General features: G+C 41.7%; 1 protein-coding gene and 1 non-coding gene across 7 annotated transcripts; both read right to left on the bottom strand.

Annotated features, from left to right (window-relative positions):
• Window positions 1-29,766: 29,766 nt before the first annotated feature.
• trnaq-uug lies at window positions 29,767-29,838 on the bottom strand. Its single transcript has one exon. It is a non-coding gene; the product is annotated as a tRNA-Gln (tRNA).
• An 18,196-nt stretch (window positions 29,839-48,034) lies between these two features.
• On the bottom strand, window positions 48,035-116,514 carry LOC121294026 (V-type proton ATPase 116 kDa subunit a1). Of its 6 annotated transcripts, none has more exons than XM_041217517.1 (21): window positions 116,443-116,514; window positions 110,992-111,162; window positions 108,742-108,820; window positions 107,524-107,621; window positions 103,610-103,738; window positions 92,598-92,701; window positions 89,486-89,612; window positions 88,182-88,264; window positions 86,544-86,637; window positions 85,292-85,504; window positions 84,753-84,903; window positions 84,489-84,628; window positions 83,145-83,305; window positions 82,238-82,328; window positions 81,666-81,784; window positions 80,764-80,980; window positions 80,293-80,400; window positions 76,654-76,761; window positions 72,771-72,888; window positions 66,084-66,255; window positions 48,035-51,140 (listed from the first exon to the last, which is right to left on the bottom strand). In XM_041217517.1, the coding sequence occupies exons 2-21, from the start codon at window positions 111,106-111,108 to the stop codon at window positions 51,047-51,049; spliced, it is 2,523 nt and encodes an 840-aa protein (XP_041073451.1). In that variant the 5' UTR covers window positions 111,109-111,162; window positions 116,443-116,514; the 3' UTR covers window positions 48,035-51,046. The 6 variants fall into 6 exon arrangements, with proteins under 6 accessions (XP_041073451.1, XP_041073453.1, XP_041073454.1 ...); XM_041217519.1 differs by having other exon boundaries at window positions 92,598-92,683; XM_041217520.1 differs by having other exon boundaries at window positions 92,598-92,680.
• Window positions 116,515-120,318: the final 3,804 nt, after the last annotated feature.

Here is a 120,318-nt window from a genome sequence, read left to right as displayed (position 1 = left end):
GTGTGGGTTGTGGGTTGTGGGGGGTGGGGTGTGTGAGGGGTGGGATGTGGGGGGCTGGGGTTTGGGGTGTGGGTTGTGGGGGGTGTGGGGTGTGGGGGGGTTGTGTGTGGGGTGTGCGGTTTGGATTGTGGGGTGGGATGTGGGGGTTGGGGTGTGGGGTGTTGGATGGGGTCTGGTGTGGGGGTGGGGGGTGGGGTGTGTGTTGTGGGGGTGGGGTGTTGGATTGGGTGTGGTGTGGGTGTGGGTGTGGGGGTGGGGGGTGGGGTGTTGGATGGGGTGTGGTGTGGGGGTGGGTGTGGGGGTGGGTTGATGGATGGGGTGTGGTGTGGGGGTGGGGGGTGGGGTGTTGCATGGAGTGTGGTGTGGGGGTGGGGTGTGTGGTGTGGGGGTGGGGGGTGGGGTGTTGCATGGAGTGTGGTGTGGGGGTGGGGTGTGTGGTGTGGGTGTGGGTGGTGGGGTGTTGGATGGGGTGTGGTGTGGGGTGTGGGGGTGGGGGGTTGGGTGTGGGGTGGTGTGGTGTGGGGGTGGGGGGTGGTTTGTGTGGGTGGTGTGGTGTGGGATGGGGTGGTGGGGTGTGGGGTGTGGGAGGTGGAGTGTGGGGTGTGGGGTGTGGGGTGGGTGTGGGGTGTGGGGGTGGGGGGTGGGGTGGTGTGGTTTGGGGGTGGTGGGTGAGGTGTGGGGTCTGGGGGGGGGTTGTGGGAGGTGGGGTGGGGGGTGGGGTGTGGGGTGTGGAGCGGTGTGGTGTGGGATGGGGTGTTGGGGTGTGGGATGTGGGGGGTGGGGTTGGGTGTGGGGTGTTGGGGGGTGGGGTGTGGGAGGTGGGGTGTGGGTGTGGGTGTTGGGGTGGGGTGTGGGGTGTGGAGGGGTGTGGGTGGGTTTTGGGGGGTGGGGTGTGGGGTGTGGGGTGGGGTGTGAGGGGTGGGGTGTGGGCTGTGGGGTGGGGTGGGGTGTGGCGTGTGGGGTGGGGTGTGGGGTGTGGGGTGGGTTGTGGGGTGTGGGGTGTGGGGTGTGGGTTGTGGGGGGTGGGGTGTGTGAGGGGTGTGATGTGAGGGGTGGGGTTTGGGGTGTGGGTTGTGTGGGGTGTGGGGGGTTGGTGTGTGGGGTGTGGGGTTTGGATTGTGGGGTGGGATGTGGGGGTTGGGGTGTGGGTGGGATGTGGGGTGGGGGTTGGGGTGTGGGGTGTGTGGTGTTGGATGGGGTGTGGTTTGGGAGTGGGGGGTGGGGTGTGGGTTGTGGGGTTGGGGTGTTGGATGGGGTGTGGTGTGGGGGTGGGTGTGGGGGTGGGGGGTGGGGTGTTGGATGTGGTGTGGTGTGGGTGTGGGTGTGGGTGTGGGGGTGGGGGTGGGGTGATGGATGCGGTGTGGTGTGGGGGTGGGGGGTGGGGTGTTGCATGGGGTGTGGTGTGGGGGTGTGGTGTGTGGTGTGGGGGTGGGGGGTGGGGTGTTGGATGGGGTGTGGTGTGGGGGTGGGAGTTGGGGTGTGGGGGTGGGGTGTGGGGTGTTGGATGGGGTGTGGTGTGGGGGTGGGGGGTGGGGTGTGGGGTGTGGGGTATGGGTGTGGGGTGTTGGATGGGGTGTGGTGTGGGGGTGGGGGATGGGGTGTGGGATGTGCGGGTGGGGTGTGGGGTGTTGGATGGGGTGTGGTGTGGGGGTGGGGGTTGGGGTGTGGGATGTGCGGGTGGGGTGTGGGGTGTTGGATGGGGTGTGGTGTGGGGGTGGGGTGTGGGGTGTGGGTGTGGGGTGTGGGGTGTTGGATGGGGTGTGGTGTGGAGTGTGGGGGTGGGGGGTTGGGTGTGGGGTGTGCGGGTGGGGTGTGGGGTGTTGGATGGGGTGTGGTGTGGGGGTGGGGGGTGGGGTGTGCGGGTGGGGTGTGGGGTGTTGGATGGGGTGTGGTGTGGGGGTGGGGGGTGGGGTGTGGGGTGTGGGTGTGGGGTGTGGGGTGTTGGATGGGGTGTGGTGTGGAGTGTGGGGGTGGGGGGGTTGGGTGTGGGGTGGTGTGGTGTGGGGGTGGGGGGTGGGGTGTGGGGGTGGGGTGGTGTGGTTTGGGGGTGGTGGGTGAGGTGTGGAGTGTGGGGTGTTGGTTGGGGTGTGGGGTTGGGTGAGGGGTGTGGGGGGTGGGGTGGTGTGGTTTGGGGGTGGTGGGTGAGGTGTGGGGTGTGGGGGGGGGTGTAGGATGTGGGGTGGGGGGTGGGGTGTGGGTGTGGGGTGTGGGTGTGGGGTGTTGGGGGGTGGGGTGTGGGGTGTGGGGTGTGGGTGTGGGGTGTTGGATGGGGTGTGGTGTGGGGGTGGGGGTTGGGGTGTGGGATGTGCGGGTGGGGTGTGGGGTGTTGGATGGGGTGTGGTGTGGGGGGTGGGGGTTGGGGTGTGGGATGTGCGGGTGGGGTGTGGGGTGTTGGATGGGGTGTGGTGTGGGGGTGGGGGTTGGGGTGTGGGATGTGCGGGTGGGGTGTGGGGTGTTGGATGGGGTGTGGTGTGGGGGTGGGGAGTGGGGTGTGGGGTGTGCGGGTGGGGTGTGGGGTGTTGGATGGGGTGTGGTGTGGAGTGTGGGGGTGGGGGGGTTGGGTGTGGGGTGGTGTGGTGTGGGGGTGGGGGTTGGGGTGTGGGATGTGCGGGTGGGGTGTGGGGTGTTGGATGGGGTGTGGTGTGGGGGTGGGGGTTGGGGTGTGGGATGTGGGGGTGGGGGGTGGGGTGTTGCATGGGGTGTGGTGTGGGGTGTGGGGTGTGGGGTGTGGGGTGTGCGGGTGGGGTGTGGGGTGTTGGATGGGGTGTGGTGTGGGGGTGGGGAGTGGGGTGTGGGGTGTGCGGGTGGGGTGTGGGGTGTTGGATGGGGTGTGGTGTGGAGTGTGGGGTGGGGGGGTTGGGTGTGGGGTGGTGTGGTGTGGGGGTGGGGGGTGGGGTGTGGGGGTGGGGTGGTGTGGTTTGGGGGTGGTGGGTGAGGTGTGGAGTGTGGGGTGTTGGTTGGGGTGTGGGGGTGGGGGGTGGGGTGTGGGGTTGGGGTGGTGTGGTTTGGGGCTGGTGGGTGAGGTGTGGGGTGTGGGGGGTGTGTGGGAGGTGGGGTGGGGGGTGGGGTGTGGGGTGTGGTGTGTGGGTGTGGGGTGTTGGGGGGTGGGGTGTGGGTGTGGGGTTGGGTGTGGGTGTGTGGGTGTGGGGTGTGGGCAGTGGGGTGTGGGATGTGGGGTGTGGAGGTGTGTGGTGTGGGGGTGGGGGGGTGGGGTGTGAGGTGTGAGGGCGTGGGGTGTGGGTGTGGGGTGTGGGGGGGTGGGGTGTCGGTGTGGGGTGTGGGGTTGGGTGAGGGGTGTGGGGGGTGGAGTGGTGTGGTTTGGGGGTGGTGGGTGAGGTGTGGGGGTGGGGTGTGGGTGTGGGGTTGGGTGTGGGTGTGTGGGTGTGGGGTGTGGGCAGTGGGGTGTGGGATGTGGGGTGTGGAGGTGTGTGGTGTGGGGGTGGGGGGTGGGGTGTGAGGTGTGAGGGCGTGGGGTGTGGGTGTGGGGTGTGGGGGGGTGGGGTGTCGGTGTGGGGTGTGGGGTTGGGTGAGGGGTGTGGGGGGTGGAGTGGTGTGGTTTGGGGGTGGTGGGTGAGGTGTGGGGGTGGGGTGTGGGTGTGGGGTTGGGTGTGGGTGTGTGGGTGTGGGGTGTGGGCGGTGGGATGTGGGGTGTGGAGGTGTGTGGTGTGGGGGTGGGGGGGTGGGGTGTGAGGTGTGAGGGCGTGGGGTGTGGGTGTGGGGTTGGGTGTGGGTGTGTGGGTGTGGGGTGTGGGCGGTGGGGTGTGGAGGTGTGTGGTGTGGGGGTGGGGGGGTGGGGTGTGAGGTGTGAGGGCGTGGGGTGTGGGTGTGGGGTGTGGGGGGGTGGGGTGTCGGTGTGGGGTGTGTGGGTGGGTTTTGGGGGGGTGGGGGGTGGGGTGTGGGGTGTGTGGTTAGGGTCTGGGGCACTGGCGGCCCTTTGTTCCCCCTGCGTTTCTCGCTTGGGGGATAGGGGCCCCAATCATTTTGCGGCTGCACCTGGTCTGCCTCAGCTGTGGAGAAATGGTCAGTTCATACAGAGCCTCCCTTGCGTGTGGCCACTTCCCTCACCACCTCTCCCCCCCAACCCCACCTACCCCTGCCCAACCCCCCCCCAACCCCCAGCAACCCCCAGTCCCCGCGTCCGGCCCCAGCGATCTCTGCTGAACATCTCTCACCTTCAGTTCCCCCGACGTACCTGTGTCCTGGGGGCAGATGTGAAACACGTTGTTGGTCGATGTGCTTTCTCCCCGACATAGACGGACGATCAGGTGGGGGCCCAAGAACCCGGCAGGATGACCTTTTAATGATAAGCTGCTGTATTACCAAGAGCTCCCTGACGACCATTAGCGGGAAATGCCAGTGATGGGCTGAGCGGAGTGATCGCGACCGGCCTTTCCACCATCGGGAAATCGATAGCGTCATATAGTCCGCGCTCGCCACTTATCACACCCGCTACCGGCAGGCACAGAAATCTCCACCCATTATCACGTTGCGGATGTGGGAGATTGATGGGCGCAAATTGGCTGCCAAGTTTCCTTACGACAGTGATTACAATTCAAAAGTACTTCAGTGCTTTGGAATGTCATGAGGTCATGAAAGGTGCTAAGTAAATGGGAGTCTTTTTTTCTCTATTAAATCATATCTGAAATTTTAAAAATTAGTGTGGAGATTACAGTGGATCTAATCGCTGCCTCTGCATTGCATAATTTATGTTGTCTTCAATTCTCAATATTACGTACAATGTCTTAATGGGCAAATTAAGAGGAAAACAAGGTTGATGTTGCAAATGTTATATTTTGCCAAGCACGTAGGAGCTGGTGGATCGAGACTCCAAGCTCCACAAAACAACAAATGTTAAAAACCTTCAATCAAACTGGAATTATCCAGCTCTCTGTTAACATTAGTAAAGATATTGTCTGTCAGTCTGTGCACTTGCAAAACATTTTGCTTTTAGTAAGGTTTCCCTGTGAGTTTTTATGGCTTTGGTGTAGGAAACCACTCACAGTCCTAAGGGTTGGCCGGGTATCCATTGTGTAAAAGTAGAAATGAGATTTTAAAAAAAGGTATTTTATCTTTTATGTAAAGACCACTATTTCTATTAAATTATGTCTGCTTAATCACCGTTAATCTGCCGGTAAGTCAATTATAGACCAGAACTGGCCCCATATGTTCTCCCAGTATCAGCAGGTGTCAGCCAAAGGTACAAACCTATTCCTTAACCAAAAGTTAAAAATGGATACTAGAAATTTAATTCACTGAGTGCCTGATTCCCACCCATCCAACTTTCTTCTTTAGCATCTTGTTCAGTGCTACCTAATACTGATGTGGAGCTCAGGTTGTTTAGGTTGCTACAAGCTCTGTTCCTTCCCATACACACAGAAACTCATTCCTTCCAGGTAAATCCCTCCATGGCCTCGCCCTTTCCTATATCCACGGTATTCACTGCTCAGTCTGCACTTGTCTTTCCTGCTGCCTGCCCATCAACCCTCCTGCTCACCATTTCCCTCACACTTGCCATTTTCCACCCCATCCCTCACTCACCGACCCTCCTGTTTGCTGCCAACCCTCTTGCTCGCCTCATCTTTCCTATTTGCCGACACTCTTGCTCACTGACCCTCCTGTTCTCTGCCTCCCTAACACTCGCTGCTTCCCTCCCCAACCCTCCTGCTTATTGCTTCTCTCCATGATCCTCCTGCTCTCAGTTCCTCATGCTCCGTCGCTTGCTTCCTTCTTCTTTCCACCCCTCTCCCAAGCCATGAGACGGAAGGTTCCTGAGACTGAGTGGAAAGCAAAAGGGAGAGGCAGTGAGCAGAGGGGGTAGTGACTGGAAGGGTTGTTGAGGGAAGTGGTGAGCAGGAAGGTTGGGGAGCAGGGGGACGGCGAGGGAGGGGCGATGAGCACTGGTTAAATAGAAAGAGTTAGTAAGTCATCAAGAGTTAGTAAGTTATAAAACACATTAGTAACTGTACACTTGGCAATACTGTGTACAGTTGCTAATCATTTTTGTGTTTTACATACCAAGATACCTTTAAGAAGAAATAAGTCGCAATGAATCTATAAATATTTTTAAAATTCTGCTTGTGACCTGATTAAAATTTTCCAATATCCCAATTGGCCTTCACTATTTTTCTAGTGAATACCACTGCTCTATAATCTCCTCAAACCCAAAACCCTCCTGGATATCTCTGTGCTCATCTTATCCTGGCCTTTTAATAACCCAACCCCCCCTCCGCCCACCTCCCCACCTTCCCCCAATTTTATTCAGCCAACATTGGTGGCTGTGCCTCCAGTTGCCTAGGTCCTAAACTTTGAATTCCCCTCCCTACACCTCTCTGCCTCCCTACCTCAGTTTCCTTCTTTAAGACACTCCTTAAAACCCACCTTTTTGACCAAACTTTTGGTCATTTGACCTAATATCTCCATTTGTGTCTCAATGTCATATTTTGATTTAGAATGATCCTGTGAAATGCCTTGGGGTGTTTTATTAAAGGCACTTTACAGATATAAATTATTGTTAGTTACCCAGCCTCTTTAACTAATGGAAATATCCTTAGACTCTATTCCATAATCTTGTCAGGTACATCTTTGAGGACTTTGGTTTCTTTAAATCGTTTCCAGTAGCTGTACATATAATTTTCTGCCATTTGCAATGAAAAATTATAGTGTTGTGTCTAAATGCATGAGCTTTTAAAAAATGACAGATAATAACTGATTATGGTGCCATTTGATGCAAGAAAGTTTGTTTATTAAATGGAATCCCTCCAGTTTTATATTTTGCAATAAAAACATTAACTGAACTTATGACACTGCACAGTTTCTCCTTATTGCCAGTTATATTTTTGTTAAATTAATCCACCTTTTCTATTTTCACTATAACTGTGCTATAAATTAAATGAAAAATAAGGTTATTTTCAGTTCAATAAGCAGTTGGTTGACTTTTTTTGCATGGTCTTGTTTATTGTGAAAAATAAAATATTGGAGCACATAACTGTGGGATTTTTAATCTAACCCAGGTTTACTGATTTTTTTTGATTCTTGGTAAACACCACATGGCTTATACACATGACTGGTTGTAAGTACATATTCCGAGAAGGAACCAAATCATTCAACACAGACTCAGGCCAGTTGGCAGGGACTACACAAAAACATGACACTATGCCACACCCTTGGCATAAGCAAATAGATAGTTCGAATGAATATTGTTGAGAAAGGTTTCAAAGGTCCAATTATTAGGTGAGGTTTCATGATAGGAACAGCTTTGTGACGAATCTGTTTCCAATACTGTACATTATTCACTGATCTTGTTTTCTTTGGTTAAATAATATAATTGCTCCTGTAATTATTTTTCTCCCATCATGTTTGCCCATATGGATCAATATCTTCTTCTCAGTTTCTATCCTTCTTCAATGGCCTGGCTGAGGACTACTGGACCTCATCACACAATCGGTGCATTGGTTCAAACCCTTAATAGACAGTAAGAATTTAGTTATTGAATTGCATGGTTGAATAAGGCCCTGGTGCTCCAGTATCTTGTGCTCGTTCCAGTCACGTAGTAAACTTCCAATTTCAGTCCTGCCATCAGGAGGAAGAGCAGAATGAAAGGCCAGTCCAGGGACTTCTTCCTCAAGGAGAAAGGAAAAGCCAAAAGGAGAAACTCTTAAGTCAACCCCAAGCTGGCCACTGAAGTATAAAACTAGACATTAGTACTTCTCCTGATAATAGGCTTGTTAGGGCAATAGGCAGCATTACATATTACATGCCTGCTTTCTACATGCTACCCCCATGTCCCTAGCAGTCTCTCTTTATACTCCATTGAATACTGATTTAACAATTTAACCAATTAACCAATTAAAACAAGGCAAATAAACCACCTGGGAGCCCCTTAAAGGGCACCGTAACCAAAACAGAATTTTAAAGGAACTTTACATGATTAAATGAAAATGTTATTATGGGGGCTAATGCTGTTCCCCAGCCCCCATGGTGTCCACTGGTTGTGGAAGCGTGCCAGTGGACAGTGCGTGCCTCCTCTCCAGGGACACCTGGCAGCCTCTGTTTATAACCTTTTGAGTAATCAAATAAACAATTAAAAGTGACAAATTAGCAAATTAACAAAAAATTAAATGAACAAATTAAAGGGGCAACCCCTTGAAGGGGGACTGCAACAAAAGGCAAAACCACACAGGAAACTTACAGAGGTTACCGCGGATATTCACGGCCTACTTCCAGGGAGCAGAGTCAGAGGGTGGAGTTTCAGAGAGGTGAGTATAAACACCTTACCTCGGGGATTCGCGGCCTAGTTCCAGGGAGCAGAGTCAGAGGGCAGAGTTCCAGAGCGGTGAGTATAAAAACCTGACCTCGGGGATTCGCGGCCTAGTTTCAGGGAGCAGAGTCAGAGGGCAGAGTTCCAGAGCGGTGAGTATAAAAACCTTACCTTGGGGATTTGCGGCCTAGTTCCAGGGAGCTGAGCTGGAGGGCAGAGTTCCAGAGAGGTGAGTATAAAACCCTGACCTTGGGGATTCGCGGCCTAGTTCCAGGGCGCAGAGTCAGAGGGCAGAGTTCCAGAGCGATGAGTATAAAAACCTGACCTCAAGGATTCGCGGCCTAGTTCCAGGGAGTAGGGTCGGAGAGCGGAGTTCCAGAGAGGTGAGTATAAAAACCTTATCTCGGGGATTCACGGACCTTGGAGCTTTTAAAAAAAAATTTTAAATTGGCGTCACGGTAAATCTGTTATCTGATTGGCTGGTAGGGAATCTACACTGAACTTGAAACTAAAACATTGTTAAACTAATTAGACAAATAAATTAATCAGTTAATTAATAAGTAGAGTGTTTCTAGACCAGAATCGGGGGATTACTGTTCTTAGAATTTAGCATTTATAGTAGAAATCTAGCCCTAGGGAACATATAGTTAATAAGGAGTCAATAAGCAGTTATTAGATTTTAATTGATTTATTTAATAGTTCTAGAAATGGCAATTGCTGGAGTGAAGTGCTTCACCTGTGGGATTTGGGAACTCTGTGACGCTTCAAGTGTCCCGGACAACTACATCTGCAGGAAGTGTACCCAATTGCAGCTCCTCACAGACCCGCATGGACCGGTTGGAGCAGCAGTTGGATGCACTTAGGAGCATTCAGGTGGTGGAAAGCATCATTGACAGGAGTTTTACAGACGTGGTCACACCCAAGGTACAGACAGATTGATGAGTGACCGCTAGAAGGGGCAAGCAGACAGTACAGAAGTCCCCTGTGGCTGTCCCCCTCTCTAACAGGTATCCCATTTTGGATACTGTTGGGGGGGGCTGGCCTATCAGGGGAAATCAACAGCAGTAGCCAGAGTGGTGGCACCACAGCTGGCTCTGTTGTTCAGCAGGGGGTTCAAAGCACAGAAGAGCAATTGTCATAGGGGAGTCTATAGTCAGGGGCTCAGACAGGCGCTTCTGTGGTCGTGAAAGAGACACCAGGATGGTATGTTGCCTCCCTGGTGCTAGGGTCCAGGAGGTCTCTGATCGGGTACGGGACATTCTGAAGAGGGAAGGAGAACAGCCAGAGGTCGTGGTACACATTGGTACTAACAACGTAGGCAGGAAAAGTGACGAGGTCCTGCAGCTGGAGTTCAGGGAGTTAGGCAGAAAGTTAAAAAACAGGATCTCTAGGGTTGTAATCTCAGGATTACTCCCTTTGCCACGTGCCAGTGAGGCTAGAAAGAGGAAGATAATGCAGCTGAACACGTGGCTGAACAGATGGTGTAGGAGGGAGGGTTTCCGATATCTGGATCATTGGGATCTCTTCCGGGGCAGGTGGGACCTGTACAAGAAGGACGGGTTGCATCTAAACTGGAGGGGCACCAATATCCTGACTGCGAGGTTTGCTAGTGTCACTCGGGAAGGTTTAAACTAGTATGGCAGGGGGCTGGGAACCAGAGCAATAGGTCAGCAGGTGAAATAAAGGACTGGGAACCAGTGAATAAGGCCAGTAGGACTAAGAGGAAGGGCAGGCAGGGAGAAATTACTGAACACAGTGGGACTGGGGGTCTGAAATGCATTTGATTCAATGCGAGAAGTATAACAGGCAAGGCAGATGAACTTAGAGCTTGGATTAGTACTTGGGACTATGATGTTATTGCTATTACAGAGACTTGGTTGAAGGATGGACAGGATTGGCAGCTAAACGTTCCAGGATTTAGATGTTTCAGGCAGGATAGAGAGGGATGTAGAAGAGGTGGGGGAGTTGCACTGCTGGTTAAAGAGAATATCACAGCTGTACGACAGGAGGACACCTCGGTGGGCTCATACAGTGAGGCAATATGGGTAGAGCTCCAGAATAGGAAGGGTGCAGTCACAATGTTGGGGGTTTACTATAGGCCTCCCAATTGCCGGTAGGAGATTGAGGAACAGTTATGTAGGCAGATTTTGGAAAGATGTAAAAGCAATTGGGTTGTTGTGGTGGGTGATTTTAACTTTCCCTATATTGACTGGGAATCACTTAGTGCTAGGGGTTTGGATGCTGTAGAATTTGTAAGGTGCATCCAGGAGGGCTTCGTGAGACAATATGTAGATAGTCCAACTAGGGAAGGGGCAATACTGGACCTGGTATTAGGGAATGAATCCGGCCAGGTGGCCAAAGTTTCAGTAGGGGAGCATTTCAGGAAAAATGACCATAATTCAGTAAGTTTCAAGGTACTGGTAGATAAGGATAACAGGAGTCCTCATGTTAAGGTGCTTAATTGGGGGAAGGCTAATTATAGCAATATTAGGCAGGAACTGAGGAATCTAGACTGGAGGCAGATGTTTGAGGGCAAATCAGCAACTGACACGTGGGGGGCTTTCAAACGTCAGGTGATAAGAATTCTGGACCGGCATGTTCCTGCTAGGATGAAGGATAAGCATGGCAAGTTTCAGGAACCTTGGATAACGAAGGATATTGTGAGATTAGTCAAAAAGAAAAAGGAAGCATTCATAAGGGCTAGAAGGCTGGGAACAGTTGAAGTCCGTGGACAATACAAAGTAAGTAGGAAGAAACTTAAGCAAGGAGTCAGGAGGGCTAAAAGGGGTCATGAAAAGTCATTGGTAACCAGGATTAAGGAAAATCCCAAGGCTTTTTACACATATGTAAAAAGCAAGAGGGTAACTAGGGAAAGGGTAAGCCCACTCAGGGACAGAGGTGGGGATCAGTGTGTGGAGCCAGAAGAAATGGGAGCAATACTAAATGAATACTTCTCATCAGTTTTCACCAAAGAGAAGGACTTAGTGGTCGATTTGTTTAGGGTAGAGTGTGTAGATAACCTGGATCATGTTCAGATCAAAAAAGAGGAGGTGTTAGGCGTCTTGAAGAATATTAAGGTGGATAAGTCCCCAGGGCCAGATGGGATCTACCCCAGAGTACTGAGGGAGGCAAGGGAGGAGATTGCTGGGGCCTTGACAGAAATCTTTGTATCCTCACTGGCTACGGGTGAGGTCCCAGAGGACTGGAGAATGGCCAATGTTGTTTCATTGTTTAAGAAGGATAGCAGGGATAATTATAGGCCGGTGAGCCTTACATCAGTGGTAGGGAAATTATTGGAGAAGATTCTTCATGACAGGATTTACTACCATTTGGAAGCAAATGGGTGTATTAGTAAGAGGCAGCATGGTTTTGTGAAGGGGAGGTCATGTCTCACTAACTTGATCGAGTTTTTCGAGGAAGTGACAAAGATGATTGACGATGGAAGGGCAGTGGATGTTATATACATGGATTTCAGTAAGGCCTTTGACAAGGTCCCTCATGGCAGACTGGTACAGAAGGTAAAGTCGCATGTGATCAGAGTGAGCTGGCAAGATGGATACAGAATTGGCTTGGTCATAGAAGACAGAGGATAGCAATGGAAGGGTGCTTTTCTGAAAGGAGAGCTGTGACTAGTGGAGTTCTGCAGGGATCAGTGCTGGGACCTTTGCTGTTTGTAGTATATATAAATGATTTGGAGGAAAATGTAACTGGGCTAATTAGTAAGTTTGCAGACGACACTAAGGTTGGAGGAGTTGCAGATAGTGAAGAGGATTGTCAAAGGATACAACGGGACATAGATTGGTTGGAGAATTGGGCGGAGAAATGGCAGATGGAGTTTAATCTGGACAAATGCAAGGTAATGCATTTTGGAAGGTCTAATACAGGCAGGAATTATACAATAAATGGCAGAACCCTTAAGTGCATCGACGGGCAGAGGGATCTGGGTGTACAGGTCCACAGGTCACTGAAAGTGGCAACGCAGGTGGATAAGGTAGTCAGGAAGGCATATGGCATGCTTGCCTTCATTGACAGGAGTATTGCGTATAAAAGCTGGGAAGTCATGCTGCAGCTGTATAGAACCCTGGTTAGGCCACCCTTGGAATATTGCGTGCAATTCTGGTCACCACATTGCCAGAAGGATATGGAGGCGTTGGAGAGGGTGCAGAAGAGGTTTACCAGGATGCTGCTGGTAGAGGTTATTAGCTATGAGGAGAGTTTGGGGAAACTCAGATTGTTCTCACTAGAGCGACGGAGATTGAGGGGCGACTTGATAGAAGTTTACAAAATTATGAGTGGCAAGGACAGAGTAGATAGTCAGAAGCTTTTTCCCAGGGTGGAAGAGTCAATTACTAGGGGACATAGATTTAAGGTGAGAGGAGAAATCTATAGAGGAGATGTGCGGGGCAAGTTTTTTACGCAGAGGGTAGTAAGTGTCTGGAATTCGCTGCCAGAGGAGGTGGTGGAAACAGGTACGATAGTGGTGTTTAAGAGGCAGTTTGACAAGTACATGAATAGGATGGGAATAGAGAGATATGGACCCGGGAAGTGCGAAATGTTTTAGTTGACAGGCAATATGATCGGCGCAGGCTTGGAGGGCCGAAGGGCCTGTTCCTGTGCTGTACTTTTCTTTGTTCTTTGTATTTTGTTAAACTAAAATGTGATTGTGGAGGTTGACAACTGCATCCCCGCAGTGCCCACCTGTTAAGGAAGGCCTCTAACGTGCCAGTGGACACCATGTGCTCTCTACCCAGGGACACCTATCTACAAGCGTAGCCGCGAAGAGTGGCAGACAGTCAGGCCGGATGGCTGCCTTTATTACCCGCTGCCTGGACCTGTTAATGGCCAACTTGGCCAGGCCCAGGAGCAGGTTCACGAGGAGATCCTCCTCCCCACCCCCGCCCCTGCCCCCACCCCTATCCACACCAGGTACCCAAAGATTAGGAGCGTCGGACTAAAGTGCAAGCCTCTGTTTATAAAAGCTCTAGGTACTTAATTAAACACTGTCCTTTGCCTGTGTATTTTAACGATACAATTAACAGAAGCCACCTTGAATCATCCAGCATCCATCTCATAAATACAATAATGCTGTGTCCTCAGAGATGGATGCCTTCACACCTTCTTTACCTCAGAGGAGAGTATACACCACAGAGTTAATGAAAGAGGAAGAAATAAGTGTAAAACTAAGCAAGACTGTGGAGATAAAATAAAAATTGCTGCCCCCACCCTCCACAGTGGAACAAGACAACGTTCAACAAAACACCAAATGTCTTTGACTAAAGTCTGTGACTTGGCTATATAAATTATAGCATTGAATGTCAATTGATACAATATATGTGAGATAGACTCCTTGCCCATAAAACATTTGTGAGAAAGCCAAGCACAACCTGAGTATTTAAAACTCAACTGCTACTATTTTCATTTTTTTGAAAAATGTAATTACAGCAATGACCTCAAATCACAGAAGATTGTTACATGCAAGTGCATTTTCTGATTAAAGGCATATTTTTGTTGGTTAATCTTCAGTGGTAATTTTTCAGTGGCAAAAGCATGGAAGAAAGTCATGTTTATATTTCATTAAACTGGAAACTTTTCAAACTACCATCAAAGCAAATTAAATTGCAATAAAAGCTGAAGGTCTGTTTTTAAAATGAGAATCTGAATTACTTTTTTAGCCACCCAAATACATTATTTTTCTTTAATAGTTCAAACAATTTTATATTAATTCCTGCTGATTATTATTATAAAGAGAAATCTGCAAATCTAGGCATGTATCAATTTTTGGATGATTGGATTTCTAACATGTCTGAGCAGGACAGACCTGGGGATCTGTTCTTTTTCAGATCGTAAGATTTCCAAATGACATTTTAACTAGGTCTATGCCCTGGGATTCTTTAAAATGGACATCTTCTAGGAATTCCATAGAAAGTAGCCTGGAATGTGGGCTCCAATGCCCAAGTTGTCCTTTGAGCCTATCTTCTCCAGAACACCAGATGCTTTGTATGGAGAATTCCTGAGATCCAAAGGGATATATAAGACTGAGCTATTTGTATCATCTAACAAGTGTTGGAAGATACAAAGCCACACAACTGGAAGAATTAATGAATGTTGTTACTGGGCTGTCAAATTTCCTAATTTTGCAGACTATTGCTTTGATTGGTTGACTGACAGTTTTGATTAATTTAAGATACTTTTTACCGTCCTTGGTACCAGCTTGGACATCAATAGGAAAGAATAACATTGAACCAGGTTGGTCATGTTCCATTTTTACCCTAGTGCCATACAAGTCAGAAGTTCTAGGGATTCTGTGAGGTTTATGCCCCATTACTAATCTTCACGTCAGGGAAGCAAACTCAAACATGACTGAGAGAACTTCAATCTTCAATTATGTTGGAAGAGATAGTATAAAACTTCATGATGCTTTCTGCTCAGTCACCCTTGCTTCTGAATGATCTTATGTTTAGGTAAATATGGATTTGTAGTTTGCTGCCTGAGTCACTTGGTCAGTATGATGTTTTCCAATGGTTTGGAGATATTTGAAACACACTGAGTTAGGCTGGTTTATTTTCAGTACATATGCATCTAAGTGGAAGGATTAATGTTCACCCTATATTATGGCGGATATTAAATGCACAAGGTCAGGAATAGGAAGCATGAGAATGTCTATGGAAAGTAACTTGTGAACAGTGCATGAATGAAGAGGAATAGAAGCAACCCAAATTATAATATCTGAACTATTAAGCATCTGAATTCTAATTGTGTCTGCTTGTTTTGGCAATACTTCAGCACTGAGATTACATTAGTTTAAATTATAGGTTTATTACTTACAAGGAGACTTTATCCCACCCCCTTCCCCAGTAACTACCCCTCCCCACCCACCCCACACCAAAAAATAATCACAGATAGATTGGAATCCATCAGACCCAGATGAAAGGACCTCTAAACACACCTTGCTATTAAATCTCTGTGCAGGAAAAGGAGACCACTATTCCCTTCAATCTCAGATGGAATGGAGCCCATTTCCAAGGTGACCAGATATGTTATCGCACACAGGATTATGTTTTCCTCATGTGTAAATCATAATGATGAAGGTTTGGGTGAACTGATGGAACATTATCACATATATTTGATTTTGAATGCATTGCAAATTATTAACATTCAAATGGTGAAAGTAGATTCACTATTGGCCTGGGTATTAACAGGGTGGGTTATGTAGGGTGGGGTGGGTGAAATTTTGGCACCCCATCCACAAACATTCACTCCCTCCACCACTGATGCACAGTGGCAGCACTGTGTACCATCTACAAGATGCACTTCAGGAACACACCAAGACTCCTTAGACAGCATCTTCCAAACCCTCCACCGCTACCACCTAGAAGGTCAAGGGCAGGAGACAGATGGGAACACCATCATCTGGAAGATCCCTTCCAAGCCCCTCACCATCCTGACTTGTAAATAAATCTCTAGTCCTTTCCTGTCATTGGGTCAAAATCCTGGAACTCCCTTCCTAACAGCACTTTGGGTGTACCAACACCACATGGACTGCAGCAGTTCAAAAAGGCAACTTTTCACCACCTTCTCAAGGGCAATTAAGGATGGCAATAAATGCTGGCCTAGCCAACAACAACCACATCCCATGAATGAATAAAAAATTATGCAATTGTTATATGTTCCTGCAATTCTGCTGACCCTGTAATGTGAGTATAATGCAAAGTGCACCAAACTACCTCATGTGCTAAATATGGGTGCTCTGTCCAAACAAAGAGTGAAGAACTTGAACAATGAAGGGGAAAATTTGTGAACTAAATAACTCCACACTCAAGTGAATGAAGCTTCAGTGTTTAAATATTTGCTTGACCCACCAGATCTTACTACTCCAATTCACGCTCTCTTCGCATAGGCAGTACAACCGTATTTGGCAATATAAGGCACTTTTTGGAATATGAGAAATATTGCAATGCTGCTCATTATTTTTTTCCCTGTGTACATTTGCTACTCTAGATTGGGGCCCGGGAAAATCCAATGTTCTGATATAGTGGAAGAAAAGATGCTGGAGACTCCAGAAAAGGAATGTTCATGCACAGAACATTCAACGCTGTAGTTTGGAGAGGTGAAGGAAAGAAAAAGGGGTTGAAGGGATGTGCAAACAGGGTGGGTAAATGAGGTTACAAGTATTTTCTTGTAAGAGGAACAATTATAGCCAACACAAACCTATTGGGCTAAATTTTCTCTTTCTGTTTTGTCACATTCCAGTGTATTATGAACTTTCAGTCAATACATTATATTTTTTAAAACTGCAAAAGATAGCTTCCCAAGGATCACCTGACTTTTTTGTGGATTGAAACCACTACCCTGCCTCAAGAGGGAACAAATGGAACCTTTCAGACTGATGCTGTATCAATGTCTTTTCTGAAACTAATTCAAAAGTATAATTTCAAATTGAGTGGGTAATTCAAACATAAAGACACTGACTGTCTCAAACTCTCAAGTTGTCAAATGACAACACAGGATGTCAAATCAAGAAAGCCCTTTTTTTGGAAAAAGGACTTTGAACTCGTACAAGTCACATGATCAGAAGCAATTTTGTTCTCTACTTTAAAACATTTTAAAACTTTTTAAACATCTGGCATAAGTGTATGATAATAAATAACCCCTTCTTTATTTTAAAACTCACAAAAAGCTTGCTGCTGGAATCATTTAATTGGGACAATTATTCTGATTATAAGAAAGCACATACCCCTTACATGCAAACATTGACCATGGGCAGTAAAAAGGAACACATTAATTTTGATGTGGCAATGTTGATGAGCACCCATACTCAATTGAAGCAGAGTTCAACTGTTTGTGACAGAACCAGGGTGTACGCCTAACAACCTCTTGGTATGCTCAAGCAATGTTCCTTGTGCTTGTTTTATGTAGGTGAGTCATTGTTATATTTCCCTCTTAAAACCTACCAAATGGTATCCAATACCCTACAACACTTATAATACCTTATCATACTTTTCAGAAACCTATCAAGGTGCTTTGAAGCATGGTGATTGTTATGGAGACAAACTCCTTTTTACTAAAACGAATCCATTTTAACATAGTTTTTATAACTGGACTCATTGTTGCCTGTAAATCAAGAATGGGCCCAGCACAGCAGAATGGTGTTGTCTAAAAAACAAATTATTTAAATTAATAAGTACTCAAATTCTAAAATTGAAAACCCCCAAAGTATCCTTAATCATAGGCTGTTCATAAAAATTATACTGGATACATTTGCAAACTGTTCTTTTGGATATACCATGAAGAAATCTAATTGCCGTTGCTATGTCTGTGGTTGCATAGCAGATCAGAGTTCTACATATTCTGGCATTTTTCTGAATCAGTTGGTATCTGCTAAATGAACAAGAGAAGTTGAACTTTGATATGATTTCAATCCTTGGCAAATGTAGCATTTTAAGGAATATGTGTTCTTAAATAGTTCTGCTGTCAGATTTGCTAAAGGACTTGAAAAATGACTGTGAGCAGAGACAGTTCTTTTAAAGGGTCTGGATTTATACCCTGTAACTGCCATCAGGATCAACTTCTGACTGACAATTAAATTCATTTCAGTTGAAGGCCATGCCAATCTCAAGTTAGGCTCCAGAAATCCGTTCCCATTCATTCCATCAAGGAAATCTCAACTGGAGAGATGGACACTACAACTGACTCATTTTGAAAAGGAATCCTTTAACAGACACTCAGCCCCATATTTACACATTCAAGGACCTGAAAACTCTTCTGGATTTTTCCCAAATTATTGAAATAATGGGCCCTGAAATAAATATCAACACCTGTGCCAATTGGCCAACTGCTGAATTGGCAGGTTTTGCACCCTACAAAATGGAGCAACATATACCCAGTCTCTACTGTGCTGCCCTCCCTATCAAACAGCTTTTCCTCACTTACTGTTCCAGGTCACAAGAAGTTTATCAGCAGCTATGAGACTGTTTCCTGGCTTAGATTAATGCTTTCAGGAGTGGAGATGACAAAAATAAATCTTACCTCAGGGTTAAGCCTGTTTCAATTATTTTTGCTGCGAATAATATATCGGAATGTCACTTCACACAATGGGTCATCGGTTTGTCTAACATGGAAATTATAGTTTTCTATGGAAGAGTTCATGGCCTTTGAGGAGATGCATTGTGAAAACAATTCTTTTGACCTATGGATAAGCGTTTCCACTCATCTGACAGGCTACAAGATGTTGATGGAATTTAATGTTGGTGACAAGAGTCTCGCCTGTCTGCTGCAGAACCAGCAGGAACCCTGCGTTCCCTCTGTTGTGGAAGGCCCACAAGAATTAAGTACCCATCAGGCACTTACTGACCTACATTGGGTCTTCCCCGGGATTTAGCACACCAGGGACAGAAATCCTACTCACTGGACTAGTATTCCAAAGACCTAGGGTAATTCTCTAGGGACCTGAGTTTGAATCCCACTACGGCAGATGGTGGAATTTGAATTCAATGAAAATATGGAATTATAAGTCTGAAGATAATCAGAAAACCATTGTCAGTTGTCATAAAAACCCTTCTGGTTCACCAATGTCCTTTAAGGAAGGAAAGTTGCTGTCCTTACCTTATCTGACTCCAGATCCACAGCAATGTGGTTGATTCTTAACTGCCTCCTGAACAAGGGCAATTAGGAATGGGCAATAAATGCCAGCCTAGTCAGCGATGCCCACATCCCATGAGCAAATTTTAAAAATAGTTACCGGTCAGTCAGAGACCAGCAGGTCTCCATTGCCCATCAGCTGCTGTTGGTAATGCATCCACCAGAGACCCAAGATTTACAGAGAACCCATTCCACAGGTGAGTGGGGTTGGGATGAGTTGGCACTGCCTAGGGTCCCAGAAGGAAAAAACAGTTCTTGCTTCCCAGTTTTTATTGGTGTTCCGTTTTAAGATATACAAGAGCAGTTCAGACCAGTATTCTTATTTCCCAGTTTTTACTGTTTTTTTTCATTCTGGGGGGAAGGTGGGGGAGGTGGAGGGGGTCATTAGGAAGGGTGGGTTTATCTCTCAGTGGGCACCCCACTTCCCAATGCCAGGTCCCTCAATCAGGTACTGAGAGCCTTTGAACAAGGGACACCCCATCCCAAGCAACCCCAACAAGGTTTGCTTTACTGGCTCCCCATGTGGCGACTCCCCCACCTGCCGCTGATTGAATAAAGCAGCAACGGAATGAGGCCCCTAAGTGGGCATTAATTTCCCACTTAAGGGCCTTAATTAGTGTCCGTCTAGGAAGGGTCCATGGTTCTTCCTGTCTTGGAATTAATCGGGCAGATGTGGGAAGGCAGCTGGTTCCACACCCCACACCCTCCAAACTCCAAAGGGGCATTAAATTCTGCCTGTGGCATCCCACACATTGTCATGAAGCTATTAATGTATATAATATTTTGGAAAATATTTTTCTGTTAAAATAGAGGTTTAGCCTGTGGGTGTGTCTTATTTAGATTAAAGCCAGCTAGTCTGGGTGCTTTGATGGATAATGGTTTTGATATGTAAGAGAGATAGTGTGCATTTGCATTTTTTGAATAGAGCTTTCAAGAAGTGGGGTGAAAACTGATGCCTTTCTAGCAGCTTCCATGTTACTATGTTACTAATAAAATTGGTACTATGAAAGGGGTTTATTGTTAGAGAGGTTTAGTTCAGAGGTTGTAGATACAATGAGTCTTAACATTCAATGGGGCTTCCTAGACGGACAATGCCAAGCTAACATTGATTGTCATTATAACACATCTGGTTCACTAATGCCATTGAGGGAATGAAATCTGCTATCCTTACCTGGTCTAGGGCTGTTTCTGAAATGGCCTAGCAAGCTACTCAGTTGTACCAAACCACTGTAGAAAAGCCAAACCAGATAAGCTGCAGTGCTTCAAGAAGATGTCTTATCACCTTCTCACGGGCAATTAAGGGTGGGCAACAAATGCTGGCCTAGCCTGCGACACTTACATCCCATGAAATAATAAAAAAATGTGAGGACCCTTTGGAAATGGCCATCTCCCAAGATGTAGCAGTTATGGTGTGTGGATGGGTCAAGGAAGTGGTGATAGCAATGTGGGTAAAGATGGAATTTTCATTCAGGTCATCTGTCCATGAGTTGCCTGCAGTGGGAGTGCTGCACTGTTGAATGAAATGTTAATATGTGTGCTTAGGTGAATGCAAAAGATCCCACTGCACTGTTTTGAAGAAAAGCAAGGAAGTTATCCCCAGTGTCCTGGCCAATATATATCCCTCAATCACAAAAACAGACTGTTTGGTCATTATTGCTGTTTATGGGGGTTTGCTGGGTGCTGCAGTGTTCAATTGTTATGTATTTTTCTTTAATTTCTCTATGTTTGATAATGTGAGTCTGTTTACAATTGATGTTCACAGAGCTTGATTAGTTAAAAGCAAAAAACTGCGGATGCTGGAAATCCAAAACATAAACAAAAATACCTGGAAAAACTCAGCAAGTCTGGCAGCATCTGCGGAGAGGAACACAGTTAACGTTTTGAGTCCAAATGATTCTTCAACAGAACTAAGTAAAAATAGAAGAGAGGTGAAATATAAGCTGGTTTAAGGGGGGCTGGGACCAGTAGAGCCAGTGATAGGTGGAGATAACCAAAAGATGTCACAGACAAAAGGACAAAGAGGTGTTGAAGGTGGTGATATTATCTAAAGGAATGTGCTAATTAAGGGTAGAAAGCAGGAAAAGCAAGGTACCGATAGCCCTAGTGGGGGTGGGGTGGGGTGAAGGAATCAAAAAAGGCTAAAAGGTAGAGATAAAACAATGGATGGAAATACATTTAAAAATAATGGAAATAGGTGGGAAAAGAAAAATATATATAAATTATTGAAAAAAAAGAGGGGGATCAGAAAGGGGGTGGGGATGGAGTTTATGATCTAAAATTGTTGAACTCAATATTCAGTCCGGAAGGCTGTGAAGTGCCTGGTCAGAATATGAGGTGCTGTTCCTCCAGTTTGTGTTGAGCTTCACTGGAACAATGCAACAGGCCAAGGACGGACATGTGGGCATGAGAGCAGGGTGGAGTGTTGAAATGGCAAGCGACAGGGAGGTCTGGGTCATGCTTGTGGACAGACCGAAGGTGTTCTGCAAAGCGGTCACCCAGTCTGCGTTTGGTCTCTCCAATGTAGAGGAAACCGCTTTGGGAGCAACGAATGCAGTAGACTAAATTGAGGGAAGTGCAAGTGAAATGCTGCTTTAAAGCTGGATGTGGACTCAGAGAGAAGTAAACAAACTATAAAAGTTGCTGGAAGCAAAGAACTACAGCACGGAGTAGTCATTTTAAAGCACAGTGAATAAAACTTGTTACACACTTATAAGCTGGCACGTCATCTCTGCATAACTCCGAGATATAAAATGTGCAAATCGGCTGTTGTATTTCCTACATTACAAAAGTGAGTACATTTCAAAATTACTTCATTGGCTTTAAAGAGCTCTGAGATATCCGGTGGTTGTGAAAAGCCATCTATAAATGCAAGTCTTTCTTTCTTTTGGGAATGGACCCAGAACAGTCCCTGAAGGCCAATGCTCAAGGAAGCTGTAATTCTCTAGGAAAGCTGCCACAAAATTAGGTCATCCCCTGCAAAGACCACCACAACCAAGTGCCTCAGCCAGCACAGAATTGTCTGATTCATCTTTAAAAAGGCTCTCAGTCTGTGTGGCTGCAGGGCCCTGAGTCATCTGAAGGACCCAGAAATAGAGGCAGAAGGTGATGGTCAGCATACAATGGCAAGGGAAACTATAGCAGATCAGTGCATAGGAGGTGCTGCTTTGGGTGCATTAGAGTGCTTAAGTTGGAGCTTGGTGAGTGAGGGAGTTTGGTGAAGTAGGGAAGAAAGCACTCCTTTCTCTACATTTTTCATCCTCCAGTAGTTGGCTCTTACTTTAAATGGAGGAAGAAGCTGATTATTGAGTAACCGGTAAGCTATTCTACTTATTCCAATTGTAATAACCAGTAATAAAAAGTTACAGTATGGCAAGTCATCTTGGCTGAGTGAAATGTACATCCTGCGGTATGTGGGAAGTCATGGATGCACCACGTGTCTTAAACGAACACATCTACAGGAAGTGTCACAGGCTGCAGAAGCTTGAACTCCAGATTATGCAACTCCAACAGTGGCTGGAGTCACTGTTGTACATCCTCAAGGCAGAGAACTACATAGATAGCATGTTTAGGGAGGTGTTTGAACCGCAGGTTAAGAGCATGCAGGCAGAGAGGGAATGGGTGACCATCAGGCAGTCTAAGAGATCCAGGCAGGTAGTGCAGGAATCCCCTGAGTCTATCTTGCTTGCTAATCGGATTTCCATTTTGGATACTAGTGAGGGTGATCGTTCCTCAGGGGAGTGTTGCCAGGCCCAGGCCTGTGGGCACCATAAGTGTCTCAGCTGCGCATGAAGAAGAGTTGGAGAGCAATAGTGATAAGGGATTCAATATTCAGGAGATCAGACAGGTGTTTCTGCAGCAGTAAACATGCCTCCAGGATGATGTGCTGCCTCCCTGGTGCCAGGATCAAGGAGAGAGCAGCTGCAGGACATCCTTCTGGGGGAGGGTGAACAGCTAGAGGTTGTGGTCCACATTGGTAGCAATGAAATAGGTAGGAAGAGGGATGAATCCTGAAGGCAGGTTAGGGAGGTAGGAAGGAAATTAAAAAGCGGGACCTCAAGAGCAGTGGTCTCAGAATTATTCCCAGTGTCACGTGCTATTGGGATAGGAATAGGAGGATTGAGCGATTGAACATGTGGCTGAATCGTATCAGATTTTTGAGGCATTGGGACTGGTTCTAGGATAGATGGGACCTGTACATGCTGGACGGGTTACGCCTTAACAGGACCAGGACTAATATCCTTGCAGGGAGGTTTGCTGGTGCTGTTGAGTAGGGTTTAAACTAACTTGCCAGGGAGGTGGGAACATAATGGTTAGGTCAAATTGGAAGGAAATAAAGCTGGTAAAAGGAAGCAAAAAAGGAGCAAGTGAAATTAGAAGGCAGGCAAAATGAAAGCAAGCATCGACTAAACCTAAGATGCTGAATAATGTCAAAAAGACTAAGTCAAGGGCAGTCTACCTGAATTCTCACAACATTCACAACAAGGTAGATGATTCAAAGGCTCAAATAGAGGTAACTGGGTATGATCTAATTGCCATCACAGAAGCATAGGTGCAGGGTGACCAAGACTGGGAGCTGAATATTCAAGGATATTCAACATTTAGAAAGGACAGGCAATAATCTGCTCACTGACGCCCAGTTTGGGTTCGGCCAGGGCCACTCAGCTCCTGACCTCATTATAGCCTTGGTTCAAACGTGGACAAAAGAGCTGAACTACCAAGGTGAGGTATGAATGTCTGTCCTTGACATCAAGGCCAGATTTGACCAAGTGTGGCATCAAGGAGCCCGAGAACAACTGGAGCCAATGGGAATCAGGGGAAAACTCGTCACTGGTTGGAGTCAGACCTAGCACAAAGGAAGATGGTTGGGGATCAATCACCTCAGCTCCAGGACATCACTGCAGGAGTACCTCAGGGTAGTGTCCTAGGCTCAACCATCTTCAGCTACTTCATCAATGGCCTTCCTTCCATCAAAAGGTCAGAAGTGGGGATGTTCCCTGATGATTGCACAATGTTCAGCACTTTTTGCAACTTCTCAAGTACTGAAGCTGCCCATGTCCAAATGCAGCAAGACCTGGACAATATCCAGGCTTGGTCTGATAAGTTGAAAGTAACATTCGCACCACACAAGTGCCAGGCAATCTCCTACAAGTCAGAATCCAACCATCATCCCTTGATGTTCAATGACGTTACCATCACTGAATCCCCCACTATCAACACCCTAGGGAACTGGAATAGCCATATAAACACTGTGGCTACAAGAGCAGGTCAGAGGCTAGGAATCCTGTAATGAGTAATTCACCTCCTGACTCCCCAGAGCCTGTCCACCATCTACAAAGCACAAGTCAGGAGTGTGATGGAATACTCCCCACTTGCCTGGGTGAGTGCAGCTCCCACAACATTCTGGAAGCTTGACACCATCCAGGATAAAGATGCCCACTTGATTAGCACCATATCCACAAACATTCACTCCCTCCACCACAGTAGCAGCAGTGTGTACCATGTACAAGATGCTCTGCAGGAACTCACCAAGGCTCCTTTGGCAGCACCTTCTAAACTCACAACCACTACCATCTAGAAGGACAAGGGCAGCATATAGATAGGAACACCACCACCTGGAAGTTCCCCTCCAAGTCACTCACCATCCTGACTTGGAAATATATCGCCATTCCTTTACTGTCGGTAGGTCAGAATCCTGGAACTCCCTCCTGAACAGCACCGTGGGTGTACCTACACCTCATAGACTGCAGCAGTTCAAGAAGGCAGCTCACCACCACCTTCTCAAGCGCAACTAGAAATGGGCAATAAATGCTGGCCCAGCCAGCAACCCCCACATCCTGTAAAAAAAAGGAAAAGGACTAATTTTGCACTAATAATAAGGGATGGGGTCAGTACATTAGTAAGGGAAGAACTCAGGTCGGAAGAACAAAATGTGGAATCTGTTTGGTTGGAGCTAAGAAACAGCAGGGGCAACAAACGTTTGTAGGAGTTATTTGTCGGCCACCAAACAGTGGTGGTAATATGGGGCATGGTATTAATCAGGGGATTAGGGAAGCATATAGCATGGGTAATCAAGTAATCATTGGGTGATTTCAATCTGCATATAGGCTGGGTAAACCAAACGAGCACTAACACTGTAGAGGATGAGTTTGTTGAGTGTGTTAGGGATGGTTTTCTAGAGCAGTATGTTGAGGAACTGACTAGTGAACAGGCTATTTTAGATCTAGCATTAAGTAACGAGGAAGGACTAATTAATAATTTTGTTGTAAAAGAATCTTATGGATGAGTGACCGCAATGTGATAGAATTTTACACTGGCCAGAATCTTCAGGTCAGCGAGCGGGGGAGGGGCCCACATGCCGACACGTAAAATGACGCGCAGTGATGTCGGGTGTGCATCACAACATCACCGCACATCATTCATGATCTTGAGTTCAGCAGGCGGGCACCAGAGTCGGCTGCGCACCTGCCGAACTGTCAAATGCCTATGAGGACCATTAAATAATTAACTGAATAGCCCCTCCGACCTTAAGATTGGGGGGGCAGGCGAAGAGCCCAGGCAGTGTTCACATTTATCATGAAATCTCATCCACGGGTGGGACAAGGTATCATGAAAGTTTTTAAAAATTTTAATAAAATTCATTGACGTGCCTCAGCCTGACGCTTCTGGGTGTGCGTCACGCTGGGCGGGTCTTCATTGGCCCGCCCACGTAAAATGGAGCGCCCAGCTGATCACGGGTGACGATTGGCTACGCACCCACCCGTGCCCACTCCCGTCCAACCCCCCCGATGGGGAGAAAATTCTCCCCATTATGTTTGAAAGTGAGGTAGTTCAGTCTGAAGCCAGGGTATTAAATTTGGACAAGGAATTATGAAGGTATGAGGGACAAATTGGCTGAGGTGGATTGGGGAAATACATTGAAAAGTATGACAGTATGTAGGCAGTAGACAGTCTTTAAAGAATTATTACATAAATTACAGCAATTATACATTCCTTTAGGCACAAAAACCCAAAAACAAAAATCAATCAACCCTGGCTAACAAAGGAATTTAAGGATTATATAAGATTAAACAAAAAGGCCTGTAAAGTTGCCAGAAGTAGTGGTAAACCTGAAGATTGGGAGATTTTAGAATACAACAAAGGAGAACAAAGAAACTGATAAAAAGGAGAATAGAATATTAATGCAAACTAGCAAAAAACATAAAAAAGAACTGTAAAATCTTCTCTTGGTACATAAAAAGGAAACGTTTGGGCTAAGACAAAAGTGAGCTCATCACAGGCAGCATCAGGAGATTTTATAATGGGAAATAGAGAAATGGCAGAGGAGCTAAAGGATTACTTTGTGTCTGTCTTCGCTGAGGAAGATACAAGGAACCTCCCAGGATCAGAGATCCAAGTACTAGGGAGAATGAGAAATTGAAGGAAATTTGTATTAGTAACACGATTGTCTTGGAGAAATTAATGAGACTGAAGGTTGCTAAGTCCCCGTGACCTGATGATCCACATCCCAGAATGTTGAAAGAGGTTGCTATGGAGATAATGGATTCACTGGTGATCATCTTCCAAAATTCTATAGATTCTGGAATGGCTCCTGCCGACTGGAAGGTAGCAAATGTCACTCCATTATTTAAGAAGGGAGGGAGAGAGAAAACAGGGAATGACAGACCTGTTAGCCTTACATCAGTAGTAGGGAAAATGCTAGAATTTATTATTAAGGATGTGATAAACTGACACTTGGATAATAATGGTCTGATTGGGCAAAGCCAGCACGGATTTACGAATGGGGGGGAAATCATGTTTGACGAACATGTTGGAGTTTTTTGAGGATGTTACAGAATTGATAAAGGGGAGTTAGTGGACGTAATATACTTGGATTTTCAGAAAGCTTTAGATAAAGCCCCCCACAGGAGGTTAGTCAGCAAAGTAAAAGCACATGAGATAGGAGGTAATATAATAGCATGGATTAAGGATTGGCTAACAGGCAGGAAACAGAGGGTAGGAATGTACATCCTGAGAGGAGATGGTAGAGATGTGGTGTAGAGAGAGAAATAATTGTGAGGGCAGCAGCAGGGGCTGACTGTGTGAATGGAAGAGAATTGAATGCAGTAATGGCCCATTGTGATTGGAAGGGAAACACAGGAAGTGGAGGACAAAAGGATTAATTCTGGCGGGACTAAGGTTGGTTGGTGCAGGTGGAGAATATAAAGGATAGTCTTATCTTGCTAGCTTTAGTGAGGTTGTGAAAATTCTTTCTACACTGCAACCAAATTCTTGGGATACTGCTGTTGACATTAACCTGATCAGCCACAACTCTCCATTGTTGTTGGTTAATTTGACAGGACACCTGACACCTATCAGAGAGAAAGTCTATCACCTTCAAGCACCTCCATGAATGTTTCAGAGAGGAGGGGGTGAATACATTATCATATTACCCGTTGTTTTGGTATTTTGCTTGCCAATGACCACCTTTGAAAAGAACACCTTCCCTTTAAGGGCTGGAGTCCACCTTTAAATGGTAGCCAGATTTCCCAACCTTCCAATCGGTGAGCTGCCTATAAAGAACGGCATCAACACTGGCACCTAGCCTGTTGCAATCAAATGAGGGCCAACTATGAAACTTGATTAGGCCATCATTGGGTAGGTGGATCAGACAACCAATATACGCAACATATGGGAATCATCCCTCCTCCCCACCCACCAAGTGAATCAATCAATGTAGAGACAATGAACACAGGAAATTCTGCCTCTCAACATGACTTGAGCTCAAAAATCGAAGCTGACTCTCCAGTGCTGTACTGAGGGAGTGCTACACAGTCAAAAGTGCCATCTTTCAGGTGGATAATAAAATAAGGCTCTGTCTGCTGTCAGGTCAATGTAAAGTGTCCTATGACATTATTTTGAAGAACAGGGGAGTTATCCCCAGTGTTCTGGCCAATATTCATCCCTTAATCATCACAAAATAATAGATTATCTAGTCACTATCACATTATCACATTGCTGTTTGTGAGCTTAAAAATTGCTGCATTTCCTACTTTACACATCATGCCATTTGCTGCAAAAACTTTATTCAGGGCATCCTGTGGTTGCGAAAGGCGCCATATAAATACACATCTTTCTTTTTCCTCTCAATGGAAATGAAGAAGCTGAGATTTGAGCTATAACAGAGGTGGAGGGGAGGCAGTAACATCTTTATAAAAAGGTTGAAATGTCTCTTTCAATAGTAGTTAATATGTCTTGTATTTCACAAGTTACAGATTCATTTGTAGAGCTAACCAGCTCTACAGCTGCCCAGTCTATTTTCCTCTCTCATCCTGTTATTGAGGGAATCTATTTGGCAACTTGATAAAAAAATTTAAATGACCATAAATAATTTTGAAGTTTTTACTGTTTCAATTAAAGGAACATTTATGATTCGGTGTATATCAGAGCAAACACATTATTTGAGATACAGACACTACTGCTACAGTTTGTTCAACACATGCATTGCACAATTGGGAGTAAGTTCCACTTTTGAACCCATACTGGACAAATCTGGCCCTTTTAGATTAACGCAAACTTCAGATACCACATGTGTCCATTCAAATTAAGTGCAATGTAATTTCAAACTCAGAAATAAATGCTGTTTTGACTGTTGGACTACAGCTTGGAGATAGCGCCCTCTCCTAGCAGACTCAAGCTTAATAATGATTAAGCAGGCATCTATCTGATTGCTGACGATGTTATCATTTGACAAACAGAGCTGCAGTTTCCCTACTTTACAACAGTTACTGCACTTTGAAAAAGTATTTGATTTGCTGCAAAACACCATCCTGATATTATGAAAGGTGCTATGGAAATACAGGTTCTTTCTTTCTAATTGTTTTTAAGAATCATCCCCATTCCTCATGCCTTTCTGCATGAAGTTGCTGTGTGCAAAATGACTTACATAACAGCCACTACACTCCAAAGGAATTCATTATAATATGCTTTATTTCAGAAAGATGCAATAAGGCACCATTTAATGGAAATCTTTCTTTCAAAGAATATCACCACATTGTGTGCTTCCAATGGTGGAAAAGCTCATCCAATACCATTTTAGTGTCAAGAGGGTCCTTCTAATAGAACATAAGTAATAAGAGCAGGTGTAAACCAGATTGTCCTTTGAGCCATTGGCTGATCATGGCTGATCCTTTACATCAACACCTCCTTCCTACACTGTAACCATATCCAATGATGCTCTTATTACTCAAAAATATATCCCCAGTCAGAGTAGATAGGGAGAAACTGTTCCCATTGGTGGAAGGATCGGGAAGCAGGGCGCACAGATTTAAGGTAATTGGCAAAAGAAGCAATGGCGACATGAGGAAAAACATTTTCACACAGCGAATGGTTAGGATCTGGAACACAGTGCCTGAAAGTGTGGGGGAGGCAGGAGCAATTGAGGCATTCAAGAGGGAATTGGATTATTGTCTGAAAAAAAATGTGCAGGGCTATGGGGAGAAGGCTGGGGGGGTGGGGTGGTGGCTCTGAGTGAATTCCTCTGTCAGAGAGCCAGCACAAACACAATGGGCTGAATGGTCTTCTTCTGTCCTGTAACCATTCTATGATTCTATGGATGATTCAACAACTGAACATTCATACCTCCCTGGGATAGAAAATTCCAATGTTTTTTTGGATGAAAAAATTTCTCAGTCCTACACAGCCACACACACCCTCCCCCCCTTTATTCTCAGACTATAACCCCGAGTTCTAGGCACCCAGTTACAGGTAACAATCTTCTATCATGTGCCCTGTTAATTCCCTTAAGAAATTTGCATGTTTCAAAGGGATTGCTTCACGTTCTTTAAAACTGCAAAGAATATAAAACCTTATCTATGTAACCTCTCAAACAAGTAAGGTCCTACTGAGATTTGAACTCAGATCACTGGATTCAAAGTCCAGAGTGCTAACCATTACACCATAGGACCACATTGCACCAAAAGGCCCAATTATTTGATTACTATCTCATAATGAAAGTATCTGATGACATCATTCACAATGAAAGTGAAATTTTATAGAAATGTAAACCTCCTTTGTATCCTTTCTGACCCTTTTACATCCTTTACTTCCTAAAGCATTGTGCCCAGATTTCTCCACAATACTCTAGCTGAGGCCTAACCAGCATGACTTCCCAAACAAAAGTTTATATTGTCCTTGATTCTGGTTCCCCACCCCCAATTTTAGGCAAAAGCCGAATAATGTGGATGCTGGAAATCTGAAATAAAAACAGAGAATGCTGGAAACACCAACCATCTCGCCATTAATCCCCCTCATTTCACATATCCATGGATATGGACTCCACAGATTTGTAGTGCTACATGATGCCAAGTTCAACTGTGTTCAAAGGGGCTACTTTGGTGATGACTGAGACAAACCATCCTGGAAGATTAATGGCTGTCCCCTGGGATATTTTTGCCTCAACCTGTATAGCCAAGTCACCTGTGACTTTATATTGCAGGTAAACTGATTTTTTGTATCTTAAAATACACAAGGCACTGATGGAATACACACATTGTTTGAATACCGGTGTGGGTTTGATTAAGAGTAATTTTGTTTCAGCTGAATTTAATTCAGTTAAGTACTTATTCCTTGCAGGGAAATTGTTTATGGGTTAGTGAGCACAATTATACTAAACTGAGTGGGATCCTGTTCTCAAGCAGACAGGCTGGGCCTAAATAGCCAAGTGGTTATGGTACTGGGCTTATAACCTCAAGATCAAGAGTTCAACTCTCACAATGGGAAACAATGTAACTTCATCTGAATAAACAGATGGAAACAGGTTTGTACTCAAAAGAGTTACTAATGGCCTGCTCTTTCACAAAACTCTGAAGTAGACAGTAATTTTTTTATATTCATTCATGGGATGTGGGTGTCGCTGGCTGAGCCAACATTTATTGCCCATCCCTAGTTGCCCTTGAAGAGGTGCTGGTGAGCTGCCTTCTTGAACTGCTGCAGTCCATGTGGTGTAGGTACAGACACAGTGCTGTTAGGGAGGGAGTTCCAGGATTTTGACCCAGCAACAGTGAAGGAACGGTGATATGTTTCCAGGTCAGGATGGCGTGTGACTTGGAGGGGAACTTCCAGGTGGTGGTGTTCTCATGTGTCTGCTGCCCTTGTCCTTCTAGATGGTAGTGGTCGTGGGTTTGGAAGGTGCTGTCTAAGGAAGCTTGGTGAGTTCCTACAATGCACCTTGTAGATGGCACACACTGCTGCCACTGTGTGTCACTGGTGGAGGGAGCGAATGTTTGTGGATGGGATGCCAATCAAGTGGGCTGCTTTGTCCTGGATGGTGTCAAGCTTCTTGAGTGTTGGAGCTGCACTCGTCCAGGTAAGTGGAGAGTATTCCATCACACTCCTGATCTGTGCCTTGTAGGTGGTGGACAGACTTTGGGGATTGGGGACTTTGGGGAGGTGAGTTATTCGCCACATGATTCCTAGCCTCTGACCTGCTCTTGATGCCCCAGCATTTATATGGTTAGCCCAGTTCAGTTTCTAGTTAATGGTAACCCCCAGGATGTTGATAGTGGGAGATTCAGCGATGGTAAAGCCATTGAATGTCAAAGGACGACAATTATATTATCTCTTGTTGCAGATAGTCATTGCCTCTCAGTCTTACTGCTACCTATCACCTAACATTTGCTCAGAATTCAGTCCAATTATATTTGCTGGCTGAGTTGAGAAGCTGCTTCATTCCAGGCACTCATAGCTTATAGCACCCTCAACCTACCCACCTGTCAACATCCTGTCCAAAACTGAATTTCTATCCATAACCTTGATAAAAATCAGAAATAATCAAATGACACCAAACCACCTTGATTGCAACATATTTACAATAATCTGGTCTAGTATCAGTCATCGTCAGACCTTATCCTGTAACATCTAATCAAACTACAGGGTAAGATTCAAAGTTTGTAAAGATGCAGAAAAGGGACTCCATCAAATAGTCAGTATTCCCTCAAATTCAATCATTCTTTTTACAGTAAGACTGCAAAAACTATTGACATGGGTGTAAAATAACAATGAATATGGATGTCACATTCAAATATTGATGATAAAACAGATATAAACTCTGTCATGTAAATACAAAGATAGAATGCTACAATGAAGTGTGTAAAGCCTCAGTAAAAATCAAATACTAAGATCAAAACATTTTTATGAGGTCTTCAGCAAATTATAGCAAAAAAAATAAAGAAAGACGGGGAAACAGCACAGCATTAAAATAAAACTACTTTTCCAAATATCTGTGATTGTTTTACAAGGACCCTTAGCAGAAATTTCAGAAAGGCTGTTAATTATACAGGTTGGCTCTATCAGTTTATGCATTATCTGCACTCATTGCGCTAAACAGACAATATGTCAAAGTCCAGATCATTCAGAAAGCAACTTTTTTCTTTTTCTCAGCCCGAACAGAAATCAAACCACATCCATCTAACCAACTGAGCTAACCACGTCACCCCCACACCCACCCTGCCTAGCTGCACCCCTGCTGCTCCGCCACTCTGCCCTACTGCCCCCAAGCTGTCCTGCCCTGCTGCCCCCACACCCATCCTGCCTTGCTGCATCCCTGCTGCTCCGTCACCCTACTGCCCCCCGCCACCCTGCCCTACTGCCCCCATGCCACACTGCCCTACTGCCCCCACTCTGCCCTGCCCGCTGCGGTCCCACTGCCCTCACACCATCCTGCCTGCTGCCCCCTCCATTGCAACATTACCAACATGTTTAACTTTTCAGTCTTCAGTTCTAGATTTCAACAAAATTATCTTACAATAAAAAAATGGAAACAAATTCATTTGGGCATTGGTGGAGGTAGGATGGTATTTCATCCAATAGAGAAATAATCCACTACATTTAATTATTCATGGTTTATTTAAAAGTGCAGGTCCCAGACTTTTCACTATTCTGTCTTGCCCTCATGTTCACACATTTTGTCTTTATCAATTCTTGGCCGCTCTCTTCTCGCTTCCACTAAATGAACCTCTTTAGTGTGGAATCGGTCCACATACCATTGCTTTTGACTTGTATTCAAACATCAATTACAGATGCGAAACCAATAATATATTGTGACAAGGAAATAATTCAGTTTTTGTTTTTAATGTTACTGACTCTATCTCTGCAATCTCACTTTCTGAATTGTTACTCACCTCATCTCTCCTTCATTCTCCTGAAATTTGAAAGGTTAAAGGTTGACAAACCCATATGTTGGTTACAGCTTGAATGTATTTTGTACCTATTTTATCCCCTTCCCCAATAATACACAACACAGATTTATAAACATTTAATTTGGAATTTTAAATTTAAACCGTCACCTTTGAGTCATCAAACCATTTGTGAGCTCCTACCTTACCCTGGGGAGCCTGTGACTAGCATAGTCTCTTGTAATGTGATTTTCTTGTTTTAACTGCTCAGTCATTAGGCTTGGCTTACAATAAATTACAATGTTTTACACATGCCATAGCAAGACGGAGCAATGTTTTACTGCTCAAGTGTGCTAACTCATTGAATGGTAGCTAACAGGCTCACTCCTGTGATTTCTTGCATGTTGGTTTCCTAGTGACCTGTGCTATCAAGTCCAAGCTTTGAGCTGAAGCCAAGAAGTTCCCAACAGGAAGGGTGATGCACCCTGCAGATCCCTTTTAGCGATTGGCTTGACAATATCAAATGCCTAGCAGCAGGTCACGGACCCATTCGAGAGGTCTAATATTGATGCATTCCATTAGGGAGCTTATAGGAATTAGTCTCAAGGTCATAAATGTAGTGTAAGATGTTTACCAACTTTGGAAGACCAACAACGCAACCAGTAACACAAGAGTTCTGGAGTTGGAAGTTTGTCCTGGGCTGTGGCACAACATGGGGCGGTATTTTATCTGTTGCCTATTATGTGTTCTGTCTGATATTCAGCTCCACTGGCATCAATAGGGTTGAGCATTGGGTAAAGGGGCGGCAGTAACTACCATTTAACACTACTGCCCGAGACAAATGGCTCCTCCATTGTGTTAAGCGGTGGAAACAAATTTGAATGAAATAAAAGATAAAACAACTAAGAACCATATAGCAGATGCTAATGTGCTGACCAACGCTGTGGGGGAACGTTTGCAGCTGGCTGGTCCAGCACTGATGTTTTTGTTTTCTTTCATTGGATGTGGGTGTCGCTGGCTAGGCCATCCCTAGTTGCCCTTGAGAAGGTGGTGGTGAGCTGCCTTCTTGAACCACTGCAGTCCATCTGGTGTAGGTATATGCACAGTGCTGTTAGGAAGGGAGTTCCAGGACTTTTAACCAGCGACAGTGAAGGTTTGAAGGCTTGACAGTGAAAGGGTATGTGGCTTGGAAGGGGATTTGCAGGTGGTAGTGCCCTTGTCCATCTAGGTGATAGAGTTTGTGCCTTTGGAATGTGTTGATGAAGGAGCCTTGGCAAGTTGATGGAGTGCATCTTGTAGATGGTACATGCTGCTGCCATTGTGTGCTCCAAGTGGATGGAGTGAATCTTTATTGTGGAGGATGGGACATCAATCAAGCAGGCTACTTTGTCCTGGATGGCATCGAGCTTCTTGAGCGCTCATCCAGGCAAATGGAGACAGGATGGGCTGAATGACCCCTTTCTGCACCACAACTTTTCTGTGGTCTTATGGGTAGTTTTCCATCACACACCTGACTGGTGCTTTGTAGAGTCAGGAGGTGAGTTATTTACTGCAGAATTCCCAGCCTCTGACCTGCTCTTGTAGCCACAATAATACCCCCCACTAAGTTGACAATGGCCATTCATGAAAAGAAAGCACTTAAAAAGAAGGAAGGGGAAAGTTAGTCAGCTCACTTCAGCAGTTGTATAGCTTAGTTTGCATCAACCACTGAAATCTGAAAATAAAATTCTTATAATCCCAGTAGTGGAGGTTAAATAACGCAGAGTGGAATTAAAAATAGCGCTTTAACTTTCCATTAAAATCAGTACTTTGGTATCTCTGAATCTATCGGTCTCATTTCTTGGTCTCAAAATTCATTGGGGTTTCCTGACATAGATGTTTCCACCCGTTAGAAATGCTGAATGTCCGTGTGTAATCATTACAATTGACGTGTGTCATTTTTGCATCATATTAAAGCAGACAGGAATAGGAAACTGAAAAATGTATTGGCCACATGTGTATTTAAGGCTGATGCTGAACTAGCTGAGCACATACATTTTCTTTCTTTTTGGGCACTATCTTTTCAAAACCAGAATACAAAAGCTTTTTCTTTTTACAGCACAGAGATCTGATTATTGTAAACCTCTGAATTTATTTGTGATTCGAAACTTGGTTCACACATTTTCATTCAAATTCATCCATTTCCCTCTCCTCATTTTCCTGAATATTTTAGTGAACAGCATCTCTACAGATGGGATATTTTTCTTTATCTCATGGCATTTTCTGCCCAGTAGCTTTTTATTTTGCAAATAATTTTGAAAAGCAAGAGAACTTGTTTCTAAACTTCCAAAGTTTTGTTGAGTGCACTAGACATTTTCTTATGTATGTGTAAGTGAATGCAAAATGAGAATGGAAGCCATTTGATTACACAGTTGCTGCAGCTTTTGGGTCGTGTCCTACAAATTTTAAGAACTGCATTAAAATTAGGGAGAAACAAGAGGGAGAGCATGCTCAATTTTCAAAACAATAGCTGAATTTTGAATTATGCAGAGTTATTAGTGGTCACCACTGGGGTTAATATCATTTCAGTACTTTTGGCAAAATGCTAACACGTGAGTGAGTTCTTATGAACTCAAAATTATCGACAACACTTTCAACAACGAGGGCAGGAAGACAAATGAAAGAATCTTTACAGTACAGACCTATACACTGTATAAATACTGTATTTGCATGCTCTTATACAAATCACTCAAGACAAAAATATCTCGATCTATTATTTTTAGTTGACGATATTGCTGCATCATAGAATACCATTCATTGCCTGCTACGATGTTCGAGTCCTTGTTCTCTTCCCCCCATCTAGTGGGGATCTTGGAAAATGCAAGGCACCTGTCTTTCAAATACAACTTACATATTTTAATTATATTTTCTTTCCTTGCAAAAAATGAGCCTTCTATTCATTTCAGTACTGAATACAATTATTTTGACATTCCATCCCATTTCTTCAATGCTCTGTGGGCTGTCATTACCTCTCAAATACAGACAATAGGTAGTATTCACTATTAGTTTTGCTCAATTCATTGAAAGGGAAGCAAAGTGTCATAACTTTTTTGTTAATGGTGGTGTTTTGGCATCACCAGCACATTATAGGTTCATTCCTCACAGCAGCACTTTCTTCTTTTCCAGAATATGCCTGTATGTTAGACATGGTGCATCTCAAATATCAATAACAGACCAATGTTGACAGGAAGTGTCACATATATGTACAGCACAAAGACAGCAGGAAGCATTCCATCATCAAATGTAAAAACTGTCACTGCCTTCAACTCAATTACATTGAAAATACCAGAGCAATAGATTCAACAAAACAACTGTAGGCTTGGGTTGCCATTCAGAGGACTTGCATTCAAATCCCTGTCTTAGCCATCACCTGATTGTCACAAACAAGCTTCTCCAGTTACTCTGGGTGGGGAATTTATAGTCGGGATGTTTTCCATTCCAAAGGGCAGAAAAAGTTATTAGGACACAATGCTACCCCACCTCCCCACCCCCCCACCCCACTCCCCCACTCCCCCTCCCACATCCCCAGTTAACTAATCAGAACAGGAGATGTATTTTCAACACAGGTCAGGTTGGTCTCCAGGATAACGGATTACCTACAAAAGCAGTTTGCAGAAATACTGGAGGACTTTTTTTTACAGGGAGCAAGTTTCACAGGATGCTTTACCTGGCAATAAAGGATAACTGAAAGAATTCATCGATAAAAGCAAAATATTGCAGATGCTGGAAATCTGAAACAAAAACAGAAAATGCTGGAAAAACTCAGCAGGTCTGGCAGCATCTATGGAGAGAGAAACAGAGTTAACGTTTCAAGTCTGTGTGACCCTTCTTCAGAGTTGAAGAGAAGTGGGAATGTGATGAAAATGGAAAGTGACCTTCTATCCAGATCCACCTGCCCCACCTCCGTTAAACAGTATATCTCTCATCACATTCCCACTTCCCTTCAGCCCTGGAGAAAGGTCATAAGGACTCGAAACGTAAACTTTGTTTCTCTCTCCACAGATGCTGTCAGACCTGCTGAGTTTTTCCAGCATTTTCTGTTCTTGTTTGTGGGAGAATTCATCTGTTTGTTCAGTTGGTGTAGCACTGTACACTCAGTCACATAGGATAGGAGATAGCATTTTTAATTCCTGGATTGTTCAGGGGTGGAGTGGTAATAGTTGGAGTCACCATATTCCATCATCCCTGGGATCCTACCCCTGATTGCTGTATCATGATCCCTCATTGATAGTGTGTGAATATTGATTGAGGCTTTTCAGATGTGGGTTCCCATCGCAAGCAAATTACTAGCCAACACCCAGAGCCAAGGCTCACATATAAAAATTGACAATCATCTCCACTAGAGTAGAGGTTCAGTTAGCATCCAAATAAAAAGCCCCAGCGCGAGCTTGTGCAATGAAGAGAAATAGAGAGAAAGAACGAGAAAGAAAACACTGCAAAAATGGGTAATTTGTATGTAACCCCCGTGGAGCTGCATGAACATGTAACATGTATGTAACCCCTGTGGAGCTGCATGAACATATAACATGTATGTAACCCCCGTGGAGCTGCATGAACATGTATCTGTGGTCAGTGATGAAGGCAAAGAGAAGCCTCATAAGATATCCAAGCTCTGACAGAGGTTACTGGCACACCATACTTGCCAGTGAACATGTTCACAAGACTATACTACACTGATGCAGGCTACACCAACAGCACATTGGCAAAGACATTCCTCCTGATGGAGGTTTTGACCACTTTATACAGTGTTCATTTTCCAGTTTTCTTCCATTTCCTCCACCAAAGAGACTCCTTGAGTTCAGCTCCATGGGGGTTAGCAGTCCTCCATTACTTTAATCATTCTTCATATGTAACCCTGAGCAATATGTTGCGGCAAGTTGTTCGAATGTGCGAAGTATCATAGTAATTGTTCAGTCAAAAATGAAAAATGCAAAATGGAACAGGCTCCAAAGAAACAATTGGGTAGAAGTTTTGTTTTCAGTGCACGGACACTAGTGTGACCAGCAGTTCACAAATGCTTTCTAGAAGCCATCCAAATATCATTCCATTCATTTAACGGAACGAAATGAAGCAACAGATGGGATCTGTAAAATGGAGAAATTCATCGAGCACGCAGATTACGGCCTAAGTGAATACAAAAATCTACCCCATTTAGTTGAGAAACAAAAAAAAAATTCATAGTTTCGAGCAACCTGCTTTACCCACCACCACCCTATCATTGCAGCACTCTCGTGTATCTTTTGTTAATTCACTAATGTTTAAATTACTGTTAATTTAAGTGAAATTTCCCTACACCATAGAAAAGTTATGGCACAAAAAGAGGCCATTCAGCTCATGATGTCTGTGCTGGCTGAAAAACAAAAAAATAGCTGTCTGCCCATTCTAACCCCACCATCCAGTACCCCGTCTGGAGCCTTGCAGGTTACAGCACTTCAGGTGCAGGTCCAGGTACCTTTTGAATGAGTTGAGTGTTTCTGCCTCCAGCACCAAAGCAGGCAGCAAATTCCAGACACCCACCATCCTCTGGCTAAGAAGATTTCCTCATTTGCCCTCTAATCCTTCTACCAATCACCTTAAATTTGTGCCCCCTGGTAACTGACCTCTCTGCTAAGGGGAACACATCTTTCATGTCTACTCTATCCAAGTCCCTCATAATCTTGTACACCTTCATTAAGTCACCCCTCAGCCTTCTCTGTTCTAAGGAAAACAACCCTTGCCTAGCCAATCTTTCCTCATAGCTGCAATTTTCAAGCCCTGGCAACATTCTTGTAAACCTCCTCTGTACTCTCCTCAGAACTATTATGTCCCTCCTGTAATGTGGCGACCAGAACTGTACACACAATTCCAGCTGTGGCCTAACCAGTGTCTTATACAGTTTCAGCATTACATCCCTGCTTTTATATTCTATATCTCATTCAATAAAGGAAATCATTCCCTATGCTTTACTTACTACATTATCCACCTGTCCTGTCATGTTCCGGAACATATGGACATGCACAAAAGGTCGCCACTTCCTCTACCCCTCTCAATTTCCTCCCATTTGTTGAGTATTCCCCAATTTTGTTTTCCCTCCCCAAATGCATTACTCACATTTCACTGGATTGAATTCCATTTTCCACTTTTCTGCCCACTCAACAAAACTGTTGATATAATTCTGGAGTCGATAGCTATCCTCTTCACAATCAACTACATGGCCAATTTTTGTGTCATCTGCAAATTTCCCAATCGTGCCACCTACATTTAAGGCCAAATCATTAATATATACAACAAACAGCAAGGGACCCATCACTGAGCCCTGTGGAACGCCACTGGAAACCGCATTCCAGTCACAAAAATATCCATCGACCATTACCCTTTGTTTCCTGTCGCTGAGCTCATTTTTGATCCAACTCACCACTTCCTTTGTATCCCATGGGCTTTTACTTTTCTGACCTGTCTGCAATGTGGGACTTTGTTCAATGCCTTAATAAAATCCATGTAGACAACATCCACTGCAATACCCTCATCAATTCTCCTTGTTACCTCCTCAAAAAATTTGATGTCTGACTAACCAGCCCATAATTATTTAGCCTATCTCTCTTTTTAAATAATGGTACAATGTTCATAGACCTCCAACCCTCTGGTATCTTGCCGGTACCTAGTGAAGATTGAAAATTGATCCTCAGAGCCATTCGTTATTTCCTCCATGGCTTCCTTTAGCAGCCTGGTTACAATCCAACTGGCCCTGGTGATTTATCTAGCTTCAAGGATGACAGTCCCACTAGTACTTCCTCTCTCATTATGCTTATTGTATATAATATTTCACAACCCTCCTCATTAACTAGAATATCTGCATCTCTCCTTTGTGAAAACAGAGACAAAGTACTCATTAAGAACCCTGTCTACATAAATTACCTTGTACATCTCTGATAGACCTTACCCTTTCCTTAGTTATTCACTTGCTGTTAATGTACTATAAAACATCTTTGGCTTTTCCTTGATTTTACCTGTTAATATTTTTTCATATCCTCTCTTTGATTTCATAATTTACATTTTTACTTCACCCCTGTACTTTCTATGCTCATCTGGGCTTTCTACAGTATTAAACTTTTTGTGTGTCATAAGCTTTCTTTTTCTGCTTTATCTTACCTTGTATGCTTCTGGATAACCAGGGGACTCTAGATTTGGCAGTACCACCCTTTACTTTGTGGGGACATGTCTACACTGTGTCCGTAGAATCCCACTTTTGAATGCTTCCCACTGATTTGTCACTGATTTTCCTTCGAGTAGCTTTATTCAGTCCACTTTTGCCAGATCACTTCTCAGCTTCATAAAATTTGTCTTCTCCTAATTTAGAACTTTTACTCCTGTTCTATCCTTGTCCTTTTCCATTATGATGCTAAATCTAACTGTTTAAGATCACTATCTCCAAAATGGGCACCCACTGCTACTTTGTTCACTTGCCCTACTTCATTCCTAAGACTAAATCTAGAATTGCGCCCCCTGTCGTTGGGCTCCCCAAAGGCCCCGATCCTCACCCTCCCTTTTATCTGCTCCCGAGTGGGGGTGTCTCCTGCAGGTCTGGTTCTCTCTGCACCCTAAAGGTAAGTCAAAGGATGAGTTTTAGAGATGAATGAGCAAAATATCCACCAACCAACCACTTATCTGCTTTCCTGAAATGTCTCACTTTGATTGCTGCCGGGAGGCAGCTGCTCTGGGGGACACAGTTTGGACAGTTCTTCCAACTGATGTGGGCTGCCTCTGGGTCTTCCATTCTGATACTCCCTTAACTCACCTTAATTCATTCAATGCTATGGCATAATTTCACACATTATTACTACTGCAGCCGTGGCTTTAAAACAACCTTGAAGCTGTAAATGTGGGATCCCAACCACAAGATACAGTGATTCAGTTAAAGGGACACATGCAGAGGTAGAACTATGATGATTCCCTAATTCCACTTTTGTAAATACTAACCTATCAATTTTTCACGTAAAATGATTAATCCAATGTAAATCTAACATTGAGTACTTTATTATTTTAAGTATCCTGTTTGCACATATTTAGAAGGGTTTAGAAGGCATCTGTCTCTTGGTTGAATCCGTTGTGTCCGTGTGACACCCTGGTTTCTCACGTACAAACCGTCCAGATTGAAAGAGTATAGAAGTGCACAATGAGGTTGATCTTAGGCCCTCAGTACTATTCATACAACAATACCCTTAATGGTGCAAAGCTGAAAACACTAAGCAAGAAGAGTTAGTACTTGTACTAAGTTTGGAAAATCCCTTATGCGATCTACCCAATTTCAGAACTGATTATAGCCACCTCACTAAGAAGGCAACTCAGCAGTGTGACTAAATTCAGCCTCATAAAATGCAGCTCAGAAAGGTATCGATGTGGCCCCATTCCTTACATGGTTTGAGTCCTTAATGAAGTTCTTAAATTATTCAATTTATATGTACCTCAGTGCCTGTAATGTACGAATGGTAAGTGAAATGTTAATATAATTTTAATTCAAAATTATCCTTCTTTTAATATCCTGTCCACCACTTCCCTGTTAGCTGCTGTATACGTTTGCCTATTTTGTTAATACAATATTGTTACTTGTTTTTAACCTGATAACTTAGTCTATGAATTTTTCAATGTAACTTACACTGCAACTCAGCCTCCGGGTTGCGAATGTGCTCCTTGAATAAAACACCAGGTCACAAAATACCATGCTAACGTTTTTCTAAGTAAGTATTTCTCCTCTGTTACAGAATGCTATATATATACACTACTTAATGGCATACCTCAGATAATTTTTTTAAAAATCTATTAAATATATATTAAAGAACATCACACTGCCCTTCTGTCAACTTAATTTTCAGGATGATTGCATTTGTCCACAAGAGAGAGTTATTGTACAGCAATATTCTAAATTAACAGATCTAACACAATGCATAGAAGCCCAGCATTTAATATGGGCCAGTGTTTAGCTATAAAATATATTGCAGCTGTATCAAAGGCAACTGTAGCAATGGGGTTCTGATTTCCTTCAGTGAAAACAAAACCATTTGGGCCCTGGAGCAAATACAGATGGCAGTGACCTACCAGCAGGGATGCTATTAATGGTTTGCTGGCTAGTGTGAGCAGGGGAGATTTACACTATGACACCAGGATGGAGATGTGCCAATGTCATGTTCAGAATGCATTTATATCATGGGTCCTTCATTGCCCTTCTTTCACTATTGTTTTGGAAACTTTTTGGGGCGGTGGGTGGGGAACAAGGTTTCAGTCTTCTCTAAGTAATCTTGCTTTACTCCGTTTTGTTTCCATAAAGTCACAAATAATTTCTGCAAGGCATCAGAATCTGCCAGAAAATGTAGCATTTAAATATTCAAACCTACATTAGCTCCACATGTCCATTGAGTCCGTTACCACAATTTAAAAAAAACATTCCTGTGGCAACAAACAGTGCTTCTTTTCAAAAACTTGCAGTTACATTGGATGTCCTAGTTTTGTAGCATTGGACTAAATCCTTTTCATTGTGTTACACATGTCAAACTGCTCTAGACTGTATCTGGGTTGTTTGCACCCAAAGTTGGAAATTCTGACATGTTCGCTGTTTCCAGCATTGGAGTTAATTCTGTGAATTGATCAATTGATATTGCACAATAAGGGTCTATTTCGGACACCATTCTCTTTCCAAGCCCACCATGATTGATGTGAAATTATATGGTTTCTGTATTTTGTGCAAGTAATTATCAGTTGCAGGTAGTGAGATTTTGCAAACTGAAGATGAGACATCAAAAAAATGTGTTGGCAGAGATGTGGTTTGGAGTTGTTGTACATAGATTCTCTAAATCACAGCTTAGCTCACTCATCCTTTTGGTACAACGATAGTATTTCAGTTAAACAAAAATAGGATGGGTTTTATAAAACAAGTCAACAGGAAACTATTTAAATGCACAAGTGTACGGTCTTAACTGCAGATATTGCCCAAGTCCATTTATAAATCATAGAAAAATGACATGATGTGGTGGAATCAGATTACTAGCACCCACAGATGACTGTTTTTGTATAAAGATTATACAAGGTATAAATAGACTTTTTTTAAAAGTCTATTTTCTTTATTTAAAATCAGGTTATTCACAGGTGGTGATCAGACAGATTAAAAATGCTGCGTTTTGCAATGTACCCATTTTCAGCTGCATTAATCAAACTGCATTAATTTACCACTCAAACATAAGGGAATATTTTAAAACCATCTTAAAAAAAACCTTCTAAAATACTGCCTGATTTCATTATTTCATGGCCGATTTCACAATCGATATTCCAATAAGTTTGCGTGAAATCTTGAGGGAAAAAAAAACACTTCTGAAAACTAGCACAATTTTGGGTGTAATTTGCACCCAGTTCACTAGCTGTGCTCAAAGCAGAGACTGTACCACTTAGTTGCATGGCATCGGTATATATATAATTTCACAAATAATGTGCAAATGGATCAGTGGCTAAATCTTAAATTACAAAATGCTTTAAATGGACTATGTCCAACAAAATGAATGCCAAGGTTGTGTGAAGATACAGGAACGCAAAGGAGACGGATCAGAGAGAGGCATCTTCATCATTCTTCCTCTCTAGACATTTAAAGACTAGTGGACTAGCTCCTGTCCCTCATGAGTAAAGCATAACTGAATATCCAATGTGGCATTTGCCACTGACTGGCGAGGTCAAGTTATTGCCATTATGAGTTTTGTCAATAAATAGTACTGCAGAGTAAATTAGGCATGATGTACTTCAAAATAATCTCATCAGAACCAGAGCTGACTGCTTATAACAGAAATTTAGTTGTGTCCTAGAGAATCAGCACTCTTTAAGCAACAATGTGTGCACACATTACTTCAAAGGGCACTGGAGCAATTAATATTAGACATTTTTTTAGCGTCACCAAAATGTGCACATACCAATGCAATCATTTATAGTGCCTTTAACTTGGAAAAATGTCCCAAGGTTCTTCACAGGATGACAGAATCAGAGGAGGTTTACAGAACAGGAAGAGGCCACTTGGCCCCTCATGTCTGCCTGGGCCGAAAGACTCAGCCTCATCCCATTTTCCAGCATTTGACCTGTAGCCCTGCAGGTTACAGCACTTCAGGTGCATATCTGGACACCTGTTAAATGAGTTGAAGGTTTCTGCCTTTACTACCCTCGGGCCAGACCCCCATAACCCTTTGGGTGAAAGACGTTTTCCTCATCTCCCCACCAATCTTTTTACTAATCACTTTAAATCTATGCCCCCTAGTCATTGTCCCCTCTGCTAAAATAAATAGGCCCCTCCCATCCACTCTATCCAGGCCCCTGACAATTTTGTACCTCAATCAAATCTCCCCTCAGCCTCCTCTGTTCCAAGGAGAACAATCCCAGCCTATCCAATCTTTCCTCATAGCTGTAATTTTCCAGTCCTGGCAACATCCGCGTAAATCTCCTCTGTGCCCTCTCTAACCCAATTACATCCTTTCTGTAGGGAGATGACCAGAACTGTACACAGTACTCAAGTTGTGGCTTAACTAATGTTTTATATAGGTCCAGTGTAACCTCCCTGCTCTTATATTCTATGCCTCGGCTAATAAATGAAAGGATTTCATATGCCTTCTTAGCTACCTTATCAAGCTGTCCTGCTACCTGCAGGGATCTGTGAACATTCACTCCAAGGCTCATCGCCTCTCAGTATCCTCCTATTTATTGTGCAATCCTTTGCCTTGTTTGATCTCCCCAAATGCATCACCTCACACTTCTCTGGGTTGAATTCCATTTGCCATTTTCCTGCCCACCTGACCAGTCCCTTGATATCGTCCTGCAGTCTATAAGCAATCTTCCTTGCTATCAACAGTATGGTCAATTTTTTTGTCATCTGCAAATTTCTTGATCACTCCCCCTACATTTATGTCCAAAATCATTATATACACCACAAAAAGCAGGGGACTTAGTACTGGGCCCTGCAGAACTCCACTGGAAGCAGCCTGTTGGCACAAACACATCCATCACCAATTATCCTTCGTTTCCTGCCATTGAGCCAATTTTCTACCCAGCTTGCTGCAGTGTAAAGTAAAAGTTGACAGAGACACACAAGGAGATATTAGGACAGGTGCTTAAAATCTTGGTCATTTACACCTGCTAAAAGTGTTGGTCGCCCCCTCGCTTCATTCCAGCGGTCTGTATCAAGGTTTTCTGAAAAAGATTTGACATTGATCATTGTGGAACTTTCTAGCTTTGTACCTCACTAAAAAGATGCAGGCATCTTCTTATGCTTAAATCTAATTGTAAACTGAAGGGACAAAAAAAATGCTTTATACTCAACACAAAAAAAGTTTTCTACTTTGGAGGAAGATAACTGGACTCTCACTGAATTCCTGTAAAACTACATGGTGAAAGTGGTGGAGGGTTTCCCCTATTTGAATGTTCAGAATAAAGATAGGTTGAGTTACAGGCATTGTTTATACTATTAGGAATGCAACAATTTATCAAATCTGTTCTTATTCATCTAATTCATGTTTGATTTAATAAATATCTAACTTTTTTTATTCATTCATGGGATGTGGGCGTCACTGGCTGAGCCCATCCTTAGTTGCCCTTGAGAAGGTGGCGGTGAGCTGCCTTCTTGAACCACTGCAGTCCATGTGGTGTAGGTACACCCACAGTGCTGTTAGGGAGGGAGTTCCAAGATTTTGACCCAGCGACAGTGAAGAAACAGCGACATGTTTCCAAGTCAGGACGGTGAGTGACTTGGTGGGGAGCTTCCAGGCGGTAAAATCTGTCTGCTGCCCTTGTGCTTCTAGATGGTAGCGGTGGTGGGTTTGGAAGGTGCTGTCAAAGGAGCCTTGGTGAATTCCTGCAGTGCACCTTGTAGGTGGTACACACTGCTGCTACAGTGTGTCAGTGGTGGAGGGAGTGAATGTTTGTGGATGTGATGCCAATCAAGTGGGTTGCTTTGTCCTGGACGGTGTCAAGCTTCTTGACTGTTGCGGGAGCTGCACTCATCCAGGCAAGTGGGGAGTCAGTAGATGAGTTACTCGTCGCACAATTCCTAGTATCTGACCTGCTCTTGTAACCACAGTATTTATATGGCTAGTCCAGTTCTGTTTCTAGTCAATGGTAACCCCCAGGATGTTGATAGTGGGGTTTTCAGTGATGGTAATGCCATTGAACGTCAAAGGGCTATGGTTGGATTCTCTCTTTTTTGGAGATGGTCATTGCCCGACATTTGTGTGGTGCGAAAGTTACTTGCCACTTGTCAGCCTAAGCCTGGATATTGTCCAGGTCCTGCTGCATTTGGACATGGGCTGCTTCAGTATCTGAGTCATCGCGAATGGTGCTGAACATTGTGCAAACATCCCCAATTCTGACCTTACGATGGAAAGAAAGTCATTGCTGTAGCAGCTGAAAATGGTTGGGCCGTGGACACTACCCTGAGGAACTCCTGCTGTGATGGCCTGGAGCTGAGGTGACTGACCCCCAACAACCACAAACATCTTCCTTTGTGCTAGGTATGACTCCAACCAGCGGAGAGATTTCCCCCCTCCTGATTCCCATTGACTCCAGTTTTGCTCGGGCTCCTTGATGCCACACTTGGTCAAATACTGCCTTGATGTCAAAGGGAGTCACTCTCACCTCACCTCACGAGTTCAGCTCTTCTGTCCATACTTGAACCAAGGCTGTAACGAGGTCAGGAGCTGAGTGGCCCTGGTGGAACCCAAACTGGGCAACAGTGAGCAGGTTATTGCTAAGCAGCCATAAGGTGCATCTAATAAGATGTTGTAGCTGTACTGGAACAGCTTGGCTAGATGCACAAGTTCTGAAGCAAAAGTCTTCAGCACTATTGCCAAAATATTGTCAGGGCCCATAGCCTCTGCAGTATCCAGTGCCTTCAGCCATATCATGTGGAGTAAATCGAATTGGCTGAAGACAGGCAGCCATGGTGCAGTGCAGGGAACCTCTGGAGGAGGCCGAAATAGATCATCCACTCAGCACTTCTGGCTGAAGAGTGTGGCAAATGCTTCAGCCTTATCTTTTGCACTGATGTGCTAAGCTCCTCCATCAGAGGATGGGGATATTTGTGAAGCCTCCTCCTCCACTGAGTTAATTGTCCACCACCATTCATGACTCGATGTGACAGGACTGCAGATCCATTGGTTGTGGGATCGCTTAGCTCTATCACTTGCTGCTTATGCTGTTTGACATGCTAGTCCTGTATTATAGCTTCACCAGGTTGACACCTCATTTTTAGGTGTGCCTGGTGCTGCTCCTGGCATGCCCTCCTGCAACAGCCACCTTTAGCATTGTGTCTTCAAACATGTACTTGTACATAGAAATGTTAAACTTCATACCCCCCCACTAAAACTGTATTTTGCAGAAAAAGGGACTTATATTATTTGTACAGCACCTTCCATGACTGCAAGCTGTCCTAATACCCTTGATAACTATTAAATACAACACAGCCTAAATGTCCATTTTCCTCAGTCATTTTGTTTTCAAGATAACCTAAATTTTATTTTCAACGTTTGTTTTTTTTTAAATGCTAGAAATATTTTGATTTAGAAATGAACAACAGCTGAGTCACAGGGGAAAAATTTCCTGTCCCAATGGATTCTAGCCATTTATTAAGATCTCAGCAGATGATTGGCTGTTCCTTTTTAAAGCAGTCCTGCTATGGTGCTTAATGAGGATGTGTCACAAACAGCTAAAAGTAAGTTTGGTTACAAAACACCTCAATTATGAGCATCTTTATCTGCCTTGTATATATTTAGAACTCTGGCATCTAGCACTATGCTTCTCAAATGCAATTATTACACTGCCATCTAGCAGGCTCAAATATCACTGATACAATAAATCACTTGTTGAACAATCGGATGAAAGGAAGGTGAGTGATGTAAAGACAAGTTGCAAGTACTAAACTACCAAAAGTCAGAAAACAATAGATTGCCAATGAGTATTTTTACATTCCACCACATTTTTATTCTATTTTTAAATACATGTTGACATTATGCATAAGCTTCAGGTTGGAATAATATTTCCTAACTAATGACAATAAGGTGATTAAAGAGCTTTCAGCTTCAACTGGATGCACATTCACAAGCTGTAAACAGTCAAAACATGTAAACAAAAAAAAGGAAAGTCACAAGAGCGAACAAGTATTAAACAGGTCGGATTCATCAGTCCTGGCTCAGCCATTCTGGAGTACATACAAAGTTGTGACATTTTAAAGTCAGGATTTAAGACTCACACTAGACAGAATGGGGTGACAATTTGATACATTGATGGTTTGATGTCAGGAGTCAGCTTATATCACAATATACATCAGCCAGTACAAACCAAATATTCGGGTGCAGTGTGGTATAGGTTGATTGGTTGAAAGACAGGATAACTTCTAAAATAGTCATTACTAATTTACCCAAATTGGAACATATCGCAAAGTACAAATGTCGACTTCTCCTGATTAAAAAAAAACAAATCTAAATGTAACTACAATTTTATTTAATTCTAGTTTATTTCATTTTCCCAACACCATAATGACGTGTAGCATGATCATTGTGCAACAGGTCAAAAAGGTCAGTGGCAAAAGGCTACTTTTTAAAAAATGGGCTTCTTAGTACATTGTGTTAAGGAGTACATCAGAAAATATAGTTGCACTTAATTCTAAAAAAATATTGTAGCAAAGCAAGAAAATGAAAAATTATTGATTTATATTGGTCCAAATGTTTCAGGATATGCAAATCTGAGTGCAAATCATTTGATTGAAAATGAGGAAATATAAAACTTTGAGAAACATCCTGCAAGTTACAATGGCAATATAATTGTGAGAGCATTTCCAATATTCAATATCTGTATCACCCAATAGCAACTTTATTATCTTTAACAAGTACTCTTTGTAAAGGTACAGGGAGTAACTTGTATTAGCACTCACTACAGCAATCCAGAATAAGGATATGATCCAAATAGAAAGCCAAACCAGGATCCAGCCAACCCCAGGAGGGTTGTTTGACTTTCAGAATTAGGAGACATAATTTGTTTAGATCAAGATGATCTGTTGTGAACAAAACAGAGGTTGCTGTATTTTTTTTTAAAACTGTCTCAAAACTATTGCTGGGGGTGTGTGTGCGCGCGCGCGCGGGCATGTAGCGTGGCGATAGAGAAAAGCAGACTGTCATATAAATCTTTTAAAATAAGACTAAATTACAATTTGACAGTTGTATAAAACATCTGACATTTAGATCTGAGGAGTTTTCATCCTGCAATACTGTCACCAAAGTCATCCATCAATTTGGTCATCCCAGAAAATGAAACTTCGATGTAGGCTTTACAATGAAGGTAGGATTCCAGAATTTCACAAAAAAAAATCCGGGGCCCATTGAAAGCCAGGCTCTCCACAGGTAATGAGAGAATTATTCAACTGATGCATGCAGACTGTCCCAATTCACTACACAGTTACAGCTGAGATAATCGTAATAGAAATCAAGGACGTGTTATTTACACGCAGTCTTGGAATGGATGTAGTAGGTTCAACATATCTAAAGGTCTGACACATACAATTAAAAGATCAGGACTTCAACTTCATAATATCTTCTGTTTCTCGGGCATCTTGAGATACAAAGCTAGCTTTGGGGATCATACCAACACAAGGAGTGAATATTCACTAATGATATGGAGTATTAGCTCCTAACCAGACCAATATATGTGGCGTATACATTTTGCAGCAAAATGGATGAGTGTTTTGCGAAAATCAATGTCAGAAACCTAAAACTGAACCAGATAGCTTTCCATTAATTGATCTTTGTATTTTTAGATCAACACCAAGGTCTCCAAAGCAGCTAAAATTGCTATAAGCTTTATCAAAGTCAACAGAATATGACACTTCTTTTCCCTCTACTCTCCATGATGTTCCCTTTAAACCCAAAAGAAAAGCAAGTTGGAACCTTAACTACATGAGATGCCCTCATTATACTGACAGGGGAATAAACTAGACATGGCCAGCAAAAAAAAAAGTCACTCAGACTGAGAGGAAGGAATAAGGGAGTTTGTTCAGTGAAGCGAGAGATTCAGGGTTTTCAGTAATATTGCAAATTGACTAATGTTTTCAGGAGAACCAGACAAAACTAAAAAGCAAAATAACTAAGTGTAATTGCACAGTGACCAGAACAATTCTCCTTCTGGTGAAACACTGCAAAGGCATCTAAAATAGGTGAGTAATTTCAGAATTTCCTTATATAGCAACATGAGTAAATTTTGTAAGTGGATATTCTGAACAGTTCCAGAATAACTTCCCCGAGAGACAGTTTGGAGACACTTAGTCAAAATTAATAGTTTCTATACACAACCTGCTTTGTGCACTGGACCTTCACCCTACCTGCTAGTGACCACTCAAGCTTCCTACAACTATATCATATATTTACAAGTTACAAATCAATTGGTGCTTTTAATATTTGGGGGCCAAGAATACCTTCCAAATGGTACATTCTAGTGCCCACCCATCCCTACCTTTCCCTGAAGCCCAACTCTATTCTTCCACCTCCCACATAAAATTAAATAAATAAGTAGATAGCTAGTTACAATTCTGGAAATTTGCATCCTGTGTTGTATAGAGCTACTAGGAGGTATAATACTGCAATACTGTGAAATCAGTCAGCCTTCCCAAGACACAAAAAGTGAACAGCTTATCTATAAATACAACATGTGTTTACCAAAGGAACAATTATTATACTACAAGAAACCATCAAGTGAACATTGAGTGGGACAGGAGTTCAGTTATAATGCAATAGTCACACTTCACAACTGCATTGATTGACAGGGAAAACATCTGGTTTAAGTGCATGCAGAAAAGTATCAAAATCAGCTGCAACATTGTATTAGGATACGGAGGGCATCAATCACATGATCTATATGCACATCACAAACCGCATATTTATAACACAGGCAGACAGATCGTGAATTTAATACATCTTCGGTTTTACTCTTCGAACCTTCCTTCAAGAATGCTTTCAAACGAGAAGGGAACAAACTTATAACCAGCGCCAGAGTAGAATTTGCTTTGGAACTCGATCCTGTGAAAACAAAAGATACTCGTTAAGTATGTCACTGATGGTAGTGTCATGGCTGAAAAGACAAAACATTTAGATATCAACTTATAATCACACTTGGCCACAGTGAACACTGCTTTAGTATACCACTACATTGTACTACACAACTAGCAAGTCATAAACTCAATCATGATTTCAACTACAGCAGAATTGTAACAATGCTGTGGGACATCAGGTATGAAAACTTAAGAGGTTCATCTGAAATTCCAGTGTGCAATTTTAGCACAGAAAATAACCCATTTATTTTGAATAGGCTAATGCCTCAGTTGGGACAGCAGTAGAATTTCAGGTGAATGCAATAAGCTATGGGCCACAAAGTAATTTAAAGGCAATTGAGTTCAGACTCAGCATCAGGATGTTGCACAATTACCCAGTGAGGTGAAAGAAATATTATGCAAATGCTCTTACATCTTACCCTTGACCATCAATTGGCCAAGATCACAAACCAGTACTGGCAAAGGTCGAATGGGGACCTCTGCACACCACTGCAGCTCATGAATGGTGTGCTATGGATTAAGAGGCTCAAATTGATTCAACCACCAGTTTAGAAACAGATCTCACTAGAAGACAGGTTTTATTTCTGTTTACATTTCAGTTATTGTGCAAAAGTGAAAATCAACTGAAGAAATAAGCAATGCCAATATGCACACAACAATGGGCACAAATGAGGTAAAGACTGCTCCTTGGCTCTTGTCCAGGAAAATTTGACCCTTCCAGAATTCTCACTTTTCAGTAACTCTCAATAAATCTTTATCCAAAGAATGCTAAGCTAATACAACAGTACAAAACTAATAAAACACTCATGGCAAAAAAATTTCAGTACAATCTCAAGTTGTGCTGTTCAAGATTCCCAACATTGTGCCTGGTACAGCTGTAACAATGTTCTCAATTTTATTGAGAAACCATGTCAGAACGATTGGATCTATGTTCCTCTGTCAGGTTTGGCATTGTGAATTCCACAGAATGACCAAGATGCCCCTACCCAGCAATTCAATTCAATTTCGACATCAGAGCAAAAGATACAGTTTTCACAGCCTCAATTCTATGCCAGTTTTTGAGACTCTACGCATGCTGAGACTCTACATTTAAGCAGGGGCATCAGGGACAAATTCCAAAGCATAGTCCCTTGGCAACTGAAGACACAATTGCCAACAGCAGTGTGATGAGAGGGTGGATGCACAGGAAATCAGAATCAGACATTTAAATTTCAGGTATTGTGCAGTCAGGAGCCAGTATACTACAGCAAGGATGCAGGAAATGGGCTAACAAAACTTAAGACATGGGATATCAGCAGATGGTTTGGATGAGCTAAAGCTTACAGGGCTAAGATGAATGGCTAGCTGGAAGAAGCATTAAAATGGTCAAATCTAGGTGGTGATGAAAGCATAGGTGTGTTTCAGTGGAAGGTGGGCTGAGAATAGGCAGTCTGTTTGATGGAGATGAGGTCAGAAACACAGGTCACATTAAATAGCTTGCAATGGCTGCGAACAGTCTGATTCAGCCTGGAAGAGGGCTTGGGATTGATGCAGGCAGAGTGCACAATCATAAGGCAAGGGCACAGAATTTGCAATGGGAGCCAAAGGTCATGTTAACATTCCGTTATTTAACTGGAAAAATCTGCAGCTCAGCCAAAACTGGGCACTGAAAAAAAAGGGCAACAGATCAGAGACTTTGGAGGGTACAGCCAGCAATTAAAACATGTGAGAGCTGAACCCAAGTTGCCACAGGGTAGCACATAGATGAGAAAGAAGGGGCCAAAGGTAGTTCCTTAGGGGAGTTCAGAGGTAACAGACAGGCCTGGAAGGCAAGCCAAGATAATCTGGTTACAGTTGAATAGTTAAGAGTGGAATTAGAGCTGTCCAATTGATGAGCATCAGGCAGAAAGAGAATGCAGTCGACAGCAAAGGTTGCAGGCCAAAGACAGCTGCTCCATGGTTACAGTCACAGAGGACTTTGTTTGCAAACTTTGGTTCGGGTTACTCCACTGCTGTTAGAGGCGTAGGAACCTGATTGGAATGAATCAACTAGGGAGTTGCAGGACAGATGGATGTAGATTTCAAAGGTGACAACTTCACTTTCCTCCCCAGTCCATAGATAAGAAGGGTTGGGTGGCAAGATGCCACAGGAGGGGGTCACAAGTGAGTTGTTTTTAAAAAGAGATGAAAGCGTTTTGGTAGGAAGAGGACAATACATGAGAAGGAACCACCTAGAACATCAGTTAGCACAGGTGGAGCGGTAAAAAGAGGGTGCTCAAAATGGGAAGTTGGGCACTAAGAAGTGGGAACTGGGTCTAGATAGCAGGAAGTGGGTCTCTCAATGAATTTAGATTATTGGGGGATTGGGAGGCAAGGGGACAAATTGAAAGCAATCAAGGCAACAGAATCAAGAGTCCATTTTAGTGGCAGTCACCCCTGATCTCCTCACACCTATTGTTAGAGATGAGATGGTGGAGAAGGAAGGGGAGGGGAGTTTAAGGAAAAAGTGGTAGCATAGAACAGCAGCCAGTGATTATCTATCTGAGCTTCCAAGAACAATGCTACAGTAGTGGTAATTTTGAGGGGGGAAATGAGACCCAATCGAGCTTGAAATGCTTCAGCCAGCTCTAGTTGTGCACAAAATATATTCAAGTATGTACCCCTTGGGCTGGAGCAAGCAAATATCAGAGCCATATTCAGGGAGTGACTGGAATGTAAGCAAAATGAAAGAGTTCATGGGGGCAATGGTAGGGCTGGGATAGAAGAGGGTTTGTGGTAAATGGACAGCTAAAGTTCAGGCAGACTTTAGTTTCAAAGTACAGCTGTAACTAATTTGCAGAACGCCTTTTCCCTGGGTCAGAAGCAGAAGAGCCTGAAGTTAGAGGTGTGAGGGATACAAGGGAGTGGTCAAAGTTGGCCTCAACGATTGAGATCATGGCAGAAAATCCACAAGAGCTGTCAAGATTGCAGGGGTGGCACTGAATATGGATAACAGTTAGTATGGAAGCAGAGGTTTAGAGAGGGCTGGAGGGTGGTGAATTCCAAAAGGGGGGGGGTGGGGGGAAGAAAGGGGAGCAAAGATAGAAACTGAAATCATCAGGGATAAAAAATGTTCCTCGGTGCAGAAGCTGAGGAAGCATAGGATGGAGAATAAATGAAGAAAAAACTCCCTTTGGGGACTCAGAGTAGACTGATAGTACTTTAAAATGAAAAGCGTGTGGGACAGGTACAAAAAGGTGCTCAGGAAGTCAAGTTGCATCTTGACAATAGGTGTCATAAGTAACATTTCTACATTTCTTCAAGTGACCTGACACAAGCTGGGAAAATTCACCTTCGAGATGGAATGTTAGTCAAAACCGAGAATTGAACCTTATCCGCAGGCTGAAGTTCCAATAACCAACACTGAATCCACCACCAGTCAACGCATTTGAATTTTAGCATTTCTAAAATGCCTCCCTCTACAGATTTCGAAAGTGAAAAGGACATTCTGAGTCAAGTCATATCTGGATCTTATACACCATCTCTGACAGGAATGTTGAGGGTCACATTTCCAAGACATTAAGAGCAAGGTAATTTTAATAAGAAAAACACTGCAATACACTTTGTACCATAAAACAATTTTACTCAAGAACTAGCAGGAAGGCACTCTTCCACTTGAACATCCTCAGCAATATCATGGATGAATCACAATTTAGTAATTATCCTAGAAAAAAACCTTTGCAAGTATCAAGACACAAAGGTAGATTGACCTAAGTTACATTCCCTGGCCATGTAGTTCAGGTTATTTTTATACAAATTAATCTCTATATAGACTTCATTTTCTCATCCTCCCAGACACATACACAGCAAGATTCACCGTTTAATAAGCATTTCCATCAAGTCATCCCAAAAAAAAATCATCCCTACAGACCTTTCTGGGACTATAATTCATTGTGGCAGGACAGAGCTGCTGCTAAGATATGCTTTGGGTCCATTTGAAACACAAGCAAGAATGCTGCAAAATCCAGTCACTAGAATTTTTACATAATTTCTGTAGCTATGCAGGTAATCAACCCAGATTTTAGGAACAGGTTTAATCTCAAACAGTTAGTGCTTACTCCATTCCAAAAAAGAATGGAGGGCAGAGTTCTGATGTATCAAATGGGGGATGTGTTTTGGAGTTCACAGCAGGTCAAAATTTTCATAAAGATGAAATACAAAATATTTTTCCCCCTGATACTACTAGAGCTTGAATACAATAGATGCTCAACAAGCGAGCAAACAGATTAAAAGTAAATCCACACCTATGAAAGCATTTGCTTCATGACTACAATACATGATTTTTTGTTTTAGATGGTTTATTAATTATGCTTTATCATTCATTGCTTACAAAGGAACAATTGACAACATACATAAAAGAGGATATGCAAATTGCTTGATAACAACAGGAAAATCCTGCAACATAGGACAGCAGGTGGCACAATAGGATAGCAAAATGTACTTAAACTTGGGTTCAGTACAGCAATGAATGATGGGTTGAAAATAGTTTTTCCGACAACCATGAAGATAATCCGTGAAGAGATTTAAAATTCGCCCAAGTCAGTTCCCAAATGGTTGAATCCACAGTAAAAAAGAAGTGGGGATGGTGGTAGAATTTTTCTTCTAAAGGTAAGGGTAAAGTACAATATTGGGCAGAGAAGGACATGTAGGCTGAATCTACTTCAGAATGTACTATCCTAACAGTGCTAGACATTGGATACTAAAAAGTAGAAATTTCCTCTTCAAAAATATCCCTCAATTTGATCAGCATTAAAAATTTATAAAAAATGGGTTTAGAAGTTTAGAAGCATTTATTTTGAATTATTGATCAATGGCCACATTTAAATAAATAATGGAGCCTAGCAAATTAAGGACCATTTTAACGAGGAAAAGTGGATGTTTATGTATTACTAGAATTGATACACATACACACCCAGACAAGTTGGCAACTTCAGTTTGCTAGATGGTAAAATTCAGTGGAGACCAAATATTTGTCCACTGAGAACCAGGAGTGAAATATCACAATGGGCTACTATCATACACAGTGTACATTTGACTACTTGTCAAGGGAACAGTGATTGAATATGCATGTGCTTTTCTCTCAGGGATAGGGTCAGCTTGGGGAATGTTAGAATGATTACTGCAATTTCATCCTGCAGGTTAATTCACCAAACTATTTTTGGTTATAAGAAAATTGTCTCCATCAAATGGGTGTGGCTCCCGTAATAAATCGACGCCATTTAGCCTACTTCCTAAGATCTGGTTTCTCAATTTCTGATTTAGGGTTATTTTATTTGTCAACATCTGAGTATTTTGAAATCAGATGTCCAAAATTTCATGCTATGACTTTTTTTTATAAAAGAAAATGGTACAATATTACATACGAGGAAGAAAGGCTCATCCATATTGGAAGTCTTGTGCCATTTTAGCAAAAAATCTTTTTTAGATACCAAATTTATTCTTTTATAGAGGCTGGATTTCTCTAGATGGAGATGAAGCATGCCAACACTCTTTGGATTACTGGAAGCTTTATAAATAGCCAGCTGTTTCAATAACATCCCACACACTGCTATAAGCAGAATATGATTAAATCTACTCAACAGTCGAAACATTTGCGTGGGTGTAGAGTGCAATACAGGCCATGAATCAAGTTTACTTCCAAGATACAATGTCAATTCCTTCCAACTGCCCCACAGCCACAAGTTCATAGCCATAGCTTTACTCAAAGGATGATTTGATCCAAATGTATTCTTTAACCCATTGAACAGCTCTGGAATGGTCATCCTCTGAAATAAATGTGTTTTAAAACTATTCTAAAATAGTAATCAAAAGAAAGTAAATTTATAAAGATTACATCTGTAGGATGTTTCAAAATGCATCACAGCTAATGATTTAATTTTTCCAAGTGGAGTTAATGTTATGTAGGCAAACATGACAATCAATTTGTATAAAACGAGAAATGAATGAATGGACGATCAGCTAATCTGTTTTTGATAGTGTTTGAGGGGAGAAAGTAAATTTATAAAGTAGATTACATCTGTAGGATGTTTCAAAATGCTTCACAGCCAATGATTTACTTTTTCCAAGTGGAGTTAATGTGGGCAAACATGACAATCAATTTGTATAGAACGAGAAATTAATGAATGGATGATCAGCTAATCTGTTTTTGATAGTGGTTGAGGGGAGAATTTTGGCCAGAACACCCACTTTATCTTTGGACAGTACCTCCAAGTGGGCACACTGCACCTAGATTTAACAGGTCACATGTTGGCACGTCTAACAATGCAGCACACCCTTGGTACTGCTTGGAAGTATCAGTTTAGATTTTATGCTGAAGACCTGGAATCGCCAGGAACTCTTGATTTTAAGAATAGGGGGAAATGCCCTCTGTTAAAAAAGCAAGCAAGATCATAATGGACATAAAGCATTTTCAGGCTCATTAAGCGAAGACTTTCAGTTTTCACAGTGCAGCAAGAAAACAAATGACCAGCGGTAGAAGGGAATCTAAGTCAAGTCAAGGGGAGGAACTTACTGGATTTAGAAGAGGGGGGGAAAAAAAAAATCAGTAACAGAAAATAATAGGTCTTAAGATAGACAAATCTCCTGCATATGATGGTTTCCATCCCCATGTATCAAAATAAATGAGAGAAAATAGGCAAGGTAGAATCACTTTGAAACCTTTCCTGAGCTTTTACAAACATAAATCACTCTCACAGCATTTTAGGACTGTTTAGCAGTGTCCAGTTTAAAAGCTCACTGTAATAAAGGTAAAAATTTAACAGGGAACGAAAATTTAACATCCTTTCAGTCACCAATGGGAATCACATTGCAGAAACATAAATAGGAAACTCTGATTCAGTTAAATTTCACATGCAATAAATATAGTACTCATATGATCAGGCCTCAGTTATAATCAGTCTACAAGGTTAGTGCTGAATCCAGAAGCCAAAGAAGAATTGGAGTATCAAAAAGAGATCCATATATACGACTACAAGATGCTGAATCAAATAGTTTGCTATTGCCAAAGGTTACTCCATAGCACAGAACTAAGGAATTAAATGTGATAATATATCAGCAGACAGTAAAAGACAGAAAAACATTTGAGTAGATCGCTAATTAATATGATACCTGACATCTCGGGGTAGAAGTATTTACTGACTACAAATAAAAAATGTGAAGACAGCAGGCAGAATTCAGATCATGTCACTTAGCTTTATAGAAGAATGGCACTCTACAGTTCTTAAAACTTTTCAGGTCATGCCACCAAAACATTGTAACTTATCTGTTCCTTGTTAGCAATGGATACTGCCGATACTTGGTATTGGAGGAACATTGCCATAGGTTCTAAGCTGCTTTCAAGTGGACTTGTTCTGAGGAGTTGAGCTGACAAGGCAGCTTCCAGGCAAGTAGGCTTCACTGAAATGGGTTATATCACCAGTAACAACCTGAACTATTGCTCTGATTACATAATACTGATACAAAGCAACAATGCAAATGAAATAGTCTACACAGAAGATTGTCAAGTCTTATGAAAATATGTACTTTAGGTATCCTCCATTAAGAGGTTATGATCAGCTATATTCAAGACAATTTAACTTTAGCTGCTAATATCATGTCTGCCATTGGGATGTTTAAAGACAAACACTATTTTGAAACTAGAACATTTGGCTCCTTACTTGGCAATCACACTAGTTCTCTATTTTGTGGATTCATTTTTGCAATAAGATATTCAAAGCTGCAGAAAGGCATCAGTTTTCACGGGGCTAGTTGGCATTATAGGGATTTTGAGTGCTCAGCAGCCAGAACATCATAAGTTGCATAACGCAACTCCAATTACAGCTTCTTTTACATTTTTTCACTTTAAATGAGATTATTTAATTCATACCAGGTTTTAGGATGCGTTTGGACTGGTTAATTAAATTACTAGCTCTAAACACTTTTTGCAGTATGATTCATCGGCTCCAAAATTAATTTTCCAATTCAGAAATGTTAAATTCTCCATTAAGATATGAATAATTATCAAAATGATAATTTTTCTGATGCTTTCTTAGGAGTTCAGCAACGAGTGCCATTCCTTCACTGCCAACTGAAATCTGGGCCAATATTCCAGGGTGAAACATTGTATGTTTGAAATTTCCAAGCTCATCCACAAGTTCATTTTATTTATTTTTCCACTATTTGTGTCCCTATTTGGGCAAATCTCAAAGACTTCTGTACAGTTGGATAACCACCACTGTACAGACTGATCTGACTGCAACTCAATATTCACATGGATAGTAGAAACAGAACATTCACAACAGACACTGAAAATAACTGCACAAAATAGGTTCTTATTTACCTGTTTTAGCTTCCCTTGTTAATCGTTTCCAGTGTTATAAAATGCAAATAATTACCTAAAACTGTAGTCAGAGGTCAGAACTACAGTTCCCGGCAGCTGGCCGAGAAATTACCACACATGCGCAGTTAGCGTTTTTACCATCTTCAGGTCGGGAACCGGTCCTGCACATATATGCGTAAGAAAAGGAAGCAAAAATGGCATGAGAAAACAGTTCAGGTCACCTGACCTGTGAGGGCCATTGTGAAGGCGTTCCAGGGAGCAGGACACAGAGACAGGGAGAGTTCAGTGTGTTTCAGAGTGAAGAAAGGGGTTTCTCAGCTTGAGAAAAGTACAAGGCTTGTGGGACAGTAATTAAATGAATAGTCAGTTATAGGACTCAGTAATGTGATCAGTTTAGCGGTGTTTAGTGGAAACTGAGTTTAAAGTGCGGTTATTTTTGGGTGTCTTGTGGAGTGATACGAATTGGGTGAGAAGCATCAAGTGAATGCTCCAAGAATTCACCAGAAGAAAACCATTTGCACATGTGCCAGTCCCAAGCAAGGAGCCTTTGTGTCAAGCTAGTGGTAACTCTTCACTGGTTTGTGTCTGTAAAGATATTGCTGGGTAAAGGAATATTGGTAAATTAAAATGTGTTTGTAGTGAGATTTTTCCAACCTTTATGTCTGGAGTATATAGCTCATTTTTCTCGTTTAATAAATGTTTTATTCTGTTCGTTAAAAGCTAATCACCAGACTCCCGTGAATTTGTTCAGTAACTTTCCTTCAGAGTTTCAAAAAAAAAAGGTAGGATTATTAAAGCCAGGTCTCACTCTGAGATAAAAGCAAAAAACTGCGGATGCTGGAATCCAAATCAAAAACAAAAATACCTGGAAAAACTCAGCAGGTCTGACAGCATCTGCGGAGAGGAACACAGTTAACATTTCGAGTCCATATGACTATTCAACAGAACTAAGGAAAAATAGAAAAGAGGTGAAATGTTTAAGGTGGGGGGGTGGCACACACAGGTAGAGCTGGAGAGAGGGCCAGTGATAGGTGGAGATAACCAAAAGATGTCATAGACAAAAGGACGAAGAGGTGTTGAAGCTGGTGATATTATCTAAGGAATGTGGTAATAAAGGTACAGATAGCCCTAATGGGGGTGGGGTGGGGGGAAGGGATCGAAATAGGCTAAAAGGTGGAGATAAAACCATGGATGGGAATACATTTATAAATGGAAATAGGTGGGAAAAGAAAAGTCTATATAAATTATTGGAAAAAATGGGGATCAGAAAGGGGGTAGGAATGGGGGAAAGAGTTCATGTCTAAAGTTGTTGAACTCAATATTCAGTCCAGAATGCTGTAGAGTGCCTAGTCGGGGGATGAGGTGCTGTTCCTCCAGTTTGCATTGAGCTTCACTGGAACAATGCAGCAGGTCAAGGACAGACATGTGGGCATGAGAACAGGGTGGAGTGTTGAAATGGCAAGTGACAGGGAGGTCTGGATAATGCTTGCGGACAGACCGAAGGTGTTCTGCAAAGCGGTCACAGTCTGTGTTTGGTCTCTCCAATGTAGAAGAAACCACACTGGGAGCAGCGAATGCAGTAGACTAAATTGAGGGAAGTGCAAGTGAAATGCTGCTTCACCTGAAAGGAGTGTTTGGGCCCTTGGACGGTGAGGAGAGGGGAAGTAAAGGGGCAGGTGTTGGACCTTCTGTGGTTGTATGGGAAGGTGCCGTGGGAGAGGGTTGAGGTGTAGGAGGTGATGGAGGAGTGGATCAGGGTGTCCCAGAGGGAACGATCCCTGCGGAATGCCGCCGGGGGGGTGAAGGGAAGTTGTGTTTGGTGGTGGCATCATGCTGGAGTTGGCGGAAATGGCGGAGGATGATCCTTTGAATGCAGAGGCTGTTGGGGTGATAAGTGAGGACAAGGGGGACACTATTATGGCTCTGGGAGGGAGAGGAAGGTGTGAGGGCGGATGTGCGGGAGACGGGCCGGACACGGTTGAGGCCCTGTCAACCACCGTGGGTGGAAAACCTCGGTCAAGGAAGAAGGAAGACATGTCAGAGGAACTGTTTTTGAAAGTGGCATTATCAGAACAGATGCGACAGAGGCGAAGAAACTGAGAGAATGGGATGGACTCCATACAAGAAGCGGGGTGTGAGGAGCTGTATTCGAGGTAGCTGTGGGAGTCAGTCAGCTTGTAGTGAACATTGGTGGACAGTCTTATCACTAGAAATTGAGACAGAGAGGTCAAGGAAGGGAAGGGAAGTATCAGAGATGGACCATGTGAAAATGATGGAGGGGTGGAAACTAGAAGCAAAATTAATAAATTTTTCCATGTCCAGACGAGTGCATGAAGCAGCACTGAAGCAATCATCGATGTACCGGAGAAAGAGTTGTGGGAGGGGGCCGGAGTAGGACTGGAACAAGGAATATTCCACAGACCCCATAAAGAGACAGGCATAAATGGGGCCCATGTGGGTACCCATAGCCACACCTTTTATTTGGAGGAAGAGAGAGGAGTTTAAGGAGAAATCGTTCAGTGTGAGAACAAGTTCACTCTGAGATATGACTTGTCTAGTATTCTCAGCTGGGATCGTAACACCAGTCATGTTTTTCCTTCCTCATCCAACTTCTCTAAACCCAGCCTCGCTTGCTTTATTATGGAAGGAAGAGTGGAAAACATTCCCCCAATGGCTTATCAGTAAAAATGTGTCAATTTAGCTCATTTTAAGCCATGTTCTCATCACTGGGCTTAATTGGCATATTGCTACAAGTATGTTACAGACATTCATTGCCCTTACATAAAATTATATAGATGATGTAACCATGGCTCAGTTGGCAGCACTCTTGCCCGAGTCACCAAGTTCCAGGCTTCCCAATCCAGGACTTGAACACAAAAGTCAAGGTTGATTCTAGTGCAGTGCTTCTGTCAGAGGTGCCTTCTTTCAGAAGAGGCATCAAACAGAGGCCCTGCCTGCTCTGTCAGGTGGGTGCAAAAGAGCCATGGCACTATTTTGAAGGGGAGGGATGTTAACCCCAATGCCCTGGCCAATAATTATCCTTCAATCCAGTCCATGCCAGCATTTATGCAACACTCAACTCTCCTCCCATCCTTCCTTATCTAGCTAGCAGCAAAACCCTCTGTTTCTTTCTAAAATAAAAATACCTGGAAAAACTCGGCAGGTCTGGCAGCATTGGCGGAGAAGAACAAAGTTGAAGTTTTGAGTCCTTATGACCCTTCAACAGAACTAAGTAACTTTTTTTACTTAGTTCTGTTGAAGGGTCATGAGGACTCGAAACGTTAACTTTGTTCTTCTCCGCTGATGCTGCCAGACCCGCTGAGTTTATCCAGGTATTTCTGTTTTTGTTTTGGATTTCCAGCATCCGCAGATTTTTTGTTTTTATCTCTATTTCTTTCTTCTTCATCTGCTTATCTAACTTCCCTTAAATGCATCTAGACTATTTGCCTCAACTACTTCATGTGGTAGCAAGTTCCATATTCTCACCACTCTCTTTGGGTAAAGAATTTTCTTCTGAATTCCCTGTTTGAATTTCTTGGTAACCATCTCATTTTGGTAGTTTTGCTCTTCTCAAGTGAAAATTGTGTTTACTCTATCAAAACTTTTCGATTAAGTCACCCCTCAGCCTTCTCTTTTGAGGAGAAAAATGGACCCAAGCCTTTTCATCTTTTCCTGATAGGTATGTCATTTAAGTCAATGTTTAATGTCCTAATATTAATGTTCAATACAATTCTTGTGTGAAATTCAACGCCTCAAAATACACCCAACAGCCACACCCTAAAGCCGTGAAGCACAAAGTACTCGCTCATGACACAATTGAGGTTTGAGGGAGAAAAAAGTCTGCAAATACAGCCAGTTTTTTCCCACAACTCAAGCAGATAAATTCAGAGATCTGACATTATACTTTATTTAAGCATCTTTTTTGACATTTTACTATGTTAAAGGTGCTATATGAATGCAATTTGTTGTTGTTCCGATCCCAAAAGCAACTAAGCAAATAAAAACTCCAGTATTTTCAGAAACATAATCCAATCTTCAAAACATCCTAAAGTCCCCAAATGTACAATCTGTTATTTACAAGGGAAACTAGTTAATAAGCAACTTCAGCAAATAGAACTAAAGGAAGTCATTGACTAATTCCTCACAGTATAAAAATTAAGCCTACAAAGTAAAAGACTGTTTTAAAAGTTTCCCATCTGGCTGTAAGAGACTATGTTAACTGCTAACTAATAGTGAAGTTAGGAGGACTGGCTAAACATAGCATAATCAATCCCAGGCTCTGTATGAAGAAATCAGTTACATTGATGGGAGTTTATATTGTGGGATATTAAATTCTGCAGAATTTATTAGCTTCACACGAACAATAAGGAATATCAAAGCATTCTTCACAAAATTACATTGCTAAGTTGCTAAATTTTAAACCAAGGATTATGAAGCAGTGACTGAAATGTGACTGTCTGAAGGTGATATATACAATTAAAGAACGTGGGAAACAGGGTCCAAGATAAATATGTTAGTGAAATTAGCTTTTCTGCCGATTTTGTCACAAGTACTACTACTGAAAACACATTCTTGAAAGGTGGTAATGAGATGGTTTACTTTCATGTTTGTACTGATATGGTCCAATCAGGATAATTGCCAAGGAAGCACAAGGAAAAAATTAGAAAGGTTTTGTAAAATTGTAAATTAAATGGTTAGTGGGTAAGGTGTAATAGTCAGAAATACACAAATCTCCAACTTCAAATCCTGCCTACAGTGAACGACCTGACTTTTGCCTGGATTGCAATAGGTCAGCTAGAATTGGCTTCAACACAACTAAGCAAAGGAAGGTAGTAATGGAAAAATGTCAGGGTTTCCACTTGTGATGACTATCCAGTCATCTCCCTGTTAGAAGATGCTCAGAATTTAAAGCACAAAGATGATAATTTGACCCTTTCACTTGCTCTACATTTAATCCAATACTCATTTAAAAGTTTCTTATTTAAATACATACCATTTGCACTTTAAAAGCAATTATGGACTCTTTCCATCAATATAAAGAATTGTTGAATTATACAGCACAGAAGCCTCCTTCTATACCTTAATGACTCTGACTCAGCTAATGTGGGCATCAGCTAATATGATAAGACTCAGCACTGATGACCTCATGGGTGAATCCTTCAGCTGATACTCACCACCTAAGTTCATACTCAAAAAATGACGTATCTGACAGGGGTGGTTCCATGGATCCTACTGCTATCATGACTCTGGACTCAATGAGAATTGGAGGGTGGGAATAAAAACATGATTACAAGATCAAAAGTCTGTCTCACTTAGCCTTAAATATATTAATTGACCCAGCCTCCACTGCTCTCTGTGGAAAGAGAACTCCAAAGTATAACAACCCTCAAAATAAAATCCTCCTCAGTCTTAAAAGGGAGACCCCTCATTTTTAAACTGTGCCCTTAGTTCTAGAAGAACCTCACAAAGGGAAACATCCTCCTAGCATCCACCCTGTTGAGTCACCTCAGAATCTTATGCATTTCAATAAGATCATTTCTCATTCTTGGAAGTTCCAATGAATATCTCCTATCTCTTCTAATCAAAATCAACTATTATTCCCTTGTCCCTAATATACTTGTCTAGTTTTACCTTAAATGCATCTATACTACTCGCTTCAACTAATACTTGAGATAGCGAGTCCCACATTCTTACCACTCTTTGGGAGGGGTTTCTTCTGAATCCCCTATTGGCTTTCTTGGTAATATGTAACATTGATGGCCTCTGGTTATGCTCTTTCCCAAAAGAGGGAACATTCTATCCCCATCTACTCTAACAAAACCTTTCATAAATTTTAACACCTTCTATTAGGTCACCCCATCAGCCTTCTTTTCTCAAAAGCCTTTTGTGCAAAGCTTTTGAAGAATCAAAACAGTTGTGAAAACAAGATTCAATATCTCTGGTCAGACTGGCACCTCTGAACTTCACCCAAAGCCAAAATGTCAATGTTGATCTGCATCTTTGGTGTTTTCCCATTAATTTTCCTTTGACTGATTGTCATCTGTTTACCTTCTGATGAAGTTTGGGTCCCCAGATTCCAGCAGCTTACCAGCACATTCAACAATGAAACCAGGATGTCAGCACCAATCTTGCTATTTAAGTTTGGGGCAACATAACCAAGCAGGATTCAATCTTCAAAATACACATGGACCTTCCACTTGGGATAACTCATCACAGATTGTCTGTTTTGGATTAAACACACCTATGTGAAGTGCATTTTTAATATCAAAATGCACGGTATGAATGGAACTTCTTGTTATTGGCAGCAATGTAATTTCTAGCTGTTTCTTTTTCTTCTCTAGCCTAGGGACTAAGACCAAAAATAACACCCCTGTCTTCATCCAAGATATAGTAATTCATCAAAAGTTAAGGGTTGAACCCAGAACCTTCTTGACGTGCATGGTTCAAGGTCTCACACACATTGCATTTGGTCATTTAATAATCATTCGGTAACATAACTTCTTTAAAAAAATCTTAATTAAATATGACAACTCCTATCAGATGAAGCAAACATTACAAATTATGCTCTTATCTTACCAGTGCAAACGAAGAGCGTGCAGAAACGCAGAAAGACCCTCCATGATGAGAAGAATTGCAACCGTCAGCACAGCAAAGGCAGCAAATATGAAGAAGAGGAGAAAAGATCCACCAAAGCTGTTTACTGATAGCCCAAGGTGCATAACCATGGTCCACAGAACTTCAGAGAGCTCTGAAACAGGGAAAAATATGCTATTTATTTAAATTCAATTTCACAGATTTATAGGAGGTGAAAATCAGTAGGCTGGCTTAACAGCTGCAAATTTATTGAATCTTTTTAAAAAGGGACTTAACTAAGAAAAGACTGTTGTCAGGACTTTTTTTTTTGCACGTTTTTAGGTAAAATCTCAAATTTGAATTTAATGTTGAACTTTAAGCCATTCAACAGACAAGCAGAAAAGTTCTACTATGGTTAAGACAGAATACATTTAGCATGAGTGACTACTTATAAAAAAAATCCAAACGCAAACATTTTAGCCTATCTGCTGTTGCACAATCACAGGGTCATTTATCTATTGGTACATTTGCCCTTCACATTCAGAAGACAAACAGATAAAATGCAGTCCCTATCTAGGAATTCAGGCCATGACAAAACTTATACTTGCTTCACATGAATTAACATCGGGCTTAAATGATTGCTGACTTCATTCTCAAATCTATTCACTGGCACAAATATTCAGGTTGAACAAAATGCTGCCTGCCAAGCATTAGTCTGAAGTTAGATCTAGATGGTTGGCACAGTAGGTTACATCTCCCTCACTTGGCATTCAATAAATTAAATGTACACAAAATGGTGAGGCCAAGCGTTCTCCTCACTGGACTCAGCTGAATGCCACATCACCCTCCCTAGGAAATGCACCCCAATTTGAACAGGAAACTGAACTAAAACGTAGCCCAATTCTGTCAGCATTCCAAATTGGTGGCATTGCACAAGGTCATGATACCTCTTGTAAGAATACCTTTGCAAATGACAATTATTTTTCTGTTGAAGCTAACTGTTGACTATTCATTAACCTGATTATTCTGCCAATTCATTTTCTTTTAAGGGGCTTAAATGTTACTCTCGTCATGATCATTGGCAGCAATGTTTACTTAATTGACAAAATTCAGTACTGGTAAAATCAAAGTTGAATCACAGTCATCTGAAAATAACCCTTCCATCCGCTGAGCTAAAAAAATTCACCAGGTAGCACATTTTTAACAGTTGATCCTGAATGTGAGACTTAATTTCCTGAGAAGGGAAATTGCCAGCTTTTAGGCCAGCATTTATTGTCCATCCCTAATTGCTCTTGAGAAGGTGGTGGTGCTTCTTAAAATGTCAACCTTGTCACAGCTAACACCCTCACCTCAAAGTCAAGGGGCGGAATTTTCCGTGCCTGCTGGCAGCGGGCATGAGGCAGAGGAAGTAGATAATATGGCGCAATCGGTTTCACGATGGTGGGAAGGCAGGTCACGATTGACTGCTCAGCCCGCCGGTGGTGGGCCGTGTTTCCTGCCATCGGGCACCTTATTGTAATACATCAGCATACCATCAGGCCAGCCCGCCAGGCCCTTGCACCCCACTGGATCATCTGTCCACGTCGGTGAGAAAACACACCGCCGTGTTTCCCAAGAGCACAGGGGCAACGTGCACTTATTGGCCTGCAATTTGGGTGAACTGGAGGTGAGTACACAGCAACATTCTGCAGAGCTCGCCAGGGTCTGTTTACAGGCTTCGGGGGCGCCAGGGAGTCAGGGTTAAGTGCCACCCTGCCAGAATGGTGGCACAGGGGGCTGGTTCAGGGGGAGTGCAGCCTTGCTGTTGCAGCGACTTCTGAAGAGGGCAAGTGCAGCCTCGCTGTTGAAATGACTGGAGGCGGGGTGGAGGGGAGAGATGGGCAAGGGCAGCCCTGCCATTGAATAAAGCGCACAAGCATTCGGGGTGGGGGGGTTAGGGTGGGTGAAGGAAGTGGCCATGCATTCAGGAAACCTGTAGAAAGTGAACATTCCTCTGCAACTGAGAGTTCAGGTGCAGCTACACTGATATGATTGGGGTCAGGCTCCTAGCTTATCTACCCACTCAAGGAATGCAGAGGCATCAAAGTACCACCAACTTCTGCAGACTCGCCCTCCCCAGCACAGACTGCAAATTCATGAGCACTTTAGTAGACTGCAAAGCAGTTGGACTGCACACATTGTACAATCTCCTTACTAACACTGGCCATGTAACAGTCACTGCTGGAGGCACTCACAGCCTCTTGCAATGTCAGCATCCCAGTTTGGACAGTTCTCCCCCATGGTTCAAGCTAGCAGGGGAACAATGCAGCATGCTAATCTCTGGCCATCCAAGTGGTGGCCAGCACTCTCCAGGAAGTGTTAAGAGGCCATCACACTTGACCAGGACAGGTTCTTAGTACACCCACAATAACCATGTGTCCCTCTCATCCTGCAGGAGTATATCATCAGGATCATGAATCCTCGTGAATTAGCTGTATGCCTAATGGGCTACATAGAGCAAAGACGACAGAGGAGAGTGCTACTGGGGCTGTTGGCTGTGGAGGCAGGAGGAGCCACCTCAGAAAGAAGTGGCAGCTGGGACTCCCACACACAATGCCCAAGAGCCACAGCAAGCTGTCACTGATCAGCGCCTAGTGACACGCAGGGTCTATAGACACCACTTTTCATTCCTGCAGATGACAGCGAATCAGTGTCGCCGAAGACTGTGAGTGCCTAGGGAATTGGCCGCTCACATCTGCCATTTACTGCAGGATTTGGCGCCATGGGGACATGGAGGGCGTCCGTTGCCACTGGCTGTGAAAGTGACCGCAGCGCTCTATTTCTACGCCAGTGACGCCTTTCAGGGCTCCACTGATGACCTCTGTGGAATCTCTCAAGCCTCCGCCCACAAATGCATCCATGAGGTCACAGATGCCATCTTCACAGGGGCGCACAACTTTGCACATTTTACCCGGGACCAGAATACAAGAGCGACTGTATACGCCCAGATCTCAGGTTTCCCACAGGCACATGGTGCAATCGACTGCACTCGACGCTCGGATCTCCACTGCAACAGTCCGATGGACTACATCAACCACAAGGGCTTCCATTTGCAGAATGTGCAGCTGGTGTGCGACCACCAGAAACACATCCTCCAGGTGTGCACAGGTTTCCAGGGAGTGTGCACGACACCTACATCCTCAGTCGGTCATAGATCCCTGGTGTCTTCCAGGATCCACAGAGGCTGCAGGGTTGGCTCCCTTGGGAACAAGGGCTACCCGCAGAGACTGTGACTGATGACGCCGAGCGGCGGCCTCAGACTGCAGCAGAGCGATGGTATGAGGCTCATGCTGCAACTCGCAACTTGGTGGAGCAAACCATTGGGATGCTGAAGGTGCAGTTCCAGAGCCTGCACTAGTCTGGTGGAGCCCTGTAAGTCAGTCCGCAGAGGGTGTCATGCATTGTCATTCTGCTGCACCCTTTACAACCTGGAGCTTCAACAGGGAGATCAGCTGGCTGAGGAGGAGATGGAGGAGCTGCACATCTCCTCCAATGAGGATGACGCCGACGAGGATAAGGCTGAGGAGGTCCTTGTATGTGACGATGACGTGGCTGAGTCCTTGCACTGGGTAGATGAGACAGGCGCCCTAGGGAAGCCCTCATAGCTGCTAGATTTGCAGAGAGTGATGACAACATGCAGTGAGGTGACCCCATAGTTCATCACATCGATTTGTGAACATTTGACTCCAATCTGGCTTATGGCAGCACGAGTACCCTCTGAGGATGCTCCTGTCATGGAAACGCGGTGAAGGCTTAATAGTCACTCAATTGCAGGAGGATGATTACGACTTGTATCAAGGACACTCCATAACTCTTCACAAAGCTTCTGAGAATGTCTGACTCCTGTCTGGCCGAGGGCAGCTTGCATGCGCTCCATGATCTGGGTCATATCAGAGACGCAGCTATGAAACTTTAAAAGCATCTGATGCTTTGTCCGCCTTCAGTACCTGAGCCCTGCAGGAGGTGGAGCACAGCATCAGTGGTCATAGATGAAGAGATGGTGGCCAGCCCCTCCATAAAAGGTGTTGAGAGCACACTAAGAGAATGAGAACTCTGTGGCACCTGCCCACTACATTCTGACAGCAATGACAAGCACCGAGGTGCAGACATCAGTAACGTCTCCAGGGAGTAAGAGACTGGACCATCACTGTGGTCTGACGGCTGCACAGAGCACAGGGAAGAGGCCTTGGACTGAGACACCTGCCTTTATCCTGTGGAGAAAGGTTTTACATCTGAGTGACAAGGACACTGCTCATCAGAATAAGGAGCCATAGGCAAGGAGAAATTCTTGTGAGTTTACTGACAATAGTGAACAGTCTGCACAAGTGATTAACACCCGTGCCCCGACTGTGCAACTAATTCTCCTTAACTGTCCTAACCTTGTCGCTATGTCTTGGTGCTCCGCAGACATGACAGCAGAGGTGGAGGCAGCCTGCTGACTGCACTGCCCTGTCTGTGATGACTTTAGCGGGTCTCTGGAGAGCCGAGACTTGGAGGGCCCCAGCATGCTTTTAGGGTCCTGCTGTGTGGCAGTGGCACCCTCCTCGGCCTGTGGAGCTAGAGCTGTTGAGGTCACAGGAAGAGGGGAGTCAGATGGGGCGGACAGTGAGTCACCTGGATGGATGGATCTGGAGTGTGCACCTGCGAATCCTCCCTCCCTATGGGTGCCCGGGATCCCCAGGCTGACTCCTTGAGGAGCAGGGGTAGCCGGAGTGAGATCGAGCTGCTCGGCACCCCTCCCGCTTACACACTGTTGGAGGCCAACTGTGGCATCAGCGATGGAGCTGAGCCTGCGCAGCAGTGCAGGAGCAAATGGACCAATTTCTCCATGGCAGTCACCATCCTACCAGTATTGTCCTTGGTGTGTTGGCATGCTGGCGCTATCACCTCAGACCGAAGGCGGACAGACTCCTCCATCATGCCTTGCAATCTGAAGAGTGCAGCGGACATTTCTTCCTGATGTTCCCAAGCTTGCCTTTGCAGCTTCAGCAACTGTGACATGACCGAGTCCAGGGGCTCGTCAGCTGACTAAGACTCAGCACCATTCTGGCCTCCAGCAGTCCTCCGAGTGCTAGACACCTGGGACCCTGCCGCCACCTGCAGTGGCTCAGACAATGCCATGTGCTCACCAGATTGTGATTCCAGGGCTACTCAAAGCTATGTCTCACTGAAGTGTCTCTCTCTGCGCTGGTGGAGGGTGTGGGTGAGCGCTGTGACAGGTCTTTAGGAGGGGTGCCTCCAGATTCCTCCTCAGACATTTCTTTGGAGCTTGATTGGAGGCCCTGGGTCATAGACTCTGTCGGCTGTTCGGCAGATGTGCCTGCGAAAGCAAGGAGAGATAATTAGTGCATGGCAGTGACCTGTGAAAGAGAACACATCACTCACGGCGTGGCTGTCTGTTGGGTGTTGCACTGCTGGATCCTCACTTGCTAAAGCACTGCCAACCTCGCCATCAGCACTGGACCGGTCCAGGTCCTTGCCAGCCAGCTGGATGGCTCTGTTTTCAAAGTCCGCGAGGACCTTGATTTCAGGAATTCTGCCACCAATCTGTGACCTCTCTCTCTTGTGTGCCAGCTCGTCCTGCATGGATAGAGATGGAGAAAGCGTAAGCAGGACGCCTGCCAGGCCAGATGACAAGTATGCCTGGCCTTTGTGGGTGTTGAGTGGTCCCATGGATGGGACGAGGACATGACGGTGAGTGTGAGAGAGTGAATGGTGATGATCCTTGAACCAGCAGTGAGTACAGTCCCTGTGGATGTGTGGTGGGTTTGAGAGTGAGAGAATTGAGTGATGAAATGAGTGACTTACCCTGGCGGAATGGAGGAGATCGTTCATCCTCTTGCAGCACTGGGTGGCTGTCCTCTTTTGCAGGGCATTGGCACTGACCACCGCCTCCCAAGCTGGGTTAGTGCTGTTGCTGCCCATCCTGCGGCCAGAGTGAGGACACCCCGGCGGATCTCCGCAGCATCCAAAAGTCGCTCAAGAGACGCGTCGCTGATGCCTGGGGGCTTCAGTCTTCTTCAGTTTCAGGGCCATGTCACCCGTGCAGCGGAAGTGAGCTGGAAGCACTGAGATGTGTGCTTGCGGTTGGATTTTAAACATGGTACCTGGCGTGATGTGGCAGCAGGGTGATGGCGGGCAGGTGAAATGAGAGCCTGCCTGCCATGGAAATGGCATGTTTCACAGGAGTGCATAAATAACAAGGCAGGTCAGGACGATACGGCATGAAAACCAGCCATCGCAGCCAGTGGACAAAATGCTTTACCCGTCCACTACTGCACTTTGTGCAAATTTGGGAAAATTCCACCCGGAATGTCATGGATTCAAGGCCACAGCAGAAAATTAGTGCATAGTATTGATTAACATTCCAGCGAAGTAGGAAAGAATCCTGAACTGTTGGATGAGTCATAACAGAACTAGACAGTTAAAGCAGATTTTAAAATCTTGGGAAATATTTCAACTATTACTAAGGATTAACTTGGAATTCATGGGTTTGTTTTTTGCACCCATGGAATAGGGCTATATATCAGGAACTTAAGACATATATAAACATCACCTCTCATGTTTGGAAATCCATCTCATCTACTAGTAATACAAATTTATTAGTCATAGACACACATTTATTAAGAGTGCTTCCTATGTTGTACTTACGTGCATGAGCCAGACTCAGCGCCCACAATCGTAAGTAGGAGGCAGTGTTGGAAACACATCCTAAGCAGTACTCAATGGTATGGATGGCCTGATGCACTGCAATGTCTCCAAAATTAAACTGCAATCAATAGATTAAAGAAAGGAGGTCTCAATGTGAAATTATATAGGACATAAAACTGCATTCAGATGCAGCTTTTTCAAAACGTTCCTACAGAAAAGTATTATCGGAACTTGGAAAGTATGTAAAATATCCAAATCTATACAGTTAGTTCATCCCCGATTTTTGAAAAATTGAGCTGAACTTTGAACTTGAAGTATGGGGAACATGAGTGATGAAAATGAAATGCTTTCACATTTTGCATTCAGGTCAAGGAAAATAAATTACTGTTAAAATGTTCAATGTGCTTCAATCCCAATCTCAGAAGAACAGCATTACTGTACTTAGACAACATGTTTTTGCATCAGCAAGCTTGGTCTCTTCTTTATCAAATTGACAACTTACAAAGGATTTTATGCTGTGTACATACACCCCATTTGAATGTGTGCTGAGGCTGCCCCAAAATCAACTCTATCAAGGTCATTATAATCACCAGAGAGTTTGAGTTGGATACAAACATGATCCTGGAGTGCAAGAAAGCATGATGGTCAACCTCACAACCCTTACGGCCTTGTCTTAGGAGGGAAAAAAAAGCATAAAAATTGTGAGTTCAACAAAGGAGTAGGGTTGTGACATTCCCAAAGAAATACAGGGGCAAAAAATAATAACTGACAACCTTAGCTTGCCTTGCATCTACTCTGGAGTAATATTAGTAATGAAGTATGAGTAAGCACCTAAATCACCTTTACAACATAAAACCTCAGTGCTGAAATTCAGAATTTCCTTGAATGACATTCAATATATATCAAATGCCAAACAGGTTTGTATAATTAAAAAGTTACTCAGTATATACTGTGTAAATGGATAATGCAATAAACAAGAGTGCCTTGACAGACTCAAAGCAGGCAATAAACACAGCCTTACCAATTCTTCCACAGTGGGCTTGCAAAAAAAGTTACACATTTAGTGCAGTTAAATGCAATGAGAACATGAACACATAGTTTGTAGATATTAAGATGCATGCACAATATATGTAAAACTCGCATCCTCTTTATTGAAAATCATCAAAAGAAATTAATTCTCTCAAACAGGACTCAGGGATTTACTAAAAACTGTGTGTCATTCCTGTAACTGTAGGGTCAAAGGCTCCTGGTCTTCTTTAAAACAAAAAAAAGAGGGTGTTGAAATTAGAAAGGGAGTTTTATCTATTACAAAATGTCAATTTTGAGGTTTTATTCAATCACCAAACCCCACTAGTGACATTAGACCTTGAACAGAAGTGGGATTTAAAACAAAACAAAGAATATGAGTGATTATAATTACATTTAGTTATAAAGCCTAAAGGAAGGTTTTACAGCATTAAAAATGAGGTTACAAATCTTATATTCTTGAAACCTATTTAAATAGCCAAACTAAAAAAAAACATTTCATTAGAATTTAGAAGCATACTAATAAGTATTATTATTCAATAACAAACTACTTTGTTCACAACATATTTCAGCCATCATTTAAATAGTCTGGATCTAGATTTGAAACAGTTTTGATTCACATAGCATGCCATAAACAGATGCAGCAATATCATAGCCCTGGGCGACATTTCTGTTGAGGTTTGCAAGGCTTTCCCAAGATATAAGAAAACTCAGCACAGTAAGACAGGTCAAGGACTTGCATTACTAGTCCCCGCTGAGAACATAAGAAATAGAAGTAGACCATTCAGCCCTTTGAGCCCACTCTGCCATTCAATGAGATCATGACTGTTCTTTTACCTCAACATCATTTTCCTGCATTATCCCCATATCCCTTGATGTTCTTAATAAGTAGAAATCTATTGATCTCAGTTTGGATCATGCTCAAAGTCTGAGCTTCCACAGCCTTCTGGGGCAGGAGGTTCCAAAGGTTCACCACCAAGTGAAGAAATTCCTCCTCATCTCAGTCCTAAATGGCCTGCCCCTTATTCTGAGATTGCTCCTGCTGGTTCTAGAACCCTCACCCCAGCTTTGAAAACATCCTTCCTGCACCTGCCCTGTTGAGCCCTCTAAGAATTTTTTATGTTTGAATGAGATCATCTCCCATTCTCTGAACTCCAGAGAATAAAGGCTCAGTGTATTTAAGCATTCCACACAGGGTAATCCCTCCATCGCAGGAATTAATTCAGTGAGCCTTTGTTGCACTCCCTCTATGGCAAATATATCTTTCCTTAGGTAAGGAGGCCAAAACTGCACACACGGAGACATGAGGAAAAACCTCTTCACCCAGGAGGGTGGTGGGTGCCTGGGATTCACTGCCTGGAGGAGGCAGAACCCCTCAACTCTTTTGAAAGGTACCTGGATCAAAGTACTGTAAACTGCAAGGCTATGAAACAGGTGCTGGAAGGTAGGAAATAGAATGGGCGGCCAGTTTTTTAAAAATTTTATCTTTTTCAGCCGGCACAGACACAATGGGCTGAATGGCTTCTTTCTGTGCTGTAACTTTTCTGTGGGTCTAATACTCCAGGTGCGGTCTCATCAAGGTTCTATATAATTGCAGTAAAACATCTTTACACCCATGTTTCTACTCAAATCCTCTTGCAATAGAGGCCAACATTCTATTTGCCTTCTTAATTGCTTGCTGTACACCCAAATCCCTTTGAAGTTCAACACTTCCCAGCCTCTCACCATTTAAGAAAAACTATGTATTTCTGTTTTTCCTACCAAAGTGGATAACCTTACATTTCTCCACATTGTATTCCATCTGCCAAATTTTTGCCCACTCATTTAGCCTCTCCAAATCTCCTTGAAGCATCTTTGCTCCTCCTCAACTCTCACTTCCACCTAGTTTTGTGTCATCTGCAAACTTGGAAATATTACATTTAATCCCCACATCCAAATCATTGATATAGATTATCAAATAGGGATTTTGGGGCCCAAGCACTGATCCTTGTGGTACCCCACTAGTTAGTCTGCCAACCTGAAAATGACCATTTATTCCAACTCTGCTTTCTGTCCATTAACCAGTTCCCAATCCATGCCAGTTTATTACCCCCAATCCCATGTGCTCTAATTTTGTTTACTAACCTCTTGTCTGGGACCTTATCAAAAGGCTTCTGAAAATCTAAACATACCACATCAACTGGTTCCCCCTTATCTATTCTGCTAGTTACAGAGAAGCCCATGGAATAGTAAACTCACTCAGAGCACACAAAGTGGAGACAATTCAATATGACAATGTGAAGAAAAATAACTCCATTAACAAATTGTATACAGCAATACAAAACTTAACATTTCTGCTACTCTTCAACTTGTGTGGACAATTCACAATGAATGCCATTTCACTTTTCCTTCAAGTGCAAGCTACAGGAATAACATGAGGCAAAAGGTCAACTCCCTCATAGCTGCTGCTTAACGAAGAAAGTTAAATGCCTATGAACAAAGCAAGTTCTAGTTAATGCATTGAGCCATAGAGGTCTACAGCACAGAAAAAAGGCCCATTGAGTCTGCACCAGTCAAACAAGTACCTAACTATTCTGATCCCATTTTCCAGCACTAAGCCCATAGCTTTGTATGCCATGGCATCGCAAGTGCATATCCAAATACTTCTTAAATGTTATGAGGGTTTCTGCTCTACCACCTTTTCAGGCTGTGACTTCCAGATTCCCACCACCCTGTGGGTGAAAAAACACTTCCTCACATACCCTCTTAAACCTCCTGCTCCTTACCTTAAATCTATGCCTCCTCGTTATTGATCCCTCCACCAAGGCGAAAAGTTCCTTCCTGTCTACCCTATCCATGCCCCTCAATTTATACTCACTTCCTCTCCATCATCTGAATGGGTATCAAGCTGGTCATGTTGGATTATCTCAGCATCCTCCTCAGTTGGTCCATTCCCAACTCTTATACCGCCAAAGTTATGTGTCCCCTATGAAACAGCAAAGACAACAGTGTGAAATGTGGTAAAGGTTAAAGACAGATAAGACTTTTAGCGGTTAATGAATCCTCTACAATGCACACAACTGCATATACACATAACCATTTATTGTTCCTTTTGTTTAAAAATGGCCAGTTCTCATATCTACCTCTTAATTTGTCAATCTTCCTTGATTTTGCTGTGTTGCTTCTAATACAAGTATAACCTTGACCTCATGGAAGCTGACATTGAGTCCTGAATTACTTCCTTCAACTCCCAGTTTTCATGATGGCCTACCCATACCTCTTCAAACTTGATACCTCTGTTGTCTCTATTTTCCCCTGCCACATTCATAACACAGCCCTTGACAATAGTTACATAGGTGATAGCATGTAGTCCTGGGCTTACAGCTTCACTAACCAATTCTAACACTTCTTGCAATATTACACATGCTTTATCCCCTCATAAATCAATTAACCTTATCCCCATAACCCTGTACGTTCTTCCTTTTCAGATAACAGTCCAATTCCCTTTCGAATACTTCAATTGAATCTGCCTCCACAACACACTCAGGCAGTACATTCCTAAGCATAACCACTTGCTTTTGGCTTCTTTTGACAATTATTTTAAATCTGTACCCTCTCACTCTCGATCCTTCCGTGAGGGAAAAGTTTCTTCTTATCTACTCTGTCCAGACCCCTCATGATTTTGAATACCTCCATCAAATCTCCTCTCGTTCTTCTTTTCTGCAAGGAAAAGATTTCCAACTTCTCCAAAGTATCTTCATAATTGAAGTCCCTCATCCTTGGAACCATTGTCATGAACTTTTTCTGCACTCTCTCCAATGCCTTCACATCCTTTCCTGAGTGTGGCACCCAGAACTGGATGCAATAGCTGAGGCCAATCTAATGTCTCATACAAGTTCAACATAACCTCCTTGCTCTTGTGCTCTATGCCCCTATTAGTGAAGCCTGGATGCTGTAAGTTTTATGAACCATGTTCTCAACCTGTCCTGTCACCTTCAATAACTTAAGCACATATCCACCCAGGTCCGTGCCTGTACCCACTTTAGATTGTACCCTTCATTTTATATTGTTCTATGCATGTTCTTCCTACCTAAATGAATCACTTCACATTTCCCTGCATTGAGCTTCATCTGCCACTTGTCTGTCCTTTCCACCAACTTGTCTGTCCTTTTGAGGTTCTACACTAACCTCAAGATTTACAATGCTTCCAAGTTTCATATCATCCACAAATTTTGAAATTGTGCCCTGTACACCAAGGTCGAGGTCATTAAGAGCAGCAAAGGTCAAAGCACCGACCCCTGGGGAACTCCACTACAAACCTTCCCCTAGCCTGAAAAACATCAATTAACCATTAGTCTGTTTCATGTCACTCAGCCAATTTCGTATCCATGTTGCTACTGTTCCTTTTATTTAATGGGTTATAACTAGGCTCATAAGTCTGCTGTGTGACACTGTATCAGATGCTTTATGGAGGTCCATGTACACCACATCTACAGCACTGTCCTCATCAACCCTCTGTTACCCTACCCCTTCATAAAACTCCAAGCAAATTAGTTAAACGTGATTTTCCCTTAAGAAACCCATGCTGGCTTTCCTTAAATAACCCACATTTGTCCATGTGGCTATTAATTTTGTTCCAAATACTGTTTCTACCCTACCACCAAAGTTGAACTGACTAGCCTATAGTTGCTTATTTTTACATCCTTATTTGAACAATTCGCCAGTCCTCTGGCATCACCCGAGTCTGAGGAAGACTGGAAAATTATGGCCAGTCCTTCCGCAATTCCCACTCTCACTTCCCTCAGTATCCTTGGATTCATCTCGTTGAGTCCTGGGGCCTTATCAACTTTAGGTATAGGCCACCTAATACCTCCTCATCAATTATAAAGTCATTCTAGTGTATTAATTACCTCCTATTTCATCATGGCCTGGCTGCATTTTCTTCCTTGGTAAAGACAGATGCAAAGTATACATTTAATATCTCAGATATACCCTCTGCATCCATGCATAAATCCCTTTATGGCCCCTAATCAGCCCTACTCCTCCTTTTATCACTCCTTTACTATTTATAAACCTATAGAGGACCTTTATTCCCTTTTATGTTGACCGACAGTCTCTTTTCATACTTCTTTTTTGTTTCTCTTATTTGCTTTATCACCTCCTCTCTGAACTCTCTATATTCCGCCTGGGTTCTCAATCATGTTTTCTACCTGAATCTGTCATAAGCACACTTTTCGCTTCAAGTTAATTTCTCTTCCGTCATCCAGGGAGCTCTGGGTTTGCTTGCTCTATCTTTCCCTTTTGAGGGAATATACCTTGACTGCGCCCAAACTCTCCCTTCTTTATAGGTAGCCCATTGTTCAGCTACCATTCCCCTGCCAACCTCCGACTCCCATTTATTCAGACAGATCCGTTTTTACACCTTTGAAGTTGGATATCTCCCAGTTAATTATTCTTACTCTGGATTGCTCTTTTTGTTCTTTTGCATTGTCAGCCTAAACCTTATGATACAATGATCATTATCGCCAGAATGCTCTCTACTGACACTTGATCACTTGGGCCACTTCATTCCCAAGAATCAGGTCTAGCATTGCCTCCCTTCTTGTTGAACTGGAAACACACTGTAGAAAATCCTCCTGAACACACTCTAGGAACTTCTGCCCTTTACACTTCCACTATTCCAGTCTATCAGCCCCCCGTTATAACTACTCTATAATTTTTGCATCTCTCAAAAAAAGGGAAGACAAAAGGAAAGCGCTGCCATGGAAAATGAAAAATTCACATTAGCATATCAGGCATGTTTTTGAGGTCAATATATTTTGTTTGAACAGAGTTTTACTATTTACCTTACTGTGTACCAAGGAGAACTTAAATGGGAAAGTGTTCCATCATCAAGTATCAACATCCCTCAAGCTTAACGAGCAAATATTTACCAAAATATGTAAGTTAGATAATACAAAACAAAAAACTGACAATTATGGCAGAACTCAATACAGTGGAATATAAATACTGTTCCCAAATAGAACTTCATACAATATCCACTGTAATCTTTAATAAATGTTTTATGTTCAAGGTGAGGGATTTCAGCACTAAAAGACAACTTTCAACCTACTGTCCACATCAAGCACTCAATCACTTCCTCTATTGTATCCAACATGTACTAAACTTTTTCCAAAGAGCACCCTTACAAGTTTCCCTTTACCAACTTTACTCCTTGCTTAAACTAAGGTTGCCAATGAATCCTTAATTAAAGGACATTTTTGCACTACTTGTCTATAATCGACCCTGAACTGGGTTGTGGATAATTACACAAACTCAACATAGGGGAATTACACCTAACAATAATTAAAGAGTATTTTATTGATTAGTCCTGGCTTGATTCAAACCCAGAACTCAAAGCAAGGAAGGATTAGTGGAGTACTGTACTGAACTATGCATGTTTCTGCCATCTACAGTAGTGGAAGCTACATGTAAAAATCTACATGTGAATTCAGAAATATATATTAAAAAAGCTTACCAAATGCTTTCTCCTCAAATGCTGATGACGCAGCACCAATGGTTTCACCACAAGCATACATGGAACACACAGCAGAGCTACAATCACCAAGAAGGACTGCAGACCTTGCTGTTAAAATAGAAAACTTAATGTATTACTACAGTTTGGTAAAAGCGACCAGTTAAAAGCTTACCAACTTTTGAACTAATGTTGATTTAATGGAGAGGGGAAAGAGACGAAACAGAACAGCAAAATTATACTTTTTTTTCCAAGTCTTTGGGCAAACATATCAATCTACTGTTATACAGAACAGGCACAACCCCTGGCCATTCGAGCACCATTTACTAATCGGTCAGTATTCAAAATGGGTTGGAGGGGCAGAGGGGGGAGAGAGAGGTTTAAAATTTAACAGTATGAAAGTAGCCAAATATATCTGTTTAGAACGTGTTCTTAACCCTCATCTATAATCAACATCTCCAAGCACTTACGTACCTGTCCTTTATACAGATATCTCATGTTTTTATCATTGTAAGTGAATAGGAACATATTGATGAAGTGGATGAGAAGACTGGGAGCATCTTTCGATGTCCTAGCATCATAAGCGGACCACTTGTAGAAAATGAGGATAACAAGGTAGCCAAACAAACATAGCATAAAAATTATTTCGGGGATAAAGCTAAAATAGATGTTCAGTGGCTTTTTAAAATATCTAGAAATAAAGGAGAAAGAGAGACATCATGAGAATTAGAAGTATTCAACAATTTACCACTCAATTAGTTTCCAACTGCTTGCAAAAATAGATCAAGCACCCCACAAATTGTTTGCCCCTCCCAATGTGCCTATCAGTTAATTTAATTAATACCATTTGTATGTAACCTGATTACACTGGACTGGATGATAGAGTCACAAAGAGTTCATGTGTATGTGACAACAGGAACAGGCCATCCTGCGAGTATACACTAAAGGTAAAGTTCAATGTTAGGTCTTAGTTTTGATTGGTCAAATCTGAACTTGAACTTCAGAGGTTAAAGAAAAAAAAAGTAGCCTTCTGTTGCCAACAACCCTAGTTACACAATACAGCACAGGTGAAGTTTGAACCTGCATCTCTTCCAACCTTAACTGAAATTTTGTAAAGAGCTCCAATCCACCAAGATCCTCTCCAGGAGCCCTAGTGCTGTAACTTCTGAAAATTGTGTCTCAGTAGCAGCTTCCATCTTGTAAATGCGACTCATATAGCTTCATTTAACCTTCAGATTGCTTAAATTGCAGCATTATACTGAGAGCAGATTTCAGATTCGGGAAATTGACTGAACAGGGTTGATAGTCATGCAGCACCAGACAACAGCTACTTTGACATACTTTAAGAACCCAAACTCAGCAGAAAAAAAACTCACATATGATTGAAGAGGCTGAGAGAAATTCCAAAGACCATTTGGATAACACCCAATATCACAGACATCTTCATTTTGAAGGAGTTGAGAAACATAAGCTTGTTTGTTGCAATATTCCATATCTGAGAAAAAGGAATTTGTAAGCAATTTTTGATTGAGATCACAATGTAACCTAATGTAATGGAATATGAACAGCTAAATAATTAGCCAATGGTTTTCTATATCCTAGCCCCTTAAGTATCATTTATCAGTCAAAGTCACTCAATCTATAACTTACTTCCATTTAAAAAAGCACAAAAGATGAAGGAAACAAATTTAGTCAATAGGATTATAATCTTATTACTATCTATTTGCTATGTTAACAAGAAAAACACAATACAAAACTTAAACTTAGATAGTTAAGTCAAAAGGTAAATAATAATAAAGATGCAACTGAACTATAATTTAGATGCCAAAGTTGGTATTTAAGGATTCCGGCCGTAAACATCTCAAAGTATAAACAGTTACGAGAAGTGTCAGGCTGAATTTCAATTATGAACCATGAAAGTCTAAAAGAAAACACAGAATTAACTTACTGGATCTATTCCAAAAGGATATGGCCCATTAAAGACATTAGGATGAGCTGGGTCCAGCTGAAGATTTAGATTGCCTTCAAGGGTTTCATCTCTGCAAAGATATAATTACAACACTATTAAATTTAAACCAACATTGTTGTAATTTCTGGTTGACCACTGCAAAAGCCAGAGTGTTAAAATTTCCCAAAATGGGTATATACAATAGCTAAAGGAGGGGAAAAAAAAAGCTTTATACAGCAGCTTTCAAGATCTCAGGATGCCAGACAGTGGGTCAACAAACTACGGTTGAAGTGTTGTCACTGGGGCTGCCAATTAATTGCCACTAACTTCCACAATTATTGTGTTAGTTTAAAAAAAAATTGTCATGAATCAGGGCTGTTAAGAGAGAGAGGATTTTATTTGTGCAAAAGATGCATGTTCTGCTTTCTGAAGATATTTTAATAGTTCTTTCCTTCTGTCATGTACTACCAACTGATTGAGTAGGTGGTGATCTGTTATGGGATTCCAGCTGATACTTTTGAACCTATCACCAACAGTAGTATAATGATGACTTTTACAGCCTTTAAGTGATTAAAAATATTAATTGTGGTTGTTCTTGCAATTAAACAATTAAATATTTAAAATTTGGTACATCTTAGTTTGAATCACATTCAACCGATACAATTGCAGCATCCATTTCTTTCAATTGCAGCATCCATTTCTTTCAAGAATGTTGTAGGACATTGGAAAATAATAACCTAATCATGCTATACCTCACCTGAGAGCTTGATGTTCAGATTAGATTTTTGAAATGTAATATCACATTTCCTAGCATCAACATGCTCCATCTTGTAACACAAAGCATTCGTACAAAAACTATTTAAAAATTAACCCTTTTGTAATGTTGTCTTACTTTTGCAATACTTACGTCCAGTTTCCCGCTGGCTGAAACATCGGTCTAACACTCCACGATGAACCAAACATGTTGAGAGTCTTTGCAAAGCAGTCATTGTATATAAGTCCAGTGTACACGGAGAAAATACCCATGAGTAAAATAATGTAGCGGCCACTGAAGATGGTGCTGAAAACCTATCAGAACAAAGCTTAATTAAAACTAGGTTTTAAAAAGAAGTTGCACGCAATAAACGCTGAAAAACTTCAATATATTGCTATTGGGCTTAAAGGCTCAATGAATTATATTAAGCTACTTTTAGAACTAAAATCCTAAAAATGAAATCTTTACCCATCCTACCTTCGAGTTAGCTCAAATACAAGATAGGCCATCTACACAACATTTCAGAATACTGTAAACACTCACCAAGATTAAAAATTTGCTTTCCTTTCTGGGCCTAAGAATAAGCTAAGTAATTTACATGCAGGCCATATCCAGCCTCAGGTTTTCCTCCTAACAGTGACATCATGCTTGTGCATTCCTATCAGTTTTGCTCCACTTCAATTCTGCAGTGCTGTGATCTTTAAATGGCAAATTTAACAACCAATTAGAATCCAAGTCTTTGGTACTAATTTAGAAATCAGAGATAGGCCAACAAAATAGATAAGTCGAGAAGAGATATGAAATCAGCACAAGGGGCCAGTTTTGAAGATGGCGGCGGGGGGTGGGGGGCGGGGGTGGAGCAGAATAAAAATTTAAATGTCACAGAATCAGAAAGGCAGACTTGTAGGAACAGCATCTGGATTTATGGGGCACCTTTAACACAGTCAGACACAACGCTCTTGCAAAGCAGCTCGGTGTCAAAAAAATGACACTGAGCAACATATGATGACATTGGAAAAGATGACCAAAACTAGTATTTTTTAAGGGGTGTATCAAACAAAGAAGCAGAAAGGTTTAGGGAGAATTCCAGAATTTAGGATGAATTGTGATTTCAATCAATCTACATCACTCCAATGAATCATCTTCTGGGTGAACAGTGGTTAAATACAGCGGCATTGCAAATAGGATGTAAAACAAAATTAGACTAAAAATAAATAATTCTTAAAGCAATTTTTTAAGCAGTTCTAACTTTTGTCAGTGCCTTCTTTAAAAAAAGATGCTGAACAAAAAGCAATGCCAGTAATTAACAAGATATACAAGACATGAATCCTTAACAGGTCTGCTTATGGTTTGGACCAATAGATGAAAACATAGCTTAGGATACTTACAAGCAATAGGTTACATAAAAAATTACTTTCATTTTCTAATCCACAAAAAAAATCTCAAATCAAAAGTTTACAGATCTGGAATTGGCCACCATTAATATAAAAGAAATACCTCATTTTCACTTTTCTGCGACAATATGCGGCTCTCTCTCAATACCATCCACACAGCAAATGCAGTCATCAGGACCCCATGGCCAAAATCCCCAAACATAACAGCAAAGAGGAAAGGGAAGGTTATAATTGTATATGGAGCTGTGGAAGGCAAAAAACACATTGGAATATTAACAGGTTTTTCTAAAAAAATTCAGAAAGGCAGGTTTCAGAAAAACAGGTCACTTAATATAAAACATCATGTCTGTTCAATGTGGTTCCTTACCAGGATTAATCTCCCTGTAAGTGCCAATTCCATATGCATCCACAATGTTTTGAAAGCCATAAGTAAATTTGTTGGTCTTGTTGTAAGTTGGAGGAGTCTGGTTGGTTTGCATCCTGTTCAAGATGGATGGGACTGTAGATCCGCTGCGTTCCTGAACAAAACAAGCTTCTTTGTTCTAGATTGTTTTCAAGGAATTGTCTAAACACATTTACACTAGCTGAAGCTTAACTACTTTGAGAAATTGAGTGGCTTTCAGTGCCTCCAAAGACTGCCATTGTAAGCATGCAGAAGTAAAAGTGTTAACATAAATATTTGCAATAGATAGCCTAAGCTGTCACTTCACGTCCATTAAGGCCACTACTGAAAATATTGCACCAAATATATTCAAGCTCGAGTATAATCAGGGTAAAAACTTCTCAACTGGATTTGTTACTTTGTCACTTGTGAGGAGTGCTGCTGGGGTAAAAGTCAGTGACCTAATCCAAAACAAACTTATGAATTTAGGAGCTCACTTGAATTAGCATTATATGGTGACTTACCGTACCCCTGCGGAGGGCAAACTGAATTGAATCCAAGTCAGTAACTGGACACCAGACTTCAGCAATTAAACATTTCTGTGTGACATCAATGTTACAGAGATTAAGGGTATGATAGATGGCCTTCATTTTCCGTACTTTAATGAACCATACACGAATAGTCTTCGCAGCTGCCTGCAGAACCCTCTGACGATGATCCTCAGTCTGATTTAAGACCTGGAGAGGAAAAAGAAAGTTTTATAAAACAGTTTTACATTTACCAAATTTATACATTGTGCCAGAATAATAGGTCTGGGTTTGCACCACGCATTGAGTTGTGGGCCTCTGCTCAGCCAATGGCAGACATGAGGAGGGTAAAAGGAGCCAGAAGAATTTCAGCAAGAAAAATTAAACGAAACTCAGCAGTTACATTTCACTTATCTCTAGCACTCTACTCTAAGCTCATTTGTGAAAACAAAGAATATCCTGTGTTACTGACTAGGTAAAATAGAGCATTCACAAATACTGACCATAATTTGACTAACTCTATATTTAAAAAAAAAAACACATTCTCTTGCTGTCCTCAAAGTTCTAAAATTTTTAACAAGGTTGACATAAAAGAATGGACGGTAATCAAAACTTGCATGGCAACGTAAGGAAGCTTAGATTTTGAACTAACACTCAATATTTAAATGACTGAGTTGTAAAGTGACGCACAGATGCACAAACGCAGTTTCAAAGCAACATTTTCAATTGAGAAACATCCCAGTTCTGTTGAGTTCTGTTGAAGGGTCATTCGGACTCAAAACGTTAACTGTGCTCCTCTCTGCAGATGCTGCCAGACCTGCTGAGCTTTTCCAGGTACTTTTGTTTTTTGTGTTGAGAAACAGGGGGCGGCGGGGGGAAGGAGGGTGGTTCATCTGTGAAGTACGTTAGCTAAACTTTATCATACACAGGTCGACAGGTTAGTACAGTCACTCCAACAATTAAAGCACACAAATGTATGCCATGGGTTGAATTGTAAGAATGGAAGAAGCTGAAGAATGAGATTTTTAATTATTGTTGCACCTTTTCCAAATATTCTGTTCCTGTACAATAACACAAAATGGCAAATGCCACAATAGAAAATTTATGCTAGTACATAATTTAGAACAAGGATATTTAGACTTAAATGAAAACCAGATAACATTTGCACTGATATCTTAAAATGCCTCTAAAGTTTGCAGAAAATGGTGCAAAACAGTGATAAAGCATGAAAGCACTGAAAATATCATACCATTTGAAGATCATCAATTCGTGTGTTGACACCTGCTAACATTTCCTTCCGTTCATTAGGAGTTTCTGGGCAGGGGTACAAGGAGGCTCGGAACCTGCCAGAACAAGGTTTTCTTTAAAAATGTTGACAGTAACAATCAAAGGAACTGATATTACTTAAAGTGGATCCTACAATTATATAAACAACCAGTTTTTTGGTCTCACTTAGAAAAACAGAGGCTCTAGTCAGTGATGTCACTGCAACTACAACAGTATAACTAAAGATTGCTCACCAGTAGCAGCTCCAGGTTATCAAGTAAACCCTACAAGGATGACTCCTTATCACTTTGTACTCTGTCATGTGAACTGAATAATACTATGTCACCCATGTGCTATAATGAAGTACAGTTCCAACAGAAAAGATTAGTAATCTACCACCAAAAGAAAACAATTGTGCGTGCACTGAAAGCAGATCAATAGTGGCTGTAGAGTTTTCTGGAAATGCTTAGCAATAGAAACGATTCCAATATTTTCCTTGCATTTTGTTCTAACCCACTGATGAAACTGCAAGTAAGCAAGAGTATACAACTGGACATCAAATCAGAAACATTTCTTTGCCTGTCTCAATGGATTTACACAAGGTTATCATGAATTTAAATTGTAACAATCTGAAACTATTTTAACCCATTTTACAATGTTTTCCAGTATTGTCGTCTTATTCTAAGCCAGAGTAACCAGAACTCTGGAACCAAACTTTCAATGAGGTCACTCAAATACATTTAACACCAGGGAAAGTTTATAGGTCGCATTTTAAACTGCAATTCCCAAATCATTTTTAATTCGAAGGTCAGCCAAAGTTAAAAAAACACACTACAAAGTCTGTAAAATTTACAAATATACTATCAGATCTACTAAGTAAACCATTAATTTCTTCAGCGAGATGGTGGCATAGTGATAATATCACTCGACTAGTAATCCAGAGGCCCCGGCTAATGCTCTGGGGATAGGTGGTCAAATCCCACCACAGCAGCTGGTGGAATTTAAATTCAATTAATTAATCCATTTGGAATTAGAAGTTAGTTTCACTAGTGGCGACCATAAAACTATTGTCAAATGCCGTAAAAACTCATCAGGTTCACTAATGTCCAATAGGGAAGGAAATCTGACCCCCACTTACCTGGTCTAAATGTGGCTCTGGGCCCACAGAATTGTGGTTCACTCTGAAGTGGCTTCACAAGCCAGTTACAGAAAAGTTATTCAGCCACAGAAAAGTCAAAAAGGAATGAAACTGAACGAAGTACCCGGCATTGACCAAGGCACTGGAAATGCCTAAGCAAAAAATTAACTTCTCTTTGCTGACGGACCTTCTGAATAATTCTGTTTTGGTTTGATTTCCAACACATTTTCTTTCTTTTTATTTCTAAAGTAAACCACATATCTGGGAACTATATTTTTACTCAAACTTCAAAAGCAACTAAATAAAGCTGAAAAGCAATTTAAATCTCAAGTTTGACAACTTCTTAGGCGGCAACGTGCAAAAAGCTCCCATGTTAAAAGTTTCAGGCACCAATTTCCGCATGCCATGATGGATAAAGGGTCTATTGTTCAGCCAATGGTTATTAAATGGATACTAAACATGATCAAAAATAATTAATCTCACCCTTCACAAATTTTCTTCACTCGGTTTTTCAGTTGGTCACCTTGAAAGAAAATGATGAAGACAGACTTGTCCACCTGACCTCCCTAAAAAAAAACACATTAATCTGAAATCCCTGCTTTACCAGGATTGCAAAAAATTTAAATTTTAAACCGTGCTAAGATCTATGTGCAAACAAGTAAAATTAAAGCCTTGGCAGTTTGAAGGGACAACCAATGGAACCAATGTTCTGTTCTTTCAGACATTAAGGCAGCTACTACTCATCAGTAGCCAGTACTTGTAGGCAATGCTGTCAAGGCCATGTTTTGGATTGCTAAAATTTGCAATGTGATTGGCAACACAAACTCCACCTCAACTACTGGACATAAAAGCCAATTCATTTTATACCATGGGGTTGTATCATTTCAGTGAACTACATTCATTCCTTAGCATGCGTGCAGCCACTTAGTCACTACCAAAAACTTGATTGATTGTAGCAACCAAAACAAAAACACAAGAAATACTATAATCAGCAACCACTTTATTCATTGTTGCAGTCTGCCTGGCTCCACCCTGACCAGTGTTTCCCTGGTATTCTCTGGCTTGCTTAAAAGGCGAGAGCATCCAAATATAATTCCAAACAGCCACATGCTGAACATCCAGTGTCCTGAAATATGTGCATGATTTAGGGGAAGCCAATGTCATAAATGTCATTTGCAATGTTGTTTTCTCTCTGCAGTCCCTCCAAGGATCATGCTTGCCATGGCGCCTGTGGGGATGCTGTTGCGCTGCAGCTACCACACAGTTGTTGGTTTGTTTTAATAGGGGAGTAGAACAGATTGTAGATTCCACAATCTTGAAAGCCCGAACAAATTTGTCGCTTTTTTGCTGTTAAGCTCAAGATGACTGTGGGTAGCTCCTAGAAGGACTGCCCATTTTACTACCACCACAGCTAAATTGCTGGCTATGAATACTGTGCTTGTGTATACTCTCCCAGTCAGAAGATAGTAACATAATTCAACATTCCCCGGCTAGAGGTGCCAACCTTACTTGGAACCAAAAATTGCCAGAGCAGTTATTCTTCTAAGGTTACATTTATGCTGCCAACATTCTGTAGACCTAGCACTGGAGCTACAACTACTGAAAAGTGCCTGCTATAGCTTTACACTGGCTCCTCTACACGAGTCTCAAATGACTTGATTTCAAAGTTAATTCGATATCCAGTGTTACCACAAAATTAAACCTCAGGAGTAGCAGGGCTACTCTTTTTCCATAATAGTTTGCACCTCAAGTTAACAATTTATTAAAATTTCACCAAGGGCACTTACAGCTACAGGATCCTCCAGGGGATTTTCAATTTCAGCTTGGCGTAGAAAGACATTCCCTCTGCACACTCGCCACAACATCCGCTCAAAAGTAGGGATCCTCTCTCGGTTTATCACTCCAGCCACAAAGCTGTACAAAAAAGTAGGTGCACTGTCACAAATCTACATATACACATAGGCAAAATACAGTCCAGGATTATCTGTTTGTCAAAGATTGCAAGATAGGCCGAATAGACTGATGTTTTGTAAAATTAGAATACAATTAGAAAAAGTTTTGATTTTTATCCTATTTGTATCCCTTGTAAAAATAGATTATATAGGCTTCAAATTTTCTCAATTCGTGCAATTAGCATTGTTCAGCTCGTACTTTGAATTTATCAGAATTAAAGAACTCATACAGAAAACAAAGATGCGGATTTTAAAATCTTTTACCTGCTATAATTATGCCATTCAGAAAGGCATGGACTTTTAAAATAAATAGTGGTTTTACTTAAAAAAAAGGAACAGCCATCCTCTTCTCAAAAAGAACATGTGGTCCACGCCCAAGTAGCGCACACTCTTCACTCACCCACATTAATCCCAGTCGGCAAACAAACTATTTCAGGCTCTGCTGATCAATATATTAGTAAAATGAAGGTTACTTCCCCAGTTCAAAGTCTCCCAAACAACTCAAGATTGATAACTTGAGAGAAGATGGGAAAATAGGATGAGAAATGGGTGTAAACTCCACACCCTATAAACAGAATATTTAAAAAGGGCTGGACGGTTGCCCCCACCAGCTGTCTATAGCGAGAGAAAAAAAAAAGATGCACAAAGGCCAAGTCTGAGGAATGGAGACAACTGGGGAGGTTGCAGGAGATACAAGCTGGCACGTTCATGAAACAACTTAAACACAAGGATGAGCATTTTCACGTGAAGGTGTGAGGGGACAACTGTGGTTGCTTTTGCAAATGGAAAGCGATTTCCAGTGGCTTTCCACAGGGCTCAGTGTTGGGGTCCCTGCTGTTTGTTGTATATATTAATAATTTTGACTTAAATGTGGGAAGCATGATTGGGAAATTTGCAAATGACACAAAAATTGGCTGTGTTGTTGATAGTGAAGAGGGTAGCTGTTTTTATCCGGAAAGCTATCAATGGTTTGGTTGAGTGGGCGGAAAAGTGGCAAATGGAATTCAATCTGGAAAAGTAAGTAATGCATTTGGGGAGGACAAGCAAAGCAAGGGAATACTCAGTAAACAAGAGGATATTGAGAGGGGTTAGAAGTGAGACACCTTGGAGTGCTTGCCCACAGATCCCTGAAGGTGGCAGGATAGGCGGATGAGGTGGTAAAGAAAGTAAATGGAATGCTTTCCTTTATTGGACGAGGTATTAAATACAAAAGCAAGAATGTAATGATAGAACTGTATAAAATGCTCGTTAGGCCACAGCTGGAATTTTGTGTACAGTTCTGATCACATTACAGGAAAAGCATAATTGCTCTGGAAAGAGTGCAGAGGTTTACAAGAACGTTGCCAGGGCTGGAAAATTGCAGCTATGAGGAAAGATTTGATAGGCTGGAGTTGTTTTCCTTAGAACAGAGGAGGCTGATGGGTAACCTAATTGAGGTGTACAAAATTATGAGGGGTCTAGGTAGAGTACACAGGAATGACCCATTTTACCCAGTTAAGGTATCAATTACCAGGAGGCAGAGAGTTAAGGTGATTGGTAGAAGGGTTAGAGGAGACATGAGGAAAAACCTTTTCACCCAGAGGGTGGTGGGCATCTGGAATTCACTGCCTAAGTTGGTTGTTGAGGTTGAAATGGTCAACTCATTTAAAAAGTACCCTGATCTGCACCTGGAGTGCTGTAACCTGCAAGGCTACAGACCAGGTGCTGGAAAGTGGGATTAAATATAAGCAGCTTGTTTCTTTTTTTTCCCTCATCCGGTGCAGAGATGAACTGAATGGCCTCTTTCTGCGCCATAATTTTTCCATGGTTTTATGGGATGTCTGCTAACCTCCCTGCTGGTCCACCTCCTTTAATATCCTCCTTAAAACTAAACTCTTTGGCTAAACTTTAGGTCACCAACCCCCTTCCTAAAGTCATCTTATTTGACTCTGTATCCTCGATTTCTCTTGCAAGGATATGAATCAGGTTGGGGCTTTTTCTACATTCAGGGGGCTACATAAATGTCAGTTGCTGTTGTGTATTTTTAAACCTAATTTATGCAACAAGCTCCAGTTAAACAAAGCAAACTGGGGAGGGGGGTTAGACACGAGCAGGAGGACGTGTAGCCGATCGCCACCCGCGATGGCTGTGCGCCTCCATTTTACATGGGTGAGCCAATTAAGGCCAGGTCAGCGTGACACGCACCCGGAAGCGTTGTATGGGTGGGGGAGTAGGTGAAGTCGGGGCGTGCGCTCTTTCACGCATACACACAAAGAAAAGGAGTGCAGAAATCTCCCAGATCAATTTGAGTTTCAAAAATTTTAATAAAGACAAGGAAAAAAAATTTAAGACATGTCCCCTCATGCGCCAATTTCACATGGGCTGGGACATGTCACTGAATTTTATTTAAAAACTATTAAACTTTAAAAACCTTCATGAAACCTCATCCCGCCCGTGGATGAGGTTTCATGAAAAATGCGAAGACCACCTGGGCTCTTTGCCTGCACCCACCCCCCCCGCCAACCTTAAGGTTAGACAGGCAGCTATGTTAAGTGGTTTAATTAGTTTTTAAATGGCCTTAATAGGCCTTTGACAGTTCAGCAGGTGCGCAGCCGACTCCGGTGTGCACCTGCCGAACTGAAAATCGGAATGACGCGCGGCAACATCGGAATGCACGCCCGACATCACCGTGGGTCGTTTCTCACATCAGCGAGCGGGGCCCGCCCCCGCATGCCGAGTCGAAGATTCTGGGCTAGGATTTCCAAGGTCATTTGGACCTTAACTTCAGAGCCTGAAACTCCTCCACCCATTCATCAATCTATTTTCATCAGGCAATGTTGCAAATTGATCATCTTTGCTTATCTTAAGTTGAGCAATTTTGGCAGAGGAATTGTTTTTCAGTTTTCAGAGGAACAAAGCCCCAGTTAAAATTACAGAATAACACTTGTTAATTAACAAATAAAATTACCCAAGTCTCAAAGGGGCACCTCGTCCCAGCTCACTTGGCTCCAGCAGGGAAGACGATTCCTCCAGTAGGTCTGGATCAGACATCTGCTGATGATGCAATTCAGCCTGAATTCACAAATCAATTAACACACTATGAAACCAGTTAGCGGCATGCAGGGGAACCAGGAACCAGGAGAGAAGAAAAAACAAAAACTGCAAAGTAAAGTGACGAAAAATGAAAGGAAAACAAAAACACATTGAACAGTGAAAACAATGGATATTTGAATAGAGAGATGAAAGCAAAGATGCACGGGAAAAGAAAAGGATGAATAGCAGCTCCATTCAAGCAGGTTGGAAGGACTCAGGTGAGAATATCAGGAAAATCAATATGATGCCAAAATGTACATGCCAATGATAGTCACAGAAGTGGAAATTTGTTTTTTTTTTTAAATAAATCAAAGGATACTGACATAGTATCAACTAGTTAACAGTTACTTGGCCTATTTATTTTGACATTTTTTGCTGCATTTTGTGGAAGTTATTTTGACAAATACTTGTGTCTGCAAATTGGGTGTAGGGAGAAAGCTGCTTGTTAATTGGAAACTAAGGTGAGGAGGGTACAGATTTATTGCACCTTTTACTAGCAATTTCCATTCACTTGCAATTAGTATAGTTGAAACAATTGGTAGCACCTTAAAAGGAGTGCCCTACAATCTTATTTCTCTGAAAACCTAAAGATCAGTCATAATATTTAAGTGATACTTGTTCACAAAAAGGTTCACCAAAGCAAATTTAAAATTCCACTTAAGTTATGAATATTTTTGTTTCAATACCTTTTAAAATGAGTCCTTCTGCATTCCCCTACTACAGCAAAAATAGACTCTACAACTGTTAATTGAGTGGGAACATGCAGCGACAAATTTAAATGCTCACAAGGATTCCAAATACAAAACAGTCCCTTGGCAGAACAGAATTTGAATATTGCGGAGAAGAGAGAAACAGTGCTGAAGCTTTTTGCCCTTGCACTCATCAGGGCAAACACAAGAATGTCAAATTTCCACTAATCAGCATCTTTTTCTCCAGTAGTATAAATTGAGATTGTTGGGAATTTGGCATTCTCGCAAAAAGCTTCAGCACCATTTCTCTCTCTCCAGCAACATTCAAAGTCCAAACACAGATATTTTGTACTCATGGAAGTACTGGAAGGTCAATGTATTTGGCAATCAAGTTGTACACCAAGCAATTCAAGGTCAGATATACCATATACAAATAGTGGACTGTTCCCTTCACTCTACTCTGCTTAAATAACATGCTTTGACTCTCACCTGTAAATGTTCTAATTTACTAAAAATGCCTATGTTTTTTAATTATACCAACTTACTGCTAAATAATGTAGAATTAAGTTTTGTCACATCAACGTGTACCCAATGGAAATTGAATGGGATGATCCAAAACACTGGCTGTAAAATCGGCTGTATATCTTATATCCAGTTTAAACATTTTAAACACAAAATGAAAGTCAAAAACACATTATATAGTAAATTTTAGTCCAATTAGTCCATCTTCAAAAGCCTCATTCATCAAGCTTTCTTTGATCAGAGAAATGGTGAACTTGGCAAGTCTTTGCTGATGCTTTGCTACAACTTGATGTATGCACTACGAAAGCACTAATGAATCATTAGAGAAGCTTGTCAAATGGATATCTAGATTTCAAAATGTTGAGAATAATTTATCAATATTTAATAACTACTCCAAGAGAGAAATGTCCCATAGGTTAATATTTGAAGTGCTCTAAATGAGGGGGAAGTGTGCAGTTTTAAAAATTACGGCAATATTACCAGGAAAATTCTTCAGAACTAGAGAAAACCATGCACCCTCAGTACAACTGCATATTAACAAGTTATATCAAGCATTTTCTGATGATCTAAAGTGTCAAAAAAGGCAGATGTAAAGCATGAGAAAATGGCAAACTATAACACTGCAAACTGTGGAACTGATTTCCAATTAGATTTCTTGTAAAAAAATTTGCTCATGGAAACAGCTTTAGGGTGTTTTACTTGGATTTTCCCCTTCCTCCGGAATCTTCTGGCCTGAACCTTCAGCCCACTGTAGACTGCAATGCTGCTTTTAGACAGGTCCATTTTAAAGGGACCAGTTAAGTGCCTTTTGTTCTAAATTTCCACCACTGCAGAAACATCATGAGTGAAAAATTCACACACAGGATAAAAATTACTTTTTAAAAAATTTAGAAGTTGGCTGCCACCTCATGTTTATTAAATGCAAACCTTAAAAGTTGTTGCTTTATTTATTAAATGTTAATTAATTCTTGCGAAATATAAAGAACAGCACTGTTCAAATAATTTTATATAAAACCTAGTTCAAAGAAAACGGAGTTAATGTATTGATGTGTATAATGAGCTTTTAAACTCAGCCAGGCTATTTTGCTGGGTATTGAGTATCAAGCGAAGGTGGTCTGTCTGTGATTCTTATAAATCTTCATATAAGCAGAACACATACTCAACAAAAAGTCCTTCTACAGTTATCCCAGTGGCCAGCATGTGGACAATGTGTGGACTATAAGCGGAGGAAACCCAAAAGGAGAAAGAAGAACATGAAATAAACCATTCAAAATTCGGAGGCATTCTTACCATAAGCTATGGACATATTGCTAATTTTAGACAATGATTGCTTAAAAAATGTAATTCATGATTAACATATTCTGTTAATCTGTTACACGGGATTAGCACAACTTCTTGAATTGTAACTGCTAAAATCAAAAGTCATGACTTTATCGCTCTGGTACTTTAACTGTGGAAAAATAATGAAATTCTAGCTGTCAGTTTAAAATATGAGAATCCAGCATCAATATTATAATACTGCATCACATTTATGCAATGAGTAAGACCCAACCACATCATCCAAGTGGTTTTAATCTGATAGCAGTATGATGCCCCACCTAAGCATAGGCAAATAATTTTAACTTCAAAATTGTGATACCAGAAAGAGGACATCTGCCCTACATTAACACATCGAGGAAGAGAAATGTGGCATTGTTTTATAGTTTTAATGTAGTTAATGAAATTATCTTTTGATTCATTTATTATTTTGATAGTTTTCCTATTTTCTCATGTTTAAGTTTGAGCATTCATTGCCTGCAGCCTTTAAAAAAAATTTCTACATAGTAGTATACTTTGTCATCTTGCACTTTGCAATTGTTAAATTAGCCTAATTGGGGAAAAAGTCAAAATTCCCACTGCATAAAATTACTAGTTTTGTGCTCAAACAATGGGGAGTGAAACATTATCCTATGTTAGGCACAAGAAGTATTAACTGATTTAAATGTAACCCAAGTTAGCCGGTTTCTATATGCAAAGCCAATTTTAAATCGAGGCTGCAAGTTCAATATCAACCATAAATTATCTTAGCTGTAGCTTCAGGAGAATGGCCTCACCACCCCAAACTACATTACTGCAAAATTTTCCAGGTCCCACTCCAAGTCACTCATGCAACCAGAATGAGTTTGTTAATCAAATGCCAAATTCACATTTCTTTTTTCCTCCTTGCGGGCTCAAACCCACACCATAATCTTAGTTTAAACTGTTCAAAGGCATGCCATGTAGATCTCTCCTAGCTGAAGAAAGATGATCAGTTCTAGCTGGATGAAAATCCAGAAAGGGCAGGTTGCTACCTCCTGTATCATGTCATTACAGTTCTTAGAGAAAAATTTCATTCATGGCTCACTTAAGTTAAGAAACAATGCAGAGTTCATAATTAAATATCTATCAATTTATGTATTCATTATTAAAAGTAACCATGGTAAAAGTTAAATTATGCCAAATGTACTATCACACCACTTACAAATGTGTGCAAAAGACTTGACAATAAAGGTGTGCAGTGCAACTTCTAAATTCACAATTAAAAATCTTTAAAACAAATCTGTTATGATCAAGGAAAGGGCTTGTCTTGTACTCTAAAACCAGTCATTTTATGCGACAAAGTTAAACAAAACAAACTGGACACTATAGCAAGCATCTAATGTAAAGTGAAATGGCTTGGAATGGAATTTGTATTGAGAACTTATCTATAAGTCTTACCTTCAGTGAATCCAGAGGGTGGGCACATAAAGCTATTTATAACTAGCTCAGATTTTGAAAGAGCAAGACCAAATCTATCAGTTAATGTCAATCACCCAGATTTACATACTGTTGTCACAGACCCACTGGAGGCCAAGGCATAAGATAGAGGCAGTTTTCACAATATATGTATAATGCCAGGTCTTGGTTTCTTGAACTGGCTTTTTCCAATATGCCTACTGGAGAGCAGAAGCATTGGAAAGCATATTCTTACAAGAATTTATAATTTAAAATAAAATCCAGGATGCCAGAAAAGTTGATGAGCTGCCCCAGTGAGCCATGTTTTTTTGTGGTGTAAGCAAGCATGTACAGGACTTCACATCTGCTTACTAAGCAGCACCCACATATCAGGAACAACCCAGCAGTAATATAAAACTGCCTACACACTGGTGTGAATGCTCAAGGGAGCTTCAAAGCCATTAACATGTGTACACTGGTGTTGAAATCATTTGATTCACTCCCCCTTCTTATGGGGCCAAATTAACACATTTTGTACGAACAGATCTTTTCAAACAATAAAAGGTTTAGAATAAACAAGACCTCATTCATCTAGGCAACTGCAAGCAAACTTTAAAAAGCCCCTCAAGAAAAGGAAAGCCAATTGCAGCCAGAGTGCTTCATTGGCAGGGATATTGCTGTCAGCAGCAAAATAACAATGCTCGCCCCCAACCTTGAAGAAAGCTGGACACAAAGATCTAATGATCTCTGTGGCATGAATTTCATCTTTCCCAACACCAACCATAGAAGATCTCCAGCATCCCAAACACTGAAGTCATTCAAGCAGACTAAGCAGCAATGTGAAGAATTTTCACTAGATACTAGAAATAAAATGCACTTGGAAAAAAAGCTTTCACTTAGCTTTTTTTAAAAAAATATAGAGCGCTAAATAACGATTGCACCTATACATGGGACTAAGATAAAAGCTGAAATATCAAACTTAAAATATTTAAAACCAGTGAAACCATGATAGAGAAATTTGACATTCCACAAATACAAACTTAGCTGTTCAGGGCCAGAGAGATTATTCAGCAGTAATTATGAACTTAGTATTCTGTTAGAAGCCCAGTTATACCTCATTCAACAAGTTATTTGCAAGCTTTCTTTTAAAAATACAGTGAGCAAGATTAAGTGTGTCAAAATTCACATCAAGTGATTTTAAACCATTTCATTGTGCAGTGTCTGCAGCAACACAACCTCTGGAGAAGCTGGGACTTACTGACAACAACTTCTTGATTTCACATGTAAATACACATGTGCAGATGCCAAAAATATGTCAGTTTCATAGCTACAATGAGGGCGAAAACTGACAGCTTTGCCATTATAACACAAAATCCAGGCCATTATGTTACATTCTCAACTGAAATGTCCTAAACTAGAACAAAGGTTACAATACGTTGAGTGTTGACAGAGGCCATACAGTCTTGCAAAATTTACATCAGCATGAATTTCAACTAAGTGCATTTATCCAACAAAGATCATGGGCTGTAAATTCATTTCAATGTACAAGTCCAACATAACTCAGTAAAATAATTTCTGTAAAAAAGGCAGAGTTTCTATTTCCTTTTCAAGTGTGAAAAAGATCCTTGGTCTTCAGGCACAAGCGCAACTCAAAGCTGCATAGTAAAAAGTTTTAAAAGGAACATGACTATTACGGAAAGAACTTGCAAGGAAAAATGGATGAGACTTTTTATTCTAATAATGAACATTATATACAAAAAGTGGGGAGTACGTCCAAGTGTAGCGTACCAAAGATCAGGTGATATACTACACACAATTTTGTTTGTGCATTTAATTACTTAACTTTGCAAGCACACCTGGCACACAAATCAAGAAATCCAACTATAAAATTTCTCACATGCAAAGCTGAAATTCAGCCTGAAGATTGTGCACTTCATGAAAGATTCAAACTTATGTTTTGCTGAGGTTACCGGAGACTCTTGTTTAGATTTAAATTTCATAATCAAATACCAGGGTTTGGTTATTCTAACCAAAGGTAGGTCGAAAAACTAGATGCCATTGGATTCACCACTGAATTCCTCAAAATTATGAGTGCAGCATTTTTACATAGCATAAATACCTGGGATTCTTAGACCTGCACAAGATTTTTAGCAAATTATTTAGCCCTTTCACAAGAAGAGTGTGAGAAAAATATCTGGGATCCAAACCTTTTTGAGAAAAGAGGAGGATGAAGATACAGATTTAGTGAAATATTGCAAATGGAGAATTCAGGTTTTTTTTTTAAAAAGACATTTGCAGAAGATATTCAAAACAAATTTTCATATGTTAGTAAAAGGGCTCAGCTCCTATAAACAGAATCTAAAGGCACGCTGTAGGATAATTTACTGTGTGAGAAAAAAGGTTTTGCAGAGTACAACACAAGCCCCATCCCGAATAAAGATTGATCTCCACTACAAAGCCACGAGCTCTGAAACACTTATACCAAAATGTATATAATTAGCCAATAATTGCATTCCTGAGAATTAGATACAAATGACTAAATAATACAAGGGAAAAATAGGCTTCAATTTGTATAATGGACACAAGAAATATTCGACACTTAGCCCTTTATTGGAGACCAAGCTATAAAATCAGTCCTGAACTTTTCAAAGATCATCCAGAAAAATAAAAGCAAATCACAACAATTTACTCAAAAGAATAAGCGAACAAGAAAACAAAAAGATTCACAAGAAACCAGAAGAGGTGGAAGGGAGGGGAATGGGGATCTGCATGCCATTAACTGTTACTTTTCCAGTCTTCCTTAGATTCCTGCACTTAAGGCTGTTTACGCTGAGAGATTCAAAACTTAGCTCTCCCGTTGTTACTGTTCTGCCTATGTTTAAAAAAACAGAAGACTAGGAAAAGGACAAATATGATTAACATTCTTGATCCTTCAGCTGCCAGCTAAAATGGCTTTATAGTTTGCTACAAGTAGTACACACAATACCACTGCTTTGCTGAAGGAAGGATTGAGAGAACAATATGGCTAAAGGGAATAAATTAGATTTTCATGGTACCCATGAGTCAGTGTCAAAATGTGTAACAGGTATTTTTCCTCACATAATTTTAGCAGTCCTTGCCACACAGTTTTAGGTAGATGAGGAGTACTTTATGGGCTGCCCAACTAGAGTAATCTACAAGGACAAATATATTACAAGAATTTTGGATTTGAAACTGGCAAGACTAATCTAAATATTACATCAAATCATGTGGATCTTTTCTATAGTGTATATTCCATATTAGAATATCACTATGATCCAAGATGTGAATGTCAAAATATTTTTTAAATCATAGAATTATTAGGAGAAAAAGTCAATTTAGGGTGTTACCAAGTCCAAGAGTTGATCTTATTTTATCCATTAGTGTTAAAAATCAAGTGCTTTTGAGCTCTGATCTGTTCATAGAATATGAAATCATCAGAAAAGCACAGGGAATATGCTGTTAATGCAGTTCAACACCAAACAGGGGCAGGAAAGCAGCAAGATTTTGTGATGTATACATTACTGTAGCTATGGCAGGTCAGAAATTAAAAGGCCTACAGTAACAAATGTAGCTCATAAAACTAGTGTCCCATAGTGACTTGGAAGAATACCAGAGTCCATCAATTCTTGGACAGAGGAAGGCTATGTTGGTTTCCCCTGACCTTAAATGATCGACATGTTAATTTTCTTTATGCAGCAATCCCATCTGACATGCCTGAATAAGCCAGGACAGCAGAATCCGTATCTAGGCTAGGGTTGGTTCTAACCACGGCTCAAAACAAACCCTAGCCTAGATACAGATTCTGCTGTCCTGGCTTATTCAGGCATGTCAGATGGGATTGCTGCATAAAGAAAATTAACTTCTTAGCAACCATTCTGCTCTCAATTACAGATGGCTTCCTCAAATCTATTAACGTTCAAAATATAAACTGGGGAAACCGCAGTTCAAAGGGCTCCTGATTGCTGAATATGAAATCATCTCCAAATAGCAATTAAACTGAAAGCCTACGCAGAGGAAAAATACCTGCCTTTCTAGGGGCAATTTCATGGATTAAAATTGTTGTTTTACTGGCTTCTAATCCATTTTTAGATTTTTCAATAAAAAACAATATTTGGCCCATTTATGATATTAACCATTTTCAAGTTAGCAGCTGCAAGTCACTGTGCATATCTATGTCAGTATGTACATTAGTATTAGGCAGACTCCCTTTGACGAGAGGATATTAAACTCTTCAAATGTGCATGTCAACCTTCTCATTGATTCAATCATAACAAATAAAAATGACAAGGATCAAAAGCAAAGTCCTTCGCAAGGACCAACATACCAAAACTGAATGGGAGACCGTGTAGGTTTGCTTTTAACTTCACCTTGGGCTATTTACAAATTTTATGTAAACCTAGTTCCCTTTGCATCTTCTCCAAATTTCTCACATTAAATATGCATAAGGTATTTGCTGCTTCTTGCAACTGGGTGCAACAATGTTATTTACATGCCTAAGATTTGAATTAAATATTCACTATTACATAGAATGTACGAATATTTAATCAACAAAAGTATTTCTACCTGCACAGAAAATGCTGGAAATACACACTATGTTTCCAGCTTATTCTGTTTCGATTTCAGATTTCCAGCATCCTCAGCATTCTGTGTGATGGACCATTTGCTGGGGGGAGGGGAAAGAGAGAGGGGGGAAACTATGTTTTATATTCAGGTGATGGTCCCTTCAACAACTAGGTCTCAGATAATTTCTGGTTAAAAAGCAGCTTGCTTCCAGTAAATGGTCATGTGACCGAGTTGCCTGGGAGATAAACAATAGAAAAAAGGGTTAACAAGTTAATTATGGGGGACTAGTTTGTGTGGTGCTCTGTTCAAGCTGGTTAGTTTTGAGTTTGAGCTTAGAACAAGCTGGCGACACGAAACAGCTCTTTCAACAGAATCCCGTTGAAATTCTATGTGGGTATAAGAGTGAAAACTCTTGTTAACTGGAGGGCTCAAGGAGTTGAATTTCTGCGGCAGCCAAGCTGAGAAGAGAGTGTTCTAGATATATGACTTCAGAGTTAGACATAATTGGAACCAGGGAGGTTCTGACCAAAAAGTGGCTATACTTAAAGATGCTGGCAACGCAAATGTTGAATGGAAGTTTATAACCATGGGAGAGTTGGAGGAGATTTGAAGGGACAACCTTGCTGGAAGTAAATGGAAGGGTCAAAAAAATCTTAGCTGATATACAAATCTTCGGAACAGTTTTCAGACCATGTGGTTAGTTTTCCAATTTTTGTTAAGTAGCTGACTTGAGCTTATTGGGCTATGGCCAAGTAACTCTGTTCATTGCACTTTCAATATCTTTAAGCAAATGATTCTTTAAGATGGAGCACAATTATTCATATTCATGTTCTTCAATTTTTGTGTAGCAAAAATTTTTTTGATTTAAACAGTGAACTTTGTGGCTTAATTCTTTTAATAAACATCCAGATTCTCAAATTCTAAAAAAAAAACACGTTACTGGTCTCTACCAAAATCATAACATCTGATTTTTAATTATTTCTATCTGCAACCAGGGCATAATGAATAATTTGCTTGGAAAGAGAAAAAAATCACCTAAGTAGGATGACGGGTTAATAAAAGAGCACGACGATTCCTGTCCATTAATTTAAATGGATGGAAAACTAAACATGTTCCTTTAGGGACATATGATTTTATCTTTCTTAGTTTTCTCCACTAGTGAAATACAAGATCTAACACATCCAGGTGCCATGACAGGAAATTCTGCCCACCCGTCTTCAGTCACACTTTAAAATACTGAAAACCCAGCTGCTTCAATGGTTACCTCATGGGTTCAACAAATCAGTGGGATGGCAGTTTATGAACACATATTTTGGAAAGTTACAAGTTACAAAACTTGAACATTTGATGTAATTGAAATTACATTTCCCATAGCGATTTCCAGATTTGCAACACAACATTCAAGCCAATCAAAGGGAGGAACATAGCTGTGGGAAGTTCTCCAGTTTAGTAGATCATCTCAGGTTATTTGTTTACAGCGTAGGTCATCAAGAATCTGGAGATTAATGCATCAATGTATACAGCTATACTAGTTACAAGCAATAATTCCACTAATCTAATTTATTCTGACTGTAAACAATCCTCCTTATTTAATATGTCAGGCATTATCCAGCAACATCATTTCTCAGCCAGAAAAAAATCTCAGTTTGTAACTTGTTCCTCCAGTCATTTGATAGCAAAGAATTTTAATTGTTGCTTAAAAACTGATGGATAGAATGCTCTTGGACAACATAAAGAGTTGACCATAAAGAACACACAGTCAGGTGAGCACAGTTCACCCACTCTTAAGGTAAGACACAGCGACTGCATTAAAAACCATCATCTAGATTTTTGTGACATCCCAAGTGTGAAATTGCCTTAAGAACTACTCAGTGCAGCAAAGCAGTATGCAAAGTAAATTTATATGAAATTTCCTAAGAAACCAAGCATAACACACTTGCCCATTCAGCTTCAGTATAACATTTTGCTCAAATTTAAAGACATTTAACATTTGAAGAGCTTTCAAACAGCGTTAACTCTTAATCCATCTAATTTTCCAGAAACATTACATTGATTACAAAAAACAAAATTAATTGTAAGGCATCCCCAATTATCAGTATTTGGGTAGAAAAGCAAATGAGCAAAATTTAAAATCATGCAGTTTGCCACAAGTGCAACTTAATCACTGTACAAATGAGTTTTAGAAAATATTTGATGTAGTTATGAAATATTACATTGTTTTGCAGTGTGCAAAGTGAACCAGCAAACCAGAAACATGGACAGAACTGCCAATGATGCACACATACATTGCAAGCTTAAACTAATCCTCAATGAGATATGTTAGAATGGAATTAAAATGAAAAATTTACAATAATCTGACCTCATCGAAGAACTGCTGGGTTCTGCGTAGAATATATTTCAGTTCAGTCAACTCTAAGAAGTTACGTTTTAATGCTTCCTGGTTAGTATTGATTTCTTTAAGTTCGTTTTCAAGTTTCTCAAAGGTTGCCTGAAAAACAAAAAATTAACCTTTAGTTAAAATTCAGTTTTATACTTTTGAAATGAAAGTTCCCAGTCTCAACTACGGATTGTATTTTTAAACTGGATTACGATGTCAGTCTCATATATTTAACAGGGTTAAGTGACAAACTGCTCAAGCCAAGCTCCATTGCTGCCGTTAATGTCACCTGAACCCCAAAAATATTTCTACTGTTCAATTCAAGATTATAGCTAATGGTCAAATTTATTCGATTTGAGAGATTCCTCATGGTGGAACTCATCATTCGACTGTACACAACTGTCTGCAAAATGAAAACTGAAGCAATAATGGGTTTTATTCACTGTATCTTGCTAAACACCAGCCTAATTCATTTAAACAAAAAATTATAGTTACAAGAGAAGTTTATTGAAGGGTTTTAAGTTGCAGCTGGGCACTTAACTGACTTAAAGTCATTTGAATTCAAAATTAATGGGAATGCCGCCTTGTATTCACTGTTATGCTCTCTATAATATACATATAGCTGCACAACATTGTCCATTTCTTGCTGTAGAGGAATAAATCAGCAAGCACAGATTCACTTGTTTACTTACTGCACATGTATAAAAGGTGTTAAGCTGCTGGAGGAAGTAACATTCAAAAAAATGTACAAGTAGTTTTCCAGAGTTGTAAACAACTCAGTTTGAGTTAACTATTGGCTTTCAAACTTGTATTACAAGCAGCACCAAAAAGTTGTGACTTTTAATATTATAGAGCAAAAGAAAGAGTGCTAAAATACATGACAGAGAATATACAGAATACAGGATTCAAGATTATGCACACAGCCTGGTTGCTCATCAATTTGCAAACATGCTAGAGTTGAAGGATCACGTTTGATAACTTATGATCCAAATACCAGGCAGATTATTGCTTTCTAGTTACTTTCAGGTTTCTAGTACAATTTACAGAACACAGAATTTGAAGCACAGAAAGAGGCCATTGGCTCTATTTGTCTGTGCCTTTGTTTATACTCCAGATGAGCCTCCTCCCACTCTAATTACCTCTTCCCATCCTGTTCCGTATACCTCTATTCATTCCATTAATGCGAGATGCTGCCTGCTTCAACCATTCCATAAGGGAGAGAGTTCCACATTCTCAAAAGTGCAAAGAGATTCCTCTTTAATTCTTTATTTGATCAATTAGCTATCTTATTCTGGACTCCAACAAATGTAAATAATTTCCCCACATCCATCCTGTCCAGCCCCTTCAGATTTGTAAAGAGTTCCGTCAGGTTCTCTCTTAGCCTTCTCTTTTCCAGGATAAAAACAAAGCTTCAGCCAACACATCTTTCCTGATGGCATTATCAGATTGTGGCAACATCCTTCTGAATGTTTTCTGAACTTTCTCCAGTGTTTCAATATCAGATATCTAGGATGAGGACCAAAACTTCCAAATGTGACCTAACCAAGAATCTAGAGCATAACAAAAAAAAAACTAGGCTGACACTCCTGTGTAGTACTAAAGGAATGCTAATGCTGAAGATGCAGAAGAGAGAACCTGACAGAGCTCTTTACAAATCTGAAGGGGCTGGATAGGATGGATGTGGGGAAATTATTTACATTTGTTAGAGTCCAGAATAAGATAGCTAATTGATCAAATAAAGATTAAAAGAGGAGATGTTCAAATGCAATATTAAACCAACGCACCACCTGCTCTGGTAGATGATGCAAAAGATCCCACAGCGCAATTTTCAAGAGCAGCAGGGGAGTTCTCCCTAGTCTTTTAGCTATTATTTAACCCTCAACAATATCACTAATTATCTGGTCCTTATCAGGTTCCTGTTTGTGGGAATGTGATGTGGGCACGTTTCCAATACTTTATCAGCAACTATACTTCACAAGTATTTGTTCCAGGAACATCTGAAAACTAAAAATCCAAACGGAAATAAAGAAATTCTAGAACATTATAAACAGTTCTATGCTCACAATGTAGTGCTTGTGAAGATGGCTTTGTCAATAATTGTGAATAAAAGTATAGCTTAGCTCCCATTTGGTGACCAAATTATGTATTTGTATACCAAATTAAAAGGGTGAAACTTCACAAAAAGAGATGGGGGGGGTGGACATGTTCCAGCCTCAATTAAAGGAAGAAAAGCTTCAAGAAATTAATGGGAATAAAATCACCTGACTTAAATCCATTGCACCAAATAGTCTCAAATATCTTCTATTTACACCAAGGACTTAAGCTGAAAATATAACTAAAGTTTTAAAACAGACCAAAAACACTGGATGCTGCAATTGTGAAATAAAAGCGCTGTAATCAGGTCAGGCAGCACCTATGGAAAGAAAAACAGAGTTAATGTTTCAGGTCTGCCACAGAAAGGTCAGCAGTCTGAAACACAACTCTGGTTTCCTCTCCACAGATGCTGCCTAACTTCAGATAAATGTTAACAGAGGGCAGCCGGTTGTATCCTGTTTCATGTACATTGATGGCCAAGTACAATAGGGTGGTAGTTTATATCACTTAGGGAACTATCCCACATCTGGTAGTCCATATTAGTTTATGTCCTAATAGGAGGTAAACTGATGTCAGTGGAATTGCTACGGGAACTTTTATTAGCAATTGGTGATTAAGCAACCAATCCTTTTTCAAATATTCAGTACAGTCAAAGATCCCCACATAAGCAAGAGAATTCTCTTTAAAAATACGTCATGCATCTAACAACGTAGTCCGTAATCACCTCTCTCAAATAGATGGAGACTGACCTTTCTTCTAACTGCAATGAAGAAATTGCATACAATGATCAGATTTCATAATCACATGGAATTCTTCATTTCCTGTTTAAGTTAGCCATTACATTAAAGTATAAAAACATCGACAATATAGTTATTCCTGCATCACTGGCTGCAGTAACAAGAACCCCAGTTCACAAACTCACATTGAAGTTGTAGTACAAGGGTCTGGCTCATATACAGTTAATGTGGGACTGAGTACAGTACCGCCCACACAGCGATGTAAGCGATGACTCACACCTGGGGTCAGTCCAGTGTTAAAGCAGTGTGCACAAGCATGCATGGAGCCATCTCCTAGCTTGAACCCTTTACTGTATATATGTACATAGTTCTTGTAGTTAATAAATACATAGTTAACCTTAAGACTACAAAGACTTCATTAAGACCTACTGAACAGTATCCAACGCCCTACAACAGAAGTAAAGGAGGTAAGCATTTATAAAGCAAATATATACATTTTGTTCCATGTAATCCAAATGGAACCTCCTCCATTGTGATCCATTAGCTATAACTAAAGGGGACGGGGCAGTGAGTCCTAATCTCAATAATTCCTCTTAGGTTCTATACTGGGAGACAGGAATCCCTTCCTAACCTGCTGAAGCATGCTTGTGTATGGACCATTGTACCCAAGAGTCACAAAGAAATACTGACAAAGGTATAAGGCATTACCAGACTAATTTTCTATATAAATGTGTTTGTTAACAATTCATCTCATCTTCCAGTAGCCCATGTTATCATTTCATTTCTCAACATGGACAGCAAATCACATACGAGATAGAAATGCCACTTTAATGCTCATTGTTCCTTCCCAGCATGCAAGCATGGGACTAACCCGCAGTAATCCCATTCACGTTCTACTTAAGATTGGTCAACTGAGCAAAGATCACATAAATCCTGAAGTGAAGTTCATGCTCGTGGTACACATTGAAATCATTGTGAGCCTGGGAAACAGTGACAATCATCTTACATACTCGCAGAATGATTGCCCTTCGGAGAAAATTAATTTCTAATGCCCGACTTGCTTACCTCCAAGTCAATCATATCACGAGGAAAAGGAACCTCTGGATTCTCTCCAGTATCCAAAATTGCAAGGTTTGCTTTTCGGATTTCCTTTTCAACAAAACCTGAAAACATTATACAGTAAAGATATTTGAAGCAAATATGCAATGTCAGATTTGTATTCAACCCAGAAACAGAGTTATTCACCATGAAACAAATACTTTAGTTAATCCTTCTTCCTAAGCTCATTTCTGGCTGCTAAAAATTCAGTATTGCTACAAAATAAATGCTGTTACTTATTTTTCATTATTGTGCCTTAGTACAATTCTAACATCACATCAATTACTATTTAAATTGCCTTGCATTTTAAGAATATGTAAAGTATAGTAAACTTTGTTATCCAGCACTTCAATCTGAATGCTTCATCAACCGGAATTTCTGACAACCCCAATGCAAATCACTTAACTTCTGAACGGCTTTAAATTGGTAATCTGGAAAGCAAAGATTTCACAGTGCTTTCGGATCACCTTGGTATGGCAGTCAAGCTTCCAGTAGAAGGGCTGGTAGTTTTTCTTGTTAGTAACCGTCATTATAATTTGTGCATTTGGCATTGCATGGTGCATTTTCATGCATTATAAGCCCCATCCTGCCATAATGGCATCCAACAAACCAGGGAAAACCCAAGATGAGAAGTGCAAAAGAGCTGTGTTGACATTAAAACAGAAAACTGACATTTGTAGATGAATTGAAAGGATATAATGTTGGCTCATCTATGACATACAATATCAAGGCCCAAGAAGAACAATTACTGAAGATTTGCTAGTTTTGAATCAAATAAAGCTATTGACAGGTGCTGTCCTCCACACAAGCCTAAATTAGAGCTGTGAGACAGTATTTTATATGAATGGTCTTTGAAGAAACATTCCAAGGGTGCCCCTTTCTCTGACCCACTGCTTAATATGAAGGCAAAATTCATTTCAGGAAAATTTAGTTAACTGAACCATGTGCATTTTAGTCCCTCTTTGTGATTGACTGGATAACAAAAAATTTTCTGCACTAAGGAAAAAAAGACAGTATGTTTTATTTTGCTCTTACTATTGTTTCCAGAGGCTATCACTTCAGTTAGGAAAAAAAAAGATGGAAGTGCTTATACAATAAAAGTGTCCTGCAGCTTCCCCAATATTCTATACGAAATATCCTAGCTTTATGACAAGTGTCTTTTACAAATGTGCTTCAGATACTCACGGAGTTTACGATCCATTTCTTCACAACGACGAACTTCATTTACAAATTTGCGCTGAAATACGTTCACATCTGGATTTAACTGTACAGGAGGAGGAAAATGACCTAATGTTAACTAAAAGCAGTAGAACTGTGATGTTTAAATAAAACATTAATTGCAATAAAATGCTGCAAGCTTTTCTGACCAACAAGGCACATTTAATTGACATTTTGAAATTCTGTCATATTGATGTACATCTTGTAGAAATATAATGGATGGAGCATGTACAATGATACAGCTAACATATCAAAATGAGGATAAAAATGTGTATTATCTCAATAGTATGTCTATAAGACCCCATGGTGGCAGTTACAAATTCAGCCATCAGGGTGAATACACCAAGAAGAGGCCTAAATACTCTGAAACAAAGATGTACGGAGATAAAATGAAGGTAGTGGTTACAAATTTCTTTCAAAATACTTAGCCTGAGACAACTGGCAGCAACCAACCGCTGGACCCATATCCTCAGTTGAGAAATACTTTGCGACACTTCAATATCTAAATGCAAGGGCACAAAAGGAATCTACTGTTGCTTTGTTGGAATGGACCTGTAGTACACATGGCTAACGATAAAATCCTTAAGGTGGTCTGTTTTCACAAGTTAAACTTGGACACCGCCTGAGGGATAGGCTGAGATCAATGTTCAAGGATTCCTTGCAGGCAAACCTCAGGAAACATGGCAGGCCAACCATGGATAGGAACTACCTGGGGAGCAATTTCAAGTAGTGGCATTGTTTTCTTCGAACAGCCAAGAATACAGGCAGCTAAGGACAAAGGATCAAGCTAGAAACAGCGATCAGTACAGTCCAACAAAAATCGGACAATTCATCTTTGCCTGCACTGTGGAAAGCCATATAGGTCTGCAATTGGGCTCCACAGGCACACTGAAATGCACAATAGATGACTCTAGGCACACAAGAAACAGCTATCTTCAATAACGAAGCAAAACCAATGACAACAGACAACTGTTGCTCACAAAAAACAGACTGCACTCTAGTTAGCTAAAAATACACATTTGTATTCTAATTTATCTAGTCTATTCATATAATCTATAACAATAGGCTATCTGTATCGTTTGAGTGGGGGGGTTGATTTGGGGGGGCAGAGCCTGACGCATGCAATGACATGTAGGGAGCATGGAGGTCTGAACTGCGTGACCAACGTGCAGCTGTCAATATTTGGTGGTGGCAGAGGTGACAAAAACAGTGCAAGATACGGGTTTGACAGGAGATACTTGATAGACAACAAAATTACTTATCACCTCCAATGTACCAGCTCAGCCTTCAGCCAACTGACAAAAATAGTATTTGAGGACTAGAATCTCAAAAGCGAGACTAAGATCATGGTTTACAGGGTGACAGTGATCCCCATGCTTCTATATGCTTCAGCAACTTGGATAACCTACAGCAGACACCTCAAGATGTACCACCAATGGTGCCTTCGCAAAATCTTCCAAATCCAGTGGCAAGAAAGGCAGTCCCAACATCATCATCCACTACCAAGCCAACATGCCCAGCATCAAGGCACTGATCACTCAAAACCAGCTCCCCTGGGCAGGACATGTCATTTGTGTACCTAACATCAGACTCCTGAAGCAATTGTTCCACTCAAAACTCAGTTGCAACAGGAGACTCCCAGGAGAACAACTGAAACGCCTTATGGATGCCCTCAAAGCATCCCTGAAGAGGTCAAACATATTTGCCAGCTCATGGGAGGCCCTAGCTTGTAAATAACCAAAATGAAGAAGGCTCAACTGGGAAGGCACACATCACATCAAGAGACCTCGTCAGCAATGTGCTGAGGCAAAGTTGAGGCAACAGAAGGAGTGTACAAACCTCCAGACAACCTATCTATCCAACCTTCAAGCCCCACTTGCCCCAGATGTGGTAGAGTCTGCAGGTTGTGCACTGGGGGACTAATCAGCCATTTCAGAACCCATCGAACTGGAGTGAATGCAAGTCACCCTCTATGTTCCCCTAGACTGCTGCAATACCAATTAAGGAAGCACAAGGTAAGGCATAATAAGCAAACTGTAAGCAACCATCTATTCTTCTTTTTCCCACCAACCCCCCCAAACATAAAACATGCTGATTCATGAAATCATGACCCCCACCCACCATCCCCATAGTAAAGCAGACAGTTTCATGTAAACATAGGCAGATCACACATTAATTCTGTACAACTAGGCAAGTCAGTAAAATGCAGCAACTTACATCTCGAAATTGGACCATTCCAAGCTCTCCTAACTCACTGACACAACAGTAAGCAGCTTCTGACTGCAAGAAAAGCTGTGCCAGTGTCATCTCCTCACTTCGGAACAGTTCCCCCATGATGGATCACCAGAGCGGTACAAACTGTTTTCAATAAATGATGTCTCTTTTGATCTAAAAAGAATGGAGGAGCAAATATTATCCACTTATCATGTACTGAAGGAGAATATCTTTTGTTTCAATAGGTATGTAAGAACCTACCAAAATTAAATCAAAAGGCAGGTTCAATTCCAAAATACATTGTTGTTATTTTATTTTATTTAGATGAGGAGAGAAGCTGAGATGCAACTAGAAGTTAAAATGCTAGTAAGGAAGGCATAGGAAACATAGACTAGATAAGAAAGAAGTAAAGTTATCAAGGCTAAATGGAATATATTTCAATGCAAGGAGCCTGAGGAATAAGATAGACAAGCTGAGGGCACATAAGCACATGGGAATGTGATATCATAGCGATGACCAAGACTTGTCTAAAAGGACAGGATTGGCAGCTCAACATTCCTGGTTATAGGGTATTCAGACAAGATGGAGAGGAGGATAGAAGAGGAGGGGGGGTTTGCAATATTGATCAAGGAATCAATTATAGCAGTGAGGAGGGATGATATCTCAGAAGGATCATCAAATGAGGCCATATGGGTAGAAGTAAAAAGCAAAAAAGGGGCAAACATGCTGTTGGGTGCATACTATAGGCTCCCAAACAGTCAGGGAGAAATAGAGGATCAAATATGTAATCAAATTTCAGAGAAGTGCAAAAATAATATGGCAGTAATAGCAGGGGATTTTTAACTACCCAAATATTAATTGGGATAGTTTTAGTGTGCAAGGTAGGAAGCAAAATTCTTAAATTGCATCCAGGAGAACATTTTAACCGGGACATAGAAAGCCCAACAAGGCAGAGGGCAGTTCTGGGCCTAATATTTGGAAATGAGCCCAGGAAGGTAGAAGGCATATTCGTAGGGGAGCATTTTGTGGCCATTACTCAGTTAGATTTATTATAGTTACAGAAACGGATAAGGTTGGGCCGGGAATAGAAGTTCTAAACTGGGGAGAGGCTAATCTTACTAAGATGAGATGCAATTTGGTCCAAGTGGACTGGGAGCAGCTACTTGCAGATAATCCATGCCAAAGCAGTGGGAAGCATTCAAGGAGGAAATAGCCAGTGCACAGGGCAATCATGCTCCCGTAAAGACAAAGGGGGGAGACCAAGTCTATATAACCCTGGATGTCAAGGGACATAAAGGTTAGGATTAAGACAAAAAGAGAAGCTTATGGCAGATACTGAAGACTCAATATGGCAGAGCCCTTAGAAGAGTATAAAAAGTACAGAGGGGAACTTAAAAAGGAGATTAGGAAAGCTGTTTTTTTAAATATATAAAAAGCAAGATAATAACTAGGGAAAAAGTAGGGCCAATTAGGGACCATAGAAGTAATGTGTGTGTGGACCCAGAAGACATGAATACTTTGCATCAGTTGCTCGACTAGTCTGTTAGACGGCTCTTCCAATTTTGGCACTAGCCCCCAGATGTTAGCAAGGAGCACTTTGCAGAGTCGACAGGGCTAGGATTGCCGTTTCTGGTGCCTAGGTGGTCTGTCTGGTTTCATTCCTTGTGTCCTTGTAGCAGTTTGATACAACTGAGTGGCTTGCTAGGCCATTTCAGAGGGCAGTTAAGAGTCAACCACATTGTTGTGGGTCTGGAGTCACATGCAGGCCAGACCAGGAAAGGATGACAGATTTCTTCCCTAAAAGGACATTAGTGAACCAGATGGGTTTTTACAACAATCAATATTGGTTCCATGGACATCATTAGACTTTTAACTCCATGTTTATATTCAATTTAAATTGTACCATCTGCCATGGTGGGATTTGAACCCGGGTCCCCAGAGCATTACCCTGGGTCTCTGAATTATTATTCCAGCAACAATACCACAATGCCATCGCCTCCTCCACCCCCCCCCCCCCCCCCCCCCCCCCCCCCGCCCCTGCCGCAGTGCGCTCTGCTTCCCCACTGTTTTTGCTTTTCACCTTCCAGGCTCCTGCCCTTTCTGGGCTCCCTCCTAAGATCGATTGAGTCAGCCATGAGAAGCAAGCCCACTCATCTCACTAATATCTGGAAGTAGATATCCATTCTTCTCTGTTCTTAATACCTTACGTTTTGATAGCACCTTTCATAAAGCATCCCAAGGAGCTTGACTGGAGCATTATAAAACAAATTATGACACCAAGCCACATATGGAGATATTAGGCCAGGTGACCAAAATTTTGGTCAAAGTAGGTTTTAAAGAATGTCTTAAAGGGAGAAAGAGGGACATTAAGATGTAGGGAGGGTATTCCAGAGCTTTGGGCCTTGGAAGTAGAAGGCACAGCCAACCAGTGGTGAAGTGATCAAAATCAGGGATGGTGAAGAGGCCAGAATTAGAGGAGCACTGATATATCAGCAGGTTGTAGGGTAGAGGAGATTGCAGAAGGGGTGAGGCCACAGAGGCATTTGAAAACAAGAACGAAAATTTTAAAATCTAATCATCACTTGACCAAGAACCAATGCAAGTCAGTGACCACAGGTGCGGTAGGTGAATGGAACCTGGGTGCATGTTAAGGTTTGGATGACCTCAAGTTTACGGAGGGTAGAATGTGGGAGATCAGGCAGAAATGCACTAGAATAGTTAACCTAGAAGTAACAAAGGCAGGAATGAGGGGTTCAACTTAAAAGCATTAAAACCTCAGCACCTTCATATTATAAATATTATATGGTATTGTAATTTAGAAGGGTTTGTAATTAATAATCCGTTTGAAAAGGGGCCCTTCGGCCAAAATATCTGAGAAAGACTGCTCCAAGTCACCTGACTTGGTTTAACTTTCATGTTAAATAATGCAAATACTACCACTCAGCATATTCTCAGGGAATAATTGACAAGCTGCAAATAATTACCAAAATAAATAGATATTCACCAATTTATACAAATCAGCTCTCCTGTTATGTCATAACTGATGCAAAAGTCACTTAAGATGGTTATCACGCAGGCTCCAAGGTCCAGCACTAATACATTAGCACGTATGAGATATGCCAATGAATACCTTACATACAATATACTGTAGTTTTACTTTCAGAATCAGTCAAGTACTGTAGCAGAAAAGCAACACTTGTAGACTTCAACCAACACCGCAGTCATACTCAAAATGTTCATACAAGACTCAGTTGTTCAACTAATTAGCATGTAATATACATTTGTTGCCTTATTTGCTTCAAAACAGAAGTTAGCTATCCTGCAGTATTGAGCCCACCGCACAATTTTGTTAGCCAGTTCTAATCATTTTCATACAAAATTCTGTACTTTCTCTTCACATTATTCAATACCTTTTTCTCTCAACTCAGGGCATTGAAGTTCGTTAGGACTTTAATTTGTTCATAATTTACATAAACTTCTCACTTAATTATTTTAAGATCCAAAAACATACTGTCAAGATTTTAAAATTACTTTATAATCATGAAGCAACTGACTGAAACATATTTAAAAATGGCCCAGTGTCAGTTAAGAATGAATATTTCCTTAGTTATGGTTTATAAAGCAATTAAGCATTACTATTTCCTCAAAGCTGCAGTTTAGAGCATCCTCATCTCCAATCAACTTAATCAGACTAGCATCTAAGAGGACAGTATTAATCATTAATTAACACATTTCGAAACTAAAATTAACACCTGCACTGCAGATATGCACACAATTACCTGAATCTGAAACTGTTTATCATCAATTAAAGCCACCTCCACTGCAGCATCATTCATTGGTTATATTACAATAATTTGTATTTATATAGTACCTTTAATATAGCAAAGTATCCCAAGGCACCTCAGAGGAGCATTACCAAGAAGGCATTGAGCCACAAGGATATCAGGTGGCCTATAACTTGGTCAAAGGGATAGGTTTTAAGGAGACTCTTAAAAAAATGAAAGGGGTAATTCTAGAGCTTAGGCAGTTAAAGATAGAGTTGTCAATGGTTGAGCAATTAAAATCAAAGTACACAAGAGGCCAGAACTGGCGGAGTGCAGAGATCTCAGTGGGTTTTTAAGAGGTTCAAGCATGGGGAAGAGCAAAGGCATGGAAAGATTGAGAAGAAAGGTTTTTTTTTAAAATTAAGGCATAGCGTCAGAGAGGTCAGGGGTGATGAGTAAAACGGGGCTTGGTGTGAGTTGTGACACTGATAGTAGAGCTCTAGATAAGCACATGTTTCTGTGGGGTGAAAATAGGAAGGCCAGGAGTAGTCAAGTCTAAGGAGAATAAAGGCATGGGTGAGGGTTTCAGCAGCAGATGAGCTGAGGTAAGATAGATATGCTACAGAGGTGGAAGAGGTCAGGCTTAGTGATGCAGCAGATATCCGGTCAAAACTCAACTGGAAGGGTCTAATATTACAAAGCTGCAAAAAAAACCCCGAAAACGTTCTGAAATAGATATATTTTCACAGAATATGTTTATGTTGAAACCAGTACCACATAGATTTGCAATGCTGCAGAACGCTTAACCACTATTTCTCAGCTAAGATCCACCCAATTAAGTAAAAAACATCGTCTGCATTTGACATTGCTTGAACCATTTGACATTTCTTTACAAAACATATACAAAGGTAGCAGATTAAGAATTGGCTCCTTTCAGATATGCATAAGCATCTTACTGGGTTTCAAATTAAAAAAACAGAACATAGAAGCCAGTCAAACATTATCATGCAGACAACACCCGGATCAGCAGCGCACCGAAGACACAGAGAGATCTTTATCCAAATAAAATCCTCCACCATCTCCTCCGTTTAAAACCAAATTTAAAACACCTTCCTCGTCCAGTTAAACAGGTAAAACTCGCCAATTATACAAAGAGGAGGGACCCACATGCAAAAATACAAATGTCACCGATCTGAAAAAAAGCGGAGGCGGGAGGAAGGGGAAGAGTGTCCAGGTAAGTGGTCATCTCCGGCTCGGCCCGGCACTGGGTCATCTCCGGCCCGGTCCGGTCCGGCACTGGGTCATCTCCGGCCCGTCCCTGGGTCATCTCCGGCCCGGTCAGGTCCGGCCCGGCCGGGCACTGGGTCATCTCCGGTCCGGCCCGGCCGGGCACTGGGTCATCTCCGGTCCGGTACTGTGTCATCTCCGGCCCGGTCAGGTCCGGCACTGGGTCATGTCCAGCCCGGTCCGGTCCGGTCCGGCACTAGGTCATCTCCGACCCGACCCGGCCCTGGGCCCCTCCCCCTCCGGGTAATTTAAACCCGGCACAGGGGGATCTTGTATAAACGTCCGCATTCGGACATTCAATGTTAGAAACGGGCATTTCCAAGTCCCGCCGTCTTCTTCGATCTATGAAAAGGGAAGAAAACAGACATTTGAAAAGCGACAGAAAAAAAGACGGATTCTTCACCCGCTTTTCCTGCAGCCGCCGCATCACCTGATCCCCGGACCGACTGATGACGGGGGCCGAGCGATAATCACGTGTCACGTTCTCACCCCACCTGCCGGGGGGGGGGGGGGGGGGGGGGGAACGGGGCGGTGAGGTGTGCGCATGCGCGTCTTGCCCACCGTTTTCCCCCACCCTCGGCGCGACGGTGCGCATGCGCTCGTCTGCCACCTGCCGGCATCAAATCTGGGCACATCGGCTCTGCAGAACACAATTCCCCACCCCACTTAATGACTGTGGAATGATTTTTCTGCAAAGTGATTTTTTTTATCGATTTTTTTTTTAAAAATTGTCATTCCACAAGGAAGTGAAATAAAATAAAATTGTGAAGCAGTTAAAAATTTCAACAAACATCCTGCACTTTCACAAAACTCAAGAGATGAGGAAAATTAAGCTAAGTAAAGCTCACACACTCCCAGAAAAAGGCAGCTTGATAAACAGCATGCACTTGAAACACAGCTTTAACATAAATCTATAATCAAGGCGATAAGGCCACTTTATTCCAAGATAAGTGAATAAGTTAAACCTTTTATTACTGTACATTGGACTCAGTATTTTGGATCCAAACCTCCTTACCTGTATGGTCTGTCCTACATAATAACAACATAAGAACTAGGAGCAGGAGTAGGCAATTCAGCCCCCTCGAGTCTGACCCGCCATTCAATATGATCTTGCCTGATCTCTTTTCGGCCTCAGCTTCAATTTCCTGCCCTCTCCCCATAACCTTTCAACCCGTTACTAATTAGAAATCTTTCTATCTCCTTACTTTATTCAGCGTCCCGGCATCCACTGCACTCTGAGGTAGTGAATTCCACAGATTCACAACCCCTAGAGAAAAGTAATTCCTCCTCATCTCTAACTTAAATCTACCACCCCTTAGCCTAAAACTATGACCTCTCGTTCTAGAATGTCTATCCCCTTTATCATCTCGTATACCTTAAATAGATCTCCTCTCATCCTACTAAACTGTAGCAAGTATAAGCCTAAACTGCTCAACCTCTCCTCATAAGACAAGCCCCACATCTCTGGAATCAATCTAGTGAACCTCCTCTGAACCACCTCCAATGCAACTACATCCTTCCTCAAGGAAGGGGACCAAAACTGTGCACAGTACTCCAGGTGTGGTCTCACCAATTCCTTGTACAGGTGCAACATCACGTCCCTATTTTTATACTCCATTCCTTTAGCAATAAATGTCAAAATTCCATTTGCCTTCCTTATTACCTGCTGTACCTGCATACTAGCTTTCAGCGATTCATGCACAAGGACACTCAGATCCTTCTGCACTGAAGCATTCTGAAGTTTCTCTCCATTAAATAATAAGTCACCTTTTTATTCTTCTGAGCAAAATGGACAACCTCACACTTATCCACGTTAAACTCCATCTGCCAAATTTTGGCCCATTCATCTAACCTGTCCATATCCATTTGTAAATTTCTTATTTCTTCCTTGCAACTTACTTTCCCACCTATTTTGGTGTCATCTGCAAATTTAGATATAGCACCTTCTATCCCTGAATCCAAATCATTCATATGGATTGTAAATAGTTAGGGCCCAAGGATCGAACCCTGTGGCACCCTGTGGCAAGTTACAGCTTGCCATCCAGAAAAATACCCATTTATCCCAACTCTCTGCTTTCTGTTGGTTTGCCAATCCTCTATCCAAGCTAATATATTACCCCTAACTCCGTGTGATCTTATCTTGTGCATTAATCTTTTGTGCGGCATCTTATCGAAGGCCTTCTGGAAGTCCAGATATACTACATCTACAGGATCCCCATTATCCACTTTGCTTGTCACATCTTCAAAGAACACGATTTACTCTTCATAAAACCGTGCTGACTCTGATGGATTGCATTTTGACTTTCCAAATGTCCCATTACTACTTCCCTAATAATGGAATCCAACAATTTCCCAACGACAGACGTTAAACTAACTAGTCTATAGCTTCCTACTTTCTGCCTCCCCCCCCCGCCTTTTTGAATAAGGGTGTTATATTACCATTTTTCCAAACCACTGGAACCTTTCCAGGATCCAGGGAATTTTGGAATATTATAGCCAATGCATCCACTATCTCAGCTGCCACTTCCTGAGACCCTGAGATGTAGGCCATCAGTTCCTAGGGACTTGTCACCCTTTAATCCCAATACTTTGCTCAGTACTTTTTCTCTAGTGATGGTGATTGTTCTAAGTTCCTCCATCTCTATACCCTCTTCACCATCTGTTACTATTGGGGTGGTACTAGTATCCTCCACCGTGAAAACTGAGGCAAAATATTGATTAAGCGCCTCTGCCATTTCAGCATTCCCCACTATTAACTCCCCAGTCTCATCCATCAAAGGACCAACATTCACTTTAGCTACTCTCTTTCCTTTTATATACTTGTGGAAGCTTTTGCTATCAGTTTTTACATTTTGCACTAGTTTTCGTTCATAATTTACCTTTGCTCTTTTTATTATTTTTTTTAGCAAACCTTTGTTGATCTTTAAAAGTTTCCCAATCTTCCAGCCTGCCACTGACCTTTGCAATTTAGTATGCCTTAGTTTTTGCCTTTATGTTATCTTTAACTTCCTTGCTTAGCCATGGATGCTTTTTCCCCCTCTTACCATCTTTCTTCCTCTTTGGAATATATTTTTCTTGGGAGGAATTGAATATCTCCTTAAATATCTGTCACTGTTCATCAACTGACCTACCTTGTAGTCTTCCTGCCAGTCTGCTAGGGCCAAATCTGCCCTCATGCCTATGTAGTTACCTTTGTTTAACTCCAGAACACTGGTGTGGGACTCAAGTTTCTCACTCTCAAACTGAACTTGAAATTCTAGCATGCTATGATCACTCTCCCCTAGACGATCCTTTACTATGAGATCATTAATTAATCCCATCTCATTACACAAAACCAAATCCAGAATAGCCTGCTCCCTGGTTGGTTCCACAACATATTGCTCCAAGAAACAATCTCTAATACATTCTATGAACTCTCCCTCAAGGCTACCCTTGCCAATTTGATTAGTCCAGTCTATATGCATATTAAATCACCCATGATTATTGCCTTGCCTTTCTTACATGTTCCCAGTATTTCCTGGTTTATACTGTGCCCTACTGTTTGGGGACTTATAGTTTACTCCCACCAGGAATGTCTTTCCCTTGCTATTTCTTATTTCTACCCAGACTGACTCTACGTCTTGCTCTCCAGTGCCTATATCATTCCTCACTATAGCACTGATCTCTTTCTTTACTAAAAAAGCTACACCACCTCCTTTTCCTTTCTTCCTATCCTTCTGAAACACTGAGTACCCTTGGATATTCAACTCCCAAACCTGTTCTCCCTGTAACTACATCTCAGTAATCATCACCAAATCATACCTATTTATCTCCATTTGGGCTGTTAACTCATTAGTTTTATTCCAAATGCTACACGCATTAGGATACAAAGCCTTTAAGTTTGCCCTATTGTTAATTTTCCCTACTCTTATGTGATTCTTTGATGCAATATGGTGTTCACACACTCTGTTCCTTCCTTTCACTTGTTGTTAACAATCAGCCTCGTCACTAACCTGCACTCTTACCATCTCCTTAAACTTTGATTTTTTTATATTTCCATGCAACTGAAACCTCCCCCTCACTACTTAGTTTAAAACCCCATCTACAACCCTAGTTATGCAATTTGCCAGGACACTGGTCCCAGACTGATTCAAGTGGAGTCTGTCCAAACAGAATAGCTCCCTCTTTCCCCAGTACCAGTGCCAGTCTCCCATGAATTCAAACCCATTTCTCCCACACCAATCTTTGAGCCACGCATTTACCTCTTTAATCTTATTGACCCTGTGCCAATTAGCTCTTG

The sequence above is a fragment of the Carcharodon carcharias genome, chromosome 23 (genome assembly GCF_017639515.1).
Source record: "Carcharodon carcharias isolate sCarCar2 chromosome 23, sCarCar2.pri, whole genome shotgun sequence".
NCBI classification, from domain to species: Eukaryota; Metazoa; Chordata; class Chondrichthyes; order Lamniformes; family Lamnidae; genus Carcharodon; species Carcharodon carcharias.
Note: the sequence above shows the minus strand (reverse complement) of the source record. Positions and strands in the feature narration are given on the sequence as shown.

What these genes read in the sequence shown, in the direction of transcription:
- LOC121294026 (XM_041217517.1), bottom strand. Translation starts at nt 111,108, where the DNA reads ATGGGGGAACTGTTCCGAAGTGAGGAGATGACACTGGCACAGCTTTTC. An exon ending in GTGATATGATTGACTTGGAG is followed by an intron (nt 103,739 to 107,523) that starts GTAAGCAAGTCG and finishes TTTGTTTTTCAG; the next exon opens with GCAACCTTTGAGAAACTTGA. An exon ending in ATTTGAGGAGAAAGCATTTG is followed by an intron (nt 76,762 to 80,292) that starts GTAAGCTTTTTT and finishes GCTGTTTCATAG; the next exon opens with GGGACACATAACTTTGGCGG.